Source organism: Notolepis coatsorum, assembly GCF_963971535.1.
Source record: "Notolepis coatsorum genome assembly, chromosome: 3".
NCBI lineage: Eukaryota > Metazoa > Chordata > Actinopteri > Aulopiformes > Paralepididae > Notolepis > Notolepis coatsorum.
In genome coordinates this window covers 146,332,218-146,476,396 of record NC_140167.1, presented here as the reverse complement: position 1 = coordinate 146,476,396, position 144,179 = coordinate 146,332,218, and the positions used below count along the sequence as shown (strand labels likewise).

The following is a 144,179-nucleotide window of genomic DNA, read 5'->3' as shown; positions in this document are numbered from 1 at the left end:
GAAAGAGAGGCCTCGTTGGACAGCAGAGCTACGGACCAAGATCATTGGGAGAAGGAGTGCCAGAGGCTCCGAACTGATAGTAAAGAGATGGGAGAGAATATGGAGAATATGATCAACTATGCTAAACGGAAGAATCTGAGAGTGATCGGCATACCGGAGGAACAGGACCCGAAAGGACCGAGAGGGACGATGACAGAATACTACTCAAAGATGTTCGGGGGGTTAGCGGGGGCAGGAGTCTTCACTAAAAATCCCAAGCTGGAGGCGGTGTACAGAGGAGCCCCCGCAAGAAGAAAAAAGAAAGGCGAAAACGGAACCGGGAGGAGGCCACTCATAGTGGTATTCTCCAACCAACGGGTCAAAGAAACCATACTAGACATCGCAAAGAAGAAACGAGTTTTGACACACGAAGGATTACAAGTGAGGATATACCAAGACCTCGCCCCGTCCCTGGTCAAGAAACGGGAGGAATACAGGGAAGTGAGAGACTACTGCTTTCGGGGGAAAGGACAGACGGGCTTTGTATGAGGAACCATCCTGAAGGTGACATGGGAAGGAAGGACTACTCTGTGTGAGACTCCCGACCAAGCACGATGAGCCTGTGGTATGACGGTGGGGACAGACCCAGCGCGACGGGGACAGTCACCTGCGGGGCAAGGATCAGAGGAAAAGCAACAGGAGGGACCGACACAGTAGGATGACACGGGTATATAAGAATGGTATATTAGGGAAGGGAGGGGGGTAAGGGAAATAATCTATAAAATCGGGCAATTTCAATGATTCAATATATAGGCAGTACGGGTACGGAGACATTAGGGATTGTAATTTCTAAGGGAAATCTCTAAGAGACATTCCCCCATGCTTGATATACAAGGGAAAAGGCATGGGTATATATGGCGGGCCCCCATTCTTACCAGATAATTGATATGAATATAATATCTGTATGGGGGCTTTATGTAGGAATAAGAGGTTCAAGGTCCCGACTTAAAAGAGGGAAGGGGGGGGGGGAGGGGATTCTGAGAACAGCTGAAGCAGGGGAATGGTATATTCTGGGGGAAAGGGTCATTTCTATTTTTCAATATGTGGACTGGGCGGGTATAGTTAAGTAGTTATAGTTAGTTAAAGGTAATATGGAGAGTCAAGTCAAGTCAAGAGTTTTATTTGTCACGGCATACAAGTATACAATGAAATGCGGCAGAGGGCCAAACATAGACAGAAGGAGGAGTGGATAGTTAGGAAATGGGGATGAAGGGAAAATGTATATTTCATAAAAACACTGCAATTTTTGGTATAGATAAGGGAAACTAATAGAGAGGGAAAAGTGTGTAAGTTAGAAGGCCTGGCGACCTCTACCGTTCAGTATAAGTACTGGACACACAGACAGAAAAAAGGGATAGCTATATAGGAGTACAACGGAGAGGTCAAGGACCCAACATACAAGTGAGGAGGAGTGGATAGTTAGGATCTGTGGAGGAAGGGGAAGAGTATATTACATAGAAGCGCAACAAGTTCTGGTTTAAATCTACAAAAGATACCCTCCTTCTTAACGGGTAATGGGTATAGCTTAGGGATTTTCAGAGGCCATATCCCCTTTCTTAACAGGTATTGGATATGGTTGATGCCCGGTAGGTGGCGGAATTGGTTTTGTTTTGTTTCAAGAGTTTTGTTTCAATGTTCCAATGTTTTAAAGTTATGGAGACCTAGAAGTTTGGAGGCTGAAATAGAGGACTCCTCGAGATGGTTACGGGAGGAGGAAGGGGGAGAGTAATGATACAGACTCAAGTTGAAGATAGTTTAGTCAAGTTAGACGTTAAATAACAGAAATGAGAAAAAGGGAGCATGGGGTTAGGGCATACTAGGAGGGAAGAGCGGCAGGAGAGAGAGAAAGGCAGGTAAGATGCATCCTGTTAATAGGAAGCAGAGAGGGACCTGTGGGAAGTCGGAAAAGAGGAGGGTCAGAAGTCCACGCCCAATAGGGGGGGAACTTTAGCTTTATATGTGGGGTCTGGGGATATTTGTGTTTTTTCTCTTTTTTTATTTTATTATTACAGGACACTTCGGCTGGAACACCACATCACAAAACATGGAGGAGAGAGGGGGGAGGGGGGCAAGAAGAGAGTGGGCAACATAGGACATAGGGAAGAGTAGGAACGAAATAAAATATATGAGCTGGAACGTGAGGGGAATGAGCCACATTATTAAGCTAAAACAGATTCTAGGGAAGATAAAAAGATCAGGAGCGAAAATAGTTTATTTACAGGAAACACACAGCACTGGAGAAGATGTCAGGAGAGTTGAGAATAGATGGCAAGGACAGGTCTACTCGGCCCCATTCAACTCACAAGCTAGAGGAGTGATGATACTGATAGACAAGTCGATACCATTTACTTTAAGAAATAAAATTGTAGACCCGGGAGGGAGATTTATAATATTAAGCGGTACTATAGTCTCCATGCAGGAGAATTCCCAAAAATAACGGAAGAGGAACAGAAACAGTTTGACCAAGAGCTAACGATAGAAGAATTAAACGAGGCGCTTACGGTTATGAATAGTGGGAAGGTGGCGGGCCCAGATGGGATACCAACAGAAATATACAAGAGATTCGCAGGGAAACTGCTACCCCATCTACTGGAAATGTTCAATGAAGCATATGAAGAGGGGACTTTGCCTCGATCTGCGATGATTTCGGTACTTAAGAAACCGGGTAAACCACCCTCGGACACAACTTCATATCATCCTGTGTCCCTCATGTCCTGTGATATACGAACATTTTATGTAAGGCGCTAGCTAGGCGCATAGAGGAGTCGGTTCCACATCTGATTAAAAATGACCAGAACGGATTTGTATTGGGAAGACAGGGGTTTCATAACATTAGGAGATTACTAAATGTTCTTCACACTAAGAAAAACGAAAAAGACCACGCAGTTCTGTCATTAGACGCTGAAAAGGCATTAGACAGGATTGAGTGGGGATATCTGTTTGAAACACTTAAAAGGTTCGGGTTTGGAGAAGGATATATAAAATGGATCAGGATTCTATACACAGACCCAATGGTCGAAATAACTACGAACAACCAAATATCGACACCGTTTAAACTACAGAGATCTACCAGACAGGGATGTCCGATTTCTCCGTTGCTATTTCTGTTCGCAATCGAACCATTAGCGATGACGATTAGACAGGACCCGGGAATCACGGGGATGAGAATAGGGGGTATGGAGCATCGCCTATCCCTTTTCGCGGACGATATAATACTATACTTAACTAAATTGGATACCTCAATTAGAAATGTGAACGAAATACTGGAGAAATTTGGAGTATTTTCAGGATATAAGACGAATCAAAATAAAAGCGCACTTATGTTACTAAATGAGAGGGCAAGGGAGAAAGCACCGGTGCACACGCAGTTTGCGAGCTCCCCCAAGGGGTTTACATATTTGGGGCTAAAGATAACCCCGGAGATTAAAGACTTAGTACAAAGTAATTACGATCCAATAATGACAGATGTAGAAAATAGCCTTGAAAGATGGAGCAAATTACCAATATCAATGATAGGCAGAGTGAATGTTATTAAAATGACTATATTGCCTAAATTCCTATACCTATTCCAGTCAATCCCAATGCCCTTGCCTGAAACCTTCTTTCGGAGATTGAAAACGATGTTCACACGTTTCATATGGAACAATAAAAAACCCAGGTTGAGACTGACACTCCTTTACCTCCCGTATGACAGAGGAGGGCTTAGACTTCCAGAAATGAGGCTTTATTACTGGGCGGCACAGCTCAGGACAGCAATGTTTTACTTTCAACAGACAGATATACCGGCTTGGATGGAGATAGAAAAAGAAGAGACAAAGATAACACTAGACGCATATATGTATTCACGACAGAATAGCTTGTTGATAAAAAGTACAAAGAACCCGTTCCTCAAAAATACAGTAAGGATCTGGCACAAGGCGCACTTACACTTAGGTAGAAGAGATAAATTATCGGGGTATACACCAATCTGGGGGAATGAGGAATTTAAACCGGGAAGGAATGATGGGGGATTCAAAAATTTGGCAGAAAGGGGTTTGGGTAAGATTAAAGACTTATACAAAGAGGGGGAATTGATGACCTTCGAACAGATAGTAAGCACATTTGAAATCCCAAGATCACATAGATTTAAATACTTTCAAATCAGGAGCTACGTAGTCTCAAAGAACAGGGGCACAGAGGAACCACCCACATCCATAATAGAAAGACTTACTAGGAACAATATGGTGGGAAGAGGACAATTATCCAAGTTTTATGATGTGTTGTTATCAGGATCGGATGAGAGCTCTTTGAGCAGTTTGCGGGCATGGGAGAGGGACATGGGGGTAGAAATAGCAGAAGAGGACTGGGAACAAGCATGTGAGATGTCACAGACACTTTCAATCAATACCAGATGTAAACTCCTACAATATAAGTGGATACACAGAGTATATATGACACCAGAGAAATTACACAAGTTTTATCCTGTGATCCCGGATGAATGTACTAGGTGTGGGGTATAGAGATATGGACCCTATACCACTGTATGTGGGAATGTGAGAAGATACAGGAATATTGGAAGGAGATATTGGAACTCATATCGGAGATGACAGAGATAGAAATCCCGACCGATCCTAAGTTATGTATACTTATACCCGGAGAAGTTCCCAGCTTATATTAGAAAGAGGAAATTGATAAATTTTTGTTTGCTACAGGCCAAGAGAGTGATAGCTCTAAACTGGAAGGAGATACAGAGACCAGGGGCTAAACAATGGTTAAAGGAAGTGTCAGAAAACTTAGCAATGGAGAAACTAACATACATACAGACAGTGATGTACCTGAACGCGTTCAATGAACGATCGTTCATGAACGCGTTCGTATTTTGGGCGAACGTGAACTGAACGTACTGATTATCCGCTAAATGAACGTAATTGAGAACGCGTTCATTCTCAGCGCTGTGTAACGGAGTTCAAAAGTGCGTTCATTCTCAGCACTCTGTTATAACGGCGTTCAAAAATGTGCCAGATTTCATATGTATTTCAGCCGAAAACCCAATTAAAACACACCATAAACAGGCTTTAAAATGATGTGGAAAACCAACCGATCTGGCAACGCGCCTGTACACCCCCTGCTACGTCATCAGACTCATCACAACAACAGCTGAATCTGCGAGCAGAAGCAGAGAGCTGCGCAGCAGCAGGTCGAGAGCAGCACTCGCTCAGAGAACTCTACCTCTAGATGTCTGCGCTTGGGGATTTAAAATAGTTTAACGTTAAAGTCAGTACTGACTCAGACGGAAACAATCTAACGTTTGTCTGTAAACTTTGTCCACCCGGTTTGAAGAAGCAAGTCCCCACATCGACGCGACGACGTCGACAGCAACATTGAGAATATGCAAAAAAAAATGAAAATGGGGGACCCTGATGTAAACAAGACGAAAGTCTTTCTCTGGTCTGCATCCCCTTAACAATTGTATGTATTGAGCTGTACTGTATCAGGGTCCCCCATTTTCAATTAATCAGGACATACATGACATACAGATAGACAGTACTGCTACATCTATACATTTATGACATACCAGATTTGCAAATACAGTACTGTTTGTGATACAAAAAGAGTCCAGAAAAGAGAGTAGGCCTATATACATTTGACATAGAAACTGTACATTGGAGGAGGTTGGGTAGGTGGGGGGGGGACTGTACATTGGAGGTGGTTGGGGGGGGGGGGGGGGGTTGGGTAGGAGGGGTGACACCCTTTACAATTCAAACTATTTGATAAACTTCTACTTTCAGCCCGGAAATGCATTCTGATAAACTGGATTAAGGATAAGCCTCCATTTTTACAAATGTGGTATAGAGAGATCTTCGGTGTGCTACAGTGGCGTCGTTAGCCCTGGGCTTCCGGGGCTTTAGCCCCGGATGTTTTTCTCCTAGCCCCGGATCCAAAAAAAAAAAAAAAAAAAAATGTTTACATTTTTTTTTTTTTTTTTTTACTTTACTTTTTTTTTTTTTTTTTTTTATGTCAGCATTCCCATTGTCTGTGCTGAATGTTTGTTAGTGTTTGGTATTTTTTGTTGGTTTTTAGTACTTTTAAACATCCATTTTTAGTAAGTAGTTTTCATTTGATCCTATAATTTTTTCATTCACCGATTTGTGGAATTTTTTTTAGTGTCCTGAAAGGCGCCTTATAAATCAAATACAATATTATTATTATTATTATTATTATTATTATTATTATTATTATTATTATTATTATCATCATCCAGGAGGGAAAAGTATTGTAAGTAAGTAAGTAGTATGTTCCTCAATCCAAAGGCCATTACATATGGCCTTTGTCCTGTCATACATGTCCACTGCCATCTCTGAGGTGCGATAACCTTTGAGTGTGTCCTGCACTGTGCTTTTAAATAGTACAGATATTGAAGATGTGCACTTTAATGCAGCAGCACCTGGAGCCATCCATACCCATGTCCAGTGTCCTATAATAAGCTTTAATCGAACCCTGGTTCATTTCCTCGGATAGTCCGGTTGGTTTGGGGTGGTGTGAAAGCTCATTCACTCTTGCAAGTGAACCCTGCTGCGGTTCATTTGAGATGTGAATGCAAAGCGGACCAAAGGCAGGAAAAGACCCAAAAATCGAATCTTTTTTTTATGAGAAGACTGAAACATATGTATATAATGAAACACACAATACAGTTTTTTTCGATTGCCTAAGCATGATTTTGAAAACGGGGCCCGGTGTTTCAAAACACACAATTAGCACAACCACACACACAATTATCAGAACACATCAGATCCTTTGCTAAATTAAACACTTGTCAAAACCATACACCAATTTATAAAAAACTACATTTTGTTACCATATGAAACACACGTTTCATATGACTTCATTCTGTTTGAACCAGTTACACACACTGCTGTGCTTAACCTAAAACACATTTAGCAATTCTACTTCTCAGTGATTAGAGTACTGTAAGTGAAGTACGCAGAGAATGTGCAAATATACAATAAATTCACCAAACACTACACAAGACCAATGCTGTGATGAAAATATAATTTATTTATCTACATATACCCAAATCAATGATGCAGACTGATGAAAAAAATTACATTTTCTCTCCATATACACAAATCAATGATGCAGACTGATGAAAATATAAATGGTCTCTCCATATAACCAAATCAGTCAACATTTCAACATGGAGAATCACAACAATACATGTCCCAGTTTTCATGCTACTATGTGCATAACACTGTAAGCTCAGCAAATATCAGACAAACATAAAATACTGTATCCAGTACAGGTTAAAATTACAGTAAAACAATTTTTTTTGAAAAAATTTAAACAGAAAATACTAGACATTATCTCTTTGCCTAGCTGGATCTGGCAAGATAATTTTTTGTTGTGATTCTCCATGTTGACTGATTTGGGAAAATGGGAGAAAATGTATATTTTCATCAGTCTGCATCATTGGTTGTCTTGTGTAGTGTTTGGTGGATGTATTGTATATTTTCACGTTCTCTGTGTACAGTACTTCACTCTCCTTCCATTTTGGTTGAAGACAGGTGAACTCACCTGCTGCATTTTTATAGTGCTTAAACCTGATTGGTGTATCTACAATTAAGCAATGGTGTGTTTGTGCATCTGATGGCTGTGTTTAACCTATTGGCTCATATGTGTGGTAATTTGACATTCTGTGTCTAATGTAATGCAAGTGTGTTAATGTTTTGCAAATCACTGTGTATTGTTTTGCAAAAAGTGTGAGGCTGACATTGTAGGGGTGCAAATCTGGGCCTATATTTTGCTCCTTGAGTGTAAGGTTTTGATAATTGTGTAATACTTTTGATTTGAGTGTTTATGCAATTGAAGAAAACTGTAAAGACTAGAGATGAACTGTTTATTTCTTTTGTACATAGGCTGTGCATATGTTTGTTTGTTTGTTTATTTGCTTATGTGTATGATTCTTAACTGTGTTTTTATTTTGTTATTGGTGTATATGTGTGTATGTATGTACAGTATATATATATATATATATATATATATATATATATATATATATATATATATATATATATATATATATATATATATATATATGTATATGTATATTTGTACTCCTGTTGGGGCTTCTTAGACCAGATCAATGTTTTATCTGGCTAAATAAAGGTTAAATAAATAAATAAGAAACTGATGATTTGGTCCTGTTAACTTTGAATTTTCTATGGTGACTGCCCAGATCCCTCACATGGACCTGGACCTCACTTTGAGAACCTCTAGTGATTCTAGTTATTCAGTATTCATCTCTAATAAAAAAAGTGTGGGGGGGGGGGGGGGGGGGGGCACCCCCTCAACCCCCCCGGGCTGAAGCCCCCAATGTTTTCTAACCCTAAAAACGCCCCTGGTGTGCTACCCCATGAAAGACAATGCATGGAGGCTACAACGCTTCCTTTCAGGAGGTGTGGGCCCCACTATTAGACTATTTTCCTGCTGAAATTTCTCGGATCCTTCTAAAGGCCCAGTGCCCCATTGTATGGACAGACCTAGGATAGGAAAAAATAAATATATGTCTACATGTGCAATACTGTACAGTGCCTGTCTTGGTTTGCTTTTCCTTTTTGCTTGTTTTTCTTTTTGTTTTGTTTTTGCTTGCTTATGGTGTGGATGATGGCATAGAGATGAACTGGAGGACCCCCCCCCCTCCATTGTCCCAATGTGTGTTTTTGTAATGTAAGTAACTGTACGTGAAAAATCTATATAAAAGAAAATATATATCAAAAAAGAACTAAAAAGAACTAAATTAGTTCATTTTTGAAACCATGAACTTTAGTTAAAAATTTTGAATTATGAACTATGAACTGAACTAGTTCGTTTTAAAAAATGTGAACTGTGAACTGAACTAGTTCATGTAGAAAGGCATACAGAAGGGAAAAACAGAACAATTTGAAAGGACTTGGTCATCGTTTATACATTTCCTGGAAATGAGAGATAGGAAACATGAAAGGTAAGGGAAAGGAAAGGAAAGGGAAAATGGGAGGAAGGTTTAGGGAAAAAAAGAGAAGGAAAAAAAAGGGTAGATGGAGGTAGAGAAGCCGAAGAACAGTTGTTTATTTTTATCTTTATTTAATTTTTTATTTTTTAATTGATTTAATTTTATGTATTTTATTAGTTTGTTTTTTATGGTATTTTTATTTTTGTGCTGATATTTCCGTGGTTTCTGGTAGGTAATTTAAAGGAGAGCTATTGGGATGTTTCTTTCACTATGTGGGGACTTTTGCACAGTTCTGGTGAATCTATGGAACACCTCGGAAAGGTTTGAAAAAAATATATATATATAAATAAATAAAATAAGAGGATCATTGTTCTATATTTCTAATCAGGTACTGAGAAGCATCTTGGGACATTTTAAGGCTGGGCTCCCACCACTGTGTGGACAGGTGCCAAATACCACACAGGCTGCCACTTAGGCGGGTGAGAAATCTCGGACATTGAGAGTTGGATACGTGGATACTGTTGATGTGAATCCATAGAGCTGGGGAAAGGTACTGGACACTGAGGAATGCCGTTTATAGGATAGTTCCCCTTTATAAATTAACATTAACAATAATTATTTCTATTGTAGTATGTCTGCGGAAATGTCATTTGTATTATAATTAGGGAAGGGAGGGGATTGGAGGGTGTCTTTTTATTTTTGTCATGTGCTATTTTATGTGTATGTTTGTGTAAAAGGAAAAAATTGCAATAAAAACATTGTTTAAAAAAATAAATCTGAGGTCACAAGTCTCGGGGTTATCATAGATTCAGAACTGAACTTCAATTCTCATATTAACAAAGTGACCAAAACATCGTTCTTCCATCTCAGATATATAGCAAAAGTACGACCATTTATTAATCAAATAATAATCAATGCACTTTTTACAGGTCTCCCTAAGAAAACCACAGAGAGGCTTCAGCTAATCCAAAACTCTGCAGCCCGACTGCTTACTAGAACCAAAAGGAGAGAGCACATTAGTCCAGCCTTAGCTGCTCTACACATGGCTTCCTGTAACATTTAGAATTTACTTCAAGGTCCTTCTCCTTACATACAAAGCTCTAAATCAGGGGTCAGCAACCTTTTTGACATGGAGTGCCTGTTTGAAATATAGTTGTAACTAGTGTGCCTCAACAATATTCCATGCCTCGTAATTTTTTTTTCTCATAATCAGGTCTTTTTAATGATACTTTTTACATTATTACATCATTATTGTTATTGTTATTATTAACAATATTATTATGATGGTTGTATAAACCCTAAATCTGAGTTGGGGGGGGGGGGGTGCAATGCAGACAAACAGCTGCATACAGTGTGACCATTTCACTCACATTTTCCCATTCATTTTTGGACACATCACACACCATCGGTGTGTGTACTGTACGTGTGCTGTCATAGCTCCACCTACAGGCCTAATGGAGAACACCAGGAGAACACCAGGATGTGAATGGAGGGTGAATGTGAGGTATATCGTGTAAATAAGTTTTGATTGATCGCAAGACTACGCTGTAAAAAAATAAATAATAATAAGTTACCAGAACTTTAAAATATTGAGTTCAGTTACTGTGCATTAAGGTTTTCAGTTTTCAATCCATAATAAGTTAACAGAAAAATAAGTACACAACAACATTATTTCAACCTAATAAAACTATGTTTATTGTCATTGTTTTAAGAACACAAGTTGACTTGGTAATACTCACATTTTGAGTAAAAAAATTGCTTTTAACATGTGCAATGTTCAATGAAAATAGAAAAATAAATAATCAAATTTGTTGATTAATCCCACTGGTCACAATGGTGACCGTAATAATGTTTTTGTTATAAGGCTCTGCAAATGTTACTGAATGATGTAGCAATGTATTTCCAGCTAAATTGAAATAATAAACAAATAAAGGGTCTCAATTAAATATGTGGTAGTAAAAAGAACCTGTGGGAGGATTTCAACAAGATAAATGCGACAACAGTGCAAAATATTTATTATTTTTTATGCTGCCCCCTGTGCCTATGAAAATGCCCCTGCGTGCCTATGCAGGCACGCATGCCTAGGGTTGCCTACCCCTGCTCTAAATGGACAGGGACCTAGCTACATCGCCAACACTCTAAACACTAAATTACAGGCCAGCAAAAACACTGCGATCAACAGCTGCTGGACTACTAGAGGCTCCCAGAAACAGTCAAAAGTGGATCGGTAATGCAGCCTTTATCAACTATGCCCCAAAACTATGGAACAAACTACCCCAAAACATCAGGAAAGCCAACTCACTAGACATCTTCAAAAGACAGCTTAAAACCTATCTCTTTGCTCAGGCATGAAACATCAGGGATATCCTGACACAAATTCTACTTTACCTGCACTATTCATACCCTACCTACTTTTATACACTTCCTATCAAATTCATGTGTCGGTTCTATGCACATTTTATCTCACTACTGTAATCTCACTGTAATTTTAAGAGCACTGCTCTGTTGTAATTCAAAATTGATCAAATGTTTTACTTCTTACTGATGCACCCTGTTGTATGTCCGTTCTATTTTATAATTCTTAGCCTATTTTTAAACTGAATCATTTAAAACTATTTTTATTATTTGTATTACTGAATGAAACTGTAAACAGAAAGGCCTATTGGGATTCTAGATCCTAATGTGAAACACTGTGATTTACCTTACCTTGCTACCTCTCTCTTTTTTATGCTCGCTTATGCCTGTATTTTTTACTGTTGTGAAGCACTTTGAACTGCAACTTCTGTATGAAAAGTGCTATACAAATAGTTATTATTATTATTATTATTATTATTATTATTATTATTATTATTATTATTATTATTATTATTATTATTATTATTATTAACACATTAAAGGCCAGGCCTACTCAGCACCAGGTACCGGGGCATCTAGGGGCGTCAGTATTTTAATAGCAAAACGACTGACGTTTAGACTATCTCAAAAAATTATTGACAAGGATGGCAGGTTTATCATTCTATCAGGTTTTTTACAAAATACTAAATGCACGTTAGTAAATGTCTATGCACCCAATATTGGTCAGGCCGAATTTCTATCCAAATTGAGTGTGGCATTATCTCATTTTGCGGCAGACCATATTTATTTAGGAGGTGATCTCAACCTAGTTAGTGACCCGGCAGTGGATAGATCGGGCCACCCACTCATATCAGATGGTGCATTGTCAGCAGCGCTCAATGAGTTGCAGGTATCTCTGGCTTTGACAGACATATGGCGGGTAGTAAACTCTCTTGCCCGAGAATATACTTTCTATTCACACGCTCATAATTCGTACTCAAGGATTGATTACTTTCTTTTTTCACAATGTACAGTTGAGAATGTGATAGAGTGCAACATCCATAATATTATAATCTCAGATCATGCCCCCATGTCAGTGCGCTTAGCTCTCTCTGTAAACAATCACAAAAGTAAACAATGGAGATTTAACAACTCTTTGCTAAAAGATCAAGAGTTTGTATCTTTGATAAATGAGAGAATAACTGAATTTATAAATATTAATCTAAAATCTGTCCCTTCAATACAAATGGTGTGGGAAGCATTCAAAGCAACTTGCAGAGGGTGGATTATTAGCTATTCTACAGCCAGAAAGAAGAAAATGATAATGAAGAAAAACAACTTAATATTAGAACGTAAGGCTGTAGAAACACAACACATGCTTAACCCTGGAAATATACAACTGAAAAATACTATGTTGATTCTTAAGACAGAGTTGCAATCAATTATACATGAGGAGACAGCGTTTGCTCTTTTCAGACTCAGTAGGAAATATTTTGAATCAGGAGATAAAGCCGGTAAGATGCTAGCACTAAGATTAAAACAATTAGAAAATCGCCAATCAATACCATTTATATGTGATAGTACAGGTGCAGTTATTTATGAACAAACAGAAATTAATAAAGCTTTCAGTGATTTTTATAGTAAACTCTATCAGTCAGAAGGATCTAAAAAACAGGAAGACATGGATATATTTTTTAAGGACATATCCTTACCCACATTACAAGAGGTAGAAAGGGAGCATTTAGAGGGTCCTATCAGAGAATCAGAAATCATATCTGCCATGAACCTCCTTTCAACAGGGAAAGCACCAGGGAATGATGGATACACCTTAGAGTTTTACAAACAGTTTCAACACAGGCTAACCCCACTGCTTACACTAGTATTCAATGACATAATAGTTCATCAATCCATGCCTCAGAGTATGTGCCAGGCTACTATCTCTTTGTTACCTAAACCTGATAAAGATCACTCACAAATGGGTAATTATCGTCCCTTAAGTTTATTGAACAGCGATTATAAGCTATTTGCTAAGATCCTGGCCATGCGCATAGAGACAGTCATGCCTTCACTGATCCACCTTGATCAAGTAGGGTTTATTAAAGGCCGCCACGTTTCTAATAATATGAGGAGACTATTTCATGTCATGTCAAAAGCGGGCAACCTACAACAACCAGCGGTAGCTTTATCCTTGGATGCTGAGAAAGCTTTCGACAGAATAGAATGGCACTATCTGTTTTATGTTCTTACCAGATTCGGTTTTGGACCCACGGTCATACATTGGGTGATGGCGCTCTACAACAAACCACTAGCTTCAATTAAAACAAATGGCATTATATCTCAACCGTTTCAGCTATTCAGGTCCACCCGACAGGGTTGTCCGGTTTCTCCATCACTCTTCATCCTCGCCCTCGAACCGCTGGCATGTGCCATACGAGCAGAGGAGAAAATCACGGGCATCAATATTGGGGGGCATGACTTTAAAGCTAATCTGTATGCAGATGATGTACTATTAACACTAACACAACCCTGTCAATCAATCCCACAGGTGATGAAGCTGATTAAAGCATTTGGGGAGTTTTCAGGATATAAGGTGAACTTTAATAAGAGTGAAGCTATTCCTCTGAATAACCTGACCCATCCTTCACATATTGTTTCTGCCCCCTTACAGTGGAGATCACAAGGTATGAGATACCTCGGAATAAACATCCGGACACCTATAGACACGATTTTTGATTCTAATGGTCCACACCTCTTGAAGACAATTAGGGAGGATATTAAGAGATGGACAGTGTTACCCATTTCATTATGGGGTAGAGCAGAGATAATAAAAATGAATATTTTACCTAGAATATCATTTCTAATATCAGCTGTTCCACTCAAATTCCCCTCGTATTGGTTTAAAGAGATAAATAAGCTATTTACAGGTTTCTTATGGAGGGAGAAGACACCTAGAATCAGCTACAAGAAATTGATGAGACCAAGAAATAGCGGTGGACTTAGTATTCCGGATGTTTACTCATACTATCTCTCTTATAATGCCAGATTCCCCTTGTCATGGGGTTACATATGCAAGACCGAAATAGGCAGTTGGAAATGGATTGAGGAGAATATTTTATCAGAAATTAGTAAGACGGTATCCTTGGTATCATTATGGTTTCACCCCAAACCTAACTTTAAAATGGATAACCCGATAATAAGATTTTCATGTGAGATAATCAAAACCCTACAGAAACGGCTAGCCTTCAAAGGGATCTCTTTACCTTCATGCCCCATATGGTCTAACCCCCTGTTAATGGCTGGGGGCAGCACACTAGTAAATACTTCATGGCAGGGTAAAGGAATACATCAACTAGGACAGATTGTGAAGGATGGAGAGACGATACCTTTTAATGAATTGAAAGATCTGTATAATTTAAGAGATAGTGAATTCATGTTGTACTTTCAGTTGAGATCTGTAGTAAGATCAGTATCCATGAAAAATAGAGATATGGGGATACATAAGGATTTGGATGACAGACTAAGAAGGATCGCTTCAGAAAGGAGGTCAGTATCTAAGATCTATAGGTTACTGTCACTTAGCTCATCAGATGGCCTGGCCTCCATTAAACAGCAGTGGGAGAGGGATTTGAAGGTCTCCTTGACTGCTCCACAATGGGAGACTGTTTTAAAAAATACAACAACATCATCAAAATGTGTAAGATATAAAATGATACAATTAAAGGTAGTTCATCGAGCTTATATTACACCATGTAAAATAAAAAAAATGGATCAAGCCATCTCAGATTTGTGCTGGCATGGATGTGGGGAGGTAGGAACACTCATCCACATGTTGTGGCATTGCCCCACAGTGAAGAGTTTTTGGCACAAGGTCATTTTAAGACTATCCTCTATTCTCAGTGTTAAGATACCCTTATGTCCAAAAGTCTGCCTCTTGGGCATAGGGGTAGTTGGTATACAATCAGCACTTACGCAACGCATCATTACACTAGCACATATGTCAGTTAAGCGTACTATCATGATGAACTGGAAGATCCAAAAGCCAAATTGTTTCTGCATGGACACCTGGATGAGGGATTTCATGGACCTATTGACAATGGAACGAGCAGCCTCAACGCTCGCTGAACATGACCATGGAGAGGACGGTCCCTGGATCTATATAAGGACATATTTGGAGAATACTTATGACTGAAAGCAGGAGTGTTTGATCTGCACCCCCCCCACCCCCCCCCCCATTTTGTTAGTATGTTTTGTCTGTATTGTACCGTTTGTGAGTTTTGTTTTGTCTGTATTGTACTGTATTGTATTGTTTATTGTTTGTGAGTTTAGTTTTGTCTGTATGGTACTGTATTTATGTTGAGCTGTTTTGTGTTTCAAACTATTAATTAAAAAAAAAAAAAAACACTTTAATCGCCATGGGTTAAATTCATAATTTACCATCCCTCGCCAGCTCTATTTGTCTATGGAGAAGTTCCCCTTCTTTGCAGGGCTATAACTTTTTAAATTCTATTGCTAAATTGCCATTATTATGGCCCATTCAATGTCCTATATGTATTGTTCAGGGTGTAGCAACGTTAAACTTTTTCATTCACATATTCATACTAAAATATGGTCTAAAGTATAAGTATGTTTTTATCGTTTTCTGCAGCTTTCTTCAGAACGTGATTTATAGCCCTAAATGCATTATATTGATGATCAAATACAGTTTGGTAGGAATCTGTGCGAGATAAAAAAAAAAATCAACTGGACGTGGTTCTAGAAGTTTCTACGCATCATCTGATGATGACCGGATGGGCGGGGGATCGTTTATAATTCCGTGGGCAGCGTTAGATGATTCATCCAGAGTGGGTCATATGTTCATCAGATCAGTTAGTATAGAAGACGTTAGAAAATAACGCTGAATCTTACCGTGGCTTCCTCGCGCCGCTGGCAGATGAGCGTGGAACAGAATTTTTTCTATTATGGGATGGAGAAATGCCCGATCCATTTCCAGGTTGTATAATAGTATATACGTCCAAATCATGTTGTTTTTTCGAGTTATTTGCACCGATCGATGTTCACTGTGTCAATACGGAGTCTCTCTAACGATAGCGAGTGGCCGGACCACATATGGATGAGCACTACCGGTTCAAAGGTTAATTTCCGGTTGGCGATCTGCCGATCGGCCACCAGATGGCGCTCTTGAACCGCTAGAGAGTTGAGAGGAGATCAGCAGTGTGTCTCAGGGCTCCGGAAAGGAAATATGATTTCGATGACAGATTTTTGAAATATTGACATCAAAGACGAGTTACGGCGTCTTCGGCAGAATGAGCATGGCTAGGAATGACGTGCAAACTCGTCCGCGGCGATCATAGTGTTAAGTGGAGCTAGGACAAAAAAAATTATAATCTTAAATCCGTTGGTGAATGAGACCCAATATGTTTGAGCCAATCAGCAATACCAGCTGAATCACGTGATGCAGTTGCCCCCTAACTGGGTTGAGCTGCGGCACTAAAAAAAAAGTGCAATGAGGCTCTATGAAGAAACCATGGCATTCCCCTGACTAAAAATCATTTCAAACATAATTTTGACAAATCAGCATGGCTGTGAGTGTCTTTCACCTTTTACATATCTAGCTTTGGCATGGATTGATTGTTTAGATTGCTAGCGTCTGCCCCATTGTTCTGACCAGGATTATGTTCCTTTTTGCCTCCTTGATGCAGTGGCGGCTCTGCCACTAGGGGCGCAAGGGCGCCACCCCCCCTTCAGGCCCTGCCTGGTTATATGAGAGTAGAACAAGAAAAAGTATCTTTTTGTTTTTTGTTTTATAGCCCTATAAATAAAATAAACATGTTTAAAATGAATAATATTTACTCATTTTAAGTATGTTTGTATTTCCAATGCACAATATAACGTTATTATCGCAATTAAAAAACACTCGTTTTCCAGAGCAGGAAGTGACATCAGGTTTTTTATATTTTTTTTATTTTTTCGTATTTCTCGGCCCAGGCTATACGCGATAGCGCTCTGAGTGCGCGTCACAGTTTGATCGCTGTATCCGTCACAGCCAATCAGTGCATAACGCGTTGTGCGTTGAAATATGACTATTATGTTGGAATCCGGGCGCGATTTGAAGCGGTCTAGCCAGTAGCGTCAAGAATATCTGTAGCCGCATTTCGCGGAGACGCTCTCTGATTGGCCGACGCCAGTATTTTTTTCCGTAGCAGAATTTCACAGAGACGATCTCTGATTGGCCGAATCCAATTTCTAATGTTCCAATTCTAGGTTATTCCTAGGTTGGTCGGTGGAGATAGTTGTGTTGTTGTGAGAATGATGCAGGCAGCTGTTTGTCTTAGACGAGCGTGCCGTGACTGCAAGTTCTTTAGACTGTTAAGCTTAGGCACTCTTTCAAAGTTGGTTAAGGTTAGAGTTTGTCTTAGAGCATGGCGATAGAACGCCAGGTAGTTTGCAGTCTGTTCAAGCCGAAATGGACAAAGGAATGTACTTGTGTTGTGCTAACGAGCTAACACTTGGCTAACAAGCTATATGGCGGATGCAGTCTGGAGACAGACTACAGTGGACAGTGGTCTGGAATACATCATCAATGGATTATACACGTTTATCAAGCTCTCCTGCCCTGGACGTTTCAACTAAACAGTGAGTCTCTCTCTCTCTCTCTCTCTCTCTCTCTCTCTCTCTCTCTCTCTCTGTGGTTAACGTTAACGTTTGTAAATAGTTTTTTTTAGGAGCAGTACTGTTAGGCTACTGCTGGCCATTCATGAAGCAAGACATTGCTGATTGTTTATTTATTTTATAACACAAGACTATGACTACCAACTGCCTAGCCAGCCGTGTATCAATCTTGGATGCAATAATAACGTTACCACACTGACTATGTCGATGGCTCATTGATTTAACTACTGCAGCTCTCTCGGATTGAAAATACGTGGATTATGGCTTGTTCAATATCGTCTATGTTTGAATGAATGAATGAATGAGAACTTTATTAACAGATTGCAGAATGGGTACAATACAGTACGGCTCAATACACACAATTGTTAAGGGGATGCAGACCAGAGAAAGACGTTTGTCTTGTTTACATCAGGGTCCCAGATTTTCGATTCATATCGATAGTTTAATAGCTAGCCTTGGCTCGTTTAACAATATGCAAAATATGTGTACAGCCCTGTACTCATACTGAAGTTATTCTTGGTATATAATAGGTCTGATTGTGTAACGAATCGATTCCACGTTGCGCTGTGTGTGAGAGAGAGAAGGAGAGAGGGAGAGATCTGCCTGTGTTTGGAGACGGGCGAGTTTTGTTTCTAACTTTTCTATTTATATATTGTGTTTCAAGTTGTGAATTAGAGTCTAGACTATACTTTATTTGACTGGTTGTGTGTTGTTGTAGTAACAGCTGAGCGACTCGTTCATAAGAGCCGATTCATTGCCGTGAGCGTGAGTCGAATCGCTCACGTCTTGCCATGAGTCTGTTGCGTGGTACTGTACTGTACATGTTTGCAAAATGTTTGGTATAGCGCCCCTAGTGGCGAAGTACCCACCGGCCGCCACTGCCTTGATGTACGCACACACTGTGCTGTGCGTCTGATGTGGATGAGAAACCTGTCTATGACTACAGATGAGATACACTCATTTTAAATGTAAAGGTTTGGCCGGATGGTGGCACTAGAGGAGAGGTTATGGGGTCACCAGAATCAATAGGGTGCATCCACTATTTGTCATGAATGTGTACTGCAAATGTGTAAATATTCGAATGAAAGCTATTTGTGATACACTAATTTGAAAATGTAATGTTTGGTCTGATAGCTGTGTTAGAGGAAAGGTCATGGGGTCACCAAAATTAATAGGGTTGTTCCTCTAGGGGTCATGAATGTGCACCGCAGATTTGAAAATATTCAAATGAAAGCTATTCGACTTATTGCGCTCATGCTTGGGATTGTTCTGGGATATAATTCTACTGAAATAAAAAACAATTCAGATACCAAAATCCCTCCAGAATATTTTATCTTGGTCGGTGAGTCAGAGAGCCTTTGATGTAGAGTGGGTGCCGTTCACCTCTGGAATGAGCATGTTTGGTACGTACTACGAAGAAGGGTCTCTCTCTCTCTACCCTACCTTGCTGTGACAATTCCATTAACCTACAGTACAGCTGTATGTTCTGCACCAATATAATCATATTTAGTTTGCCTTAATATGTATTTTTTATTGTATCTATTTTGTCCTTATTTTATTTACTGTCACTTATTTTATAATGTCTTTGCTTTATCATATTGTCTATCTTGTTTATTTAGATGATACTTTTATGTTTTTTTTATCTCACCTGCACAATCTGTTTTTTTTATTGTGTTGTTGTTCCATTGGGCTAATGAAATTAATTAATAAATACTAATTATAATAAATATCAGCTCTGCTACTTAAACTTTCAGATTGACAGACCCTTACAGAATGCATGCATTACTGTGTATTGTACTGGCCTTATGTAAGACATGAGTAGAATCATCTCGCCCCAGTTCCATCTGTTTGTCCTCTGGCCAAATTCCCCCACATGCCATCAAATAGTTAATGCTGTGAGTCAGAACTGAAACCACCGTGTGTAGACGGTACAATTTCAAGTTATAACTGCGAGCCAGAGTCAATTACGCTATGTGATGCAAAAAGCTAAACGTACAGGCATACTATGAATGATAGTAGCAGTGGCGTCGCGTGGGTAAAATAACAGGGGAAGCCAAAAAAAAATTATTAAAAAAAAAATTATTAAATATTTATAATAATTTTTTTCTTTTTATTTATTTAACAGATTGCAGAATGGGTACAATACAGTACGGCTCAATACACACAATTGTATAAGGGGATGCAGACCAGAGAAAGACGTTTGTCTTGTTTACATCAGGGTCATTAATACTGCTGGAGCATTGGTTAATTTTTGGTCCGATTTTTCCTTGTGCGATTTTGCGCGCCGCGTGGGAGCAAATTCGAGACACATATTCGGTTGCAAAAAGGTGTCCCACGGTCTCCTCTATGGCCGTGAATATTTTCACGCGGATCGGAATCACGGCGCGCCCGTGGGACACTTTTCCGTTTCGGCGAGTTTATTCCACGCTTTCTGTTTTCCTTTTCTAAGCATTTTAGGGGCTACATGTGAATCAGTAAAAGTTGCGGGACGCCCAGATGTTTCCACGATAGAAAGCTCGCGTGGATCCCATAATAGGCTCACTTAATACAGCGTTTTTAAAATCACGCGACATTTTCAGGGTCGCGAGCCGACCTTTTCCCCTCGTTTTCGATGATGGAAGTGATTTAGGAAAAGCTTCGGCACGCCGAGAGGTCCCCGTGGATTTAATCTCGCGAGGATCGGGGCAATATTCGGCCCGTGGGAACAGTTACGGGTTAATACAATGTTCAGAGTGCAGAGGGGAAAATATGCTGAGTGTTTTCCTCTCAGCCCCGTTTTAAACTTTTAGGGTGTGGCAGTCAGCTCGAATCTGATTGGCTAGGATCGGATTTGGACTCTATAATGCTGGAAGCCTGGAGAAAGAGACCTACCATCTGCCTCCTCTCCTGCTGCAGTGAGCATAGTGAGGCTGACAGTGTGTTAGAGGGAGTGAGAAGGAGAAGAGGGAGACATTTAAAAAAAAAAAAAAAAATTATAACACAGATGCACAGATGAAAAAGAATGTAAACTATATTAAAAAAAATTATATATATATATATATTTTTTTTTTTCATATTTCATATTTGATATTAATTCATATTTTAATATTAGGGAGGCATGGCTTCCGTTGGCTTCCATAAGGATTCGCCACTGACTGTATGTGTTAAAGGAATACGCCAACATTATGTGAATGTGCTTACCACAGTGGCAGCTGGTCAATAGGGGCGCTAGAGCGCCGCCCTCCCTGGTTAAAAGAGAAGAAGAAGATTTTAAATTTTTTAGCCCTATAAATAAAATAAACATGTTTAAAATGAATAATATTTACTCATTTTAAGTATGTTTGTGTTTCCAATGCACAATATAACGTTAATATATCAAATATAAATAATTGTTTTCAGTTAACAGGAAGTGACTGTCTGATAGAGAATACGTTCCGTAGCCGCATTTCTCTCGGTCTAGCCGTAGCCGCATTTTTCTCGGGCTAGACGCAATAGCGCTTACAGTGGGCGTGCACTGGTTTCATCGCTGTATCCGTCGCAGCCAATCAGTGCGTAACGCGCTGTGCGTTGAAATATGATGTATTATGATGGAAGCCGGGCACGTTTTAAAGCGATCTATTATCATCTAAGCAAGCAGCGTCTATAATTTCCGTAGCCGCATTTCTCGGAGACGCTCTTTGATTGGCCGACGCGGCGACGCCAGTACTTTTCTGTAGCCGCATTTCTCGGTTTGGCTTAGAGCAGGGCGATAGAACGCCAGGTAGTTTGCACTTTGCAGCTGTTGGTCGGATGCAGTCTGGACAGGTCAGTGACGGGCTGACGGCAAGTTCTTTCGACGGTTAAGCTTAGGCACTCTTTCAAAGTTGGTTAAGGTTAGAGTTTGTCTTAGAGCATGGCGATAGAACGCCAGGTAGTTTGCAGGCTGTTCGATGCTGTCGTGTTGTGATGCAGTCTGGACAGTGGGCAGTGGATATACATCGACAACAGTCTGGGACTGTGGGACAGTGGATATTATACACTTTATCAAGCCCTCCGGCTGGACCACGTTTCAATTAAACAAAGTGAGTTAATTCTCTCTCTCTCTCTCTCTCTCTCACTCTCAACACAGCGTGTTAATTTCGCAGCACGTGATGCATAATGGCTAAATGAATGAATGGTAACTTGTTTAAAATGACAAGATATATATGTGTTCATTATTGGATTGATGATCATACGTGTACTAGTGTAGTATGAATGAACTCGCGGCCACCCAAATGTAGTTCACAACGGCCGCCACTGGCTTACCGTCTTCTCCAGAGTAAAATGTCCTCTCTGTGCGCTCAGTAGCGGAGTGCTGGACCACTAGCCTAGCTTAAAACTCCGGGAGAGGTGTTTTTGGCCAACAGTTAGGCTAGCTGATCTGTATCCTCTTCCATTCATTTGTGCTAAGCTAGGCTAGCTTGCAGCCGGATAGCTTTCTACGGAACGCACAGAGAGGAAGAGAGGAAACTGGTATATCTTCTTGTCTGACTCTGGAAATTACTGAAATAATCACACAAAAGTAGAGGTTTTAAGCATATTTGTCAATGAAAAGAAAAGTAATTCAGACTCTTGGCTTGTAGTAGTGGGCTATAAGCCATGCCATGTGAAAGATTTGCACCAAGCTTAAAGGGGCAGTTCACCCAAAATTCATAAAATCACATTTTCCCTGTTACCCGGAGTGCTGTCTCTATCCATCCCGATAGTTTTGTTGTTATTTGCCTAGTTTTGGAAATATCTGCCAGAGATATCTGCTGTAGAGATGTCTGCCGTCACTCCAATACAATGTGTAGCTAAGGGGCTACACAACCCTGACTGTATTTAAATGATGAGATTGACAAATACTAAATTATTAATTAACCAATTCTAAATGTACAAAAAAATGGCGAACACTATTAAATGGGAGGGGACAGGGGTACCAAGTTGAATAATCACATTTAATGTGTAACATAAACACAAATGTAACTAAATATAAACAACCACAAATATCATGGGGTTAATACAATTTTCATATAACCAGTATACTATTATTTATTATATATCACAATTTCCAAATTATTATGATTCCTAAGTTAATGGTACCAGGCTGTTGGAGCTCTGAAGGGGGGGGGGGGGGGGGGGGGGTGAATTGTCCGGAGGAGAATGGCGATGACGGAGACGATGATCTCTGGAGTTCCGGTCCAGAGGCTGATGTAGGAAGACCGTCGGGTAGTCACTGCTGGATAGGAGGGTCTCATACGGACCGGGTTCCTATTGTCCAAAAACGCCCGAGCTTCTGGTACGATAGCTCGTTAGCCCTTTATACTGGGACTAACGTTAGGTTATGGCTATAACCAAGTTCTGTTAGTTAGGGGCGACGCTTGGCATCACCTTACTGCACTATCTCGCGTACGTGCACGCGTACTGAATAAATTCCACAAATGTACCTCTAATACCAGTATTAGTCTGACCACACCCCTCATCAGCTTACCTTCATAAGCAGGTGTGTGGTCACCTGCTCTCCTCCTTCCCAAGCTTTCACCACAAGGTGAGGTCAAGGGCTGCAGCGGCCGTCTGATGCCAAGCGTCGCCCCTAACTAACAGAACTTGGTTATAGCCATAACCTAACGTTCTGTTTCGTTAAGGGGCTCAGCTTGGCATCACCTTACTGCACAAGGGAGGCCAAGCGGAGCCGCTGGCTGACAAATACACCCCGCTGACAGCCCCCCACAACCATCAGAACAGGGAGGGCCGAGCCCCCCCGACCCCCCCTAATGGAGGGTAGCCCCCCTATTAGGGGCTTCACGGGAAGGCGACGGACCCGACCGTGCGAAGAGGCACTCAAGCAACTCAACGCACAGGGTGAGCAGACCGTGGCTTGACCCCACGACTACACACACGCACAACCCGCATGCCACCCGGGAACGAACGGAGGAACAACCTCGTTACTGCCCCCAGAATCACGGGGTCAAGGGCAAACCCAACCCCGCGGCAAGGCCGTAGCAGCGGAGCGCGAAGGAAGACCCAGATCCACCAAAGGACTGGGCTCCCTGGAATGGGGGCCCGGAGAAGTCCACGATGCCAGCATCAAGACCCCACCAGGGGGGCACCTAGTGACCCCGCCCCCCACATCGCCAGCGTATCCGGACAAAAAGGACCCCTCAGCCGAGCGGGCCCTGTCCTCCCCAACAGCACACCGCCTGGAACACAAGCCCTGCAACAGGCAGACAGCATGGTTAAACACACAAGAGGTAACCAACGGAAGCAGGCAGTGCACCGGGGAAAGACCAGGCAACAGGCTGTCAACCCAAGCCTGGAAAAACTGCGGACGAGGCAGGCGCCAGAAAGGACAGCTGAACAGCCGCCCCGGCGGAAGGGGCGTATGCTGGCGTTGTCGCATAACCAAGCTTTCAAACAGCACGTCAGAAGTGGGATCCGTAGACCACTCGACCCCTGACAGCTGCCCACAGAAAAGCCCATACGATCGGCAGACGTCATGAACGTGCAGGGGCACCCTCAACCGGAGAACCGGGAGTTGACACTGCAGCAACACACCAGAGAACCAACCACCCAGGCATCACCCCATGCAATGGTTGGTCCCATAACCCCTCAGGAAAGAACCCCGAAACACACCTGCGGCACCGCCGCAGCCCGCGTACCGGTTCCCAACAGGGTTATCCCGGGCCTACGGGTCAACGAGCATCACCCCGGACCGGGCCCGGTGATACGGGGAGCACAGGATCCCAGAGGAGGTTAACCCCACCCAACAGGCTCCTCAGCGCCAAAAACGCAAGAGAAGAGCGTAATATGGAAGACCAGCCCCAGCACCCCGCACTCGGTATTCCCAGGAGGTCACCCAACCAAGTACCAACCAAGACCAACCCGTACAGCGGCCGAGATCCGACGAGATCGGACGCGTACAGGTCGGCACGGCCGTAAGCCATTACGACAGTGCAGAATACAACGCACCCAACAAGGGTCCCATAACGCTCAACCCTGTGACACCCGGATCGACCTAGCATTTTTCCCCCTGAAAAAACCCCAAGTCCCTCAGGGTACCAGAACAGCAGATCTGCATCCCCAGCGGACAACGGGTGCACTGATCTGGACCAGCGCGACCAGAACCAGTCCCGTGCCCTAATCACGCCGACCTGCCAACCCCAGGAGAAGGGGCAGATATGCGCGTTTGATCCCAACATAAAAAAGAAGGCGCCACCCAGACGTGTCGGTATGAACCGCGTCCGGTGGCCCAACCCTAGGGCGTGAGACCCTTCCCCATATGTCCAGACCCATTCCGTCATCATCCCCTGACATGAACGGGAACCCATCGACAACACACAGGATGTCGGAAGAGGAAAAACCCCCATCCCAATTGCTCCATAAAAACGCTGTTTTACCCAAGCAAACGAGGCGCGCCAGTCAGCAAACGGCCCAAAGCACATCCTGAGCCAGCACTATGTGTGCGTTCTGACATACCCACATCAACAATAGGCCGTTTAGACCACCATATTGAATCCCCAAGACGCCCAGGGAACGACAAGAGGGGCGAGATGCAATCAACTCCATGAATGAATGAACGAAAATATTTACCCAACAGACTGCAGTACAGGAATACATACAAAAAGATAAGGGGAGGCAGACCTGAGAAAGACGTTAGTCTTGTTTCCATCAGGGACCCTCATTTCATATCCATCAAGACACATTCAACTCTTTATAAAATAAAGAAAAGGCATCACCCGTATGACCCAACTGCACAGCTGGGAGTAAAAACCCTGTTTTTCACATGATTTTAATCCAGTCACTCCTTTTAATCAGAGTGTAAGACCAGACTCCCCCAGAAAACACCTTCCCACATGAGACTACGGTCAAGAAAAAGATATGTAAACTGTGAGACACGTGACCAACAGACTCAAGTTTGACACATAAAACGGGCGCAGCAGGCCTGTAAGTCCTGCGCCCAACCTCGACATCTTTAAGACACCAGCTCATGGAAGGCGTCGCCATAGCAACAACGCTACAACGGACGGGGAAACCCACCGGATCCTGTCATAACAGGAGTCGGTAGAATACCCCTTCCCCCCCCCCCCCCCCCCTGCAGGGCCTTCCCGAACAGGCCAGCGTCGGAGAGGGCGGCCGTCAGAAGAGGGGCTCTCTTCTTCTCTGGCACACGGGCCTGCTCCAGCCAAAGGTGACGCTGGCCCAGGGTGGCCAGGGCGCGCACTTTCCCCATGGCTATGGCCAGCACCTGGGAAAGGTGCAGGACAGCTCCCGCAGCCTGGGTGATCTGATCGCATTTTACCTCGTTCAGATCCGTGCCGCCCGTCATTATCCCCGATACAAATCTAGCCAGGTGGGCGATGTTAGACGCCGCAGCCAGCGACTGTGTACCAGCGATGAATGACTGGTCACCCCAATAAGCCAATCGCCTAGCCGACTTCCCCTGGAGGACCGGCTTGCATAGGGGTTCCCACACCATATCCGGACAGAGGAGCGCGGCCATCGGATTGTCAAGCCGAGGTACGCCCTCCCCCATACCTTTGACTAACCCCGACACCCGCGTAACTGGTACGTAGGCGGGAGTTAGTCCCATGATGTTGGACACCGCCTGACCCCGACGAACATAGGCCCCCATCGATGGGAAAAATGGGTAGACAACGTCCACCCCTCTCACTGGGGGACGCTGCCAGGGATGGCCTATGAGGTCATCAGGGACAGGTGCAGGCAATGGCAGCGGCAGCGGCACACCGTTTGCGGTGGCGGCTACCGCCATGAGCTCGGGAAACAAGGCCCGCAGTTCCCCCTGCGAACCCTCCTCCACCGACCCCGCATCCCTCGCATACAGCAGGCTGCGACTGGTCAAGGAGCCACAATCCGATGCGGCCGACAGTAGGGCATCCTGCTGATGAGGCCAAGGTGGTTCCTCGACATCCTCGAACAAGGCGCCCCATGGAGCCATTTCTTCCCCCTCCGGGGTCTCAGGAGGAGGGATACTCTCCTCCACGGGACCATCATACAAGAACCCGTCCGCCTCCTCCATGAAGTCTTCAGTTACCATCAGAAATCCAGAGTCGGACGCGTCCTCGCTGGTCTCCAGCAATTCCCCAAACCCAGGCCGTTCGCGTCTGCACGCCACCATCTTGCGACGCGAGCGAGCAGACGCAAAAAGTTTTCGTCGCAAATCCTCCGGCTCCAAAACAATCCCCCGTTCATCAACGGGCGATTCCCCAGAACTAGAGGAACCAGAGTCGAGATCAGGCCATCGCCGGAGCGACGGCACCGAACCCTCGGCTCGTCGGTGAGGAAAACTATCCACCGGCAGTCTCCCGGGCTGGGTCGGCAACCACGAGAGTGGCAACAGCCCAGCACCGAGGCGCACGACGGAGGCGGGAATGGAGAACCGGTGGTGAAGAGTAGGTCTAGCGGGTCTACTCTCCGCGGAATACATTATGACCCAAACCTTTTCTTATACAACAAGTGAGAGAAGAAAAAGTTAAGCACAATGTAAACCAGTCACAACTCTTTTCAACTAACAAACACGTCAAGTGGGGTACTACCGAGGCACTTTCCTTGTGGTGAAAGCGAGAAGGAGAGCAGGTGACCACACACCTGCTTATGAAGGTAAGCTGATGAGGGGTGTGGTCAGACTAATACTGGTATTAGAGGTACATTTTTGGAATTTATTCAGTACGCGTGCACGTACGCAAGATAGTGCAGTAAGGTGATGCCAAGCTGAGCCCCTTAACGAAACAGAACTAGCATACAGTCCGTTTGTGGCTATCTGAGTTCAGCCGCAACCGTCGCCGCTGTCTCCGTTATCCTCTGCCTGTCGGCAGATCGATGCTGGAGTATGGTACTCCGCCTCTCCCTTGGCGACACAACGACACCGTTTCCAACTAATAACCCACCAACGTTACCACCACAGCGCTGTAGCAAAACACTCTCTCATCATACACTTTTCTTCCCCAACTAACGGTAACTTTTTCTCCATCCCAAATACGTGGGTGCGTGGGCTTGCGCTGTATATACAGCGTGTGATACAAGGAGAAAAGGGCGAATAATAAAATACTAGGTCAACAGTAAATATATATCTTATACAAATAAAACAATATATAAGATATAGAAAAGAATAATAACCTGGGCACTCATTTATCAATTTTTCTTAGAAAGTATTCTATTTTCATACGTAAGCACAGAATTTAGAATGTGTGCACGCACAAAAAAAACGGGATTTATCAACCGTGCGTACACAGGTCCTACGCTCCTCCGTGTTGATAAATACCTCTTTGTTCTACCGTCAATGCTCGTGCATGATTATCCATATATGGTCATGAAAGTGATGAAACACCCCCCATGGGATGTGAAACTTCACGGGAGATTGTTCACTGAGGCGCTGCCGAACCAAGAAGATACAACGCGTGTTATGGGATAAATAAAAGGCTGACTTGTAAACGGTGATGTCAGATATCAACGGCTCCCTAAGACCATTGCTGCAATTCTGCCTGGACAGCTCAAAATACTAATAAAGACCGTTCGTTGACCACTGTTTGGCGTTGGTGGTTTGATTGATTGATTGATTGAAAAGTTTATTAACAGATTGCAGAATGGGTACAGTACAGTACAGCTCAATACATACAATTGTTAAGGGGATGCAGACCAGAGAAATACTTTCGTCTCGTTTACATCAGGGTCCCCCATTTTCAATTCATCATGTGTGTGTCATTATAACCGTGCTGTAATATGAATGCCTTTATTAGTTGTGTTCGATTGGCTATAATATGATTTTTAGAGGCATCTATTTTGAATGAATGAATGAATGAATGAAAACTTTATTTAACAGATTGCAGAATGGGTACAATACAGTACGGCTCAATACACACAATTGTTAAGGGGATGCAGACCAGAGAAAGACGTTTGTCTTGTTTACATCAGGGTCCCCCCCATGTTGTTGTCGGTATTAGCCTAATACCGACAACAAAATAGATGCCTCTAAAAATCATATACTATTAGGTAGCCTATATGAATTACATATAATAGCAGCCATAGCCTACATTATGCAACAGTAACTTGCGCATACCAGTGTATGCGACGGACCAGTGTATACCTTATATAATATCATATTCATATTCATAATAGTTTACTCTATCAGCATACCAGCATGTAATACGTTCTGAGTGTGTATCTACCTCAACTCATTATTTTGCGCATAGATTGCAGAAATACGGGAACGTTTTGATTTATATTAAAAGGCTTTGACATTGTAAAACTAAATACGTGGAATTCTGTAAGCATAATACAAGTCATATCACCCACACGATATATGCTCTGTGTCCAGAGCATGTATGCTTTTCATTCATTTAAGACACATTATTGCAAGGGTTTTGTAATACACATACACCCTGGTCTCATTGCAATGCGTTTTTTATTCTTTCTTATACAGTAGGAAGGGGGAAGAACACTATATCGTGGGTGTGTTCATATGACTTGTATTCTGCTTACAGCTTTGAAATTCCACTTGTTTCGTTTAACGTAAAGCCTTTTAAATATAATCAAAACGTTCCTGTGTTTCTGCGGTCTGTGCGCAAAATAATAACGAGCGCAGTCAGTCAGTACACCCTGTATATTCCGATAACGCTATATAAACCATGCTGCATTCATTCTGAGAGAAAATACCTATTATTCCAAATGCTATTTATAGGGTTGACCATAATTACACTACTGTTGCTATTTTACAATGAACTATAATGAATTACGGTTCATACAGAACATGGCAGTGTTGAAACTAATGCACAGAAGCTTATTTCCTTCTTGTAATAATATATTCTACCAACGGGCGCCAGCTACGCATGGTCCGACCTGTGCTTAAATATACGCACAAAGTCAAGCACAAGTTCAAATTGATAAATCCCACACTTTGCTTAGAAATGATCGTACGCACGGGTTACGCACATATCTGTGCGTACGCCACGTTGATAAATGAGGGCCCTGGACTTTAGGTGATAGCCTTCTACCCTTTTGTTGAACGAATTTTAATCATTAATCTGGACCTTCAGAACACAATGGATCTGAATGGTACTGGGGCCCTCAGAATAGCAAAAAATACATTTGAAGGACTCAAAAGCAATGGGCCTCATGCATGAAGCGATATAAGAACAGATTTTGTTCTTAACTAGCATTTCCTCTTACTTTGTTCTTACCTGGGATACAGCAACGTTTTCTTATTGTTGCTCTTTTCTCAGGCAAGAACAAATTATAAGAGTGGTCGAGAGCACTCTTACCGAAATAAGAAATTCTTACCCCAAAACAATTTTATAAAAAAAAGCCTAACATTGGTTAATTGCCCCCAAATACGACTTTAAAAATACAGAACTTTTCAATAATAATACTTATTATTATTATAACTTATTGCGTGCGTTCTGTCTGAAATGGATTATATATTGCTGTTAGAACAGTTATGCTCTGGCCACCCAGGCCATTGATTGATTGAAGATTTTATTAACAGATTGCAGAATGGGTACAATACAGTACGGCTCAATACACACAATTGTTAAGGGGATGCAGACCAGAGAAAGACTTTCGTCTTGTTTACATCAGGGTCCCCCATTTTCAATTCATCATAACATTTATGACATACACAACATACAGATATACAGATATACATCATGACATTTATGACATGACATACAGATATGCAGTACTGTATACATAGCATAGAACGCATATTTAGAGATCGTCTATATCAGTGGTTCTGTTGTAATCACAGCAAGAGCCTTCCTCACTCCTCCTCATCCTCCCTCCACATTCTCCACACACCTTCTTCACTCCTCCTCATCCTCTCCCACACTCTCGCACGCTGCCAGCTCTCGACTCAACACAGCTGTCACTCATCCCCTCATCAACACAGCTGTCACTCATCCCCTCATCAGCCAGAAGATACTTCAGCTGGCGGATCCTGTTCCCTCGTCGTGGGAGTGTTAAACTACCTTCCAAGTAAGAAGACTGACCCTAAGCCTTGCTACCTGTACTCATTGATATTCTCTGACCTAACCTTTGTTCTCCGTGTGCCCAGGACCTCCGCTCCAGTGTCCCTCCTACCCGGACATCCCGTGCTGATACTGCACAAGGAGTGCTCCTGCTCTCACCCCTGACACAGCCCTGTGTCTACATTCTCCCGTACTGCACAAGGAGTGCAACTGTCCTAACCCCAAGAACATTCTCCCGTACTGCACAAGGAGTGCTCCTGTCCTAACACCAAGAACATTCTCCCGTACTGCACAAGGAGTGCACCTGTACTAACCCCAAGAACATTTCTATACCTGTCTGTCGCACATTCCATCTGTCAAACTGTCTGCTTGGGGAAAACTACATTAACACTTTAACTGCCAAAAACGCCGGAACTCGTCATTCCCCGCCATGCTCAAGTTGCCGAGGACGCTGCAACTCGTCTTTGTTCTGTTTACATCTTTTTTCGATTTTCCCAGTCTGAACTTCACCGCGGAGCTTTTGGCAGAGAGTTTGAACAGGAAACTGCATTTCCTCTCAAATTACACTAGGTGGCAGTGTCCCCCTATTTTCTAACACTGTATCACAAGAGAATGAATATTGCACCCCACAATGAATCTGGCATTTGATTGGCCAGCATACCTGACCAGTGTGACCACAGGTATAAAAGTTTGCGGGATCCCAGAATCGACGAGGTTTTGTAGGGGAGAGAGAGAGAGATAGATAGAGAGAGAGAGATTGAGAGAGAGATATTTGAATTGAGATCAGCCTATAGTCTATATTTATAGTTTTATACAGTATAGTGGTAGTATCAGAATAATTGTAAGGTTTCAGCTGTGCTTTAGAAGTACTTAGTCGTGCTAAGTAGTAGTACTTTCTCTGCCGAAGACTTTGCGATCTTCTTTGAGGAAAAAGTGGAGAACATCCGCAGCTCCTTCTCCCAACCCCCACCCATTCCAAATGCTGAATCGAGAACCTCATCCTTCACTCTGTCATCTTTCTCTCCCATTACAGAAGCAGAGACCCTGACACTGGTAACGTCGAACCGTCCGACTACTTGCCAGCTGGACCAGCTACCCTCCCCACTCCTCCAGACCATAGCACCAGACATCCTCCCATTCCTAACTGCAACCATCAACTCCTCACTCAACTCGGGGGTGGTCCCCACCTCCCTAAAACAAGCCAGAGTCACGCCGCTCATAAAAAAACCAACCCTGAACCCTACTGTCATAGGCAACTACCGTCCTGTCTCTCTTCTCTCCTTCCTTTCTAAAACACTTGAACGTGCTGTATCCAACCAACTTACTACTTATCTCTTACAGAATGACCTCCTAGACCCTAATCAGTCAGGCTTCAGGACTGGTCACTCCACAGAGACAGCCCTCATTGCGGTCACAGAGGCACTTCACTTAGCAAAAGCGAAAGGCCTCTCCTCTGTCCTGATTCTCCTAGATCTATCTGCAGCCTTCGACACAGTCAACCACCAGATCCTCCTTGCGGCCCTCGCAGGAATGGGAGTGGCTGGCTCTGCGCTGACATGGCTGTCATCATACCTCAATGACCGCTCCTACCAAGTGTCATGGAGAGGGACCCTGTCGGCCACCCGCCCCCTGCGGACGGGTGTCCCCCAGGGCTCGGTTTTAGGACCCCTTCTCTTCTCCCTCTACACTAAATCACTGGGTAACATTATCACGTCTCATGGCTTCTCCTACCATTGTTATGCCGACGATACTCAACTCTTCCTCTCCTTCCCTCCCTCAGATATCCACGTCTCTGTGCGGATCTCGGCCTGTCTGTCCGACATCTCAGCCTGGATGACGTCCAACCACCTCAAACTGAACCTAAGCAAAACAGAATTGCTCCACCTGCCGGCCAAATCCTCCCCCCTAACCGACCTTTCAATCACAGTCGAGAATGCAGCTGTGACTGCGTCCCCGACCGCCAAGAACCTTGGTGTTGTCCTCGACGACCAGTTGAACTTCTCTGCTCACATCGCAGCGACGACCAGAACCTGCCGATTCCTCCTGAGCAACGTCAGAAGGATACGCCCCTTCCTGACAAAAGAAGCCACCCAACTCCTCGTCCAATCAACAGTCATCTCCCGCCTCGACTACTGCAATGCACTGCTCGCTGGTCTCCCGGCCACTGCCACTAAGCCTCTTCAACTCATTCAGAACGCAGCGGCCCGCCTGATCTCAAACCTACCGAAGTCGGCCCATGTCACCCCACTTCTTAGGGACCTGCACTGGCTCCCCATTGCTGCACGAATCCGCTTCAAGGCCCTCGACCTAGCATACCGTGCGGCAAAGGGAACCGCTCCCGCCTACCTCCGGTCAATGGTCTCTAACTACACACCCTCAAGACCCCTACGCTCTGCATCTTCTGGCCGCCTCAGACCTACTCCTATCCAAGCTCCGGGAGGGTCATCAAAGAGAAGTCGCCTATTCTCAGTCCTTGCCCCACAATGGTGGAATGAACTACCCACCCCAGTTAGGACAGCCGAATCACGTCCAATCTTTCGCCGTCGACTAAAGACGCACTTCTTCAACCATTATCTGAATTAAAAAAAAAAAAAAAAAAAAAAAAAAAAATCTAACCCTAACTAACCGTACTGTCATGCACTTGTCCTAATAAACTAACCTACACTGTAGCACTCAACACTTTGATGAACATTGTTGCTCAGCTGATAGAGTTGTGCCCTTCCTGATGGCTTGTCGTACAGAACTTGTAAGTCGCTTTGGATAAAAGCGTCAGCTAAATGACTAAATGTAAATGTAAATGTAATGTAGTACTATTGTGAGGGATTAGTGTGTAGTCTAGGTAGTATATTTCAGTAGTAGTAATAGTAGTTTGATCAGTTAGTAGTTCCATTTAGATCAGTATGAGGAGACGTAGTGTAGGTAAGCGAGGCGACAGACCGACAGCGGATCGGTTTGTTCAAACGAAGCTGGCGTTTGGACCCGCCGTTGCAGCAGCAGCAGCACCAACGACCGGTCCTTTGGTAGCTCCGATCGGAGAGAGCCGTGAGACCGTCGCTGGGCCCAGCGATGTGTCTCGCCCCGGGACCGGGAGCGGCTCTCCCCGTCGCAGTTCGAGGAAGAGGAAGGTGGCCGCTGTGCTGATATCTTCTTCAGCCGAGTCCTCGGACAGCGATTCAACGGTCCATGAATCTGATGGGAGCGCCGATTGGGAACCACCAGGTAAGGTCGTATATATGTGATTGTGTGTGTGTGAAACGTGTATATTTGATGATGATTTACCTAACGCTAATTGATTCATTGTATACTGTGAATATGTAACGTTAGTTCGCCAACCAACGCCGGTATGCATTTATTATAGCTCCGGAGTCATCTGACGAGGATATCGATCTGGGTCGGAGGTATTATGGATCCGATTCATCTCACGAGTCCGACGGGGGACGCGGTGGTGGTCGAGGGGAGAAGGGTAAGTCATGGTGACGAATGCAATGTGAATATTGTGTGTTTACATGCATGTTCAAATCGATAGTTGCATGCTATAGAGGCATATAGAGGCATCACCATGTGCTGCGAAGTTCAAAGGTGTTGGATAGGGTTCATGCCCTTTGATCTTGTGTGTGTGTGTGTGCTGTAATCAATGCTATTGTGACTGTGCTATGTACACACAGTAAGTGCAGAGGTGTTCTAGCATCAGATCTGTTTGAAGTGTGATATGGAGTGATCTGCTTATATTTGATTGTGTGTGCTGTAATCAATGCTATTGGGATTGTGCTAAATGCTATGCTACACAGGCATATAGAGGCCGCACCATGTGCTGCAAAGTTCAAAGGTGTTGGATAGGGTTCATGCCCTTTGATCTTGTGTGTGTGTGTGTGTGTGTGTGTGTGTGTGTGTGTGTGTGTGTGTGTGTGTGTGTGTGTGTGTGTGTGTGTGTGTGTGTGTGTGTGTGTTAGTGCACTGCAACCTTGCCCAGGCCCGACGGGGCCCGGCCCGGCGGGTTCGGGCTGGGTAGGGCTTTTTTTTTAATAAATAATTCGGGCTCGGCCGGGCCCGGGCACCGCCGTTTTTTTTTTTTTTTTTGCGTTTTTTTTTGCGTTTTTTTTTTCCATATAACTAGGGTTATATGATAACCTTCGTTTTAAGATTCGCTTTCTCTTTTGCGCCAGAGAAACATTTGGATGTAATTACTGCAGCGCGCAGGGAGAACTCAGGGGACAAGTTCAACTCGATTGGTTGTGTTGGAATATAGCCAGTTGGCGAACGTTTTAATTTGTTCTTGGGATGTATGTAGCCGGTTTTGTTAACGGTGTTCAACGCGTTGCTGACGTCTGGTGAGTGATGTTTACTATTTGCTGGGTCGCGACTCGCTACTTGTTTTGTTGTGATTTTCATTACGTTGCTCTGCTCGAAATCTGATTTCTGTTTTCTGTTTGTTTGTTTGACTGAGTAGGCTATTGTGTGTCGTGTGTGTGTGTGTGTCAAAGAAGATTCTATAGCCTTCAATACGTTTTACGAGGCTGATGTGTGAGTCAGTCTATATAAGCGAGCACTGGGAGAGACGGCATTGCGAAACAGGCTATGTAAATGCTTCTTAGTTTTGTTTATTTATTACGTTCATATAAAACCGTGTTTCGAATATTTAAAACAAATACAAAAAAAATTATATTTTTATAATAATAATAATAACTTTTTTCGGGTTTTCACGCAGGCTAGGGCTTAAAATATTATTTACAGTCGGGCTTATTTTCGGGCAGGGCCTGAAGTTCACGGGCTCGGGCAGGGCTCGGGCTTTATTTCAAGGCCCTTGCAGACCACTAGTGTGTGTGTGCTGTAATCAATGCTATTGGGATTGTGCTAAATGCTATGCTACACAGGCATATAGAGGCCTCAACACCTCTGCACTCACTGTGTGTACATAGCACAATCACAATAGTGACTGTGCTATGTACACACAGTGAGTGCAGAAGTGTTGAGGCCTCTATATGGCTGTGTAGCATAGCATTTAGCACAATCCCAATAGCATTGATTACAGCACACACACACACACACAAGATCAAAGGGCATGGACCCTATCCAACACCTTTGAACTTTGCAGCACATGGTGCGGCCTCTATATGCCTGTGTAGCATAGCATTTAGCACAATCCCAATAGCATTGATTACAGCACACACACACACACACACAATCAAATATAAGCAGATCACTCCATATCACACTTCAAACAGATCTGATGCTAGAACAGCTCTGCACTCACTGTGTGTACATAGCACAGTCACAATAGCATTGATTACAGCACACACACACACACACACACACACACACATGCTTTGATGTACAATGGCCGCTGATTTATTTTGTGTTCATCACAGGATCCGACACAGAGTCCGGCGCTGGTACACCAACATGCTTGGTTATGTACTAACTACATTCATGTATGTAAATGTATTACTATTGTGTTTTATGAGACTTACTTACTGAATGAATTTAATCCAATTCAGATTCTGGCGCAGAGAGCGACACAGAGACTGGCAACGACATAGGATCACATTCTACTCCTGCAGGTAATTGTACATAAAATATAACACATAATGCGATATATATATATATATATATCATGTAAATAAAATGACAATACGTTGCCCTAGTGTAATGTATTACATCATGTGATTCTAGAACTGGATGCTAGTCTGGACATGCCGGAACCCGTTGCAGGGCGGAAACGCACATCTAAGCGCGGTAAGTTGGCCTCACTCTGCACACCACTTCCAGCTCTGACCTCTGACCCCCACACCACGTCCAGCTCTGACATCTGAACCCCACACACACTCACTCATTCACTCACACACGTTTGTAACTACGTGGCATATGAATGTTTGTCTACAGTAGGGGTGTTATAGTATATTTGTATAATTGACAGGTCGTGGCGTGCGACGCGGAGGAGCGAAGAGCAGGTCTGCGATCCGTCAGGAAGAGGAGAATGCCTGGTCTCGTGAGGGCTGGGTGCCTCACAGGATCCCCTTCACAGCCCAACCGGGGTTGCTCCAGGACGCTGCGGCACTGAAATCGTACCGGCCTGCAAAATGGCTAGATCTGTTCCTGATGGATGCTTTTCTCAATTCCATTGTTGCCCAGACCAACCTCTACGCTGATCAGTCCATTGCCCGGCTGGACCCCACGCTAACCAGTAACAGGGCACTGGTTTGGAAGGCCCTCACATTGAAGGAGCTGAAGAAGTTGCTTGGACTCAATTTCCTGAGCAGTGTCCTTCGGAAGCCTCGCGTGGACATGATGTGGACCACTGACGATATGATGTACACACCGTACTACTCGGAGACCATGCCACGCAACCGGTATCAATTGATCTGGCGATTCCTCCACTTTGCGGACAATACATCCCTGGAAGTTAGAGACAAATTGTGTAAGGTACGGCCTGTAGTCGACCATGTCAACGTGAGGTGCAAGGAACTGTACCAGCCCGAACGTGAGCTCGCCATTGACGAGGGGGTGATGGCATGGCGAGGCCGCCTGAGCTTCCGGGTCTACAACCCCAACAAGTCGTACTTCCTGTGCGAATCACGCACAGGATATTGTTTTGCATTTAAGCCATATTGCCGGGAAGGCTCGCTCCTGGGGGACACGGTCGTCGGTCTGCTTGGACGTTTGTCTGGGGCCGGATATACGCTGTACATGGATAATTTCTACAACAGTGTACGCATGTCCGCCAGGCTCCGACAGTTGAGGACTGACGTCTGTGGTACCCTCAGGAAGCACCGGGGGGAGCCAGCCATCATCAAGAACGTGACCAAACGTGACATCCGTGTGGGGGAGCGCATTGCGGTCAACAATAAGCAGGTCCTGATCGTGGCATGGCGCGATAAGAGGATCGTGAAGACCATCAGCAGCTACCACGAGGACACCATGGAAATGGCGAAGGTGTGGAAGAAGCAGAAGAAGGGCAAAGCGCTGAGGGTGGAGATGCTCAAGCCGTCATCAATCATGTCGTACAATAAATTCATGAACGGCGTCGACCAGCTGGATCAAAACCTCTCGTACTATCCGGTTACACGTAAGACTGGAAAGTGGACCAAAAAGTTTGTGATGTATCTGATCCAAATATGTATGTTCAACGATTTTGTCTTGTACAAAAGCAAGCACCCACAAGGGCATTACTACAACCTCTTCCGGTTCACCAGGGCTGTGGCGCGGACCTACACAGGGGGTCAGGAGAAGAAGATTCCTGGGGTGACAGCGGAGATGGAGGCGGAGGCAGGGGGTGGGGGTGAGGAGGAGGCAGGGGGTGGGGATGAGGAGGAGGCAGGGGCTGAGCAGGTGGGGCGTGATGGGCAGCGCGACCCTAGGGCCCCACCGGGGGACCCGCAGAGCAGATTAGTGGGTGGCTTTGTGAAGCATGTAATGGTTGCATACAAAGCCACCCCCAAGCAAAAGCTACCGTGTAGGAAATGTCGGGTCTGCAGTAGGCGTGGCATCAGGAGTGAGACCAGATATTTTTGCACATCGTGCAAAGTCCCCCTGCATCATGACAAATGCTTCGCTCTGTACCACACAAAGAGGGATTTCTCTAAATAGTTTCTTTATTAGTTGTCATACAGAAGTACAGACTACTTCTAAATAATCCGGCACACAGAAGTACAGATTACTTCTAAATAATCCATCATTGTGTGATACAGACAGAACCATGTGTACCGGTACATAGTATAGCTACAGTAGCTGAGAGTAGTATAGTATAGTATAGTATAGTATAGTATAGTATAGTATAGTATAGTGTATGGGTAGTTGCACTGTTTTCTGTACAAGACAAATGCGTTGAACACATGTATTTGGGCCACGGTTGTCGATATTGCATAGGCATGTTTGGACCACTTGCAGATGAGACGTTATGTTAGTGATCTAGCTGTGTCGACTCCATTCATCATTTGCATTGTGTGTGTATATGGTTTATTTTTTTATTTATCTTTTTCCCCCCTCATTTTTACCGTTTGCACAGAACCAATGGTTGCTGACAGTCACCCAGTTTATAAAAGTATATACTGTAGGTAACATACCACACTTTTCCTCCAGTGTTCACTTTTTATAAGGTATTGTCTTGGTAAATTACCATAATCCTATACTGTGAATGTTACCAGCAAACTCCTAAATGCACTGAAACAATGGTTGGTTATCATCAGCCAGTGTTAACTTTTTATAAGGTATTGTCTTGGTAAATTACCATAATTTTATACTGTGAATGTTACCAGCATATGTGTCTAATGCACAGCAACAATGGTTGGTACTGATGACTTGTCAGCCAGTTTATTGAACATATTTTGAAATAAAAATGTTCATTTCATCAAAGTTTCAAGTTTTCTGCATTGTAAAGTATTCTGTATTTTATAATAATGTTTTCTGGACCTACACCAGTAGTTATAACTTACTTGTTCGTTAGCGCCAGGCATGGTGGTTGATAAGGTAGTAGTATTTCCAAGTGAAACTAATTGATATATTATCAATACAAGCTATTATTACTTTATGAATGTGTTTATCATGTATGGACGAATAAATTGGAAAACAGGTAGGTACAGAGCAACAGTGTCTACAACACGGGAGCAGATTATGCACAGTACACGAATGAATGTTTATTGCATGCACATGATCTATAATACCTGATCTGTACAATATCTACTAACCTGATCAATACAATATATTCCCACCTGATCGATATAATAGTATTACTGCATTTCAAGTTTGTCAGTCAGTCAGTCGGACTGTCACTCAAACAATCAAACAATAAATCAATCAAACAATAAAACAATCTATCAAACAAACCATCAAACATTCAATCAATCAAACAATAAAACAATCTATCAATCAAACAATAAAACAATCTATCAAACAAACCAATAAAACAATCTATCAAACAAACCAATAAAACAATCTATCAAACAAACCAACAAAACAATCTATCAAACAAACCAATAAAACAATCTATCAAACAAACCAACAAAACAATCTATCAAACAAACCAACAAAACAATCTATCAAACAAACCAATAAAACAATTTATCAAACAAACCAATAAAACAATCAATCAAACAAACCAACAAAACAATCTATCAAACAAACCAATCTATCAAACAAACCAACAAAACAATCTATCAAACAAACCAATAAAACAATGTATCAAACAAACCAATAAAACAATCTATCAAACAAACCAACAAAACAATCTATCAAACAAACCAATAAAACAATCTATCAAACAAACCAATAAAACAATCTATCAAACAATCTATCAAACAAAACAATAAAACAATCTATCAATCAAACCAACAAAACAATCTATCAAACAAACCAACAAAACAATCTATCAAACAAACCAATAAAACAATCTATCAAACAAACCAATAAAACAATCTATCAAACAAACCAATAAAACAATCTATCAATCAAACAATAAAACAATCTATCAAACAAACCAATAAAGCAATCAAACAAACCAACAAAACAATCTATCAAACAATAAAACAATCTATCAAACAATAAAACAATCTATCAATCAAACAATAAAACAATCTATTAAACAAACTAATAAAACAATCTATCAAACAAACCAATAAAACAATCTATCAAACAAACCATAACACAATCTATCAAACAAACAATAAAACAATCTATCAATCAAACAATAAAACAATCTATCAAACAAACCAATAAAACAATCTATCAAACAATCTATCAAACAAACCATCCATCCATCCATCCCAGTCTAAATTGCTTTATAACACGTTCAGTACCTATTATCACCCGGGCGGCGCACCTTTCATAAAAGTGCCTGTAACTCCTTTTCTAAAGAATCTACCTGGATTTGTACCTGTGTTGACCTTTTTTAACTTGTAATTGTGAACGAACGAAGATATGCAGAAACAAACGGTTTTTTTCATTGTGTACATCAACTCGTCGTCGTCAAATGAGCCAAACCATTTCCCCATAGTTATAATATAAAATATAGAAATAGCTCCGCTAAGATCATGAGATATGCTAAAATCGCCCAGGAATCCTGGCAATCCTAAGGATCTTCTGACTGACTTGGAACTTCCTTAGGCGCCTGAGGAAGTAAAGGCGTTGTCGTGCCTTCTTCAAAACACTGTCAATGTGTGTGGTCCATGTCAAGTCCTCGGATATGTGGGCTCCGAGGTACTTGAAACTGTTCACAGGCAAGCAGGCGTAGATTTTTTGGGTACAGGGATGATGGTGGACTTCTTCAGACAGGTGGGGATGACAGCCTGTTCCAAGGACAGGTTGAAGATGTCAGTGAATACCGGGGCCAGTTGGTCGGCACAGACTTTTAGGACGCGGCCGGGGATGCCGTCCGGTCCTGCTGCCTTCCTGATATTCACTTTTTTAAAGATCCGTCTCACCTCATGCTCTGTTACCCTGAACACTGAGTCTCCATCAGCAGACCCCCCCCCCCCCCCCATTTCCGTGGTTTGTAGGCTGGTGTTGTTATTCACAGCCTCAAACCTCGCATAGAAGGAATTGAGATCATTTGCTAAGGAGATGTCACTGTTCAGTTTGAGGGGGGTGCCTTTGTAATCTGTCATTGTTCTGAGGCCCTGCCACATGCCTCTAGAGTCAGCCTGTTCAAACTGAAGTTCAACTTTATCCCTGTAACGCCGTTTTGCCTCTATTACTGCTCTCCTGACGTTGTATCTTGCCATCTTGTGTTCTTCCATGTTGCCTGTCACCAGCCCGGTGTTGTATGCTGATGTGCGCACTTTCAGAGCCTCACGGACGGATTTGTCTACCCAGGGCTTTTGATTTGGGTAGATTTTAATTGTGGTGGAGGGGATTGTTTCTTCTACCAGAGTACAGACATAGTCAAGCACCGTTTCAGTGTATTCGTTAATATTGGCTGTGTTATCACGGAATACACTCCAGTCTGTGCATTCAAGTGCAGCTTGGAGTGACTCCTCTGACGTCACGGTCCAACGCTTAACCTCTCGCGAGACCACCGGCGTTCGCTTGAGACTTTGTTTGTACTTTGGCAAAAGGAAAATGGCGACGTGATCGGACTTCCCGAATGGACTAAGAGCCTGTGACTTATACCCATTCTTAAATTGCGAGTATACATGGTCTAATATGTTCTCGCCTCTGGTGGGACAGGTCACATGCTGATAGAAATTCGGCAACACCTTTTTAAGACGCGCGCTGTTGAAATCGCCCAGAACCAAAATAGCAGCGTCTACGTTAGCTGTCTGTTGTTTGTTTACCTCGTCGTGTAGCTTCGAGAGTGCGGCCCCAGTGCTTGCTTGTGGTGGGATGTATACTCCGATCATGATGATGGACGTTAACTCCCTCGGGAGAAAGAAGGGTCGGCATTTGATGGTGATAAACTCCAGGTCTGGGGAGCAGTGGTTAGACAATTCCTTTGCGTTGCCTATATCGCACCACTCCTTGTTTACCATGAAAGCTATGCCGCCTCCTCTCGTCTTTAGTGATTCTTCTGCCGTTCGGTCCTTACGGAGGACGTAGAAGTGATCTGCCGGTTCTATTGCATGGTTAGGGACGTCCGGACTCAGCCAAGTCTCGGTGAAACAGAGGACGTTGCAGTCCCGAATGTCCCTCTGGAATTGGATCCGTGCTCTGATGTCGTCCAGTTTGTTTCCTATCGATTGCACATTGGCCAACAATATGCTGGGCAATGTGGTTCTGTGTCGCTTGGATCTCAGTCTGTTTCGGACGCCGGCTCTTCTACCTCGTCGTCGCGCCTTTTCCTTGCTTCGGCCGCAACAAAGGATCTCCGCTGGCCACTGTTGTTGTTCAGCAATCCGATCCAGAGAGTAATCCAGTCGGTAAGTTTTCCTTAATCCAATGTCAATGAGTGACTGACGGTCATACACATATAATGCACCAACAGTTGGTGCAAATAAAACTCTTAAAACTATAAAAATTAACAAAAGTAAGCACAGTCTCGACGGAGCTAACAGAAAGGCGGCCGGTCGGAGCAGCGCCATCTCAGAATATAGGTGCTGTATGATGACAATACATTTGATTCCTATCTAATTTTGATCCATCGCAAAGCGCTCCAGCGCTTGAATACGGCCGGGGGATCCGAAGCAGACCCACGGCTCTCGTATTATAATGAGCGAGCGAGGCGTGTCTCTGTATGCAAATGACTTGCGCGAGAACGCGCATCCAGTTTAGAATGAGTGGGATTCACCATTCCAAAAACCTGGTAAGAACAGATTTGGACTTTAAGAAAGGCTTGATGAATGTGGCGGTGGCTTTTCTTATTGTTCTCTTAACAGACAGGTAAGCAAGAATATAAGAAAAATAATAAGAGAGTATTGTTGAATGAGGCCCAATGTCTCTTTCCAGAAACCGTGACCTGGTTGCTCAAGATAATCCACATACCTTGTTGTGAGCAGTTTCATGTAGGAACTATCTTCTACATAAATACCCCATAATAATGTATGGAGTGTACTTTAGTAGAAAATAGTTCCTACATTTTCTTTGCCGTTTTGAGCTCCACAAACCGAGTGCCATTCAGCTCCATTGCATCGGAGTGATCTCTACAGCAGATATCTCCAAAACTAGGCAAATCACACTGAAACAATCTGGATGGATAGGTAACACTCCAGGATAGAGGAATATTTTGGGTGAATTGCCCCTTTAACACAATGGACGCCAGAGGTCGCTATGGGCGTTAGGCTGTTTAAGCCAGCACTTTGTTCAATGGAGAGAATGCCGTGTTTGCGAGTGCTAAAACTATATTAAATATTATAGCTATGGATCTAATAACGTTGTCGATTGTCAGTGAGTTTCTTCTGGTCAACATGCAAAAAACGGATTATTTTTTCATCCATACATTTCCGTTTTATACCGTGGTGAATATGAGTATAGTTTGAGTGATTCTGAGTAATCCCAGGAAAAGACGCGAAAACAGCCCTTTAGTTATCTTAGTTATCTCACTTATCACGTTGCCATTTTTTGCCTGATTATCGAATCATCCTGAAATCAACGCTAGATTATCGTTATTATGTTTCCTCATGCATGCATGAAAGGGGGTTTGGAACGGGGCGCCCATCCGTGCCGTGATGTGACCAACGGGACACAGCACACACACATTCCACACAGACAGCTTCGATCGCGGAAGAAAAAAATATCGGATCAACGCAAGATTGGATATATACTGTCCTTACCTTGTCTCTGATGTAATGCAAAAATAATAATCCCAATTATCTGATCGCCATTCCAAATACTGGTCGCTGCAGCTCGGCCGAGAAAACAAACTACATTGTTTCAAATGGAGTGCAATAGCGGCCGCAAGGCGTTAGGCGGCGGTATTGACCGTCTGCGAGCTCAGACACATTCAGAACAGCCTGAACAGGCTGCCTCGATGGATTATGAATGGCAATAGCGAATAAAAGAAATAACGATCATAACAACGAGTTAACTTGTTGTTGGCGCTCAACGATTGGCGAGCTAACACGAGTTAACTCGTTGGCGCAGAAAGGGTTACGGTCAATTTCTTTATAATTTGGTAAATAAAAAATTTGGGATTTCCTCAAATGATTCATGATTTAGATTTGTAAGACATAGATATTAGATATTCCTTAAGGTTTCTGGAAGATTTTGGAGGTGGAAATAGAAGGTGACCCTCCCACAGTTCTGTATATGGTGAGATTGATGAAGATTCCTGAATTTCCCCAAGGGGATCAATAAAGCAATATCTTATCTTATAATGAGAGGAGTCATCAGCAAACACTGTGCTCTATTTACTCAAAATAGGACATAGTCATAGAACAAGCACTGCATGCTTCAGATTCTACACTGGTGGAGGTGGACATTTAAATATCTTGGGATGTTAGACTTAATTTTGCTTCAAAATGGTTTTGGCATTATGTAATCCCAGAAAACCATTTTAAACATCTGTCAGAAGAGATTAGCTGGGCCCGCAGCTAGAGAATGTGAAAACAAGAAACGTTCATTAAGATAATATTTATGAAGTTATAACAACCAAGATAATTTTAACAAATAATTTTTTAACAAATAATTTATTAAATGCAATTAGAAGATAATCAAGATACCTCAAAAGATCACAGGGCAACAACAACTACAACATCAACTAACATCTCATTAATACTAAACAGGTCATGTGAAAACACATCAGCTTTACATAACAAAACAAGAGTTCAGGCTCAGGCTGTCTCACCATTTCTGTTACATAATCATGTAAACAAGAAATTCAACAACTTATTTTGGAGCAAAGTTGATGATCACTGTTGATGCTCTCCAACTATGTGGCAGATATAGCTGTATCTAGCCGTGTACTTCTCAGTGTTGAATATATTTGGAGGATCCAATGATATGAAATGGGCCAGGCAGATAAGCATGGATGTTATTGGTATCTATGAGGTGGATAGTTCAGTTCTTCATGATCCATCTATGGTGTAAATATTAGGAGACAAAACAATACTTTCCATAATTGATTTTGATTTGATTTTATTAGGGATCCCCATTAGCTGGTGCGATAGCAACCAGCTAGTCTTCCTGGGGTCCACACACAAAAAAACACACAAAAACAATCACTATTGCAAAAAACAAAATTATTAAAAGTCAGTACACACAATGCATAATGAACCTACTGTAACAATTAATATAGCTAAAATTACATTAGTGTAAAACAAAAACAAAAAATTACTTTACAGTGTTAAAAACAATTTAAAAACAATTTAAGATTCTTTTTAAAAGTGAATCTACTGTAAATGCAGCAGAGGTTCCGAGGCAGGCCATTATGCCACAACAATGTGGAACACCCTACCCAAAGCTGTAAAGGAATGTAAATCACTACCCACCTTCAAAAACACTCTCAAAGAACACCTACGGGAGACTGCAATTCAAAACTGGCCCCTACAAATGTCCTAACCCAGTTGTACAATAAAGACCAAGCATGGCTTTGTCAGTATTCCAATGTACAGCCCCACCCAACCCCACCTACCCAACCTCCTCCAATGTACAGTTTCCATGTCAAATGTATGTCAGTATTCCAATGTACAGTGTCCCCCCCTCCTACCCACCCCCCCCCCCCCCCCCCCCCCCCCCCCCCACCTCCAATATACAGCCCCACCCCACCTACCCAACCTCCCCCAATGCACAGTTTCTATGTCAAATGTATATACTCTTCTTCTGGATTTTTTTAGTATCACAAACAGTACTGTATTTGAAAATCTGGTATGTCATAAATGTATAGATGTAGCAGTACTGTCTATCTGTATGTCATGTGTGTCATATGATGAATTGAAAATGGGGGACCCTGATGGAAACAAGACGAAAGTCTTTCTCAGGTCTGCATCCTCTTAACAATTGTATGTATTGAGCTGTACTGTACTGTACCCATTCTGCAATCTGTTAATAAACGTTTGAATCAATCAATCAATCAATCAATTCAATCAATCAATCAATCCACAGAGTTAATGCTCTAAAAATAAAATATCTCCCCAGAGCGCTGGTTCTAGGACCTGGCAATTCAAGCTGCCCACTACTGGAACCTCTAGTGTAATAATGATCATGATAATGATAATGTAGTGATACATGGAAGCTGTATAGTGATATTTTGTAATCTAGTAATGGATTCAGGGCTTATTTTTTTGTATATAATAATAAAATAAAGTATTACTATTAAATATATTTGATTTTGACATTTTGATACCTGAGGGAAATTATTTCAGGGAATAATCAAAGGTATTAACACTTTGACTGTCGGGAAACGCTTTACAGCGTCATTCCCGGCCATGCTCAAGTTGCCGGAGGACGCTGTACAGCGTCCTTATATCAATATTTAAAAAATCTGCGATCGGATTCATATTTCCCCTCCGCTGGCCTGAGATCCACCAGGAGGACCCACTGAGCTCTCTGGCGGTTCAGGAGCGCCATCTGGTGGCCGATCGGCGCAATCGCCAAACAGGAAGTGCTATGGAGGTTGTGCTGGTCGGCCATATTACTTCCGGGCACTCTGTTTGGCTCCCGGGACTCGATCTCGACACAATACATAGCGATCGATTGCCAATAACTCGATAAACAACATGATTTGGACATATATACTATTATACAAGCTGGAAATGGACCCGATATTTCTACATACCATAATAGGTAAATTACTGTTCCACGCTCATCGCCCAACGGCGCGAGGAGGATACGGTAAGATTCAGCGTTATTTTTGATCGTATTCCATATAAACTGTTATGATGAACATATCACCCACACTAGATGAATGATATAACGCTGCCCACGGAATAATAAACGATCCCCCGCCCATCCGGTCATCATCAGATCATACGTAGATCATTCTAGAAGTACGTCCAATTGACATTTTTTATATCGCCCCGATTGCCATCAAACTGTATTTCATCATCAATATAATGCATTTGGGGCTATATATCACGTTCTGGAGAAAGCTGCAGAAAGAGATGAAAACATACTTATACATTAGACCATACTTTACTATGAATATGTGAATGAAAAAGTTTAACGTTGCTACACAATGAACAATACATATAGGACTTTGAATGGGCCCTAATAATGGCAATGTAGCAATAGAATTTAAAAAGTTATAGCCCTGCAAAGAAGGGGAATTTCTCCATAGACAAATAGCGCTGGCAATCCACAGTCATTTTCCGGATTTCTGGCCGGCACCCATAGTGTTAATCACAATATATCGAATAACAATTATGACATGGAAGATTGTTAAGAAGATATTATGGGGGGGGGGGGGGGGTCAGGTGGCGTAACGGAGATTGCGTTCGTCACCAACCCCGGAGCGGCTGGATTCGCCTGTTCGAATCCAGCTCACAGCTCCGGGGTTGTCACCAGCTTGGCTGGCCGTTCACACTAATACAATTGGCAGTATTAGAGGGTGGGAGAAGCTGGCGGGGTGGGTCCGCGTCGTTGTAAACAGTGACTCCTACAGTTCGGTCGGGGCGCCTGCTAAGCGCGGATAGGATCTAAGTGGGATAGTGTGATCCTTCCACACGCTACGCCCTCGCAGTGAGAATCCGCGCTGCCAGGTGAAAAGAAGCGGTTGATTGGCTGGACGTGTGTCGGAGGAAGCACGTGGTAGCCTCCACTCTCCCAGACCGACTGTGGGGGGTAAGTGCGCAGCGACCAGGAAGGGGATTGGGAATTGGCATAACGACTAACATTGGGATGGGAGAAAATCGGAGGAAAAAGGAGGGGGGAAAAGATATTTAAAAAAAAATAAATAAAAAATAGATATTATGGTATCATGGCCCAAGTATCATATTTTGAATCAAGAGCTCTATGATGATTTTGAGTCCTAGTTACCTACATCCAGAAATTACATAAAATAAATCTATCAATTTCAAAATCAATATCAATCAATATCAATGTAAAATGTGCTGTGTATTATCTACATTACAGGTTAAGGCACCCAATACAGATGGACTAATTCTGCTCTCAATTATGTAAACAATCAGGATAAATTTGACACAATTTAATACTTGAAGGATAACACTGGTTGTAATTTGAACATATTCATATTGAAAACATTGCCTCTGAAATGCCTAAAGTTTAGGCATTTCAGAGGCAATGTTTTCAATATGAATAGGCCCTAAACCATTCCATTCCAACCCTCAGCGGCTACTGCGGCACATTATACTCTCTCTGCCTGACTTGTCTTACATGCCTTATTAAAAAAAACATTCAAAACACGTGACAGAAAAGTAGTTGCCTTGATCATCATAATCCATCATTCTAAACACAGATGAATGATTTTAGATTGCATGTGTGATCTTATCAAAACTAGTTTGATTCTTCCACACTTGAGTGTGATGAAATCTTTGTGCGTTCCCATTGGACTGTCAGTTTTGCCTCTTCACTGCCATCTGATGTAGTATGTGTCTGCTACTGTATTTACTGTATAGGGAACAGACGCTAGAGTGACGAATGCATCAGGTGGTTTAGACTTTTCATAGGCGATGCTGAAAGTAAGGAAACATTTACATTACAGCAGTGTTAGCCTTTTAAACATTTTTAAATTAAATGTAATCGGTGGAATTTACATCATTTTTGGTGCTGAGGTTTGGTTGGCTAAGGCAGGGTAGGTTACACGTCAACCTTTTGGTTGTTACATGTGTACCCTGTGCAACTCTTTCCAAAACTCAGCGATACCTAGAGACAGAGCTCCCTCTGCCAGGCCCCTGCACTCGTTGGGGGTAAAACCCACCAGCGCAGTGGCCTTGGTACCCACCCCTTGCTGCCCTGCCAGCTCTGCCACCCTGGTGGTGATAAGAGAGGCTGGGGCGTGGCAGTAGGACTGACCACCAATGTTGAAAGAGGGCCAGGGTTCGCCGACAGTAGCCATATGGCTGGGTGGGCTACCCTGTATGCTCTCTACATTACAGGCAATCTCCACAAAGCCCTCGTGTGGCAAGGCCAGCACCTGCACCCCGGGCAGGCCCCCCGGGGTGGACTCCCTGATGGCAGAGGCGATGCCGCGTCCCACGGCGATGTCCTGGGTGTCGATGGTGACGTTGCAGTTCATCACGTAGGGGCTGGTCCCAACGCCTGTGGGACACGAGTGGAGTCAAAAAGAAGAACATTAACTTTATTGTCAATTTACACAATGCAATTAAAATTTGTCTTTCCGCATATCCACATTCCCGCACACATAAGCATTTATTGGTTACTTGGTTCAGTGCCCTGCTCAAACAGGCTTCTAAAAAAGAGCAATCCCTTTAAGAAAAAAAAGGTACATTTAATTTACATAAGCTTATTAAAATGTGCTTTTCTTTTTACTCTAGCCAGCCATCTTTAAAAGGAAGGCAGGAAGCATAAATGGAGCAATGACAATTTAAGCTTAATCTGAAGAGGTTAATGCATTGAAGATTCAACACTTCTTAGTACTCTTACTTTTGATATAAGTGCACTTAACAGAAAATAATTCAGCACTCCCATAAGCATTTTGAATGTTGGATGTTGAATGTCTTCTACCACTAGCTTATTTTGCACTCTGGTTAGATGGCTTTTTGTTGTATATTCTGTACTTGGTGCAATGATAATCAATTTAATCTAATCTAATCTAACGTAGTATTTGTTGACAGAGTCTGGCTATGGGGCGACAATAATATGTTCATGAGACATGGTTTCTCCCTTCAGCCTTTAATCAGCGTGGTTTATTATTTACATTGGCACACAGCAGCACATGAGTTCTCCTCTCCGTGAGAGGCAGGTGGGAAGAGATAGAGGGGGAGGAGGCATCTCCTTAAATACCCTCTACCTGGCGGTAGCATTAGTGACTCCGCCTATAGCGCCCTCTAGTGGAAACAGTTATGCATAGTTAGACAGTTACTAGCAATCATATATAACCTCTAACTTTAACAGTATTGCTAGTATGAGTATTGCTTACCTGTAAGGCCGTATCGTTTCTGTGGCTGGGGCCCCACGTCGGGCCTGATGGCCTGAAGGTCTGGAGTCTTCGTGAACCAGCCCATCTCCTTCCTCCTCTGAGCCAGTCCCCGCTGGAGAGGTGTGTCCACCCAGCCAAACAGGAACGCACTGGTGCCCCGGATCCTCCCAGTCAGCCCCTCAGCCACAGCTGCCCCCCCCCCCCCAAAACAAAACAAAACAAACAAAAGAGCACAGGATGGGTTTGCTAACTAGTACATCTAGTCTAGGCCCTACAACTAGAAAGGCTTTTTTGTATCCTTTATTTTAGGTTCTCTGAGCACGGATGCTCTTTTTCAGCAATGCCCTGCTTCACATTCACACAGTTCCATTCACACCTGGGAGCCGCCCAGTACAACCACAGTCTGACACTGTTGGCCACTGAGCAACTCCACTGGAGCAGTTGGGGTTTAAGTGCCTTGCTCAAAGGCACTTCAGCGGTTCTAATGAGGGACGGGAGAGAGTTATTCATTTTTCCTGCTGGTCCGGGGGATCGAACCAGCGACCTTCCGCTCACAAAAGCGCTTCTCTAAGCATTAGGCCCCCGCTGCCACACTTTTTCACCGTGGGTGCAGATTCAGAGTCCTCAACTTTAAAGGAGCTGTAAGTGTTTTGTTTTTTATAACAATTAAAGTAAGTGATCTACATGTTAAAATAAAATCTTTACATTCTGACAGCTATCACTGATCTAGAGTGTTTGGTCAGTAACATCCTTGACATTAACATAGATGAAGCTATCCAATCCAAGCCATGGCATGGCATGAAGTAATGTTAGACACTAGATTATGTATGTATTTCTTCCCCAGTGACTCACTCACACACACACACACACACACACACGGCTTATTAGCCGTCTTTAGAATTAGCATACCACATTCCCACTACACAGATCTAACACATTAATTGTTTTTATCTCTATTTTTATCGTTTTAAATCTTTTCATCTTATATTTAGCTCTATGGTTGATAGTCAGCTGTTTGAATGCCTGTGGTGTCTTGCTGTGAAGACAACAACCCAATTACCCCCTAGGGGTTTCATTTAAAAATAATATATATAATATTCATATATGGTGAAGGTAATTAGATCATCTGGGTCCGTTTTTTCCTCAGCTCTTTGCTCCATTAATTGTAGAGCAAATAATTTATATTTTTAATCTGTCTATTTCTTCTGGTGTAGTTCCTACAGTAGGGTTTGGAAACCAGTGCACGTCCTTCCGTTGCACAAGGGTGGAGATAAGAATGATTGTGGAATCTATTGTAAACTGTCAACTTAAAGACTTTCTATTTCATTCTATTTTATCTTTGCACCAATCTGGATTTAGAGCTACCCGCAGCACTATCTCAGCCATCACTTTGGTTATAGATAATATAGTTTATGCTACAGATTTAAGAAAACACTTTTATATAGCTGTCTAAGGCCTTTGATACAATTGATCATTATCTGCTCCTGAATAGATTATGTAATTATGCCTAGATGGAAATGCTTGTAACTGGTTTCAAAATTATTTATCTGATAGATTTCAATGTGTGAAATCAGGGTCTGTCCAATCTGGATTTTTGCAGATAGCAAAAGGGGTCAAATGTCAACCTTAGGTCCTGTGCTTTTCACTATTTATATTAATGATATTGTTTCCTCAGTTAGTGGCTATCAAATTCATCTTTATGCTGATGATACCATTATGTATTGTGTTGCTCACTGTGGAATTAGCTATTGCAACTTTCTTGCCCCACATTAAATTAATGAGAATTCATGTTGTTCTCTAGACCCAGAGACCTTGACCCTAATACTCTATTATATATATATATATATATATGTATATAACTGTTGCGAATGCATCTATTATTAAGAGAGTTACGGAGTATAAATATATTGGCACCTGCCTTGATGAGAAATTTACATAGGTATCATATTGACAGAAAATTGGCTTCTTGTAGGAACAAAACCAGCTTTCCAATATTTAGTAGAAAGACGATTGTCAAAGCAGTTATATTTCTACTGGCTACGCTTTCTGCTTCGCTATGGGATATCCTCTGTGCACGCACGCACCTACTTGAAACTTCTCACATGTACCTTCTCATCTGTCTGATCACGCCCACCTCCGGCCAGCATATAGCCCAGGTGAGGTGATCAGCTCCCCCTTCCTCATAATTTCAAAACGAAACGTTGTGCTCACAGGCCTTCGGCAGTTCGGAAATATAGAGTTTATTTAGTTAGGTAAGAGATGCAAGGATATTCCACCGAAGTCCTTTTTTCAGGACTCCCTCAGCGTGTTCGGAAAGGGAAGCGCTTGGGGTACCGCTGCTCGTTATGGAGTTTTCCTACAGTAGCAGACAGACAATTCCTCGTCGGGGGACTGCTGGTATGCTATGGCGCGGTCGGAAGGCTTTTGAGCCAGGGGAAAGACTTGTTTATCTTTCCTGGCGTGTTCCCCTCCGGTTAGATTGGGGACCCCAAATGTTTTTTACCCCCGCTCGGCATGCTAGGGTTAATTGCAGGCTGGGCATGGCGGAGCGCGTCTTCAAGAGAGACGCGTCAGAGGGAATCCCGGACAGTGGGGTTCCCTGAGCCCCGCCCTCGCCAGGTACGGAGAGAGCATGCGACATAGACAGAAACGGAGGTGGCTGGGACCGGGTTGAAGAAAGGCACCTGTCCCCCACCCCGTCTGCGTATCATTCTTGTTTGTTTAGTGTAAGACCGCTCTATGAAAAGACCGGCAGTTTTTGTTGAAACAAACGGGCAGTCATTCGCCCCTGTGTGTCGTGTGCGCTCTGACCAGACATCTCTACGTGTAAGCTTCGGCGCCGGCAAGACGAGCCAGACACCGCCGCTGGGCGTGTGTTATTTGGACGTGTTTTGTGGAGAGACGTCCAGAAGAGCTTGGCCGCCTTCATCCAAGGAAAGGAGTGTGACCAGCGGCAAGTGTACTGAGAAGCTCCAGGTGTGTGCTTGTGTAAACTTTGAGGTGCGTGTCCTTTCTCTCTCGGGAGAATGGATCGCCCGTCATTTCCTGCTGTGTCTTCTTAGCCTTTGCATAGAGAGAGAAAGCACATAACGTTGCTAAGTGCCCTGTTTTGGATGTGCATGTCCTTTCTCTCTCCCGGGAGAGTGGACCGGCCCATCATTTCTACTGTCTTTGGTGCTCTGTTGTTTTTTCCTTGTGACCGCTGATCCGCACTTCTTAAAGAGTAGCGACGGCCTGGTTTTCTCCCTGTGTTATGTCAGTGAGCTGCCCAGGTCCTTACATTGGACCGGGAGCTGAAAGCACGACAACGGGGAATTATATATTTAGAACTATATATTTAGAACTAATATATATATATATATATATATATATATATATATATATATATATATGGTAAATTGAAAATGGGGTACCCTGAGGTAAACAAGACGAATGTCTTTCTCTGGTCTGTATCCCCCTAACAAAAGTATTGTACCCATTCTGCAATCTGTTAATACAATTTTCAATCAATATATCCAGACAGCCCTGTGCCAGCCAGAGCAGCCTGAAGGACATCAACTGGGACAGCTCCCAGTGGCAGCCGCTGATCCAAGACCGCTGCTTCCTCTCCTGGCTGGTGAAGATCCCCTCGGAGCAGGAGCAGCTCCGCGCGCGCCAGATCACCGCCCAGCAGATCAACAAGCTGGAGGAGCTCTGGAAGGTACGGAGCCACCCGTCTGGAGCATGCGGGGTTCGCACAAGGTCCTTGGAAGTGCTTAAAGTGCTTGATTTTCTACCAAAAAAAGTCACGGTCTGGAATTCCTTGAAAACAGCAAATTTTTTAACAAGGTGCTTAAAAAGCCCTTGAAATTCAAATCAACCGTTCACATTGAAAGTTTTGTTCATCCATGATAAAATTGTTCTGAAATTGATTTTTTTTTAATTTAAAGTGTAAATACCGTAATTTTCGCACTATAAGCCGCACCTGAATATAAGCCGCAGCAGCTAAATTGAATGATGTGTACATATATAAGCCGCACTGGACTATAAGCTGCAGGTGTTTTAATGTTTAATTACCATATGTAAGGGTTTGTGCACAGAGGGGATTGTCGGGAAAGAGATGGCTGTTTGAGGAAGCTCCCATTTATTAACATTTTTGTTTAAACAGGAACGATACCCAGTTAGCCGGCGCCGGGTACAGTAGATACCAACGTTAGCTCTCATAACGATAACCAGTTAGCAGCGCCAGGTACAGTAGGTACCAACTTTAGCTCTCATAACGATAGCCAGTTAGCAGCTCCGGGTACAGTAGATACCAACGTTAGCTCTCATAACGATAGCCAGTTAGCAGCGCCGGGTACAGTAGATACCAACGTTAGCTCTCATAACGATAACCAGTTAGCAGCGCCGGGTACAGTAGATACCAACGTTAGCTCTCATAACGATAACCAGTTAGCAGCGCCGGGTACAGTAGATACCAACGTTAGCTCTCATAACGATAGCCAGTTAGCAGCGCCGGGTACAGTAGGTAGCAACGTTAGCTCTCATAACGATAGCCAGTTAGCAGCGCCGGGTACAGTAGGTAGCAACGTTAGCTCTCATAACGATAGCCAGTTAGCAGCGCCGGGTACAGTAGGTAGCAACGTTAGCTCTCATAACGATAGCCAGTTAGCAGCTCCGGGTACAGTAGGTAGCAACGTTAGCTCTCATAACGATAGCCAGTTAGCAGCTCCGGGTACAGTAGGTACCAACGTTAGCTCTCATAACGATAGCCAGTTAGCAGCGCCGGGTACAGTAGGTACCAACGTTAGCTCATAATGATAGCCAGTTAGCCAGCGCCGGGTACAGTAGGTACCAACGTTAGCTCTCATAACGATAGCCAGTTAGCCAGCGCCAGGTACAGTAGGTACCAACGTTAGCTCATAACGATAGCCAGTTAGCAGCGCCGGGTACAGTAGGTACCAACGTTAGCTCTCATAACGATAGCCAGTTAGCAGCTCCGGGTACAGTAGGTACCAACGTTAGCTCTCATAACGATAGCCAGTTAGCCAGCGCCAGGTACAGTAGGTACCAACGTTAGCTCATAACGATAGCCAGTTAGCAGCTCCGGGTACAGTAGGTACCAACGTTGGCTCTCATAACGATAGCCAGTTAGCAGCGCCAGGTACAGTAGGTAGCAACGTTAGCTCTCATAACGATAACCAGTTAGCAGCGCCAGGTACAGTAGGTACTAACGTTAGCTCATAACGATAGCCAGTTAGCAGCGCCGGGTACAGTAGGTACCAATGTTAGCTCTCATAACGATAGCCAGTTAGCAGCGCCAGGTACAGTAGGTATCAACTTTAGCTCTCATAACGATAGCCAGTTAGCCAGCGCCGGGTACAGTAGGTACCAATGTTAGCTCTCATAACGATAGCCAGTTAGCAGCTCCGGGTACAGTAGGTACCAACTTTAGCTCATAACGATAACCAGTTAGCAGCGCCGGGTACAGTAGGTACCAACTTTAGCTCTCATAACGATAACCAGTTAGCAGCTCCAGGTACAGTAGGTACCAACTTTAGCTCTCATAACGATAGGCAGTTAGCCAGCACCTGCGAAATCGAATGCCAAACTGATGATATCAGGAGCTATCAGTAGCTAGATAACATTAGACAACGCCTCATGTATTAATAAACTAAAGTGAATAGTTCGTTGATTGGGTCATTTTGTTTAATGCTTCAGTTATGTTGAAAGAGGAGCTCTGAGCAGCTCATACACTAGACTCTTGCCGTAATGGTTTGTTGACGTGGGTCTGTGAGGGGGAGGAGGAGGGGCAAGGCGTGCACTGCTGCAGCAGATTTAGGAGTCTGATCTGACGGTCACAGAGCTGAGGGAGTGTGCCCAGTTAGCTGTAAAAATCCATAGATTAGCCGCACCGTTATATAAGCCACAGGGTCGAAAAATGGGGGGGAAAGCTGCGGCTTATAGTCCGAAAATTACGGTAATTATCTGAGATTTAAGTTTTAAGCCATAAACATTGGATCCTTTTTGGATTTTCTTTCTATAAAAACAGCATTTAAAAGTGAATTGTATCCTTTTAAATGCCCTTTTTAAAATGAAAAAAATGTAATACAATTTTGCAATGTCTGTGGGAACCCTGTATAACAGAAGGAAGAGTGGTTGCATCAGAATACCAGCGTCCTGTGCTCTGCTTGGTGCCTATGGGAGATGCATGGAGAAGCTAAAATATACCAGCAATTTTGAGGAAGTAGCTAGTTAACAATGCAACAAACTGCAGATGATTCTGACACCGAGGTAATAATCTCGTTTAAACGACGGGTCATAAACGAGGAGATGGCTGATGGCATTCAACTCCATGTCGGCCGAACTGAACGTTTTCACACTTGGCAGTTGGCACCAATGTACGTTCACGTGCTACGTTCAGTGCAACGCACTGCTAGCTGGCCTCCCGGCCACTGCCACCAAGCCTCTTCAACTCATTCTAGAACGCAGAGGCCCGCCTGATCTCAAACCTACCGAAGTCGGCCCATGTCACCCCACTTCTTAGGGACCTGCACTGGCTCCCCATTGCTGCACGTATCCGCTTCAAGGCCCTCGACCTAGCATACCGTGCGGCAAAGGGAACCGCTCCCGCCTACCTCCGGTCAATGGTCTCTAACTACACACCCTCAAGACCCCTACGCTCTGCATCTTCTGGCCGCCTCAGATCTACTCCTATCCAAGCTCCCGGAGGGTCATCAAAGAGAAGCCACCTATTCTCAGTCCTTGCCCCACAATGGTGGAATGAACTACCCATCCCAGTTAGGACAGCCGAATCCCGTCCAATCTTTCGCCGTCGACTAAAGACTCACTTCTTCAACCATTATCTGAAATGATAAAAAAAAAAAAAAAAAAACTCTAACCCCGACTAACCTTACTGTCATGCACTTGTCCTAATAAACTAACCTACACTGTAACACGCAACACTTTGATGAACATTGTTACTCAGCTGATAGAGTTATACCCTTCTTGCTGTCTTGTCGCACAGAACTTGTAAGTCGCTTTGGATAAAAGCGTCAGCTAAATGACTAAATGAAAATGTAAATGTAAATATCATACTGGCTCGTCTTGCTTCACCTGTTTTGAATAAGGTGAAGTGTCGCAGAGCCATGCAGTGTGTCCACACTCCCCACTCTGTTGTCAGATGTGTACCAGAACCTGTTGGACGTCCCACGACTCTAGGTTCGCCGTCCCTCGGGGTTACCGAGGGTGAGGCTCAGTACACAGGAGGAGGCGAGTTTGTCGGAACCAAGCGTTACGCTTACGTTCCCCCTCGCCTTGTTATGTACATATGTGTTGTGTTGGTGTTGGTTGTTGGAACGCCATACGTTCCCCCCCTCACCATTATGTATGTAATTTTATGTTCGGAGTTGGGTGGTGTTGGAAAATTAAAAGTCCACTCTGAAGCCAGACCGGCAGTTTTCTGTTCAACAAACGTGCCACTATGTACGTAACTTTGTTACCCTGTATATATTGTTTGGCTGACGTTGATGTTGATGGTTCGAAACTAAAATGTCCGGCTAGAACCGGCAGTTGTCGTGTAATCATTTCTAGGATATGGTGCCAAATGGCGAGTACACCATGTTACCATTCCTGGTTTGGGAAGGTAGGTGGTAGACATTTTGTATATGTCTGTTATCAGCAGGTTTTTTAACTGACTGATGTGTGATAGATTTATCCAGTGACCCCCGCCTTTTTATTGTTATTTAATCAAATTGGGAGCCGCTGTCTCTTGTGGTGTATAGCCCAGAGCCTGTGAGCGGTGCTTGGTTCCATTTTTCAATTGAAACTTGGAACTAGCGTTACGTCTGGGGGTCCCTGAATCCACTCATATATGTTGTGATATGACGTGCAATCATCTCCTCCATAAGTATGCCTGATATGATGCCAAGCGGGTACACCATGTTACCATTCCTGCTGGGAAGGTAGGTGGTAGACATTTTGTATGTCTTTTATCAGCAGGTTTTTAACTGACTGATGTGTGTTAGATTCGTCCAGGACCCCCCGCCTTCTTATTGTTATTTAATAAAATTGAGAGCCGCTGTCTCTTGTGGCGTATAGCCCAGAGCCTGCGGGCGGTGCTTGGTTCCATTTTTTCGATTGAAACTTGGAACTAGCGTTACGACTGGGGGCCCCTGAATCTGCTCATATATGCTGTGATATGGTGCTGTCTAGAGAGGGAAAGCCCCCCAAGGGGGTTTTTCCCTTTCATTAAGGCAGAGCCTGGCGTTGAACATGGTAACAAATGAAACTCGGGTTTTTCACATGTATGTTAACTGGGAAAAGGGCCTCGTTACGCTCCTCACGTAGTGATGTATGTACGTAGAAGTCCCACCCAGGCAGGATGACCTGACGCCGTGTTCAGCGCCAGAGCTGTATTAGCTTATCTTTCTTGTCATAAAGGAGGTTCCCCGGGCGCCCCAGTGGCGAACCACATAATGCGCTGAGTCGCGGCACGGCCGACCCGGGTTCGATTCCCGGACCCGTCGTTATTTGCCGAATGTCTTCCCCCCACTCTGTCTCCCGTTCCTCCTCTCTCTCTCTCTCTACTGGACTGCCCAGTAGTAAAAAGCGATAAACGCTAAAAAAGAAATCGTAAAAAAATTAAATAAAGGAGGTTCCCCGCTATCCGCCAACCCGGACGTGTGGGGATCCTTGCTAGCCCTGGTGTTAGCAACCAGGGGAATTACGTGCGCACTTCCCCAGTTCAGGGTTTTTTACTCAAGGCTCATTTCGTCACACACTGTTACGAACCTGGCTCTGTTATGATAAAGCAGATGCCGCAGCTGCGACAACCCTGGCCAGACAAAATCGATTTAATTCTGAATCTTGTTGGCGGAATAGGTCAGTTACGGTCCCGGTAATGGGACGTTCTGCCCCCGTCCTCTGTGTAAATGGGGAGGGGGTCAGATCCATACCGCGCATATCTCCTGATTGGTTGATTGTAAGAGGAGACATGGTGAAGGTTTCCATCCTCGGTGTAGGCTGCTAAGCAGCCCCCCCTGCTGAAAAGGGGGATGACGTCTGCCCACGCTGTGGCCTTGCTCGTCGCCCGAATGTAGGGAGGAAGAACACACAGTGGTACTGTGGTATGTTTTCCCCCAGACTCATGAGTGGTTGGATGGCGAGTAGAGTCTTAGACTGAGATCCCACATCTCTGATCATCTTCATTATGAATTGAAAATGAGGGGCCCGGAGGTAAACAAGACAAAAGATCTTTCTCTGGTCTGCATTCCCCCCTTAACATAATCGCCGCCACACAATATGAGCATCTTATAGCTCTGACACCACCGCTGTAAGCCTATGGAGTCGCTCACCTTCTTTGCAGGGCTATAACTATTTAAATAGTATAGCTGCTATATCTGCATTACTATGGCCCATTCGACATCGGGTATCTATCGTTCAGGATGTGGGAACGTTATATTTTTCCATTCATACATTGTCGTTTAATACCGTCGTGAATATAAGTATGTCTGCGGTAATTCCTAGAACGCGAGTTATAGGCCCTGATGCATATTATACTTTTCTATTATACTAGCATTTCGTCCCTATACACGCTACAATAAAAATTTCAAATGCATATGATCGGTATATATTATGCTCCATCATGCATGAAGGAAAGGGGGGGGGGGTCGTTTCTGATTAATTGATTGTCAATAACGGCTTTCTTTAGTACAACATCATAAGTTGATCAGATGGATTGCAATGAAAGAAATGGAGAATGGAGCTGGAATTAACGTTAGATTCCTCTTACCTCTGGCCGATGATACTGGAGGAAAAATATTCCAATTATTTGATTGCCATCTGCTAGATCGTATGTCCATTTGGCAGACACCATAAACTTCAAAAGCATAATGATTCTTGCGTCTCGAAGGCGATTCAATGCACTCGACTGTTCATCTGGATTCACGTTACAAGAAAACTGCACCGGGACGACATTCACCGATGCACAGAGTCATACTTCCTGTAGAAAAGTAAGTGCAACATCGGCCGAAATCCACCAGGTGGCGGTTTCGGGCCGTTGCAATCGCAGACAGAGTGTCAGAGTTTCCCAGAGCCTTGGTGGATGAATGGCAATAGCGAATAAAAGAAATAACGATCACAATAACGAGTTTACTCATTGTTGGCAATATTCGATTGGCGGGAAACAACGAGTTAACTCGTTCTTGGCGCAGAATGTGTTAACAATTGTGTGTATTTTATTTTTTAATTTTTTTTATATGTTTTTGTAGATTTTTATTGGTTTGTACTACCGGGCAGTCCGGTAGAGAGAGGGAGAGGAGGAAATGGGAGACAGAGCAGGCGAAGACATTCGGCAAAGGACGCCGAGTCCGGGAGTCGAACCAGGGTCTGCCGTTTCGCGACGCAGCTCGTTACATGGTGTGCTACTAAAGCGCCAACAATTGTGTGTATTCAATCAATCAATCAAATTTATTTATATAGCACATTTAGACATGACTCTTGTCAACCAAAGTGCTTCACATAGCTAAGAACAAAAAAAAGTATAGAATAAATAATAATAAAAAAAACAACGGATAGACAAAGGAAAACAGAACAACACGTCAACAAGCAAGGCAAGAGTCAAAGTGAGTCAGGGAAGGCCAGGCGATATAGGTGGGTTTTGAGTTTCGATTTAAAAGACTCAATGGAGGTGGCAGATTTAATGGACATGGGGATGCTGTTCCAGAGGTCAGGGCTGCAACCGCAAAAGCACGTCCCCCGTACGTATTGAGCGTACGGTGTGGTACCCATTCTCCAATCTGTTAATAAGAATTTTTCAATTCGATAATCAATCATTGATGTGGGACCTCGGCCACTGGGCTGTGTCACATCTCACGTGGCGGGCTTCGCCGACTCCCCCACCTCTAGGGGTCTAAAGTGGGGTGTCGGGCCAATACGGTGGGGAGGTAGTGGGCCTATTCTGCCTCCCTACAGACTAACGTGTTGGTAGTTAGAGGTCAGTGCTTCCTGGTTCCGGGTGTTTTTACGACACTGCCGTTAGGAACCTGCACGCCCCCAGATCTGTCAAAACAGCATAAAACGGCTGGGACAATCAAGCTTCGCTCTTACTAAGGTATTGGTCAGCCTGTAGGCTCCTGAAACCCCTGGGAGCTCTGTGAGAGGGCTTGTCTGGTCAGACGTAGCCAGAGACTCCCAAGAGGGGGTAACGGGCAGGCCTGTGGTCACAGGGGGGGACCCCCACCCAGTGGGTGGGCCAGTGGGGTGCTGCTCTCGGGCTGTCAGTCCCTCTAGCGCCCCTGTGACTTACGGCCAAATGTACGCCCCCTGTCTGGTGCTCCATTTTTTACGGAGGGGCAGCTACGTTGGGGGACACAGGTCTCATCCTGGCCATGCCGGGGCGGGATCAGTCTTAGCCTAGTGTCCACCAGGTGTCAGTCGTACTCTGCTTTGCTAGTCACCTGTCGGCCTGAAGGCCCCCGGCATTCCTAGGAAGCTCATTATGCGGCTGCCTCGTCAGACCTAGCCCGGAGCTTCCAGTATGAGAATGGTGGGGCAGACCTGCCGTCACAGGGGGGGGCTCACCCAGCGGGTGGGCCACGGCGGAGCTGCTTCAGGCAGCTGGCCCCCATGGCACCCTCTGTGACTCACGGTCAAGCGCGTGCACACTCCCTCTCTCGGCACTCGGCTCGGTAAGTAGCGCGGTGGCCCTGAGGCGGGTAGGGCGCTGTCACCTTGGTCCTCATCGGAACCTTTGGGGGGTTCTATCTTGTGGCGTTAGCCGGGGGCCCCCGCCTCTCGTGCGGCCCTTAGGGCTGGAACCCCTTCTGCATCCCGCTGCTAGGTGGCTGGCGGGGTGCATGGTGGGGTAGACGACGGTTTTCCACTTGATCTACTCGCCTTGTGCGTTTTTGGGGTAACTGCGCCCCACTACGCATGGTCCTAGTCCTACCATCCGCTCCTCGTTAGGATGGGCAGGGGGCCTGGACCCCACCCTGTGTTTTCTGATGGTCGTGAAGGGGACCTCAGGGGGTGCATTTGTCGGGGCTACGTGGCATGCTTCGCCCGTTGTCCCATAGCGAAGCAGAAAGCGTAGCCAGTAGAAATATAACGAAGGTTATCCGATAACCCTAGTTATATGATACTGGCGTAACTTTCTGCTTTTACCAGCCCTGAGGACCCCTGGCTGGGTTTCGTTTGAAATTCAGACTCGGAAGGGAGAGCTGATCACCTCACCTGGGCTATATGCTGGCCGGAGGTGGGCGTGATCAGACAGTGAGAAGTTTCAAGTAGCTGCGTGCGTGCGCAGAGGATATCCCATAGCGAAGCAGAAAGCTACGCCAGTATCATATAACTAGGGTTATCGGATAACCTTCGTTTTCTTATCAGATTTGGACTATAGGGATGTAATCTACAGACATGCTGCTGCTTGTTTTCATCTTTGTGTTATTATATCTTTTTTAATTGTATAATCTGACAACAAGAGCACTAACAACACATTCTTTGTATGAGCTTTACAACCAGTATGTTCACTATTTTCAACCTGTTCAAAGAGAATACGGCACCTTCTTCAAATTGATACACTCACCTCGAGCCTCCCTGGCACAATCTTCCACTCCCACCTCCTCCCCCAGAGGGTAGAGAGGAATCAGGTCCACAGCGCCCATACAAGGATGGACCCCCATGTGAGCACTCATGTCAATTAACCCACAGGCTTTCTCACATGCAGACAGGATGGCCTCCCCTAGGATTCACATAAAATAAATAAAATAAAATAAATAAATAAAAACAAATCAAATAAATGTGTGACAAATAATAAACAAACTTGAAACTTGAATCACCTTCACCATGACAGAACAGAGGTGATTGAAACCCAAGCCCCCCCCCCCCCCCCCCCCAAACCAAACTAGACTTTAGGTGGCCCACCATTAGGCCTGCCGCGATAAGCAATAAATCGATTAATTGCCGCGATAATTAAAATGAATGCAATGATTTTGACGGGCGCGATTAATTGCTATTTGTGCGTTTGTTTTAATGAGGCGGACCCAGTGCCCCTTGTCAGTCACTGTCCGTGTTGGGAGGCGGGCCGCTGGCTTTACTACAGAGCACTAGTGATGTGCCAAACAGATCATTTCAGTGAGTGAGCGATTCGATACATGCTCACGACAATGAACCGATTAACTGATTCGACTCACGGTTCACGGATCATTGACACTTCCGGAGCCAGCTGCCGCATTCAAACTATGAAAAAAATTTGGCCGATGTTATACATACAATTACATACAATTATACATACAATTGTTAAGGGGATGCAGACCAGAGAAAGACGTTCGTCTTGTTTACATCAGGATCCCCCTGTTTACATCAGTAATCATCGGTAACATTTAGAATTGATTTCAAGGTCCTCCTCCTTATATACAAAGTATAAACCTTTTACGATCATCTACTATTGAAGGTTCCAAGCCACAGTCTAAAGAAAATCAGGGATGCAGCCTTTGCTAACTATGCACCAAAGTTATGGAACACACTACCTATGGACATTAGGGAAGCTAGATCTCTTAATATTTTCAGAAATAAGCTAAAAACATACCTCTTCACCATAGCCTTCTAATACACCCCGCTGTTGATTGTACTGTCGCACTATTTTACTCTGGCCATTCTATTGCATAATTTTACTATCTATTCTACTATTCTATTATTGCACTATATTATTGGTGTGCAAACCAGTCAACTTACAAAAAAGAGCCTGTTGGAGGATTTCAACAAGATAAATGCGACAACATTGCAAAATATTTCACTATAATATTTCAAAGTGAAGTAAAAAATATTATAATAATTATTTGATCATGTTAAATAAGTGTGACTGACTGACGACTGTGACTGTAGCAACACTGACACTCACAGCACACAGCAGGCGCAGCAGGCGTCGGTGTAACTTGTTTGACAAAAGACACTCATTAGCGCCACTCGACTCCTATACAACCAAATACAAATAAGTGTATGCTATTCATTCAGTTGTCTGTGTCAATGCCTGTCAATAGGTAGTAAGTATTCATTCAGTTTCTCATAGAAAAATGTCAGACTCTAGTTGAGCCCCCGATCGACGATATCCATTGAGTTCATTGTGTGTGTCTGTGTGCGGGGGGGGGGGGGGCGTGAACCGACTCATTGCCAGACGTGAGCGATTCGACTCACGCTCACGGCAATGAATCGGCTCTTATGAACGAGTCGCTCATGACCGACCCATCACTACAGAGCACAGCACAGGAGCTCCGTGGGGCTAACGTTACCCCTCATTGTGTCTATTCTACTAGCATTAACGTTACTCATACAAACAGAGTAAACACAGTTTTCAACCAATCAATCAATAACAACATTAACGAGACCCTCGTTGTGTCTATTCTGCTAACGCTAACGTTACCTCTCATTGTGTCTATTCTACAAGCGTTAACGTTAGCTAGGCTGTCTATGCTAACGTTAACGAGCATTAGGCTAACAAGCTGTAACGTTACCAGTCGCGTCTATTTGCTAACGTTAGCATTAGGTAATAACCGGTTTAAAATGGATGGTGATTACCTCACGTTGTGTCTATTCTACTAGCATTAACGTTACTCATACAAACAATCAATAGCGAGTTATATTGATCACGCTATGTACGATAGCCATGCTAAAACGCTAGCACAACATTAGCACCTAACCTAACAACAAGCCTTAACAAGTCAGCGATCTTTTTGCGAGACTAAACTCTCCGCTCGGTGGCAAATTGTGTTGATGTCGGTTTTGTTTAATCAATAAATGAGGCAGAATACACAGTGACCGTATCCTTTGTTTATTGCACTTGTGCCTGCTGCAAACATAATGATTATGAAATCCTAGAGACGCGTCTCTATTCAGTGGTCTGCAGTGTTTCACGTGACTTTTCTGGTACCCAAAAAGTACCTGATAATCACAACAATACTTCCGGTCCGGTCAGTGGGCTTCAAAATAAAAGTCTTAAACACCGGAAAAGACGGAGCGTGGGCTTCAAAATAAAAGTTTTGGGAAATAAATTTCTCAAAAAAAAATTCTCTAACCGGTCGCAATAATATCGCTTATCGCGATATTTTCGGGGGCAATTAATCGCCCAGCAAAATGCGTTATCGTGGCAGGCCTACCCACCATGGTAAATTGTCACCCAACCAGGTAAATACTTAGATTGAGATGTACTGTGTGGACATTCCAGATTTTACGTCATGATGACGTCATTCAAGTCTTGAATGAATTGGGAAATATATAGGATTAGATTAGATATACTGTAGATCTCAAACAAAGCTAGCTGCCATGCGTTTCTCTTTGAAAGACAGACTCAAGACTTACTGATGGAGTCAATGCTGGCCACAATGGTGATGACAGAGCGGTTGTAGTCATAGTCATTGAAGATGTTTAGCACTGTGGTCCCGTCTCGTCTCCCACCTGACATTGACATAATAGATTGTAGAAAGGAAAATATTGTCATCTTTTATTTAAACCTTTTTAATTGTGAAGGACTTATGAATTGAGACAATCCTCCACTAAGAAATAGCTTGTATATTTATTCCCACTCTTCAGCCTCCCTAAGTGTACTCCATATATCCCTAAACACCTCTAGACTGTCATCATTACCTTGTACCAATAGCCCTTCATTATGCTGTGATGCCTTACCTGCCTTTTGAATATCTCCAACTGCAATTCATGAATAAATTGTGCTTTAAAAATTTACCTTTTTCCCAAAAGAATAATCATATTTACAAAAGTAAGGTTATATTCCCTTAAATCACCCAACAATACAGTCTGTATATCAATATAACGAAAGGTTATCCTATAACCTAGTTATATGAATACTGGCTGAGCGTCTCGCTCTTCGCCATAATGAGATATCTCTTACTGTATCTCCAGCACCTACTGTGTTCATGAACAAAAAAAAAGTTTCCATCATAGAAACCCCAACCAAGGGACCTCAGGGCGCTAAGAGCGAGACGCTCAGCCAGTATTCATATAAGTAGGTTATAGGATAACCTTTCGTTATATAGCATTACTGGCCTCGCGTCTCGCTCTTCGCCATAATGAGATATGGGGCAGAGCAGACGCGTGGCCCGACAAGTGTACCCCCTGAGCCCTACTACCAGGGGGGAGGGGAGTCCCGTCCACTCGCCCGTCCTAGTGAAGGGGGGGGCGGCAGTCAACTCCACCAAAGAGCGAAAAAAGAGGGAACCAGAGACCCCTAAAAACGCACAGCACAGGCGGGACCATGTGGCACACACCCACACACACCGAGAGGCGGGACGCAGGGGAGGTCTCAGATCTCAGAACCGCCTGGGAGACAGGTTTTACCTCATGGACATGACTGGGGGTTCTAACAAAAAGACCCGGGGAGGACCAGGAGGCCGCAGCACAGATGTCCTCCACCGAGGCCCCCCCTAACAAGGGAGTGGGCCTGTCCAGCCAACGTGTAGCAAAGGGCAATGCCCTCGCACAACCAATGTGACAGGCGCTGCTTGGACAGTGCCTTACCAGCGCGAGGGCCACCGTAACAAACAAAAAGTTGATCGGTAGCCCTGAGATCCCGAGTCCGACTGAGGTAAACCCCCAAAGCACGGACAGGACACGACAGATGAAGGCTCGCCTCTAACCCACTAGCGTGAGGAGGCGGACGAAACGCCTGAATCACAATATCCCTGGAGCGAAAAGAGCTCCGGATATTCTTTGGCACGAAGACTGGATTAGGCCTCAGAGTCGCAACGCTATTGGCACGAATAGACAAGCACTCAGGCCGCACCGAGAGAGCACACAGCTCACCCACACGCTTAGCGGAGGTGATGGCCAGTAGGAACACAGTCTTGAAGACAGCTGCTCCAACGACGCCTGCTCAAGAGGCTCAAACGGGGCCTCAGACAACCGGCCGAGGACCAGTTGGAGGTCCCACTCGGAGACAGAGAATGTTCCACCGGCTTGAGACGTCGAGCGCCAAGCAGGAACGTCCCACGAGAGGGTGGCTGAACAACGTTCCGCCCCCACACTCGACCATACGCCACTCCCCAGCGTAAGCCGTGGTAGAGGACGGAGCGCGTGTGTACCGGATAGCGTTAACCACAGAATAGTCAAGACGCATCCCCACCAGATTCACACTGTCAGCAGCCAAGCCTAGAGGCTGCCCCAGAACAGGAAGGCAGAACAGAGTTCTGCGTGCCTGAGAGAGGGCCCGCGGTGACCACGGAACAGGCCACGGCGTGGCCACACAGAGCTGAATCAGGGCCAGGGACCACACAGCTGAGCTGCGGCCCGGCACGACCAGGACAAAGTCCCGCGCTCCCGACGTACCGGCCCCAACAGCTGAGCTATCAGGTGTAAGGGGGGGAAAGCGTACAGAACCCCGGACGGCCACGGAATCGGTCCCAGACCTGCCCGACTATGTCTGGACGTAATCCCCACTCGTCAGGGTGAGGACCGCCCTGCGACATCACACCTGCACCCACATTCACCCTGCCGGGGATGTGGAGAGCCCTCAGGCAGAGCAGATGGAGAACGCCCATAGCCAGAGCCCGACCGCCACCCGGTGCAGACGGGGGGAGCGCACTCCACCCTGTCTGACAATATACGACGCTGATGTCGTGTTATCCGTCCTGACCAAAATATGCTTGTCCACCACAAGGTGGTCGAGCCGTTTGAGGACCAGAAGGACCGCCTACATTGAATGTAGCGCAGACCGGGCAGCATGGCAGCTGCCCCCTACTGCGTTGGTCCGACACGTCGCCCCCCCATCCCATGAGGGAGGCGTCTGTGAAGACCGTGACGTGTGACAGCCTGCTGCCCAAGGGGACCCCGCAGGTGAGGGCACCGGGCCCTCCCCAGAAGACGAGGTCCCCCAGTACTGACATGGGAACCTTCAGCCGCTTCCATATGTCTCAAACCGGGTCCATTTCCATACTGGAAAAAACTACCTCTGCATCCTCCCCATGAAGAGGAGGCCAAGAGGGACCCCAGCAGCAGGCGCATCACGGACAACGCCGTAACCGTCCCAGGACGGAACCTCCCGAGCGCGCCGAGAACCCAATCACTCGCCGCCGCTCCGAGAGTGATGCCCATATAGACCTTGAGCTTAGAAAAAGCCCAAGTACTCCACCCGTTGACTGGGAAGAGGAGAACTCTACTTCCAGTCTACAGCTAAACCCAGGCTGGTGAGACACCACCTGCCTGGTATGAGACCTGGCGATCTACCCTGACCGGCCAAGGAACAGAACGTCGTCCAGGGCAGAATACACTTCGTAACCCCCGACGACACAGAGGCCCCAGTGCGGTCTACACGCACTTGGTGAAGATGCGGGGAGCCAGAGAATAGCCGAACGGCAGCCTCTGGTACTCATACGCTAAACCCTGCAAAGGAAGAGTAGGTAAGCCCTAGGATGGAAGATCGGGATGCGAATACGCATCCTACAGGTCTATGGAGGAGAACCAGGCCCCCACCTGCCAGCGTTCAACAGGTGGGAGACGGTCAAAATGCTGAACCTTCCATGGGACAGGTCCAGTATGGGTCTGACCCCCCCCCCCCCCCCCCCCCCCCCAATTTCTCGGGCACCAGAGAATACCGGGAGGAAACGCCATGCATCGCGTCCTCCTTTGGGACCACGACGATGGCTTGCTTCACCCACAGAGATTGGATCTCGTCGGCCAGAGCTGTCACTGCTGGTGACCCCGACAATAGGGTCTGTACCAAACCTGAAAACGGGTGGGGTTGTGTAAACACAAGTCCCCGCCTCAGCGTTCTCTCCATCCACCTCGACATATGGCACTGCTGTAGCCATATGTGATGATAATCCCAAGCGCACCCGCCGCCACTTGGCGCTGGTCCACCAGAAACCGTAGATAGGCGGCCCAGTCCCACCCGCTGTGCGGTGCCAACCCTGGACTCGCCAACCGCGCGAGCAGGGCATCTCATGGAGCTGGGATACCGCACCCCGACACTACCAACGAGGCAATCGCACCCAAGGGGGGACCCCGACAGAAAGGGCCGGTTTGATACGGGGGAAGCTGACATCACACTGCCCGATAGGGTGGGTTCCTACACACCGTAGCCCTGCAGTGATATTACTACCACCCAAATCACACGCGCCTGCCAGACCACCGCCGGTCTTCCGGCCGTGGGAGGCACTAACGTGATACCCGGCCTGGCAAAGGCGAGGTCGGTGGAACCCGCGCTGTGCCTCAAGAGGCCTCGAGCCCCCTTGCTGACAACCAGTTGACAGACGTAACACCAGGCTCACCAAACACAGACGCAGAACGTGTGGCGTGGGAGCCGCTTGACAGCACAACATTCTCACGGACAGACCCAGGCCTAGCCAGCAACTGGGTGTCAGCCCCTGTCCCCATCAGAAGCGAAACGTGGGGCCGCTTGCGCTTCATTGAAGGCACGCGGCCCGCAGCCAAAGGAAACAAATCAGAGCCCTTATCCCGCTGGTGTTGGGGGGGGGGGGGGGGGGAGTGACCGGAGAGCGAGCTAGACACAGCTAGACGGCGACAGTTTTTTAGGGCGTGCTCATCTAATGTAGCAGATCCCTTGGCCGCCAAGGCTATCGCCCTTGCGATCACCTGTTTTCTTTGTGTCCAGGGTGTGTGAATACTTTAACCAAGGGACCTCAGGGCGCTAAGAGCGAGACGCTCAGCCAGTATTCATATAAGTAGGTTATAGGATAACCTTTCGTTATATAGCATTACTGGCCTCGCGTCTCGCTCTTCGCCATAATGAGATATGGGGCAGAGCAGACGCGTGGCCCGACAAGTGTACCCCCTGAGCCCTACTACCAGGGGGGAGGGGAGTCCCGTCCACTCGCCCGTCCTAGTGAAGGGGGGGGCGGCAGTCAACTCCACCAAAGAGCGAAAAAAGAGGGAACCAGAGACCCCTAAAAACGCACAGCACAGGCGGGACCATGTGGCACACACCCACACACACCGAGAGGCGGGACGCAGGGGAGGTCTCAGATCTCAGAACCGCCTGGGAGACAGGTTTTACCTCATGGACATGACTGGGGGTTCTAACAAAAAGACCCGGGGAGGACCAGGAGGCCGCAGCACAGATGTCCTCCACCGAGGCCCCCCCTAACAAGGGAGTGGGCCTGTCCAGCCAACGTGTAGCAAAGGGCAATGCCCTCGCACAACCAATGTGACAGGCGCTGCTTGGACAGTGCCTTACCAGCGCGAGGGCCACCGTAACAAACAAAAAGTTGATCGGTAGCCCTGAGATCCCGAGTCCGACTGAGGTAAACCCCCAAAGCACGGACAGGACACGACAGATGAAGGCTCGCCTCTAACCCACTAGCGTGAGGAGGCGGACGAAACGCCTGAATCACAATATCCCTGGAGCGAAAAGAGCTCCGGATATTCTTTGGCACGAAGACTGGATTAGGCCTCAGAGTCGCAACGCTATTGGCACGAATAGACAAGCACTCAGGCCGCACCGAGAGAGCACACAGCTCACCCACACGCTTAGCGGAGGTGATGGCCAGTAGGAACACAGTCTTGAAGACAGCTGCTCCAACGACGCCTGCTCAAGAGGCTCAAACGGGGCCTCAGACAACCGGCCGAGGACCAGTTGGAGGTCCCACTCGGAGACAGAGAATGTTCCACCGGCTTGAGACGTCGAGCGCCAAGCAGGAACGTCCCACGAGAGGGTGGCTGAACAACGTTCCGCCCCCACACTCGACCATACGCCACTCCCCAGCGTAAGCCGTGGTAGAGGACGGAGCGCGTGTGTACCGGATAGCGTTAACCACAGAATAGTCAAGACGCATCCCCACCAGATTCACACTGTCAGCAGCCAAGCCTAGAGGCTGCCCCAGAACAGGAAGGCAGAACAGAGTTCTGCGTGCCTGAGAGAGGGCCCGCGGTGACCACGGAACAGGCCACGGCGTGGCCACACAGAGCTGAATCAGGGCCAGGGACCACACAGCTGAGCTGCGGCCCGGCACGACCAGGACAAAGTCCCGCGCTCCCGACGTACCGGCCCCAACAGCTGAGCTATCAGGTGTAAGGGGGGGAAAGCGTACAGAACCCCGGACGGCCACGGAATCGGTCCCAGACCTGCCCGACTATGTCTGGACGTAATCCCCACTCGTCAGGGTGAGGACCGCCCTGCGACATCACACCTGCACCCACATTCACCCTGCCGGGGATGTGGAGAGCCCTCAGGCAGAGCAGATGGAGAACGCCCATAGCCAGAGCCCGACCGCCACCCGGTGCAGACGGGGGGAGCGCACTCCACCCTGTCTGACAATATACGACGCTGATGTCGTGTTATCCGTCCTGACCAAAATATGCTTGTCCACCACAAGGTGGTCGAGCCGTTTGAGGACCAGAAGGACCGCCTACATTGAATGTAGCGCAGACCGGGCAGCATGGCAGCTGCCCCCTACTGCGTTGGTCCGACACGTCGCCCCCCCATCCCATGAGGGAGGCGTCTGTGAAGACCGTGACGTGTGACAGCCTGCTGCCCAAGGGGACCCCGCAGGTGAGGGCACCGGGCCCTCCCCAGAAGACGAGGTCCCCCAGTACTGACATGGGAACCTTCAGCCGCTTCCATATGTCTCAAACCGGGTCCATTTCCATACTGGAAAAAACTACCTCTGCATCCTCCCCATGAAGAGGAGGCCAAGAGGGACCCCAGCAGCAGGCGCATCACGGACAACGCCGTAACCGTCCCAGGACGGAACCTCCCGAGCGCGCCGAGAACCCAATCACTCGCCGCCGCTCCGAGAGTGATGCCCATATAGACCTTGAGCTTAGAAAAAGCCCAAGTACTCCACCCGTTGACTGGGAAGAGGAGAACTCTACTTCCAGTCTACAGCTAAACCCAGGCTGGTGAGACACCACCTGCCTGGTATGAGACCTGGCGATCTACCCTGACCGGCCAAGGAACAGAACGTCGTCCAGGGCAGAATACACTTCGTAACCCCCGACGACACAGAGGCCCCAGTGCGGTCTACACGCACTTGGTGAAGATGCGGGGAGCCAGAGAATAGCCGAACGGCAGCCTCTGGTACTCATACGCTAAACCCTGCAAAGGAAGAGTAGGTAAGCCCTAGGATGGAAGATCGGGATGCGAATACGCATCCTACAGGTCTATGGAGGAGAACCAGGCCCCCACCTGCCAGCGTTCAACAGGTGGGAGACGGTCAAAATGCTGAACCTTCCATGGGACAGGTCCAGTATGGGTCTGACCCCCCCCCCCCCCCCCCCCCCCCCAATTTCTCGGGCACCAGAGAATACCGGGAGGAAACGCCATGCATCGCGTCCTCCTTTGGGACCACGACGATGGCTTGCTTCACCCACAGAGATTGGATCTCGTCGGCCAGAGCTGTCACTGCTGGTGACCCCGACAATAGGGTCTGTACCAAACCTGAAAACGGGTGGGGTTGTGTAAACACAAGTCCCCGCCTCAGCGTTCTCTCCATCCACCTCGACATATGGCACTGCTGTAGCCATATGTGATGATAATCCCAAGCGCACCCGCCGCCACTTGGCGCTGGTCCACCAGAAACCGTAGATAGGCGGCCCAGTCCCACCCGCTGTGCGGTGCCAACCCTGGACTCGCCAACCGCGCGAGCAGGGCATCTCATGGAGCTGGGATACCGCACCCCGACACTACCAACGAGGCAATCGCACCCAAGGGGGGACCCCGACAGAAAGGGCCGGTTTGATACGGGGAAGCTGACATCACACTGCCCGATAGGGTGGGTTCCTACACACCGTAGCCCTGCAGTGATATTACTACCACCCAAATCACACGCGCCTGCCAGACCACCGCCGGTCTTCCGGCCGTGGGAGGCACTAACGTGATACCCGGCCTGGCAAAGGCGAGGTCGGTGGAACCCGCGCTGTGCCTCAAGAGGCCTCGAGCCCCCTTGCTGACAACCAGTTGACAGACGTAACACCAGGCTCACCAAACACAGACGCAGAACGTGTGGCGTGGGAGCCGCTTGACAGCACAACATTCTCACGGACAGACCCAGGCCTAGCCAGCAACTGGGTGTCAGCCCCTGTCCCCATCAGAAGCGAAACGTGGGGCCGCTTGCGCTTCATTGAAGGCACGCGGCCCGCAGCCAAAGGAAACAAATCAGAGCCCTTATCCCGCTGGTGTTGGGGGGGGGGGGGGGGGGGGGGGAGTGACCGGAGAGCGAGCTAGACACAGCTAGACGGCGACAGTTTTTTAGGGCGTGCTCATCTAATGTAGCAGATCCCTTGGCCGCCAAGGCTATCGCCCTTGCGATCTGTTTTCTTTGTGTCCAGGGTGTGTGAATACTTTACCCAAGGCAGTTGTCCTTCCGCGTTCGGTTTGCGCGCCCTGATTGGCCTCTCAGCGCCCAATCGCGTTAGCCCTACTATCGCCTAACTACTCGCTCAATATACTACTATCACTCAAGCGCCGTGCATCAGCTTTCAGTTAACGTCGTATTGTTTTCGCCTCTATTTTTTTTTTTATCCACTTTTTCTCCCATTTTTTCTATATTTTCTCCCATCCCAATTTCGTATCATCCAATTCAACCCTCCCCTGTCACTGACGCTGTTTCTTGCCTCCCACAAGCCGGCTGCAATGTGGACTAAGTCATACATAGCACAAGTCCCCTCCGGTACTTGAGGTAACAGCAGTCGCATCTTTTCACCTGCACAGCTCGATCTCTCAGTGGCGAGGAGTAACGCGTGGGAGGCTCACGCTGCCCCCGACACTTCCTGATTCTACTGCGCAGGCGCACCAACCGACCTGTAGGAGTCGCTGTCCACAACGCCCGATCCCCACCCATCAGTTTCCCACCCCCTAATACGGCCAATGTGTATTAGTACGGACGACCAGCTAAACTGAAAGCAAATGTGGAGCGCTGGGCTCGAACTGACGAGCCCAGCGTCTCCAGCATTTCGTGGCCAGCGCCTTGCCCACTACGCCACGTAGCCGCCCGTTTTCACCTCTCTATTAACGTAACGCGCTATTCATATCAATCGACATCACGGCAATATAAATAACGTATTGTTTTCATCTCTCACATCAATATAAATAACGTATTGTTTTCATCTCTCCATTAACGTAACGCACTATTCATATCAATCGACATCACATCAACCCAGCCTCCTCCAATGTACAGTTTCTACGTCAAATGTATATACACTCTTTTTCTGGACACTTTTTGTATCACAAACAGTACTGTATTTGCAAATCTGGTACGTCATAAATGTATAGATGTAGCAGTACTGTCTATCTGTATGTTGTGTGTCATATATGTTATGATGAATTGAAAATGGGGGAGCCTGATGTAAACAAGACGAAAGTCTTTCTCTGGTCTGCATCCCCTTAGCTATTGAGTTAGTATATTGTGAGACTCTTCGGCGGTAGCGAGTTAGGCGATAGTTAGTTGAGTGATAGTTAGTTTTAGTATATGATGCCAGGCGGTAGCGAGTTGAGTGATAGTGAGTTGAGTGATAGTTAGTTTTAGTATATGATGCACGGCGGTAGCGAGTTGAGTGATAGTGAGTTGAGTGATAGTTAGTTTTAGTATATGATGCACGGCGGAGGCGAAAACAATACGAGGAAGTTGAGTGATAGTTAGTTTTAGTATATGATGCACGGCGGAGGGGAAAACAATACGAGGAAATGGGGCTGTGGAACTGAAGTGATAGTAGTATAGCGATTGGGCGCCGAGAGGCCAATCAGGGCGCGCAAACCGAACACGGAAGGACAACTGCCTTGGGTAAAGTATTCACGCGTCCAGGGTACCTCAGGCGGGGAAAACATGGCCGCTGGTTGAGGGCCTCGCCACAGCCGCTGGCGAGGCCGCGCCCTCACCTCTGGCTGCGCGGTGTGAGGCGGTGTGGGGCCTAGGTCAAATACCGCCCGCGCTCCTGCGGAAAAACCAAAGTCCCTCTGCGGAGAGGGGAGCCCTGAGGAGGGAAAAAACGTCTCACCCCCTCAAGGGGAGACTGATCCAACCAAGATGTCTGTAAACAAGCGTTGACAGCATCCTAGCCCTCCCTGCGGTTATAGCTTGCGGCTAGGTCAAAGCTAATAACGTCAAAACCTTGCGCGATGTTTCGACGTCGGCTGGCCCTAAGGCCCCGCCACCCGACACCATTTTTGACAGAAAAAACAGCAATTCGAACAATGTTACTAGTCACTGCTAATTCTATACCGTGGCGGTATAGGCTTAACAGCCCACCAGCCACCTGCCGAGCCGACTCGCCTCATGGCGTCGGCCGGGCGGGACACCGTTCCAACATGACTGATGCCACCTGCTTCACAAGCACGGAGCACCAGTGGTGGCTGCAACAAAAAACGACTACTAGTGAAAGCACTGCCTCACTAGTAGGAATGCAGCAACCTCCACTGTGGTGTGCACCCATGAAGGGGTAAATGAATAAATGAACGTAAACTCCACTAACACACTGCAGAATAGGCTAGCCCATACACACAATGTTAAGGGGATGCAGACCAGAGAAACACCAGTCCCGCACACAATTCATAGATTCACAAAAAGCACACCAGCCCTAGGCCTCAGCCCATCCACCCATGAAATGGTAAACAAGCCCCCGTCAAAACTCCCAACAGTAGACACCGATTGACCGTCAGCATGAATGGTTAAGAGGAGGGAAGACCTTTTAAAAAGACAGCCCTCGGCGGGTAACAAGAAACGGAGACCCAGCATTGTAGCATTAGCATTAGCCGTGCGCACTAGGATAGCTGGGAAAACACCCAAAACAGAGTCATGACGACCATGTTTTCTCAAATATCCTGCCCCTCGCGCCAATACACAACTCGGCTGTCTCACGGGACAACGAGCAGTATCACAAATGCTAGCATTAATGCCTGGCAGCGCAGGCCCTACCTGTGCGCGACCTAGCCCGACAGCTAGCCGCCGTGCGACGTCCCTCGGTCCGCTGTCACGAGACGAGGAAACCCAGGACAGGCCCGATGCGCTGTTGGATGTGCCGAGAAGATTCCAGGGGCTGGTGAATCTCCGGCGAAAACCCAACATTGTTCAATTTCTCTCTGCATTTCATAACAACTAGTTCATGGAGTGCACTGCAGCGTCCATGATGGAAACAAAAAAAGAGGAAGGGGGAGTGTGACCATATCCGGCGTCTTATAGGAGGATGCTGGGGCGGGGCCTGGTCAGGTGCATGGGTGCATTTGTTTTGTTCATGAGCACAGTAGGTGCTGGAGATAAGAGATATCTCATTATGGCGAAGAGCGAGACGCGAGGCCAGTAATGCTATATAACAACTGATATTGCAATTCAATAACCAGTTCTGCACACCATTCCAAAAACAGACTAGGTATACATAAGGACAGTACCTAAAAAGGTCTGATAAATCTTCTGTCTCTTCCACACAAAATCTACATTCATCAATGCCCCAGATTTTTAACATCCTCCTTGTTGCCAAAATTCTGTACAGTACTTTCAAGGCGTGCATAGGTGTCTATAGTTATTTTATAGATATTCTTGTAGCCTATATCAAATGCCAAAGAAGTGGAATAAACCAGTAACCTTTGTTGCACATGCAATGCATGGACTTGAAAAGTGATGCAGAGAATGCCCTATTTCTGCGTGGCAGGTAAACTCACTCTTGCTAATTTCTCCGAAGTTGCCTACTGCAGCTTTAAGCATGCCATGATTGCAGTTTATTTTTAAAGCAGATTACATAAAAAGTACTCTATTGCATAATGAAATTAATGGGAAAAAAATATATCATTTTAGAACCAGTGTCGTATTGATTTTAAACTACTGTATAAACCGTAAGGACTGATTTACCCCTCCTACTGTACTGTAGGTTTGGACTTGCCATTGCTGTCATATAAGGCTGCCCTTGCCACCATCTCCACCAAGTCCTTCCTGCGGGCCTCAGAGACGTTGAGGAGACAGGCCACCAAACGACGGCCCAAGGCACTGGAAGACATCACTCTGCAAACTGTCCAGCCCAGTATTCTGATAGCTTTACCATGTAGCCTACTGTATAAGAGTACAAATGTTACGTCTGTTTTACAGCATCTCATGATATGAAGAGGGAGTTCCACAAATCATATTCAACCCCGATTCGGCTCAAACAAGGGACTAAAACACGTTTCACAATTATGCCACAACAATGTGGAACGCCCTACCCACAGCCGTAAAATAATGTGAATCCCTACCCTCCTTCAAAACCGCTCTCAAAGAGCACCTACGGGAGGCTGCAATTCGAAACTGGCCCCGGTAAATGTCCAAACCCCCTCCCACCCACCCAACCCCCTCCAATGTACAGTTTCTTCCCCCTCGAATGTATATATTTTATTTTATGATCTCTGTCTCTTAAACAGTACTGTATATTTGTATGTCGCGTATGTCATAAATGTCATGATGAATTGAAAATGGGGGACCCTGATGTAAACAAGATGAAAGTCTTTCTCTGGTCTGCATCCCCTTAACAATTGTGTGTATTGAGCCGTACTGTATTGTACCCATTCTGGAATCTGTTAATAAAGTTTTCAATCAATCAATCAAAGATATTCAGTGCATCATTCCAACAATCTTGGTTTCTCGGGATAGTTATCCCAAATCTAGAAACCAGATAAATAAGTTTTTCTGGAGCTGCTCCATTCACAACGAATGGGAGAATGTTTCTCTATACCGTTTACTCAAATAGGACTGTAACAATCCAACATTGATTAGACTGAATTGAAATCGAAATCTTAGATTTAGAATGTAAGATTTAAATCATTATCTCTTGACTATACTGTAGTTCACCAAGGTATTAGTTACTAGTATTGTTTATTAACTAGGAAGAATTCATGTTAATTAATTAACAGATTGATGGGGTTGGATTTCCACACTCATACCAACTTCAAAAAGTAGCCTAGTCCAATAGTTCTGCACAACAAAATGTAAACTACACACTTTCCATGGTCGTCCCATTCATTGTGAGAGGAGCAGCTCCAAAACGTCTCTTGATGCCTCTCTTAGCATGTGGAGAAATTCGCTCATGTTGCTGTCTGAACTGTCAAGGTTTGAACATGAGCAACTCTCCCAAAACTAGAAAAAGATATAAGGCCATAGATATTATATTTCAGTAGAAAGCATCTGCAAGCTAGCCTAGCTTAGCACAAATTAATGGAAGCGGATATGGACCATTAGCCATATGGTATATTTGCATATCTTGTATGTCACAAATGTAACAGTACTGTATACCTGTATGTCATGTATTGTCATAAATGTCATGATATATATCTGTATGGCCCCCGTAAATGTCCAAACCCCCCCTCCCACTGTACAGTTTCCTCCCCCTCGTATGTATATATTTTCTGTTAGGATCTCTGTTTAACAGTACTGTATATTTGCATATATTGTATGTCACAAATGTAACAGTACCGAGTACTGTATACCATGTCAGAAATGTTCTTCCCCTCCTGGTGATGCCAGCCTGCCACACAATTACCTGTCTCAGTTCATTGTATTATTGGAAACCTGGATTTCACATATTTTGAGATCACAGGTTCAAGTCTAAACTGTTTCCATGTTCACTAATATATTCCTATATTCATCCAACACCCACATGCACCTAGGTCATAGAATAATGTTACATCATGTCATTCATGATGAATTCTTAATGGTTATTCAGCCACTGGCCATGACAACATCCCCTCCAAATTCCTCAGAGACTCAGCAGCCGCCATCACCCCAGTCATCACACACATAATAAACCTCTCCATAAAACAGGGACACGTCCCCACGGACTTCAAAATTGCGAGAGTGACCCCTCTGCACAAAAAAGGCAGTAAATTAGACCCAGGCAACTACCGCCCTGTTTCTATCCTTACCTCCATCTCGAAAGTCATGGAAAAAATTGTATACGAACAGGTCGAAAAATACCTTGCGGAAAAAAATCTAATCTACGAATTCCAATCTGGCTTCAGAACATCCCACTCCACTGACACATGCCTTCTCTATTTAAACGACCACATCAAACAAGAGGTGGACGCGGGCAAATACTGCAACATGGTCATGCTGGACCTACAAAAGGCCTTCGACACTGTCAATCACACCATTCTGATTGATAAGCTAAAAGCAATTGGTTTTGATAGTCTATCAGTGAGCTGGATGCAATCCTACCTGGAGGGGAGAGAGCAGATGGTGGAGGTAAACGGTACCCTATCCCCCCCCCCCCCTCACAGTAAGCTGTGGTGTTCCACACCACACTTCCCAAAGGTCAGTGAATACCACAACCACTACACCAGAGGAAGCTCAACAAATCATGTTAAACCCAGATTCGGCTCAAACAAGGGACTAAACACGTTTCGCAATTATGCCACAACAATGTGGAACGCCCTACCCAAAGCTGTAAAGGAATGTGAATCCCTGCCCACATTCAAAACCGCCCTTAAAGAGCACCTACGGGAGGCTGCAATTCGAAACTGGCCACCGTAAATGCCCAAAACCCCCACCACCTCCTAATATATATTCCCTCCCCGCCGTATGTATATTTCCCTCCCACCCACCCACCCCCTCCTAATGTACAGTCCCCTCCCCATCATATGTTCCTACCCAACCTCCCCCCCCCCACTCCTACCCAACCCCCCCACCCACCCACCCAACCACCTCCAATGTACAGTCCCCCCCCACCCCCCCAATCCAATGTACAGTTTCTACGTCAAATGTATATACTCTTTTTTTCTGGACTCTTTTTTGTATCACAAACTGTACTGTATTTGCAAATCTGGTATGTCATAAAAAGTATAGATGTAGCAGTACTGTCATATATGTTACAATGAATTGAAAATGGGGACCCTGATGTAACAAGACGAAAGTCTTTCTCTGGTCTGCATCCCCTTAACAATTGTATGTATTGAGCTGTACTGTACTGTACCCATTCTGCAATCTGTTAATAAAGTTTTCAATCAATCAATCAAGTGAAAGAGTTACAAAACATGCTCAAAGTCCAACTTTCCTAGCCCCTTCGTGACTGCGATGTGCACGTAAGAAGGGGCTAAACTTTCCCATAATAAGAAAAATACACTACGCTATTCAGCAATGGCATGCATATCAAGACCATTCACAAATATTCTAGATGTAATGTAAGCATATACCAAGCATAAAGTGTCATACTTGCGTTGCTATTACTACACTTTCAGAAAAGTTGTTGTCGGAGCAGTAGCAGAGCAGAGCAGACACACACAAGATCAAATACAAACCCATTCGCGGCGAAGTACTGCAACGCAATTCACCGATCTCGACTACAGTTCTTATGCTGCAATAGTAGATCTGTGACCGGGACCCGTAAACATGGTGCTCTTGCAGCCAATTACCATGCGCAGAGGGGCTCGTGCGACGTACACGTACTAAGCCGACGTCAGCTGACCACTGCCGTTCTGGTGCGATCTGATTGGCCACTGACGTTTCTGGTCATGTGACATGTGCGCCCAATCGCGTTGACGCGCCCATTTCCGCCTCGACCAAGCAGCAAACTACCTAACGCCTAATTTATCACTGGTTAAGCTTAGGCGACTCTTTCGAAGTTGGTTAAGGTTAGAGTTTGGAATCAGGGCTGGTGTTCTATCGCCCAGCTCTAAGACAACTTCGAAAGAGTGCCTAAGCTTAACCGGTGCGACCAGAATCATCAGTGGCCAATCAGAGCGCAAAACGCGGAAGCATAAATTGCGTTAGGATTCGAATAGACGCGACCGCCAGCCCGTCTTTCTTTAGATGAACAGCGTCCACATAATGCGACAAAACTGCTAAAGAAAAAGTAATACTTTTATTTACGTGTTTCTAGTACATTTAAGCGATTTTAGAAAGCCAAAGTTCAGGACACAAGTTACAACGAGGAGTATATCAACCATTATATCGATGAACTGACGCACAAGTCTCTGGGAGTGGTTTGGTCAGTAGGTGTCGTGCTCGCCCTGCTGATGATGCTGCTGGGCAGTCTGTCGGATCATCCAGCTCATGTTAGCTCGGTAGGCAGGTAGCAGCGGCACGGATAGTCGAGTCAACTACTGCGCCAAGACACACAACTAATCCTGTTTTCTTCCCAGTGCCTATGATAGCCGCCCAAGGGTGATGATGAGCTCTGTGGCAGGAACGTCATCGTCAGACTCCGCGCCTCCGGGGTGTTCATCACCACCAGGAAGCCCGGACACACGCCCTGGAAGCCCGCAGAGGCTGCAGCGCCTGAAAGCTGTGTCAGGATACGACCAGAACAGAGTCAACGACCTGCTCTTGCTCCGGCCTCCTTCACCGGGTCCAGGTCGCTGTGGCTCGGACGCAGACCTCGGCCGGGATGGGGGCAGTGGTGCACACGTTGTGTTTTTCCCCGGAGACATTCAGGTGAGTGGGGGCCACGTCGTGAAGGAGTCGTGTCACGGGGCATCATGTCACGTCTTGTGATGTATGATTAGGCTTTAACCCTTGTTGTGTGGTGTTTGTATACATACTTAAATAATCTTAATTGTATCTCAATTACAAGCGATATACTATAGACAGCATACATGGTTACTATTTGCCATTTAGCTCTGGTAGATCACACATTTGATCAATAAAAGTACTATTCGTTTTTTGGTGATAAAATGTATAAAAAATAATCTATTATAATCAAGACATGAATGGAATAAATCATGTTTTATTTATTTTTTAAATATAAATGAAAAAATTTGGAGGCAGACAGTGAAGGTACACAGTGAACCTTTTTGTTTAATTCTCACCATTACTTGTTTTCACCTACAATTTACATTTACACAAAATACATACCCGCGCTGTGCCTCAAGAGGCCTCGAGCCCCCTTGCTGACAACCAGTTGACAGACGTAACACCAGGCTCACCAAACACAGACGCAGAACGTGTGGCGTGGGAGCCGCTTGGCTTGACGGCACAACATTCTCACGGACAGACCCAGGCCTAGCCAGCAACTGGGTGTCAGCCCCTGTAGTTATGATTATTCTGATTACAGTGTAGGGCAGTTGTAGACAGTGAAAGCAGGAGGTATGTATACATTGAGTATAGGAATTAGGCAACAGTTCAAAGTGTGTACAGTATGGATAATAGAGCCTAGGAGGGTATAGGCAATGGAGTCAGAGTTTATATGGTATGGGGGGTGTCATTGTGGCACAGTTCAGGGAGATGACAGCTGAAAGAAAGGCCAATGAGTCTCAGGTTAAAAAAAACAATTAATTGTATAAATTCTCTTTTAGTAAACATTGAAAACGTTTCCCACCAACCACACCACACGAGGGTTAATACAGTATGTAACTGCAGACTCAAGCTATATGAATCATTGTTATTTCACAGAGAGCCCCTACCCATCAACATGTGTTGGATTAAACCCAATCATCTATAAACTGAAGTTGAATTCCTTCCATGTTAATTAGGGAGATATTTGACCATGCCAGATAGGGCTACTCAGCCCATAGGGAGCTAGAAGTCCAGAAGAATCCTATAATTATGGGAACAGCAACTCCCAAACCCACTTCGGTCATTATCAGTATATGAGGTGCCAATTAGGGCCAGAAGATATACCAATTATGAAGGTATGGATTTATGCAAAGGTGTGGACTTTTACTATACCACGATAAATACATATTATAAAATAAATAAATAATAGATGCTGTATATTTTAAGTTAATCCAAAAACGATCCTTTGCAGTAGTATTCACAAGTTAAAAAATAAAAAGGTCATATCACTAGATTAACAGAGGAGTGAAAACAGAGTTAATGCTATCAATTAAATCTTTATTTAAACAAAAAATTACTCTGAAATTACAGAGTCCTTATTTTCAGTGTCATCGAGTATTTACATTCACATAATCATCAATTTTCTTTTTAAACAATTACAGATTGTGGTGACCTGCTTGGTCACCACTGTGGTGGGAATCGCCAGAGACCTCACGATGCGATACTTGCGTCACGATACGATAGTATCGTGATACTAAATATATCGCAATACGCTGAGTATTGCAAAAAATTTCAATCATTTGTATTGCAGAACATGGTATTTTCTCAAGCTGACAGATGTAAACACTGTAATCTGTGTTGCATGTACCTGACAAACTGAACTGTTTGTATTACAGTCATATTCCAACTTAACTGAATGCACGTGTGTGTGTGTGTGTGGACTACTGTACTATTACAGGTATTGAAATGAACAATGCAACTTCCTTATACAAATCTTTTTAAATTTAAATTTTTTTTATGAATAATTAAATATCGATAATTGCCGTCCCTGTATCGATACAGTATCGCCACGCAAAGTATCGCGATACTACTACGTATCGATTTTTCCCCCCTACAGTGCTCTAAATTGACCCATAGGCACTAGTGCACCTAACCTCAATGTCCCCTGTAGGGCGTTCTAAGTTAATTATAAACTGTAGGCACTTTCCTTAAGCCTAAGCCAATAATTTGTTTGTGTGTACCATACAATAAGGTCCACAGGTTCATTCCAATAATGAAGTAATGTAATTTTGACAATCTCCAATCATGGCTTTATATTATTATAAACAATTAAACACATTCTAAATCTTGTCTTTCCACCAAAGAGGACCACCAAAGCATGGGGGAGGGGGGGAAGAGGAGGTACAGGCAGGAAAAGAGATAATAATATAAATATGAATAATAATAATAATAATAATAATAATAATAATAATAATAATAATAATAATAATAATAATAATAATAATAATAATATAAAATAATAATGTATGGCAGCAGCAATACCGAGATATTGCACAGAGTCTCACACACACACAGACAGACAGACAGACAGACAGACAGACAGACAGACAGACAGACAGACGCTACTGATTTTTTTTATTATGTCTCAGTTGTCAGTTACAAGTTACTGTACCCTGTCTGCAGCCGCTCATAGAACGGCATGTCCGTATCAATAGCTATGAACAGCATTTCTGTATCAATAGCTATGAACGGCATGTCTATCAATAGCTATGAACGGCATGTCCGTATCAATAGTCTATGCACGCTATGCAAAGTGGGTGACATGATGTTGACACAATTTGGAAATGCACAAACACAAACCGCTGTTTTTAACTAGCTGTATTCCAACGCAACAAACCTTTTGTCATACTATCCATTGATTGATTGATTGATTGATTGATTGAAAACTTTATTAACAGATTGCAGAATGGGTACAATACAGTACAGCTCAATACACACAATTGTTAAGGGGATGCAGACCAGAGAAAGACTTTCGTCTTGTTTACATCAGGGTCCCCCATTTTCAATTCATCAGGACATATGACATACAGATAGACAGTACTGCTACATCTATACTTTTATGACATACCAGATTTGCAAATACAGTACTGTTTGTGATACAAAAAGAGTCCAGAAAAGAGAGTATATACATTTGACGTAAAAACTGTACATTGGGGGTGGTTGGGTAGGTGAGGTGGGGTTGGGTGGGTCTTCCTTCACGCCTCACAGGATTTCATAGTGAGAGTTCTGTTGAAATGGCAAGTTTGATTACTTGAGTAATCAATTACTCACACCCATCCCTAGTTGTTTACCAATGATTACAGGAGTTTTGCTAGGCAGGATGCGGGTTCGCGTTCTGCGATCTGATTGGCCACTGACGTACACTAGTTCGGCCCCCCGATAAGTTATCTACGCCAGTGCCAACTCTGCGGTAAACGGCTGTTTCCGTGTTTCCGCCTATGACTTTATGTGCGCTAATAAATCCGTTGGTAAAAGAATAGACGCTGCCTGCTCGCGCCTGCATTATCCAATTCATATCAATCGAAATAACGTATTGTTTTCATCTCTCTATATTAACGTGATTCCACACAACTCTACTAACAGCCTGCAGCCTGCTCAAATGTTCAAAACACGACCTCATTATTGCGCGAACGGCAGCCACATCAGACGACTGCTGTTGAAACATGCCAGTTATTAGGCTACCTTCTAACGCCGGAGTGAGCATGGCATAAGAATAGCCTAAAAACTGCATGAGCATTCAATAGAAATCCATGAATACAGAGGTGCTTCACACTACTCAGCTGAATCTCTGAGAGCGTCATTTCTTTAAATTGTCAAGCTACAATATTATATGCGGAAACACGGAAACAGCTGTTTACCGCAGAGTTGGCACTGGCGTAGATAACTTACCGGGGGGCAGAACTAGCGTACGTCAGTGGCCAATCAGATCGCAGAACGCGGAACTGGAAATCCATTGGTAAAAGAATAGACGCAGGCAGGATAGCTTGGAGATTGGACGATAATTATTTAGGTCACTTCTGTCTCCACTTCTTTTATGCAAAGGGTTTACATGGACTGTTTCCCATGCATTTGGAATCAGGCTATAGCCTACCTGTTAATAGAGAAAGGTTAAATGTATGCGTTATTTGCTCTGTAATTAATGGAGTAGCTAGTTTGGTGGAAAATGATCTAGTGTATCCCCTCCAGTTGATTTCCTTGCATTACTGGTTTGTAATTGTAATGCTTCTAGCATAACACTAGTAGATGACTGATGAAAGTGGAACTGGAAGTTATACATCACAGCCTGGTCATCATGTCCACCAGGAGGTGGCCCTGCATAATTGTTTTCAAATAAGTGCCCAGCATTAGCAACATGCTTGTTAAAGCTCCACTTAAGACCCTTTTGAGCCGATTTTGGCATTCACAAACTTTTCTGCAAGCATTTCCTATGCCCACGTTGTATAAAAGAAGCCGTGAAGCCAGACCAGCACTCTCAGGTTCAAAATTTAATGGCAGCCTGAAACAAACATGTTTCGGAATTATGTATTCCTTCTTCAGTGTTATAGCTTGCCCACGTTGTCAATGCCGGTTTATGTCTACGTGCACTCCCTGCACTGACACACTCTCTCTCCCCCCTCTCTTATTCTGTCCCTAGCTCATTGTAGTTTTCAGTAACGCGACACACAAATGATCATGTACCATCCGTGTACAAGAGCTTCATCCCAGAGTCGGCCCCTGTTGTCCGCACGACAGATCTTTCTGGTGACGTGTGTACTCACTAACAAGACGCTAATATTGAGATATTTTTGAAAGAAGGCAGCAGGGAATAATCCCTCTTCACCCTGAACGAACAATGAATGAACACTACACAACAACAACCACCAAACGCACATAGCACACACATCCACACGCACACACTCACTTTAAACAAACACACTGTAGCACCCACTCCACACACTTTATAGCACACACCCACTTTAAACAAACACACTGTAGCACCCACTCCCCACACTTTATATTTATGGACGAAGGATTGCACTACAACTCGTACACCTTACTGTAAATTGTACCTAAAATTGTACCTCATCCCATTTCTGCTTTGCACTAGATAGTACTGTACATTAGTACACTGCATAGTATTGTGTATTGTATATTATATGGTAACTCAGAACATTGTACATATGTCTATACCGAACACTGTGACCTCATTCTCTTCTTCTAAATTCATGCTATATTATGTTATTATGTTATTTGGTACTATCTTGTCTAGCACAGTCTCTGGAGCGTAACAGTAAGAAGCATTTTGTATGAAAGTATTCTGTACTTCTGTATGACAACTATTAAAGAACTAAAGAACTTGAGAACTTGAAGCTATGTCTCCAATGACATCGGTGAAGATACTTATCTCTGAACCTACCCACAACGTATTTCTCATGAAGAATTCAAATGATGCCAGAATATTGACACTGTATTGTGGGAACCACCACTGTTTAGTACAGTGGTAGAATTTCACTGCAACAGCTTTTATATATATATAAAAAATCAAATGTACATGAATGCACCCTTTGCACTACCACAATTTAGCCACTGGAGTTTGCCAGAGACCCACCATTAATATTCCCCCTGCACCACCCCAGCTTCACCGCTGGAGTGTGCCAAAAACCATTAATATTCCTTCTGCATTTTTGCCCGATGGTTAAAGGAAAACTCCTTTTTCTTCTCTGTGCATGCAGTAGGAGTAGGAAGACGTTGGGAACTAGGCTAATGGAGGAACCTACTTCCAGTGACTGATGCTAAGCTAGGCTAACGGTGCGTTTCTTCCTACTCCTACTGCATGCACTAGAAGAAAAAGGTATGTCACTCCAACATTTTGGGAACCCTGGAGTTAGACAAGAAGATGCATACCTTTTTCTTCTCTGTGCATGCAGTAGGAGTAGGAAGACGTTTGGAACTAGGCTAATGGAGGAACCTACTTCCAGTGACTGACGCTAAGCTAGGCTAACAGTGCGTGTCTTCCTACTCCTACGGCATGCACAGAGAAGAAAAAGGGTATGTATCTTTTTGTCTAACTCCAGGGTAGATGCCAAATAAGCTAATTTCCCAAAATGTTGGGAGTTTTCCTTTAAGAGGAAATTTACAACAATGTTGGTGAATGAGGTCCTTTGTAGGTAAGGTTGGTGCAACAAGGCTGGGGGGGAGCAAAGCAGGTTACACAGGAAGGAGGAAGCTGGTAGTGGAGTAGGTACATCGACAAGAGGAAGTAGGGAGGTGTACCAGGCTAAGCAGGGACAGTGGATGAACTGGGAAAGTGTAGAGAAGAGGAAGCTTAACTGGATGGACCTGTGGTAGTATGGAGGAAAATTGTGTAAAATTCCTGATAGGGGCTACTTATGTGTGCTGCCATCACCACCGAATCTAAAACAATGGGTAGATGGGAAGCCATTGTGTCCACTGTTCAAATATGGCAACACCCAGGCTGTAAGACTTTCTCAGGTCTGTATACAAAACCAGGTTTAAAAATCTTAGTGGCAGAGTGCGGCTGGGTAGTGCAGTGGACTAAGCACTTGCCTACCACCGCAGAGACTCTGGGATCGAATCCAGCTGTCAGCGGTACCTCCGGTAGTGTGATCCTCCCACGCGTTACATTCCCCCAGTGAGAGTCCTCGCTGTCGGGTGAAAAGAAGCGGCTGGCTGACTCCACATGTATCGGAGGAGACATGTGATAGTCTTCACCCTCCCTAGGCCGACAGTGGGGGGGGGGGGGGAATGCGTGCAACGACCAGGAAGGGAATTGGCATAACGACTAAATTGGGATGGGAGAAAAATACTGGGGAAAAGTGAGGACAAAAAATAGATAAAAAAAGATGGATAGATAAAAAAAAAAAAAAAAAGCTTAATGGCAGGAATTTAAAGCAGAAAAGTACAGGTGAATTAAGGATGTTATCGGGTAGAGTACAGAGAAATGTAGGGGAGGTCGATTTTTCTGGCAGGTCTGAGTCAGTCCAGCTAAAGGGAGCTAATGATTGGGAGATGCAGGTAGATTTGGGATGAAAACGTGTTGTTCCACAAGACATAGTTAACACTAACTTGAGTTATGGTCTACAAGTCAGCGGATAGTTTACTTTATAGAATTGATGGTGCCCTGGGAGGATTCAGTGGAGGAGGCTTATGAAACGAAAAAGCTTAGATATGCCGCTATTGTTATCAGGAATAGTTCTGTTTTCGACACAAGGCTAGGATAACATGGACAGTGAGAGCTAGCATGGAAGGTGGTGGTTCTGGGATGATGGAGCTAACTATTCAGCCTTCATCCTGAGGTGTCGTGGGCCTAACTTAACAACATACCAGTGAAGGGAGGTGCCCACTTGATAACCCTGGTGATAGAATAGAATAGATAGAATAGAAATACTTTTATTATCCCGAGGGAAATTTTACACTGCAAATCGCCAACATTTAAACATTTAGACAGAACAGGTCACAAATAAGAATAACAAAACAAATCAAATTGCCTAAGATAAGAGTAGAATAAAAATGGAATAAAATATACAGTAAATAAATACAGTAGATATGCCGGCTCTCATTGACTTACTGTATCTATCTACAATATGTTGGGTTGTGGTGACCATATACATATATAAAGGCTAGATGACTCACCCGCACTGCTGGCCAATGGAGACCGACGTTGCCACATGGCGGCCATCTTCCCACAGGCAGCACGCCCACTCATAACATGAATGTCTATGGTGCATATACTATTGAAATAACCATAGCTTGCTAAATCTTCAACTTATTTTCAAACGGTTTGGTTTATTATAAACGTCAGAGAGGTAGTTATCATACTGCATACTTAAAATGGACTTTCATATGAAAATAATTTTAACATGTCCAAGCATCCTGAATCATAGCCACGTTTATAACGTTTGTAATAAACAAATTGTTGAAAATGTATGGTTATTTCAATAGTGCATGCACCATAGACATTCATGTTATGATTGGGCGTGCTGCCTGTGACAAGATGGCCGCCGGTGAACTACGCTGGAGACTCCGCCTTGCACATAATGGTGGTGGCCACTAGGGGCCATGTGGTAGGGTATGTACAGTACAGTGTAGCATCGGCATTGTCAATACCTGGAGCTCACACATCGGGGCAACCCAAATTTCCCCAAGGGGATAAATAAAGATCAATCTTATCTAATCAACCTAATTGCTTGATTAATTGCTTAACTGGTTCAAAGAGGTATGATGCTGTCTGTCCAGCTTCAGCTTGTGTGTCCAGCTTTAGCTCAGCAGATTATGCCAAAGCCTTGGCCTACAGCTTCCTTTCTATTCTTAGTAAATTAGTGGGACACCTACGAAACATGTATATCAAAAGCAGAAGAAGTAAGAGAATAATTAAAGTAGACATCAGAATAAAAAACACTCACCAAATACAGTAAGTGTAGGCTACTGGAATTTGTCTTTGTGACATTTGGTACAGTTTCAAGTTCAAGTTTCTTTATTAGTTGTCATACAGAAATACAGAATACTTTTGCATGAAATGCTTCTTTCTGTTTTGCTCCTGTGAGTGTGCTAGATAAAATAACAAGATAAAATAGTATAATATAAGTATAAAATAGAAAGTCAAGTACGTAAACAAAACAAAAATGTTCAATACATATATACAGTATATGTACAGTCTATACAATGATGCAGATACAGTACAGTGTAGAAATGGTGAGGTATAGCTTAGCTTGTGGTGCCACCTTGATGCCAATAAATATAAAGTGTGTTAGTGTCTAAAGTGGGTGCTACAGTGTGTTGTTTATTTAAAGTGCGTGTGGATGTGTGTGTTGTGGGTGTATTTGATGGTCTGTTATTGTTCATTGTTCATTGAGCATCCTGATGGCCTGGGGATAGAAGCTCCTTCTGAGTCTCTCTGTGCTTGCCATGAGACTCCGGTATCGCTTGCCTGACCGCAGCAGTTCAAAGAGGCAGTTGTTTGGGTGGCTGGGGTCTTTGATTATACTCTTAGCCTTACCCATGCAGCGCTTGTTGTAAATGTCTTGGAGAGTGGGAAGCCCCCCTCCAATTGTGTGTTCGGCTGAACGGGCCACTCTCTGTAGTCTGCTACGGTCTTGTGCAGTGCTATTCCCAAACCAAGAGGTGATATTGCCAGTCAGGATGCTCTCTATTGTGCATGAGTAGAAGTTCTTGAGGATCTTCTGACTCACTTTGAACTTCCTTAGGCGCCTAAGGAAGTAGAGGCGTTGTCGTGCCTTCTTGATAACACTGTCAATGTGTGGTCCATGTCAAGTCCTCGGATATGTGGACTCCGAGGTACTTAAAAGTTAAACTGTTCAGTGTTCACTCTCTCACCCGGTGCCCCGTCGATGCTGAGAGAGACACAGAGACACACTACTGTCTTATTTACTAGAACTATGAGTTGTATTTTGTTATTCTTCCATCAGACAAAAAACCTTGGATATCTGTTCTTTACTTCCCTTAATAATGACATTTAATATTGAGTATCTGCAGATATTGAGTAATTTAATATTGAGTATCTGCTGATACTCCCAATCCGTTATTTGTATTTCCTAGATAATACACTGCACAATGCCGTGCACACTTCAAGTACATTAAAGTTAGGAAAACCAGTCCAATGTAGCTAAAATACGTTTGGTAATTGAATAGCTCTGCATCAAGAAAGAAATAGCCTGGATCACAGCTTTCCCACAGTTTCATAGATACAACAAAAAAGGATCGGAATTTGATCTGCTATATAGCCGATACCAATCAATTAGAATATGCCGTTATTGGCTCTGATACCGACAGATGTAGGAGCCCCCCACCCACCCAAGGTGACTAAGTGTCAAAGTAAAATAACTCCAAATGTCACTTATGTGCTCTCTTAAGACCAGCGCTTAACTTTCATTACTAGAACACTTTTCCTTTCAAAAAGCACTTGCTCTCATTCCCACTCCCATTAGGCTACATTCCAAATGTCCCTGCGGTGTCCTGGTATTCCCCTGGAAATGTTGGTATGCGTAGGATGCTGTCGGTGATATTTATCCGGTAAACTGAATGGGGGTCATTGTATTGAAGTGAACCCAGTTCTCCATGTGGGGACTGCATGTCACTACCAGCTGAATGTCTGAAAGAGCACAGAGAAGATCCTGATGGGGGAACTAATTCAAGTAGGCCACCCTCCCAAGGACAAAGGAATCTGGTATTTTTTTTTGGCCACGTTCTGGCCACGGTTATTATCTTGATAGAAGGATGTAAGTCTAATATATGGTTGTTTGGCACACACAGCGTGGTGACATTTTATCCAAGTGGGGCATATGCTCACAGGAAAGAAATTGGTGTCCATGAACTGTAAAACCAATGAAAAATGTTTATCCCCTGGGCCCTGGTTGAGTCTCAGGTCACATACTGTATCTCTCTAGGTTGTTCTCGGAGCCCTCCAGTTGCGTTTCCAATTATCTCGATCCTCCATGCATTTGGCTACAGCTCGCCAGTACTCTCCACCCCTGCATCTTTCTTTAGTACGTCCAGGTGCGTTAGTGTGGGACGTCCTCATGATCCATGCCCGTGTGTCATTCCCACAGCACCAGTGTGTCGTTCCCACAGTACCAGTGTGTAATTTTCTACGTAACATGAATAAGCACATATTCTACAAACGGTGTAGAACACTGGTAGTGATAGTCATAGCGGCTTCACATAACCAGTGTCATGTCAAACAGAACTTCAATCACATGGATGAATGCATCATGAGTACCGATGTTGAAGTTGGTACCCCCCCCCTCCTCTCTCTGGTGCAGAACTTCCAGGAGGAGATGGCTCTTCAACCAGAAGTGGCACAGTGGCTGTCCTGGAGTCTGGAGCGAGTGGCCCTCACCCTGGGTCAACGCTTCCCCGGTCGACACGTCTGGGTGGTCCGAGCGTCTCGCATGTACCTGCACAAGTTCAGCTGCTACCAGAACTTCGTGGAGAGCAACCTGTTCGGCGCGCCGGAGCACTCGAGTGCCTCCTCGCGGGACTCCGGAGCCTTTCGCCACCTCAGGTGAATTAATTAATGAATTAATGAAAACTTTATTTAACAGATTGCAGAATGGGTACAATACAGTACGGCTCAATACACACAATTGTTAAGGGGATGCAGACCAGAGAAAGACGTTTGTCTTGTTTACATCAGGGTCCCCCATGCTGCTGCCCTCGTCCCCCGTCTGTCCTCACGAGTTTCCCCGTGCACAGCGTTAACGCTTTCACTGCCACACGACAAAGGGTTAACCCTTTCACTGTCACACGTCTGTAGTGTGGTAGTGAAAGGTTAACCTTCGGTAGTGTGGTAGTGAAAGGGTTAAACATTGATTATGTCTGCGCAATCACAGTGGCTTGTTTGATTTTGACATAGTATATATCATGTATGGCCCGCTACAATATCAAGATGGGCCCACTACAAATAGATGACACAAATTGACAATTCGAAGTGCATCTTGTGCTGCAGGTCCAGATTTCGAAGCGTGTGGGGAACACTGCTTAAGCTCCCTCTGTATGGTCACCTTATTTAGGTTTATATATCGATAAAGTGTTTTACCGAATGTCACTTGAATATTATGATGATGAGGAAACAAACTAAGCCTCAAATGTTTGTAGTTTTATCTATGGTTATAGCCTATATTACTTAGCCATTTCTATTGGGATAGCAGGGCTTAGAAATTCAGTTAACCAGAATAACCCTGCTCCCGAGTCCCCACCGAGTGTGTCTCATCAGTGTCGGTGAGCAACAATCAATATACAGTATAATAGATCTCTTTGGCAGCAACTCGAGAAAGCACTTTGGTTTCGGAGAAACGCATAGGAATCAATTAATTTGAGTATTTTCAGACCAGTTTAGAAGAAATGTCATGTAAACTCTTATCAAAATAAGATGAATTGAACATATAGGGTATAGGCTATATATTAAAAGTGGCATCATATGCAAACAACCCAATGTTTATTTAACAATGTTTAGATAATAAACAAGGCTTTGTAACCCTTAATTATTTGGTACAGCCATATGATATAACATCTTGTTGCACTTGTAGTTAAGTCAGTTCCAGTTCTACTGTATCTGTCCGAGAGGCTAAACCGTATTTGTGATTGCAGGGCACTGCTTAGTCACGGCATGGAGCGAGCTGGCCTGCCCGACCCCCTTCCTCCTCAACGAGGCGCAGACGACACCCCCCCGGGGTTCTCCTTGACGCTGGTGGGCTTCAGCAAGGGCTGCGTAGTGCTGAACCAGATGGTGTACGAGCTGGCGGGGGCACGGGCCGACCCCGAGCTGGTGCCCTTCCTGGAGCGCATCTCGGACATATACTGGCTGGACGGCGGGCACCCGGGCGGCAGTGAGACCTGGGTGACCGACAAGCGGGCGCTGAGGGAGCTGGCCGCCAGCGGGGTGGCGATCCACACCCACGTCACGCCTTACGAGGTGTGCGACCCCATGCGAGCTTGGGTAGGCCGCGAGCACGGACACTTCATCAAGACCCTGGAGGACCTCGGCGTCTGCCTGAGCCAGAAGCTGCACTTTGAGAACGAGCCGCCCTCCATTGACAACCACTTCCGGGTCATCCAGGACTTTTGAAGTGGGCGCTGGCGATTTTAAGCCTCAAAGGGCGACTTGAATGACTGCTTAATGACTGCTCCCTCAATAATTTGTTTGAGTATAGCTCTATTCTCTCTCTTTTGCTGGTCTTACCTCATTTTCATGTGCTCTAAGCCGGGGCTCAATGCCACGTCTTCTACTCCCTTATCTATTGCTGAATTAACTTATTTTGAGGGGTACTGAATGGTGAATAATGGAAACCTCCAGATGCCTCTTTTGGATTCTCTAGTCCAAATGTAATCCTGTTTGGCTTCATCAAATGCACCTTTTGTGTCACCTTTCATTATATGAATGACACTATTGAATGTTATGAGTACATTGTACCTCAGTATGATGAGTATTTGAATCCTTTGGCCTCAGCATTTATAGCATCAGAGCCAGATCTCTGTTCCGTTGGTTTTAAACAAGACTGGCCTTAAAGGAACACGCCAACATTTTGGGAAATTAGCTTACCGTCTTCTCCAGAGAGAGACAAGCAGATAGATACCAGTTTCCTCTCTGTGCGTTCAGTAGAAAGCTATCTGGCTGAATGGAAGCGGACATGACCGGTTAGACTAGGCATTGTCCAACTAATACTCTCCCGAAGGCTAACCGGTCATGTCCGCTTCCATTCATTGTGCTAAGCTAGGCTAACGTGCAGCCAGATAGCTTTGGTATCTACCGGTATCTTCTTGTCTCTCTCTGGAGAAGACTGTAAGCTAATTTCCCAAAATGTTGGCGTGTTCCTTAAGTGCTGATGGGACAAAGCAAGGAAGTCAATAACTTGATGATGAAAGAATGTAAAAGTTGGTTTGATGGTCATTCCTCCAGTTTCTCCCAGAGGTCTCCTGTGTCTCTCACTGTAACCTCAATTATGTTTCACTTACATTCCTCCTCGGACACGACTGTTGGCTCCACCCAGATGATTTGTCTGATATGGCCAGACCCGTGTCAGGGATAAAGACCATGGTTTAGTTTTGTTTCTGAAATGTCCAGTAATCTGCTGTAAATGGACTTTTTCCGATTGAACGTGTGATGAATTGTCAAGGACGCATGTGGTTATTGCTAAGCAGGCATGCAATGTATTCCAGCTGAGGTGACCTGTCTGTAAGCTCTGCACAATTTTCATTTTGATGAATATAACTTATACTTCATAATTCATTCCATCATGTTTACTATTATGCTGTTACATTCTAAGACTAAGGAGTCCTGCAAGCATCGACAAACAAGATGGTAATATTTTGCTGGCATTGTGCTATATCTTTTTTTATTTTGATTGTAGTAAAAAGGGACATGACTGTACTGCAGGACCTATTTGTATATCCTACAACCATCTAAAAAAAGTGATGGTAACTTTAAATCACGTCTGTGCAATAGGATTGCTGTATACCCAATACTAGTTATTTTGTCACAGTAGTAATCAGCTCTTGTGAAACAGCAGGTGGCAGTGTGTCTATAATGAAGTATGAAAAAGAACATTTGGCCCCTGGTCTGAGACTCCCAATGTCTGCAGTCAAGGATGGTGTTTTTTTTCATAAATGTTCCTGCTATTTCCAGAGCAGGAACCATTCTCAAAATAGCTTTCAAGAAGATTCCTGTTTGACAAATGACCTAGACTCCTGGACAAGAAAACGACCACGACACATATTTTCTATAATCTTTAATGCGCTTTTCCAGTTCGCTGTATGATGCCTAGATATTAGCATGTAGTCAATCAGAATACAATGTAGATTTATTTTTTTCAAACATCATTTAAAATGCAATCAAACTGCTCATAAAAAAAACAAATGCAAAATACACAAATCTCTAAGAGTAATTTGCTTGTGCTTGTGACTTGTTTTGAGTTTCACTCAAGTATATCCTTCAAGTCACACGGCGTATATATCCTTCAATGTTACGCTCGTCAAGTGAGAGGCTTGCTAACACAGGAATGAGGACATTACTGGCATGATGGCATGTGTGCAAATGAAGCACCTCTTGCCCAGAGAATCAACCCCCAGATAATGAACACCCAAAGAGGTCACAGAATGACCGGCAGCTGCAATGAGGTCAGCCGTACAAAACCACATTCAACACCTATACTGTAGAAATCAAGTTCAAGTGACGAGACAAACGATCCCAGCAAATATGCGCTACAGTACTTTGTCTCAGTACTGTGATTCAAGCATTTCATCATCCTGCCAACTGAGGAGGGATATAGGATCCTGGTTCCCGGTGTCCCAGTTCTCCGGGATGACAGCATACAGTTAAGGGACACAGCTGTAGCGACACCAGTCTCTCAGACAAAGGCTATTGTGTCTGCTGGGGACATCACTAGGGAAGCCTTGAGGATGACAACAAATGAATACATTGTTGTCCATTTTTTTGGGGGGGGGGCACACATCTTTGAACAAAAGGGAATGTTTTACTGAAGGCTTGCTAGTAAGGTGTCCGAGCCGGGGAGTTGAGTGTTCTTCTGTTCTGACATACAGTACGGTCTCCGTTCCAAATTCAATTACAAGCACCTCAAATTTCATATGATAGTGGCTTTTTACCATCGTACATGTTCCTTCCTAGGACAACCGTCAATTTCCTCAAACATCTAGTCTCGCAATGAAACTGCACTCATCTGTTCTATTCAAAACCTTCCACTCTCTCAACCAAGTCTCTTATGCCCACATTTCACAACTTTATACATCAGCCCCTGTAACAAGTTGCCTTGTACCTTCAATCCAACTCAACAATACATTTACAAACTTGTCGCAAACCAAAAACACATCTGATCAATTATCCATTCAAATCCATCCGTTTTTACTTCCCAATACCGTTCCTAGAAGCTATTCCTTGCATTCACCACTCCAACTCATTCCACGCCTCTTGTATTTCAACACTAACAAAACATGTCATTTTTGTTAAAGTTATACCCCTATCATTCTCTTTTTTGAGTGATCTCTCTCATCAGAACCTCATCCCATTACAGTATGACACATGCGCACAGCATTTACATCAAAATAAACAAACGTGATTCCAGTACATAAATAATCGGCCTACAGAGATCTTATTAAGAGTATAAAACATACGGTAATGAGCACATATAAAGAGGCACACATCGGTACAGAGTGACAAATCATGCCCTGAGATGAAAAGGAATGCATTGGACGGATGAACACAACTAAATGGGAAATTAATTGCTATATTCCAAAAAGCACAACGTTACTTCATCAACAATCCCTTGTAGTATTTAAATTTACAGTAACCTGCCCATAGAGAAATAGAGAAGCTTTTAGTGCTGATCAAAACAAAAGCAGATCAGATGGTTTTGGTGAATGGACCAAAAACTTGTCGAGTTCACGTCCATCTCCCACGAATACATAAATAAATGGAATTTTCCTCAAATCAACAAACACAATCTTAATAAGTACTTTAAATGAGGAAGTAAAATTTGTCATCAACCTCCTGACAAAGAGGAACCAACATAGCTTTGTGAGGAAGCCTAAGTTGGCCAAGTATGGGTGTGGCGTGTGACTTGTGAGATGAGTCATTACTGTCAAGGTTACAGTTTTATGCTACTGTGGAGGGCTAAACAGTACTGTCATGAACACCGGTGTGACTCGCTGGCTGACTTTATAGTGCCATAGAAAAGTCGTTGATGATGTCATTTGTGCTTTCAAACATGGGACGTGTAGGGTGTGTGCATTACAAAGGAAAAGGGAGAAAGTGGACATTATTTTGCCCCTGCGGTAGAAGCCTTAAGGGTTTTGTCTTTGTTGTAAAGTGATCCAGAGGCATTCCATAATTAGACATGAAACACTTTCATAGAACACTTTCAAACCTTTAGAAGTTATTATTGCCAGAGTTCTATCTGAAAATATATTACACACTGAAACCTTGAGGTATCTGATTCAGAGGCATTCCATAATTACTGGTTAGACATGAAACACTTTCATACAATACTTTCAAACCTTCCAAAGTTATTATTGCCAGAGTTCCGTCTGAAAATATTACTCAGAGTGAAACCTTAAGGTTTTCCCCACAGGGATAAATTACGCTAGATGTTTCTTTTTTAAGAATGCCTGAGCTAGAGAAGGGGAATGTAATATGCTTGTGCCTGACCTACTGCCTTATTTCATTTTCTTTCAAAGAGGAAGTACAACTCATCAAGCAGAAGCAGGCACACTGAACGTAAATAAGGGTGGCGTATATACCAGTAGTGATGGTTAAGGAGACAGAAACACGGGTGGGACACGTGCACAGTGGAATGTCTTATCAACGTATAGAATGAGGAGGACTGACCGGAATGTTGATAATTCCACTACATTATGCATTGCACTCGTTACGGTCTTCCAATGACATCACATCTACTCATTATTTCCTTCTAGCGTGAAATTAATATTTCAATACTTACTCAAATGAAGCCAGTACAGTGGCTTTTATCTAAATCACCTCAGTTGTTTCTGTTGAAGGCAAGCTGCAAGAAAACACTTGCTGGGCCTGGGGACTTGGACCATTTCTAACACTTTTCTGTCCTTCTGGCAAAGCATGAAGCACTTTTTTTGCAGCAGTATTGCAGATTTCCCATGTGATACCACCCTTAAAATAGAATATTATTTCTATAATACTGTACAGCTCAGTTTTGATTTGTGAAAATAAAGAAGTCTCTTCTTGAGCTGAATACCAGAGACAAATCCTGCAGCTGCTTCGTAGTGAATAGTGGAGCAATTCCTGGGACACTGCGACAGTACCCACAGTGATTTTACTGGGGTACGAGTACATTTTCTGAATCACAGCTGTAAGTGCTACATTTATATAAAACTAATTTGGATGCAATAGCTCAAAGAATCTTTCACAAAAAAATTAAATAAATCTGCCCACAAAGTCGGCCACTAATTCATTGTAATTGGACCAACTCCAAAACGTGCCACGTGATGACATCACAGATTCAAGTCTTGGTGGTCTGGTTTCCAGCTTAGGGAGACGGTAGTCTCCGTTTATAGATATTGACTGAACTGTCCAAGATCATTGGAATAATAAAATGTAAATTTGTTTTAGCGTGGATTTTCCCATGAAGACTATCCACTTTCAGCACGGTGGAAAAAGAAACCCGAAACCATGCAGATGGAGACATTGAGAATACGAGACAGCTCAAAATAAAACTCATTAACTATTTTAAGTCAACACAAATTACACAAACCATGTTAAATCAACGTTAGATCTCAAACTTTAGCTGGTTATCTTTGGTTTGAGTGGTCACTCTTGCATTTGAGGAGGGGGGTGGAATGCGAATGCCACCAAAGTGCTCTTGCTTGGTGGGCAGCTGGTATTCTGGATGCATAAAATAATTTACAAGACGAGGGAGAGTATTGGGCTACCCTGTCTGAACCCCTGTTTTCCCATCTCTCTTTTACAGGTCGCCATCCCCAGCGGCAGACGTGTCCTCCCCAAAGCGGAACTTCTTGGCATGAGAGAGTGGCGAGTCCAGGAAATTCTCTTTGTCCTCTGGGTCCTCTGGCGGAGCAGCCCACTTGGTCCCGCTGCACCTCTCGCGTGGGTTACGGGACACGACGGGTTCGGGGCCTTGGTACAACTGCTGCTGCCACAACCAGGGGTGACTCATACAGTCTGCTGCACTGGGCCTGTCCCTGTGGTGACACAACCAAATACATCATGTGGATCATAACCCTGGTCTTCGAGTACATGCGAGGTTATGGGTACATACTACACTGTACTGCTCATTCACTTCATCGTGCCTCTCGTCCTATTTCAGTCACTTCCTCTGCCATACTGGACGCTCTACAGCTAACGTACTTAACATAATGCTATGAAGATTACTGATGTACCTGTATGTAGTGTATATGGTGTGTGTTTTAGCTGATATCAGCTTGCCTTACTAAATGCCATTCAAACTGCCATTGAGGTTGAATAGGGGTGGAAAATACTCCATGAGATTTTAAAGTTGTTAGGCATAACTCAAGCTTCTGCAAAGTACTGTCATTTTCTTCCCTGTTACACTCTACTAGAAGCGCCGCAAGACAAACTTCCGCATTCAGTTGGGTGCTCTGGGTTGCTGGGCACATTTGAATAGCTTGTAGTAGAGTAATATACCTCTCACGCAGTCACATTATTATGACAAGCCCTGGGGCATTTTCCCCCCTGCCCATGGCAGAAATGAGAAGTCTTTTCCTTAATACTTTGAGTGCACGATTTAGCGCTTGAGTGCCGGCGCTGTAGTCAATGGGAGGGTGAGCATATTTGCGAGCACATAAACTATATCTTAAATTATGGCTATGTGTCTAATACGCCCGTCGCTTATCAATGACTTGTTTGGAGTCAACATGGTTGAAACGGATTTTAATTTTTTGTTTTTAAATCGGTACATTTCCGTTTTATACCATTTTGAAAAACGCTCGTTTTTTGAAACTTCCAGAAAAAAAAGTGATTCTGCAGGAATCGCGCTTTAGTGGAATACACAAAACACGTTGTCATGTTTGGCCTATTTATGAATCGTTTTCAAAAATCTTATTTCCTGATCAGCACACACACACACATATATGGGACCCGTTGATATATAGGTGAAAAAAACTCTGATTATCCCAAGACTTGTAAAATAGATTCCTTACCTCAGATCAGATGTTCTCCAAAAAGATTATTCCAATTCCTGATCGCCATTCCAAATATCGATCGCGTTTATTGATCCAATGCTGGGTACTGGAAACACATATTCCACGCTGTTCTGCGGCTCGGCAATGAATGGGATCGTCTCCGGTTACATGCCTGACAAGTAAAATGTGGATTCCGGACTCTTTTTTCCCCCATCCATTTCACAGTCCAATCCAATGGGTGCAATACCATCCGGAGAGACGACATGGGGCGGTATTTCCCCTGTTCGAGCTCAGATAGATCCCCAATGGTTGGTAACGTGAGGCTAGATTGATGAAAAATGAATGGAAATCGATAATAAAAAAATAACGATTAAATAACGAGATTTCTCGTTCTTGGCACTCAACGCGTGGCATGAACTAACGAGATTTATCGTGGCTGGCACTCAAAGTGTTAATGTTGTCCTTGATACTGCATGTGGGTAGGGCTGGGCGATATGGCCAAAAATGTTATCACGATAAAAAATTTCATATTCATATCGTTCGATATCAATAATTATCGATATTTCTATTAGTATTAAAAAAAGATAATTTTTTATGATTATTTAAACACCAAATGTATGTTTATTTTGCAGCAATTCTTTGTCGTTGCCGCCATCTTTAGTGTTACAGCCCCTCACACTCCCAATTCTCAGGCTGGTTTGAAAGCGAAAGTACCAAAAAAAGTGGCTGTGGCTCCAGGGGAGTTGAACATTTCTGGCTCTGCTAGTTTCTTTTCTATCTTTTGGCGCTTTTTTGGTGGACAAACCACCGCACATGTGCACCGTGACTCGCGACTGGAGACTAGCTAAGCTAGCACACAGCCTACTGTGTACAGACGGTTTCAAACTGTATTTTAAATGAGAAAGCAAACAAAATAAATGGACAAGAGAAAAATAAATCTCAATTTGGTCAGTATTGTCATTTGGACAAGCAAAGCCATTACTTTAAGTTGCAGGCAAGAAAGACAAGTCTGTCCACTGTCTCTGGTTTTAAAGCTGCCCTGTTGCAGGTCACAATACTTTTTTTAAATTTTTTATTATCGATTATTAAAATATATGGCGATAATTATCGTTATCGTTTTATCGCCCAGCCCTACATGTGGGCATTGTGGGGTTAATGGGAAAATTGGGTTTCACCAGAGGATTTAATGTTTTATTAACATTCCAATTTTTCAAAGAAAAATCTTTAAAAGCCAAATTGCTAACCCTAAATGACCAGATGTTGCAGAGCACTGATGCTGGCGACGTCGGGTGACCTGATCTGCAATGCTAAGCTAGTTAACGACCTTTCCTTTTATTATTTTTTTTATAAACTGCCGCTTAAAATTCCAAATCCCCTGCCTTATCAGAGAGAGAAAAGTATGTTAGAAGGCTTTGTTCACAGGACCACAGCTACATGAACCTCAGATGAAACTAGGAACCATCTATTAATAGTCCATTCATTTTCCTATAGCTGCAGCAAAGACTGAAGACTCAGGAGCAGCCGGAAACACCCTTGAGAGGTGTACACAGTAACATTAGCGGAAATAAATGACAGTGATTTTCTTATTTTATTGATCTTTTTCCCCCTCCATTTTCCTCCGATTTTTCTCCCATCCCAATGTTAGTCGTATGCCAATTCCCAATCCCCTTCCTGGTCACTGCGCACTTAACCCCCACAGTCAGATCATCTGGGAGAGTGGAGGCTATCACGTGCTTCCTCCGACACACGTCCAGCCAATCAACCGCTTCTTTTCACCTGGCAGCGCGGATCCTCCCTGAGAGGGCGTAGCGTGTGGAAGGATCACACTATCCCACTCAGGTCCTATCCGCGCTTAGCAGGCGCCCCGACCGAACTGTAGGAGTCGCTGTTTACAACGACCCGGACCCACCCCGCCAGCTTCTCCCACCCTCTAATACAGCCAATTGTATTAGTGTGAACGGCCAGACAAGCTGGTGACAACCCCGGAGCTGTGAGCTGGATTCGAACAGGCGAATCCAGCTCACAGCTCCGGGGTTGGTGACGAACGCAATCTCCGCTACGAGACCTGACAGTGATTTTCACGAGGGTAAATTACTTATGCCTAGTGATTTTCAAGTTTCATAGAGCATATTCTCAACCCTTTTAAATATCAATGGCAGTGTGACAATAGGTTGACAATTTGACATCCACCAAAACATACACTATATACCTATAGACAGAGAATTTGTTAAAGACCTGGACAATCTCTGATAAAGGTGAGAAGTAAAAATTAGACTGGTACGGTTTAAGTCTTTGATTATCATAAAGTATGTTTTCCACTGTCTCTTTGCACTGTATGAGAGGTCCTTTGTTCTGTTGTCAATCTGCAGAAATACAGAAAATATTCATTCCTGTACATTTATTGGTGAATAAGGGGACACCATAGTTATTATCATCCTGAGGAACATTAATCTTCAATTACATTTAATTTAGCAGAAACTGTACAGTTATCAAAAATGGGGGTGAAATGAGGCATTGTGCAGAGGTCAAAAACCGTTATAATATCACAGGCATTAGTCCCACTCACTCAGGTGCTTTGACCAGCAACTTGCGGATGAAGTCCACAGCCAGCTCAGACACCCTGGAGAAGGCCTCCAGGCTGTAGTCCACGTTGACCTGTGACACGTTTAGGTACGTCTCCTGCTTGTCATCACCTGCAAATGGCGACTCGCCCGTCACCAACATGTAGGCTATCACCCCCACGCTCCTGACAAACAATACGGTCAAAACAAACGAATTAGACAATGCAGATGTACAGTATTGATCATTGTTTTATGACAGGATAGTCGTCTTGCAAATAGTTAGCAGTGTACAGTCTCTCTCAGACGCAAGTAATTACAAGTATGACTGTGAATTTCACACTTTATGCAAACTTTCCCATGACTTTCTGTTTTTCAATACTTCTATACTGTAGTTTAGAAGAGAATCCACACACTGCTCTCACAATATGACATCTGACTTACATAACGTTAGTTGTGAAAAGTTGTGAATCAAGTGATGTACTTGCTGCAAATGCAGTGTATGGGATTCTCTTCTAAACTACATGATTTAATTTAATTAATACATTTTTACCCAGGGACAATGCACATTAATCAGCATTTTCAGTGTCCACATCAATGTAAATGTGCCAGATTTAGCTAATGAGCTAGTTTTCATCTGTAGTCCCTGCCTAACATGCATGTCTTTTGGTGTGGGAGGAAACCAGAGTACCCAGAGGAAACCCACGCAAACACAGGAAGAACATGCAAACTCTACATAGAAACGATGTGCAAGCTCCTCTAATAGGTTTCTATATTGGAAATTGATTCTATAAAATAATTGTCCTTTCCATTCTTTTTTACACAGACCTGTGTAGTAACCTTGTAAACACGAGGGCATGGAACTAACTTTATCAACCAATTCACAGTGGCTAGTAGATTCAGCATTTCACTAGCCAAATTACTTTCTCACCAGCCAATGTTTTTTTTTTTTTATATAATAAAGAAGACTTGATTGAATACAAATTGGCAGCCTATCAAATTGGCTAGCAGAATTAAAAGGTATACAAGTTTTTCTTGTAAACAATTCACTTTGGTTTATATTCACATTTCCACCCAAATATAGTTTTATATTGTTGTTCTACAGTCTACACGCTGAATAGATTCCCTACCTCCATGGTTCCAAAGTCCATTTCCATGGTTACCTTTTCTCCCACGGTGTTTACCTCCCATCCATGTTAAGTTACATTTTCTGTTTGGTGAAGTTGTAATGAGTGCTCCTTTAATTGACAGCCATTTAGCTTATTATGTTTCGAGGGAAATAATATACTATAGACCAATGAATCTGAAGCATAAGGGCAAGCTTACACATCTCCAGTGCACTCTTTGTGTTCTATAAGCTTACACACCTCCAGTGCACTCTTTGTGTTCTATAAGCTTACACACCTCCAGTGCACTCTCTTTGTGTTCTATAAGCTTACACACCTCCAGTGCACTCTCTTTGTGTTCTATAAGCTTACACACCTCCAGTGCACTCTTTGTGTTCTATAAGCTTACACACCTCCAGTGCACTCTTTGTGTTCTATAAGCTTACACACCTCCAGTGCACTCTCTTTGTCTTCTATAAGCTTACACACCTCCAGTGCACTCTCTTTGTGTTCTATAAGCTTACACACCTCCAGTGCACTCTGTGTTCTATAAGCTTACACACCTCCAGTGCACTCTCTTTGTGTTCTATAAGCTTACACACCTCCAGTGCACTCTTTGTGTTCTATAAGCTTACACACCTCCAGTGCACTCTGTGTTCTATAAGCTTACACACCTCCAGTGCACTCTCTTTGTGTTCTATAAGCTTACACACCTCCAGTGCACTGCACTCTCTTTGTGTTCTTACACACCTCCAGTGCACTCTCTTTGTGTTCTTACACACCTCCAGTGCACTCTCTTTGTGTTCTATAAGCTTACACACCTCCAGTGCACTCTCTTTGTGTTCTTACACACCTCCAGTGCACTCTCTTTGTGTTCTTACACACCTCCAGTGCACTCTTTGTGTTCTATAAGCGTACACACCTCCAGTGCACTCTCTTTGTGTTCTATGTCACCACTGTGGCATGCTTGTGCGTCCTTGTATGAACACATGATACAGGGTCCTCTTTTCAGTGATACAGTGCCAGTTTGATCAAATAGTGGTGAATAACTCCATTGGATACCTTTAATTAATAGACTTGACAGTTACAGCCTAAATTTACCAGCATGTGGCTATTTCAAGCCTGGATTGGGACAAATACCGCTGTCAAATTTGCAAGCAAGGACATACCAAAGGTCAGTTGCCGTTGTAATGGGGTCATAATTCAGGATCTCTGGGGCTTAAGGGAGACAAGCAAAAGAAATGGTGATTAATCATACTTCAACTAGGGCTAGTAAGACTTCTTTAGAACTGATATTTTTAAGTAAAAGAATACCAAACATAAAAGTCTGCCACACTGAAAGGTTCTGGTGCTTCTACACTGGTGTGGGGCGATTTCACTAATAACGACTAAGAATTGTGAAGAGCATGTTCTGGCTACCTTATCATTGTGAGTCATAAGTCACTGACACTCTAGTTATGCCAATGCTTTCTAGAAGAACTCTGTTGCTATTCCGTTGCTAGGGGAACAGCTTGGGTGTATTTCCTGTCCGCTATTGCGTTAGCAAACACTGCAAGAGGAAATAACCGTGAGCCAATTTATGTTGTTTGTTTATGTTGGCAAATTCCAAAAGGTCTAGAACCAGTAGGGTTGCCGCGGTGATGTGAAATGTACCATGAATAATAAACTCATGACAACACCGGTATTACCGGTGACACAGGACATTTTACAAAATTACTAGAGTTGTTCCGATACCGATACCAGTATCGGAAATGCCGCCGATACTGCCTAAAATGCTGGTATCGGTATCGGCGAGTACACGTAAATTCTAGCCTCCGATCCCATGATGTCATTTATCTCCTGCGGAGAGTGAGGATTATAAAATGATCGTGTTTTAAAGTGTGATGCTGTTTGTCATTTTAACAGCAGATACACTTTCTTAAATTCCATTGTCCCCGACAGAGCGTGTGACGGGGAGCTCGGACGGGATGTGTTTTGCTTGCTGGTGTTATGATAGCATTAGCTGAAAAGCTAGCTAGTTGGAACAACATCCGCTTTAACGTTACATCAAATCAGATGATCGCCTGTCCTTTCTTCAGGACCTGACACTGTCCGTCTATAATGCACCCACGGTGAATCGTATTTAAGTCAAGTAGCTACTGACTAGCGTTAGCTGACGTTATCAAATGTCAATGCGGGGAAGACGAGCTAGGTCAGCTAGCTTAGCTTGATAACGGTACCTTGGCTAAAGTTGGTGCTATTCATAATCAAGCAATAATGGCTGCAGACCTGCAAGCAAAGTACAGCAAGTTCCAAGTGCCAAAGGATAAGAGTCTGAGGCGGAGTCTCAAAAGAGAATGTTGAATATTTATTTTGCATCGAAAATCACAACATGAACGTTACTACTAGCCACTGCCAGAGCCTCTGCTAGTACTAGCTTACAGACTGGGTAGCGAGTGCAACACCGTCTAACGTCCGTGCGGATCATTGGAGTAGGGTATATCTCCAGTGCCGCAGCCCCATACTCATTGATTAATGATACTAATACTAATCTATACAATCACCTGTTGTTGAATAAATACCATTACTTTCTAGTTATTACTAAAAAACAGTATATATAAAACAGTATCTGTAAAAAAATAAATAAAAAAAAGTATAATTTATATAATATAGTTTTTTTTGTTTTTTTTTTTTTATGTATGCACTGGTATCGGATCAGTATCGGTATCGGCCGATACCCAAAGCTTAGGTATTGGAATCGGATCGGGAAGGAAAAAATGGTATCGGAACATCTCTAAAAATTACGCTCAATATCTGTAGAGTGCTTACTTTGATCTTTAACATTATGCGGCTACACTGATCCGCTGTGTCTGTTGTCCATCAACGTCTGTTTTTAATTCATTTTCAATGAGGAGTATCCATTTGTTAGACAGACAGAGTTGAGGTCAGGTTCCAATTTAAAAGTAAACCAATGGACAGTAATGTATGAGAGTGCATTTTCCACCATCTTAAAAATGGAGGGCCTAGACTATCACTCGAAATAATTTGCAGTCACGACTCTCATTGGTCTTGCCCTCTAGTCTAGAGGATGAACGGACCAAAGTAATGTCTTTACCATTGTGATGACTAATGAATACTTGACCGTGAACATCATCTTACCCACATATTCTGGTGTGCCAATTATCTCTCTGAGCTCGCCCGCTGCGCCCAGTCTACGTGCCAGGCCAAAGTCAACAATCTTTATATCCCCTAGTGGAGCCAGGCTAGTGAGCAGAATATTCTGAGGCTGGAAAACACACATAAAGAACAGGAAAAGAAGAAGCAAACGTGCATGAATATCCAGACTTTTACACTTTAGAATGACATATATTCCATTCCAGACCTGGGCCCTCATTCATCAACGTGACGTAGAAAATGTTCTATTTCCATACTTAAGCACAGAATTTAGAATATGTGCACGCACAAAAAAACGGGATTTATCACACATGCGTACACAGGTCCTACGCACACCTGTCTTGATAAATATGACTTTGATCCTACGTTTGAGCTTGTGCACTGTTTTAAGTATTTGCATACCAGAACCGCCCCCGATTAACCATATACGGTAATGGAATACCCCCATGAAATGTGGAAAAATGGACTAAGCCGAGGGAAGCGTGTTATGTGACAGGCTGACAGACGTGTACACGTACGGTGATGTCGGATATGATATCTATTAACCATTGCTGCCTGGGCAGCGCAAACACTAATAAAGACCGTGCTGGAATATGACTGCCTTTTCCCGTTTTGTTTGATTAATACCCAGGGATTAAAGTTCTCCTCAATTTTATTCCAAATCGCGACGGATTTTCCGTCAATTTTCTACCTGCTGCATATGATTTCTAGAGGCATACAATCTATTTTGATGTCAGTATTGGGTAGCCTATATAAACAATAATACGAGAGCATATACAAGAACAATGAATCTCACTGCCATGTATGATGTAGCCCATACGCCATGTGTAGCCTGCCTATATGTGATCAATACAAACTTGAACTTGAATTCCATCACGTCTGTGTGCGGGTCACTGCGGGAACTCACAAGGCTGTTGTCACAATGTAAATAAGAACGTGCACTGAAAAGTTACAGTATGTAGTTGGTTGATTATTTGTATGACAGTCAGTAAACCCTTGCAAAAAGTATCCGTTTTATTTAATGAATTGAAAACATGCAGCATGCCTTTCCTCCCGGCATGCAGCAACAACATGTATCAGGCAAATGCGCATCGCAACATTGACTGAGTGGAATCCCTTTCTATTCACATAACTGCATTTGTGATGGAGCTTTGACAGCTACAGTAACAGTCTATTGCTCGATCCATCTCCAATATCACGATGGACCGTGCCGGTGGCAAAGACCCGAGGGTGGAGAGGACTTGAATGAATTCCATCATCATATTTATATGTTGTGTCTGTCCACTATGTTTGTTACTTTGTTATTCCCCCCCCCCTATCTATGTAAAGCGACCTTGGGTCTCTTGAAAGGCGCTATATAAAATGAAGCTATTATTATTATTATTATTATTATTATTATTATTATTATTATTGTTATTATTATTATTATTATCACATCTGTGCGGGAGCTCACAAATAGACTGTTAGTCTCAGTGAAGTTTCAACGGAGGTCATCTATTCTAACCAACAAATTGAAGTAGAAAGCATTTCGTGACCAATCTCATTTGGAAACATGACACACAAAATAATTCGCTTTTTATTTGAAACAATATTTAATCGCGTTTGGAGGTTGGTGTTCTGCGTCTGCCCCCCCCCGTGCCAAACAAGCAGGCCAACCTCTTGTTCGCGTGTGAGCCCGTTATAATTACACTACTGTCGCTATTTTACAATGAACTATAATGAATTACGGGTCATACAGAAGTTGAACACGCCAGTGTTGAAACTAATGCACGGAAGCTTATTTCCGCGTTGAAACTAATGCATGAACTGAGCAGCGCATATGCCGTAGTAACGATGTTCTACCACTGGGCGTCAGCTACGCATTCTCCGAGCTGTGTGTAAACATAAGCACGAAGTCAAGTTCAAGTTGAAATTGATGAATCCCACACTTTGCTTAGAAATGGTCGTACGCACAGGTTAAGCACATATCTGTGCGTAAGTCACGTTGATGAATGAGGGCCCTGGATTTTAATGACAGATTTTTTTGCTCAATGATTTATTTTCCACCCATGACTATAGGCCAATAATACTAGTAATACTTGGTTTGTGGGCCAGTAGTATGGTAATGTTATATAGTTGTTGTTGTTGTTGTTGTTGTTGTTGTGAAAAGTATGACTAATCCCCCTGGATATCAACAAAATCAAGCCATTTCAGATATCCAACCTGCTTCCTCTGAAATATCACATAATACATACTGGTTACTCTGATTGGCCCATCAGTCACATCTAGCTGCTCTGATTGGCCCATCAGTCACATCTAGCTGAGTGAGAGGACTCACAGGATAAGATGAGGAGTCCACAGTCAATTCAAACCTTTATTTATTCTCAAAAAGGACAATTTAGGTCACCCTCATTTTCAATGTCTATTTAATATATTCTTTTACAATATAATAATACATAATAATAACTATCTATATAGCACCTTTCACACATGGACCGCATGCCCCACAGCAAACAGTATAAAATGAACATTTTAATTTTAAGCATATAATTAGCATACAATTGACAGAATAAAAAACAATGCATAAAGTGCAGACATAAGAATAGGTATAAGAGAATAAAAGTAGTGCAACGTAGAACTTGCAGACAGTGTTGATGGTAGTAAACTCACAGCAGACTCACTCAGTTTTTCCCACTGTACCACTTTGGGATTGGCTCTCCTGGACTATGTACCCGTTTCTCGTGACAGGAGAACCCTATCCCACACTATCTCAGCTCTGGGCTGAACTATGTACACATAATCCAATAGGGAAAACATATGAGGGTGTTTGGAGCTTAAATTCTAATACCTAAGGAAATGCATGGGCATGTGTGAGTGTGTGAGTGTGTGTGCATGCGTGCGTGCGTGCGTGCGTGTGTGTGTGTGTGTGTGTACAGTACATGCCGTGAGTGAATGTATGAGTGTATGTACGAGTGTACGAGTGTCTGTCTGTGTGTGTGCGAGTGTGAGTGTGTGAGTGTGTGAGTGTGTGAGTGTGCGCGTGTGTGAGTGTGCGCGTGTGTGTATGTATGTATGCATGATGCATGTATGTATGTATGTATGTATGTATGTATGCATGTATGCATGTATGCATGTATGCATGTATGCATGCATGCATGTATGTATGTATGTATGTATGTATGTATGTATGTATGTATTGTATGTATGTATGTTAGGGGTGTAACGGTACGTGTATTCATCCTGTGAATTTACGGTACGTGGCTCACGGTGCGGTACGTGCAGCCATAGAATACGTCTCATACATACCACTAGGTGAACATTTTACAAATCTATGCTCAATATCTTTACTTTACACTGGCTTACTAACAGTCTTAACACAGAAGGTCATTCATTTAACGTTGCATATCAAGCTTGGATTGCCACATTTCGATGATGAATAAAACATTGAAGCTTGTAAAGGCATGAACAAGCAGACAGAACAAATGAACGCGCACTCTGCACTCGGCTGTTTCTCCCCTCCTCTCCTCCCCTTACCTATAGGTGTCACTGAAACAAAACCAACCATGAATGATACAGTATGTTTGTAACACAGCATATATGCAATAGACTGAAAATGTTCATCGTTTTCTTGTTCGCGTAATAATGTTAAACAATGGAAAGACACGCGCGCGCACACGCACCAACTTTCTTCTGCGGTACTTTCCAGCTGATCCGAGAAAAAAAACACATAAACGTACTTTCGCTGATCTGGACTGGTCCTTTGAGCTCCTCTCCAGTCGAGCTGCTACGGTGTTTAAATCCAAAATAGTTATACATCCTCTCATTGTTGTGTAACATGGCATCTCTTCTCTAGTCTTTCTCTGCGTCACGTGAAGTAAAATCTACTCTAGAAGTGAAAGTGAAACTATACAACGGTGGGGGGTGGGGGTAGTAGGCAATGCATTTACTCAAGTGGATTCCTGAACACAGAATGACACTGTTATCACTGACTGACTACCGCAGAAAGCCTAGGTGGAACTAAGTATAACTTAATACAAAATAATTATATATAATAATAATTATTATAAATATATAATAATCATAAATATTGTTTTCCTGTGTACCGAAATCGTACCGAACCGTGACTCCAAAACCGAGGTACGTACCGAACCGTGGCTTCCGTGTACCGTTACACCCCTAATGTATGTATGTATGTATGTATGTATGTATGTATGTGTGTATGTGTATGTGTATGTGTATGTGTGTGTGTGTGTGTGTGTGTGTGTAGACCTTGAGGTCCAGGTGAACCAGGTGGTTGAGGTGGAGGTGGTGGACCCCCTCCAGGGTCTGTGTGATGAGGCGTGTGATCTGGGCCTCTGGCAGCAGTTCCTCAGAGACACAATGATCAAAGATCTCCCCACCGGCCGCACTGAGGAAGTAGGTAGTCACAGTAGGAAAACTTTACTGACTTTATAGGGGACATTTTTACTCTCCCTCCCCTCCCTCCCCTCCCCCCCCCCCCCCCCCCCCCCCCAGACACTAGGGATGACGTGGATCTAAAAGTTCCCAAATAACATCATCTAACCCATTTCAAGTACAATGTCTTTCACTGTGGTGTTGAAGCACTGATTCAAGTGATCTGACTGGTTTAAGTAGGGCAGTGGTCCTCAATCTGATTGTCTGTCCTTTGCCAGTCACATACCGTTTTATACTCGTGACGTTGTGAGTCGTGCTACAAGTTTTTGGCCTGTGCTACAAAACGATACACAATAACATCTCTAGAAATACAGTATGCAACATTGCAACACTCGTTCAATCAACCGCACCTTATTTTGTAATACTTCAGGTTGATCAAGTTAGAACCTGGCGTTTCCCTAATGCCCCTTTGTTAAGGTTGCCTGACTCTTTACTTTCAGGGCCACGATTTTCAGAATGAAAGAACGTTCGCCGGCTCCGACTCGCAAATATCTAACACTAGCTGTTAGCAATGACAGCGGCCAGCTATCTCACTTGTTTCATTGTATCACGTTCGCTATTAAGTAAAAACAAAATAAGATGTTAACGTGGGGGGGCTGGGGGGATCTTTGAATAGTACCGTAACCGTAGTCAAATAGTTCCCAGTGACTATCGAATAGCAATTTTGTGAGTTTTGCCCATCCCTACATCCTGGTGTGTCCCAGATAGATGGCTAGCTCACTGGACTCACTGAGGAACATTTGATTGATCGCTAGGATTTGGTGTTGGATGTATGGACTCTATCAGTGGTGCGTTGGTGATTTCATACCTGGTTGCACTGTGCATGCGCATAAATGTTCCCTCACGTGTGCACAGACTAAAGGCAATGCCTAATTGCCTCTAGGAATGGAATGTAACACATTTCATTCACAAGTTTTGTGTGAATGTATCTGAGGACGTATTTGAACACACCTGACGACCTGAGCTATTGTTATGCAAAGTAGCCAGGTGGGTACTTGGCGAGTTGGCGCATCAGTAGAGTGCAGCGCTTTCCTGTGTGTATGCGTGTGCACATCCGTGCGTGCGCGTGCTTCTGCTCACACAGAGCCAGTTGCTCAGCGTGCAACCCCGTCCCATGACCAACGCACCCCTGGACTCTATGCAGATGGTGACATGGTTTTCAATTACATGATAAGACCACGACTTCCAAGTAGAACAGCGAGGCGTGTGATTCACTTCACATGGCTGCTACTGCAGTCAATTAATCGCACAGACCGATTCTTTCGTAGCATGTGCAACATATGAGTCGCACAGTCACACTGTACAGCCTTGTACTGTGTTTTGAGTATTCTGACAAGAGAGTCCACTGTACACCTAAAATCCCATTTCAAAGTGAGGGGCATTGGTCTCTGCTTTGTTAGCAGGAAAGGCTAAATAACCACTTAAGGGTCGCAGTCATCAGGCAGTCGTTGCTATGCTGGCACTCTACTACAAGCCCCGCACTGTGCACTTCCCCATTCAGTTGGCTTGTATTTTCAAACTCCAGGGTGCTTCCGGTTGATTTGCGAAATCGAATGGCTTGTAGTAGAGTAATACAGTAACATTAGCTGTAAGCACAAGTAAAAGACACCATGTGGATTTCAATCTCAACATCCTCATGAATCTGATAGGATTACTGTGTTGACTTGACGGTACCATCTACCGGTATTCCTATTGTTTATTTATTGTTTTGAGTAAGGGGATTTTAAAAATTAGATTTTATTCTCCCTGCTCCTTTTCCCTCATGGAATGTGCAAATTGAGAGGTGCTTTGATTATGAAATACTTTTTTTGTATTTTATGGAACTGTGTATTACCATGAACAGAACAAATCAAAATGAAATGAAAGTGAGGAATTACCTCTTTCTGGTTTAGATTAGGGATGCACCGACACCAGGCAAAAATAGAACATCAGTATCTGAGCATTTCCGTGTTACTAAATTGTAAATCCGATACAAAGAAACACGTCTAAACGTGCCAGAAACCAAAGCAAAGTGACTTGATTTTCTGCATTTTTGACATTACGTTAATAACTCTCTAATGCAGAAACATTTATTATATCTCAATCATTTGTGTCCAATGACGCCAAAATGACAGCCCAAGTCTATACTGTTCATTAAAAGTAATGGATCATCAGAACCAAAGCCCAGGTATCCGTATCAGGACTGAAAAGGTTGGATTGATCCCTAGTTTAGATGCGTTACTGGCTTTGTTGTTGAACTCACTATTCCAAGAGGAGGACGATGTCGTGGTCCGTCTCGTAGGCTGCATGCAGGTTGACCACGCGGGGGTTGTTGCGAGACGCCTCCAGGACAGCCATCTCGTGGACCACCTCTGCCCGGCAGTCACGACCCCTCCGCCGCTTACGCAGGAACTTGGCGGCAAATATTTTCCCTGTGGCCTTCTCCACACACCGCTTGACAACTGCAAACTTCCCCCTAGGACAGAGCACATCATAGACCGTCAAAGTCATGCTGTTGAGGAAATGGACAAAGTGTTATCCTATAGGCCTATACTGAATTATTTGGAATTTGGATTTAATTAAGTTATCGCCATATCACACACATGCACACAAGCGGCACGGTGGTGTAGTGGTTAACACTGTCGCCTCACAGCAAGAAGGTCCAGGGTTCGATTCCCGCTTGGGGACCAGGTTTCCCTGATGCCAGGTACTCAGGTGGGGTATCTCCCAGGCCTTTCTGTGTGGAGTTTGCATGTTCTCCCCGTGCTCGCAAGGGTTTCCCCCCCGATAAGATAAACCCAATGGAAAAACATGCACAACAGATCGCTAACGCTGTGGCGTCCTTGACGAAGACGGACAGGAGCACTTGGATTGGTCCCCGGGGCGCGGCTCACGTTGACGCCCTATCTGCTCCCGGCTGCCCATGGGGGGAAGGACAACGGGATGGGAAAAGTGCAGAGAGACATTTCATTGGCGACTCAGTGCATGTGTGTGTGTGTGTGTGTGTGTTCCTGTGGGTCGCCCATCTCGCGTGTGTGTGTTAAAACTGCATGACAAATAAAGACTTCTAGTCTAACAATTATTATTATTATTACTGGCCTTGAACTTTGTGTAAGACAAGTTTGCTTCATGTCATCATCTAGGCCTAACAAAATTAATAGTTGGTTTCAGGTTGCCGACCGACCCTGCCGATTTAGGTGCGACCCAATATATTTTATGAGTTTTAAAAAAAAATTATATAAAAAAAAAAAAAAAAAAAAAAAAAGAATAAAGAATAAAGTTTCATAGAAATCTTAGTCAAACATTTAATATTATGGATATTAAACATGCTGGCAGAGTACATGCATCCATGTTGTTGTGAACATTTTAATTAAATAAATAAATTCCCTATCCATAGTCGCCGTGGGAAAGAATAAAATAAAAAAATAAAATAAAATAAATTCCCTACCTACCCATGGCCAAACTGACAACCAACCTGAAACCAACTATTAATTTTGTTAGGCCCTATGACACTGTGGGGCGAATTCTCAAAGGGATTGCGCTGCTTTTTCTGACGCCATGCCTGTGCAAATAGCCCCAAAACAAACCTTGCTATTCACAAAGCACTTGCAAAGGGTGAAATATCTTGCTAACTGCGTTGCCATCATCATTGCGTATCTGTGCGTCCGTGCTATTTGCGGGTATTTAAATGAGGTAATATCGGCAGAAAATGTGCCCCTTTCTATGCAAATTAGCCTCATTGCACAAACACTCCAATTCACAAAGATCGGCAGTTAAAGTTAAGTTATTTTACGTCTTCAGAGAGTTGGTGGTAAGTGGCACTGGTAACTAAGCGCATTTATAAGGGGTGTCGTGGCCAGCGTCTCCGGTGATCCGGTGGGTTCGGTAATAATCACAATAAAGAGAATAGAACCCGCACACTCTTATGCTCCAGAATAAACTTTTATTCTGTATTATAACGTTTCGTCATGAGGAGTACTCTGGAAACACGGTCAATGAAAAGTTTATTCTGGAGTATATGAGAATGTGGGTTCTATTCTCTTAACTAAACATTAAATACAACTTAATTTCTCACTCTAATATATGTTAAGTCTGAAAATATTTTCACTGGCACAGTGCCTAACTTCGGCCTAAAGATTCAGCACCATGGACAGGTATGCTCAAACTAATCGATTTTGGGATGTCATGACAAACAAATGCAATGACAAAAGATAGTGACAAAAACAAAGGATGTTTGTGTCATGAAAATACAAATTATGGAAGCTCTATACATTACGAAATAAACTAAATACAAATGTTGAAAAATACTGTTATGTCCATCTGTTATAGAAACAAAGAGCTATTGATCAATCAGGACTTCCAATTCACGATCAGAGAACCGAAGCTTTCTAGGACATTCTGTTGCATGGGCAGTATTTTATACATGTTACCATATCAGGAGCATATGTTTGCGCTAGTATATAATTTGCGCAATATCTTTAGTGAATAAATAGTAGGGTTGGGTACCGTTCACATATCGTCTATGAGCCATATCGGCCGATCGTACCGATCGTTTTTGGTTTTGTTATACTTATATTGTAAAAACTGGGATTTGGGTTAATTAATATTTATTTATTAAATAATTTAATTATTAGTAACCTATACATAATAAAAAAAGACTGTGCCCTTTGAAATCGAATTGAGCTGAATTCAATGCATTTGAACCATTTGCATACCGTATTATCAGCGCCATGCTGCCAACACACAACGAGTCGAAATTCTCCACTCTCTCTGCAACGCATGCGACTGGAGCCACTGTCTGTGTGTGTGACTCTGCTTTGGCCCAATCACATTCCCCCACCGGCACCCTGTGGGTCTGCGAATCAGAGGCAGAGTAGGGCGGGTCTTCACGCACGGCAAGCTTGGTTGTCTCAACTACCTGGGGCGCGTGATTACCAAACCAAGCCGCATTTCTCGGAGACGCTCTCTGATTGGCCGACGCCTGTTTCTACACTGGTTAAGCTTAGGCACTCTTCAAAGTTGGTTAAGGTTAGAGTTTGTCTTAGAGCGTGACAGCAAGTTCTTTCGACGGTTAAGCTTAGGCACTCTTTCGAAGTTGGTTAAGGTTAGAGTTTGTCTTAGAGCATGGCGATAGAACGCCAGGTAGTTTGGAGGCTGTTTGACGTGGAAATGGGCAAAGACACAGCTCATCACGGATTGGGAAAACGCATCAGTGGCCAATCAGAGAGCGTCAGTCAGTGCCAATCAGAGAGCGTCTCCGAGAAATGCGGCTTGGTTTGGTAATCACGCACCTGGGGCACTGTAGCGTATGGGTTAGCGGGGCTCCGTCGCCTCGAGTCGACTACACAGTAAGTAAAACGTACTCTCATGCTCGCTCGCACTCACACACGCACACACACGCTCACTCACTCTCTCTCTCTCTCTCTCATTACAACTCCGCTGAGAGTCGTCTTTCTGTTATGTTTTTCGCGCGTGTCATCGATCGGTTTTCGCGATCGGCAAGTAGCAAGCATTATTGGAATAACCCGATCTCATATTTATACTGATTATCGGCAGATACCAATCGCTGGCCGATCGATCGGGGCATCCCTAACACGGACACATACCCCACCAGCATACCACTAACACTGCCAATACACCTTTCCGCGGTGACGGGAAGTCCCGCCCCCCCGTGTTACTGTTGCTATGGTCTCCCAAGCTCTCCCAAATGTTCTCACAGGCACACTGAAACAACCACATGTCAATCGAACAACATGGATTCTCTCTTAAAGATTCCTGAAACTATTGCTATCAGTTATTTGCCCAATGCCGCTACTCTATCGAAGAGAGTTCTCCAGAAAGGCCTGAATTATTTTACTCAAGGATATATCGGAGAAGGAGATGACAACGTCAAAGTTGATGCCAAGTGTTGGCGGTCTATGCGGAAGACACAAACGCCTCACAAACTCCACATTGTAATTCGTCAGGATACAATTGTGGAGTCCTACTGCACATGTAAAGCAGGGTGAGTATGTTAGTGGTCCCTTATTATAAAATTGTTAGAGTGAATGAAGATTTAAGCCTAGTATCTGCTAACTGCTAGCTACAATGGGCTAATCATCTAACGTTATGCTAATCACACAAATGTCGCGGTATGTAGGTGACAAATAAACCTTTGAATTTGAACTACTGTAATTAGCTAGCTTACCTTTAGTGTTGGCGCAGCTGTATATTGATGTGTGGAGTAGCTATCAACCATTTGATTGTTGCATGTGTATTTTCAGGATAAATGGACACTGTTCCCATGTCGTTGGCATTGTCAAGTCTCTTCAAGGATTCAAATGGCACAACTTTACCCACATACCAGAACAACAAAGTTGCACCAGCATACCACAGCAATGGCATGTCCCCAGAGGTGATAAAATACAGCCAGTACCTATTAACCATGTCGTGGTTGCAAAACCCTCTGAGAAGAGAAAGAGACGGCCAGTGGTGTGCCATGTTGACACTTCTTACAGGTAAAGTGGTAGTAATACACCCAACAGATATAATAAAGTGAACAAAGTCCATGAGTTACAATATCAAAAATGAATTTTATTAGTAATACTCTTTATAAGTTGATGTACATATAAAATTAGCTCATGAGACATCAATGTCAATGAAGAGAACACAATCTTAGAAGAATTCAGGATTCAGAAAATAGCATAGCACTGAAACTGCCCTCACCAAAATAATCAGTGACCTCAGACTAAACTCTGATGAGAATAAGGTCTCCATCCTTATAGTGGTATTCATAAAAAAAAGAATTGGAACGAAATATTACAAATTAAGTTTTTTATGACCTTGAACGTGATGCAATCTTTTCATGCACTGATGTGCCAACTCTGTCAGTTACCTAATAAGGCAGAAGGGTTAAAACATATATCAGAGGGAGGAAATTCTATGTTAAACTAGGAGGCCACATGTCTGAGATATATGACAACAACTATGGAGTTGCACAAGGGAGTTGCTTAGGTCCTTTACATGTTACTGCTGGGTGATATCATCAGAGGACATAATGTAGGTTTTCTATCTATAATTCTAATTATCGGCCCCAAAACAAAAAAATAAACGTTAATAAAAAACCTGGGAGGACTAACCCCTTGGATCAAATCTGAGGTCACAAGTCTCTGGGTTATCATAGATTCAGAACTGAACTTCAGTTTTCATATTAACAAAGTGACCAAAACATCGTTCTTCCATCTCAGAAATATAGCAAAAGTATGACCAAGTTATTATTAATATATGCAATACATTTAATACAATATTTTAAATATTTACAGACTTCCAGCTGTAACAGAGGAAGATATTGCCCATCTACAACGGATGACTGGAACACCTTTGGCAACTATCCTGTCTACCAGTGTGCCAAAGATCACAACCCCTTTTGGAGAAGTCCAGATTGGTTCTGTACTTTATCAGGTAATGCAGGTCTACAATTTCATTTATCAGTTACAAACACATCCTGTTGTAGGGTCATAAAACAACAAACTGACCATATCTGGTTTATCGTTTTGAAAAGGGTTGTTGGTATGCGATCTGAAAGGATTTTGTACGTCTTAACTTTACATATAAGACGCTCAATATGAACCCTGTGACGAGCAATTTTGTTAGTCAATGCCACATTTGACTGAGACATCTGAGAATGACCAGCAGCAAAAGGAGGGATATTCAAACGTAATCCAAGCTCTTTCAACTCGTCGTGTATTGTAAAACCCTTGTCAGCCATAACAGCATCACCATCCTTGATGTAACCATGAACTTTCAGTGTTTTAAGTAAATCATAAAAACCACTGCTTTCAGTAATCGCCTTATCGGATACAGCACCTGTAAATAACTCTGACACAAAAATGACAGACCCACTTGGATCACATCCAATCAATGCTTTGAGGGTTGTGCTTGACTTATAGTCACTATAAAGCTGACTTTGTAAAGCCAGTGCAGATGGCACCTGGGTCTTAAATTCAGTACCATCAATAATGACTAAAGTAGAAGGAAATTCCTTTCTAAAGTTTTCAGGCATGTTTTCAATAATAATGTCTCTATGAGGCCATATGCTAATTTGTCCAAATTTAAAATACATAAGTTCTATGCATGTATTAAAAACAAGTCCTGCAGACTGCATGGATACTCCAAATCTTTGAGACAAATCTTGAAGTCCAAAGTTGTGTCTTAACCTACACAATGTCAAGAATAGGCCATTGGATTTTCCTAGTGACCTCATGTCTTTACGGCCCTTTGTATAAGGTGCATCACAGCCAGCAGGCACAAGAAAATCTAACAATAACATGAATCTAACATATGTGATCCCAGTGTAGTACTTAAAAAGCCCTTTGATCTTTGTTTCTTTTTGGACAACACTTTGTACAGTACAGAATGTCTTTTTCTGAGCATCCTGTTCGAGAGACTGTATTATCTGTTCCTTTTCAAGAAGCTGCCCTCTCAACCAGGTTATCGTCCTCTCCTTCTTCTCCAGCTCTGACTTCAATCTTGCACCTTCCACAGCAGTGCCCAATACTTCTAAAGGGCAAACCCCTGGAAACAGAAATATTACAATTATTGTTAGGGAGTTTCCACATATACATGACATCACAATAATAACATTTTGCTTTTATTCTACAGACAAGAAATCTCAAGAAGAAAACAGACCCGGTTCCACACCAGAGGTGTGGAAATGTATCTGTGCACCAGCCATCTCCAGTGAAGCTTCCAGCGATCTACAAAGATCTGAATACTGCAGACACAAACCTGGTAGCACTGGAAGAACGCACTCGGGCCCAGGCTCTCTCAAATGACTGGTTTGAAGAGCGGAGGTCACGACTGACTGCTTCAAACTTTGCGAAAGCGGTAAACAGAAAATCTGCCCCAACAACAAAATTTCTGGAGAGTGTTTTCCGGTTGACATCCATTTGTGCCCCGGCTTTGGAGTATGGGAAAAGGAATGAGGCAAAGGCAAAGGCCAAATATCTGGAGGTTTATCCCGCCAGACATTTTCACGAGTGTGGTCTTGTTGTCAATTCAGAGTTCGATTTTTTAGGAGCCACACCTGACGGGAAGTTGTGCGACAATGGCGAGAGTGGGATAGTCGAAGTGAAATGTCCTTATAAGGCAAGAAACTGTTTGATATTGGAGGCTTGCGACAACTTCCCAGATTTCTGTTTACACAAAGATGAGGGGGGCAGTATTTCATTGAAGAAGACGCACGACTATTATGTGCAAATACAAGGACAACTTATGGTGACAGGCTGCCAATTCTGTGAATTCATAGTTTTTACGCAGAAAGATATCTTTGTGGAAAGAATATTCCCAGACATACCATTTATGGAAAGATTACTGCACAGACTTGCTGCATTTTTTAAAGATCATGCTTCTCAGTTCCTAAAAGAAAGGTAGACCCTTACATTCTCCTTCAGTCTGAGTAGCTGTGCACGTCTGTGTAGCTGTATAACTGAGCTCCGATTGGTGGTTGATGACATCCAGAGAGGGATTGATGTTCCTGTGAAGTATCAAAATCATAATCAAATAAATGCACTTTAATTAATAAATCCATGTTGTTCATTAATCATAACATTTGGTCTCAGTATTATTTATGTATTGTTTGATTGTAACAAGAACTTGCAGTATCTTTGGTTCACAAATTAATACTAGATATGAGCATTTATAACAAATTATTAAATGACATCTGATTCACACATGCAAATTGTGTTTTTAGTTAGTGATTCACATCTTCACTAACACATCACAATATTCAGACAATACCGCCTATAAGGACTTTGACAATACCCAGTCTTCAGGACTTACAAGTTAGTATTTTCCTGCAGTAGTTCTTTTTTAGATGGGGGGTTTTCAGGATCAAGCAGGCGTCTTTTCTTTGGCAACGGACGCACCGACTTACATGTGGTCCCATCAGCTTTTATAGGGTCTGGATATTGCACAGTAGGTCCATCCCCGCCAACAAAATGCTATAAGGTGAGATAGGCATGACAGAGAAGAGAAAGTGGATCACATATTGTAAGGCATTCAGGTTACTCATGCTAGCTGATTGAAAACTGTATTAACAGATTGCAGAATGGGTACAATACAGTACAGCTCAATACACACAATAGTTAAGGGGATGCAGACCAGAGAAAGACTTTAGTCTTGTTTACATCAGGGTCCCCCATTTTCAATTCATAATGACATTTATGTGTTATGACATACACAACAGATATATAGCATGACATTTATGACATACAGATACAGTACTGTTACATTTGTGACATCCAAGATATGCAAATATACAGTACTGTTAAAAAGATATCCTAACAGGAAATATATACATACGAGGGGGAGGAAACTGTACATTAGGGGGGGGGGTTTGGACATTTACAGTACACTAACATTTAGCTAACGTTAGTTCGGTTGTTAGAATCAACTGGACAACTTCCAATTCATAATTTTCAAGGGTGTTGACTAAGTAGCTGTAGCTATATGTAGTTTTCCTTCAGCTCATGAACTGATCGGAATGTTTTCGGAGACTCTTTTTGGCGACGTTAGGTTAAACCATGCGTTAGCATTAGCTATGAATAGCTGGCTACCTAACGATCGGCTAGCCATCTATCTATCTATCTATATACAGTATATATAAGATAACAAGTGATGACTTCTGTTTAACTCAAATGTTGAAGCATATATTACTGAAGCATATTTTTCGGGCTTACCGTTGAGCATACAGCCTTGTTCTTGTTGATCTTGTCCACATTCAGCTGTGTATGGGGCCGTCCACAAGCCTTAATCCACTTTAAACATTTTTCCAACTGTGTTTTAGGCTTTGGAAAATTTATAAAACGCGCTCCCTTTAGTCTTTCTGGATATCTCTGGTCATTATTGCACGTTCCCCAAGCACATCTAAGAACCATTTTCTCGACAACAACAATGCAGGACTGGCTGGCTATCTGTGAGACATCATGGCGGCTCTATTTCAAGGGGCGCGGCCTTAAGAAATCGGGCAATCTTATTGGTTATTATTCTCTGTGTGATTGACAGCGGGGAAAGGTCTATTGTGTTAGTAGGGACGACTGACCAAGCCGGAGGTACCACTGACAGCTGGATTAGATCCCAGAGTCTCTGCGGTGGTAGGCGAGTGCTTAGTCCACTGCGCTACCCAGCCGCCTACAAAAAAATATTTCTGTTGTAAAACTAAACTAAAGTCTAAACCTCTCAATTTCAACATTGTTATCACACCACACAAACTAAAACCCCTCCCTACCTCCCTCTCCCAAACTGTTCCTACAACGATTTTTTAATGTTGCATGGTCATGCATACATTTATTATGTATTATTATTTTTTAAGTTTAAATATCAACATTATCTGCCCACCCTCAGTAAATAACTATCAAACTCCTCTGACCTCATCTGGTATTTCCAAAGACCAGAGATGGGACATGTGCACACACACACACACAAAGGGAGAATGGCTCATAGCAGACTTAATTAAAGGGGAACTATCTTATAAATGGCCTTTTTCAGTGTTTAGCATTGTTTCCTAGCTATGTGGACTTATATTAATATGGTCTATGTCTCTAATTCTCATATTGGCGCATTCTTCCAATTCTCCTCTCACAATATTCACCCTCACTGAACTGAGTCATCTGAAAATGTGATGATTTGTGATGTCAGAAAGACACCGCTGCATGTTAATGTTCAGGCGCCGGCGCCGCGGCGCAGTGGTTTAGGTGCCCAGGCTCAAAACGGCTCGAGATCTTGAGGTAGAAAAATGCTGTTTTTGAGGACTTGATTAGAAATACAAAACAATGAATTAAAAAAAATATATAATTACAGAGGTGTTCCATAAACTCACAGGAATTGTGTAAAAGTGCCCAAATAGTGAAAGAAATAGTAAAATAGTTCCCCTTTAATGATTTTAGAATATTTCAGATAATGAAATTAAATGTTTATATCATCAACTATCCAGTTGGCAGTTAGTATTTATAGTGTAACGTTTGGCTACTTTAAATCATTGAACGTAGAGAGAGAGAGGGGGGGGGGGGGGAGAAGAAGATTCAGATTATTTTCTAACTGGGCGGGTCTAGAGCCATATGAAATCCGTTTTATTATTTTCCAAATTCCATTTTATTTTTTCCCAAATTCCATTTTTTCCGTTTTAATATTTCAGAATTCTGTATTTTGCCTTTTATGCTCATTTTACCATCAGAAATAGTGTCTAATAAGTGGGAATGAATAAATGTCCACAATTGAATAAGATATAACAGTCCATTTAATGTTTTTAAGTGCTGCAACTCAGAAATACAGTTACAATACAATTTTACACAATATTTTTCAATTAATATTGTGACAAAATAAAAATACATATTTCAAGTGTAAACAATAGATACAGCTAGCTACTACTGACATTATCACAATGACAATGTCAGTAACCTAGCTATATCTATTATATGTGATGAAATATAGTAATGCATAATTTAGGCACCTTTAGTTTAGTTTATAAAGGACAGTGTATAATGACAATCGTTTGCATTAAACAAATGGATGGGTGCAATAGATTTAGCAAGAAGCTATCATTTCCATCTATAGTCCTATGTACTGTAACGTTTCATAGCTATTTAAGTTTATTTAGATTATAAAGGGCAGTGTATAATGACAAACGTTTGCATTAAACAAATGGATGGGTGCACCAGATTTAGCTAGAACTTCTAGAAGCTATCATTTCCATAGATAGTCCTATAACGTTACATAGCTATTTAAGTGTATTTAGTTTATAAAGGGCAGTGTATAATGACAATCGTTTGCATTAAACAAATGGATGGGTGCACTAGATTTAGCTAGAAGCTAAACGTCCTAACGTTATAGCTATTTAATCACAATAGTGTCGCAAGTGTTTTTGCGGGTCCAGTCCACGGAACGTTGACAGAATTAGCAAAACACCTCATCACCGGAGGCATAAAAGTCATTAGGATACTGTTCTGCTCTGAATTGAGGGCTTATTGTGGAATTGTTTAGCTTCTTGACGATGTTAACACTGAAGCAGCCAGACGCTTGAGCACCGCGGCTGTGTTGTGTGTAACACGCTGTAGAGTCCCCGCCTCCCCGGTCGCGTGTGCACCAAACGTTCCACCCGAAAACGAAATTTCAGTCCAGATTAGGCCAAATTCTGCAATATTCCACGTTTTGCAGTTGATTCCATTTTTATTGGTTAATTCCGCGATTCCGTCCGCGATTCCGTGAACGCGGATTTCATATGGCTCTAGGCGGGTCTTAGGTATCGAAATGTGGCACCGATTGATCTTTAACGTGAATCGGTACTCTGTAAAACCGACGTAATTCGGTCGGTAGTACCTTAAAAGTATTGAGTTTGGTACCCATCCCTGGTGAATAGGTCCTACGGAGCACGTAGCGGGCCCAAATCACACACAGTTAATAGTGGCCGCAATCCATTCTTTGTGAATTTGCCCCGGTCTGTTTTTTTTACCAATATATTTATTGATTTATTTTGTGTCCATAAATAAAACAAATATATAAATGCAAACAGTGAATATTACACACATTTGAGAAACATGTTTCACCCAGAGGATCATAATTTGTAGTCATCCATTTGCAGCACCCGTCAGCCGGTCCAGTTCAGTGTTTTGCTCAAGGACAGTTTGAAAGGGCCACTTGGAACCTGTGATCTTCCAGTTAAAGGACAGTCTCTCTAACAACGGGCCACCCTGCCTCCTCACCACAAGTGCGATAGCAAACACCTCTGACTCATTATCAGCAAGACCAAGGAGCTGATGGTGGACTACTGGCAAAGCAAGAAGAGGCCCCCAAATCACTAGGAGTAGGAGGAGGTGGAGACTAGGGCTGGGCGATATGGCAAAAAATCATATCGCGATAACGATATGATAATGTTATCATATTTCTCGATAGATAATTATCGAAATTGTTATAAGTTTAAAAAAAAATAAAAAATAAAAAAAAAAATTAAACAACAGACAGATGTATGTTTATTTCGCAGCAATTCTTTGTCGTTGCCGCCATCTTTAGTGTTACATCCCCTCACACTCCAGTTCTCAGGCTGCAGCTGGTTTAAAAGCTAAAGTAAACCGGCTTCTCTGCTGGCTGTGGCTCCAGGGGAGTTGAACAGTTCTGGCTCTGCTAGTTTATTTTCGATCTTTTGGCGCTTTTTTGGTGGACAAACCACCGCACATGTGCACCGTGACTCGTGACTGGAGTCTAGCTCTGCTAGCACACATAGCCTACTGTGTACAGACGGTTTCAAACTGTATTTTAAATTAGAAAGCAAACAAAATAAATGGACAAGAGAAAAATAAATCTCAATTTGGTCAGTATTGTCATTTGGACAAGCAAAGCCATTACTTTAAGTTGCAGGCAAGAAAGACAAGTCTGTCCACTGTCTCTGGTTTTAAAACTGCCCTGTTGCAGGTCACAAAAAAAAAATTTATAACAAAAAAAAAAAAACGATTTTTCTATATATTATTTTTTTCCGATATTCGATATCGATTATTAAAATATATCGCAATATTTATCGTTATCGTTATATCGCCCAGCCCTAGTGGAGAGACCTACAAGTTCCTGGGAGTAGCTTACACTTGAACAATGAACTGGTCAGACAACACTGAGACCCTTTACAGGAAGGCACAGAGCAGCCTGCTGTTCTTCCTGAGGAGACTCAGGTCCTTCAACATGTGCAATAGGCTGCTGCAGTCGTTTTACCAGTTTGTAGTAGCCATGGTATGCTGGGGGGGGGTAACATCAACCCAAGAGATACCAACAAACTGAACAAGCTGGTGAGGAAGGCTAGCTTTGTAGTGGGAGTCAAACTGGACAATCTAGAGGTGGTTGCAGGGGAGAAGATGAAAAAGTAGCTAGACGCTAGCCTGGAGAACCCCTCCCACTCCCTCTATGAGGAGCTACTGTGGCCAAGATGAGGAGCATGTTCAGCCATAGACTAGGGCTGAATGATTAATCAATTTTAAATCGAAATCGCGATTTTTTATTATGCAATTAGCAAATCGCAAAGCCTGCAATTAAAAAAATTATAAAAATACATACAAGATCTCCTTTGCAAGGGAGACCTGGCCAAGATGACAACAATAACATTTGCAATACATCACACAGCAATAAAATGTGCGATGAATCACACAAGAACATAATAAAAGTGCATACATACAATATACAATACATCACATTCACATGTAAACACAAACACAAAGCAGAATAGTCTACATGATAGTAAAAGTGTATGACAGTATAATACAGGGTAATACAGTAATTTTGCAGTTTTGCAGTTGGGACCCGACTACAGAAAGCAGCGACATTCTTCTTGTAGGAAGTTATGTACAGTAATACAGATTTAAATTCACCAAGAGAGACCGGGGTGTCTAAGTGGATATGGTCCTGTAGCCCATTCCAAGCCCGTCTCTCTCTCTCTACTGGTTCAATTAATGTTTAAGTAGAAAAATGTTGCACTATAAAAATGAACTGGATAGTCGATGATAATAAACATTTAACTTCATTAGCTGAAGTATTCTAAAAATCATTTAAGCCATTCTCCTTTTCTGTGTGTGTGTGTGTGTGTGTGTGTGTGTGTGTGTGTGTGTGTGTGTGTGTGTGTGTGTGTGTGTGTGTGTGTGTGTGTGTGTGTGTGTGTGTGTGTGTGTGTGTGTGTGTGTGTGTGTGTGTGTGTGTGTGTGTGTGTGTGTGTGTGTGTGTGTGTGTGTGTGTGTGTACGTCTTATATATCTGGTTTAGATTGTGTTGTGAAGTTTAAACTTCAGAGAGGGAGAGTAAAGTACAGAAAAAAAGGTACCGTTGGGTACCGGTATCGATTACCAGGTAAAAAGAAAAATGTTCAGGCTCGGTGTCCCGAACAGACCCACCGCGTAGGCCAGATGCATTTTACAATAAACCTCTGTGGGGCTGCTTTAAAAAATATATATTTATAATTGCAAATTTAATCGCAATATCTGTCAGATATTGTTGCTATGACACCTGCATTTCCTAAAGGGGATTAATAAAGGAGCATCTTATCTTACATTTCCTACACTGAGAAATTACAAATTAAGAAATTAGCATATAACAATGCTTCTTGTGCTGCATGTAGACAATGTTTCATGCTACTAGTACTACTGACTGTGTGCGTCTTCCCCAACCAGTCGTCCACGTCCACCACCAACACCACCACCACAAATAACGTAAGGGCCTGTCACAAACATTGTAGCTTTAGCCAAGGCATTGCATCAGCACACTGCAGCCTGGTCTGTGATCATCTCAGTGATGTCAGTGGAGACAATCATGAATCAGTGGCCTAAAGGCACAATCCTTTATTGTGCTCAAATGGATGGATTCAAGGGACAAGCCGCTATGGGCTGTAGGCCTAACTAGACACTGAGTGTTAGGGGTGGGGGGGGAAATCGATACGTAGTAGTATCGCGATACTTTGCGTGGCGATACTGTATCGATACAGGGACGCCAAGTATCGATATCTAATTATTCATTTTTTTTTTTTTAAAGTGTATAGTTGTATTGTTCATTTCAATACCTGTAATAGTACAGTAGTCCACACAAACACACACACGTGCATTAAGTTAAGTTGGAATATGACTAATACAAAACAGTTCAGTTTGTCAGGTACATGCAACACAGATTACAGTGTTGACATCTGTCTGCCTGAGAAAATACCATGTTCTGCAATAAAAATGATTAGCAGGAAGCTAATGAACAGACTGAACTTTATTTTAGTAGATAAAACATGTTGACAGTTTTACTTTGCAGTTGAAAAAAGGTAATAAATTGCAATATATTGCAATATTAGTATCGCAATACTATCGTATCGTGATAGTATCTTTATCATGAGGCCTCTGGTGATTCCCAGCCCTACTGAGTGTTAATGTTAAATTACAGAATGGAAGTCCAGAAAGCAGATAAAACACATTATATATACAGTATACATAGGAAGGACAGGAAAACAGGACTATACAAGCCTTTTTAAGCTGTACCTAGCCACAACACTCACACTCAGTCAGTAAGACAGTTAGGGACATTTGCTATTGTAGACTGGCCCTCTGGGTCGCGGAAAAACATAGGAAGTCCACGAGGAAGTACTCAAAGTTGTAAATACAGCTTTGCGAATGACCGCCTCAGATGAAATTGAAGTTTTTCATTCCGTCTTCTCTGAGTTTTGTTAACTGGTCAGGTGTGGGTGTGGCCTAAACATCATGGATGAACCCTGCATGAGTCATCATTGTACCATGGCTTGAAGTGTCACAGACCATATCTACAGTATACCTTGGCCGCCCAGTGTTTAGTTGGACTTTATGACCCACTAGTCAGTCAGTAACTTTCCAATGCAAGTGGGTGAGATTTGGTGACTCAACGACAAAGTTCTCTGGCTGGCAGGTGAGCAAACAGCTCTTCCAACCACATTAAACAAATAGGGCTGGGGAACTAGCCTCTTTCTACAGCATTCCAATTGACATCTTACACATTGTACTGTAATTGGTTAACTTGACGAAACACCAGTGAAGGAAAGTGCCCACTTGATAACCCTGGTGATATGCTGGCTCTCACTGCCTACCTATCTACACTTGATAATAACCCTGGTGATATGCTGGCTCTCAATACCCCCCACACACACATGTGACCTTTTTATTTGACTGAGTAGCTTAGATGTTTGGTTTGGGTTTCTTCATTGAGCGCTTATCCTTATCATTAGGGCATAAGTATTTTGTGTTTTATTATAAAGTGATTTATTTCTTGCCATGTCACTCTGAGACAAACGTGTCTGTCTAATGTCTATGTGCATATTTCACCAAAGACAGTAAAGCGCAGGGTCAGCCATTTTTTATGTCACTGACTGGAGCAGGAAGGAGTTCAGTGCTCCAGGACACTTCAAGGATGGACACACTGGTAGTCATAGACCACCAGCCCAGGCCACCCTGTTGCATACATCTGTGGCCAGTAGTAATATGTTACTACTACATGTTATTCTATCAGCTTAGGAAATATATTTGTGGTGGGCCAAAGAAGCGGTCTATTAATAATATCAGCCAAAGAAGTGCTCTTAATATTACAGTTTAGGAAATCTTTGTTTTGGACCTGTCTACTAACGTAAACAATATGTATATGTATTGGGAAACGCTATAATTTGGGCCGCCCTGTCTTGACACTAATGTGGCAACATATTTTAAACCAGTCACATTCTTGAAAATCTTGCAATTCAAGCTTCCTGTTTTTGCAACTCACAAACAAACATACAGAGGGAGAGCGAGAGAGAGAGAATGGAAGAAGCAAGTGTTTTTTCCCTCTCAAAAATGTATCTGGTTTCCAATATTATGTACAATACGTGTTTCCTTCCTCCCGATGTATAAGCAGAGAGAGGGGATAGAGGATGATTGCCAGCAGAGCAGGGCAACAAATGGGGCAACACATGGAACACGCACACACATACTGTACACTTGGCTCATGCTTCAAGTCTTACATTGCATTTCAATAGTTATGCTAGTAATAGTTGAAACAAAAATGGTCCAGCGGGTTGCCGGTATTATGAAACAATACAAGTGGAGTGAAGTGTTAATTCCATCCATACTCGCCTATTATTTCAACCCATGAAGGCAAACCTGCCTAACTGTCAACAGACTCAAAAGCTGCTCTGGTATGGTCTCCTCGAAAACAGTCCTCAACAGAAAGAGGAGAACGCGTCTGACATTCATCCACGTATCTGACTTGGCCTACAGTAGCTGTAACAACATATTAAGCTATAATCTGATTATTGAAACGCAATTGTAGTTCGGCTCACCTGCCCAGCTCGCCGGTTATTTCATAGATACCGTCCATCGGATCCGTGCTGATGGGGGTCAGGATCTCTCCGAGCATCCCCGCAGAGAGACCACTGCGACTGTCCAGCCGCCTCCGAGACATCATCGCTCTTCTGGAGCAATCCAATGTGGCCAGCTGTCTAACGTTAGCTAGATATTAACGTTACCGTGCTAAAAAAGTTTAAAACGTTTCAAGATGACTGCTATAGCTAACTAAATAGCTACCGGCAATTCACCAACTGTAACATTACATGGTTCTGTCAGCTAGCCCACTATCTAAGTCACTGGAGCTACTAGCTAACGTTAGCATGTCTAGATGGCGGTGTAGCTAACGATACAAGCCGCGACGGTAACGCATCAGTTTAAAAAGCGTTCTAGCGTGAGTACAACCGACTTCAACCACTTACGACTTGTGTACAAACACTCGTCTGCGAACAAGCTAGAGTTGTTAGACTGTTGTTGTTAGGAACAAATACCGTGTAGCGCAAGATAACGTTAACTTACGTTAGTCCAGTTTTTTTTTACATCCCCCTGTTGTTTGACACTTTTTCGACACGTCACGATAGAGCGCATGCGCAATGGTTTCAGAAAATACAGAAAGACACCTGCCCCCTTGTGTTTATGTTATGCCTATCAAATTATGCATAGTAGATTATAAACTGTATTATTTATCTTGCTTGATTATTTTTCATAGAATAGCATGCCTGTTAAATCATTCTGTTTGGTAAAGCCTCTGGATGATATCGTTGAGTGTTGAAGTCCTAAATGAAACAATAAGGCCAGGATATTTTAGTGGCACACACAGTAACACTGACATACGCAAATAGCATTCACATCTAATACTCTGACATAGTCTATTTGCCATCCCATAGAGCCCCATTGTGAACCCGGACATTTCGGAACCACCAACGTTTTATGAGCAATTGGTTTTGATAGTCTATCAGTGAGCTGGATGCAATCCTACCTTGAGGGGAGGGAACAGATGGTGGAGGTAAACGGTACCCTATCCCCCCCCCCTCACAGTGAGCTGTGGTGTTCCACAAGGAAGCATACTAGGACCGCTACTGTTCCTAATTTATGCAAATGACATGTCGTCAGCTTGTGACTGCAACTTGTTCCTGTTTGCGGACGACTCAGCCCTGCTGGTCTCTGACAAGAACAAGTTACAGGTTGAAAAAACCCTCAGCTCGGAACTAGGCAGAATCTGCATATGGCTCGCTGATAACAAACTATCATTACACATGGGCAAAACAGAGTCCATTCTCTTCGGTTCAAATAACAAACTCAGCAAGACCGACGGCTTCTCAGTTGCAGTGGGTGACAATATTGTCACAAGGAAAGATGAAATTACCTACCTGGGTTCCATCCTAGAGGCTAATCTCTCCTGTGACAAAATGGCATCCAATGTAATAAAAAAAGTCAACCAACGAACTCGATTCTTGTACCGGATCTCCTCTCTGGTAAACAAGAATACCCTGAAGACTCTGGCAGGAGCACTCATTCAGGGGTACTACGACTATGCTTGCACCTCATGGTACCAAAGCACCTCAAAGGCGCTAAAAACAAAATTACAAACATCTCAAAACAAACTGGTCAGACTACTGCTTGACCTTACTCCTAGAACCCACCTCACCCCTGCCCACTTTGACAACCTAGGATGGCTTAGAGTAGACGACAGAGTACAGCAACTTGCAATGGGCCTGGTCTACAAGATACACTACACGACCAAGGTACCCATGTACATGTCAAAATACTTCCCAAAGGTCAGTGAATACCACGATCACAACACCAGAGGGAGCTCTACAAATCATGTTAAACCCAGATTCGGCTCAAATAAGGGACTAAACACGTTTCGCAATTATGCCACATCAATGTGGAACGCCCTACCCAAAGCTGTAAAGGAATGTGGATCACTACCCACTTTCAAAACCTCTCTCAAGGGACACCTACGGGAGACTGCAATTCAACACTGGCCCCTGTAAATATCCTAACCCAACCCCCTCCAATGTACAGTCATTTACCTAGTATGGTTTTATCAATAGTCCAATGTACAATTTTGTTTGTTTGTACAGTGTCTCCCCCCCCCCCCCCCTCAATGTACAGTTTTGCTTGTATATACAGTGTGCCCCCCCCCCCCCCCCCCCCCCAACCACCTCCAATGTAGATTACCCAGTATGGTTGTCAATATCCCAGTGTACCCAACCCCCCCCACCCAACCTCCTCCAATGTACAGTTTCTACGTCAAATGTATATACTCCCCTTTCCTGACTCCTTCTGTATCACAAACAGTACTGTATTTGCAAATCTGGTATGTCATAAATGTATAGATGTAGCAGTACTGACTATCTGTATGTCATGTATGTCATATATGTCCTGATGAATTGAAAATGGGGGACCCTGATGTAAACAAGACGAAAGTCTTTCTCTGGTCTGCATCCCCTTAACAATTGTGTGTATTGAGCTGTACTGTATTGTACCCATTCTGCAATCTGTTAATAAAGTTTTCAATCAATCAATCAATCAATGGATATGGATAGTACGGATCCCCAGCACTCAGAAACTGCCGGATGCTAAGTTGTAAATGTTGGGCAACTTTTTTTATTTGCATAATTAGCATATATTTGCATAATTTCGCCTAAATAGCCAAATCTCAGAAACGACTTGATCAATTTCAACAATGTTGGAGTTGTTTTGGTTTTTTTTCGGGATATTGAATCCAGTTATTATACTTAAGAGAAGAAAAAAGTTTCAAAATTGCAATATTTACTGGAATTTACCAAATTTTGGTGAAATTTTTTATGAATTTTCTGTTTATAAATGTTTCAGAAGATGCCGAATTTATAGATAATTTTCATGGAATGTTCAATTGTAAACAGAATGATAATAATAATAACTTTAATTTGTAGAGCGCCTAATAGACCACTACACTTCCACGTTACATTGAAATCGGGGAGGAGATTGCGGGGGGAGCAAATGAATGAATGTGGATGAGAGCCGTGATGTAAGTGGTTGCATTCCTAATCTATCAGAACTAAATCGTCAGAGAAAAAGCCCATTTTTAAGCACCTATTCCCCATGCACATGTGCAGATTGCCCACGGATTGTGACGCCACGCACACCCGCCCTGGACTGGTCCATCAGAGGGGCAAGCTTCGGTGGCCAGTGTCCTTTCAGCCGAACAGGATAATGAAACAATGATCCCACTAAATGGCCAGACGCGTCTTATGGCGACATCTACAATTACCTCATTGAGTCTCCAGGTAGACTAATGTTTATATTTAAGTGCAGTGGTCTGTAGCCACTCACACTACCACCGAAGCTCCCCCCTCTGATGAAACAGTCCAGGGCGGGTGTGCGTGGCGTCACAATCCGTGGGGAATCTGCGCATGTGCATGGGGAATAGGTGCTTAAAAATGGGCTTTTTCTCTGCCGATTTAGTTCTGATCGATTAGGAATGGGTCGCGCCGTGTTCAGGAGATTCAGGCGCATACAAGTCTATTCGATCATGTCTCCAGCACCCCCACAGCCGTAGCTGCAATCACTTACATCACAGCTCTCATCCACATTCATTCATTTGCTCCCCCCGCTATCTCCTCCCCGATTTCAGAATCCCGGAAGACTATTGTTGATGAGTTGTTATCAAGAGCTGGCTACAATCCAGGAACAAAGATACAATGGTAAACCACTATCCATATCTTCCTCATTCCTGGTTGTGTCTGTGTGAAATCACTCCCCAAACAGGTTCAAATGTTCTCGAGGTCATGTCCTACAAAGTATCCTCTATAGTATACAGTCTGCCCCATTGTTCTGACCAGGATTATTACGTTCCTTTTGGCCTCCTTGCTGACGTGGACGAGAAACCCATCTATAGGCCTAGTTATCAAATTCTTGGTTTGCAATGGTTTTACACCTTGTGGGTAAATAAAAACCCAGTTTTCATCTACAACTCCTGTTTCCTCATTGTCTCACTGCTTGGTCCCTAACAAGGAGAAATGGGCATTCTAAACACTCTGTGCAAGGCCTCTATTAGGCGGTAAATTGTTCTTTGTTTTCACAATGTGTGCCCTCTATCGTATCGAGATACATATTCCATGTGTATAGAATAACACTCACCTTTAACATTCACTTTAAACACTTTTTAACACTACACCATATTGTATCTATTTATTAGTAAAAGATTTGCACTACCTCTCTAACTCATCTTTGCATTTGTTTGCATTGTGTACTTGTACTAGTTTGTATATTTTGTATAGTGTTTGGTCTTTATTTTTTTTACTTTTTTACTGTCTGAAGCACAATCTCAGGGGGCTCATACAGAACCTGTTATGGTTTGTAAACAACCCCAACAGCACGACACAGACAGGTAGTTCAGAGTTAGCCAAAAACTAGGGCGTATTTATTTTCAAGCAGAAAGAGTGAAAAAAACAACATAAAGCATTCAGGGGGAATGTCCTTGAGCAGAGTAGGCTCTGCGGCTCTGCAGCTCGGCCCAGAGCAGAGTTGGCTCTGTGGCGCTGCAGCCTCTGGCTCTGCGGCTCTGCAGCTTACTGTCTATCCACTCGGAGAGGAAACAGAGAAACAGAGGAATGTCAATAACCGAACTCAGGGATTACGAGGCAGTCCAGTAATAGAGTTGAATCCAGAAATAACAAAAGGCGATACATCTTCAGTGTTAACGAAACACACAAAAAACAGAAAGGTCTTGAGTCCAGGAAAAACGAGGAAAAACAGAGCATCAAAAATATACTTCCAAACTCACCAAGGGGCAAAGTGAGATACGGGGCGCGGGTCCACGGGAGCAGAGAAGAGCAACAGCTGCGAATTCCAAGGCATACTGGAGACACAGATGGAGAACAACAACGGAAGGAACAAGCTGCAGGCGGAGGTAAGCAAAACGACCCAACAATGAACCTTCAGAAACCCAGAGTATATAAGGGCTCCCTTCGAGCTGATTCGAAACTCCCTTCAGGTGTGTGGAGGTAATTGGTACCTGGAAGCGTGTGGTAAAGGACCAATCCTCACAGTACCCCCCCCTCCACGGGAGCCACCCGGCGACCTGCCCGGCCTCGGCTTCCCCGGATGGGACCGATGGAAGTCGGTGATCAGGGCGGGATCCATGATGAGCTGGCGGGAGACCCAGCTCCGTTCCTCCGGACCGTATCCCTCCCAGTCCACCAGATACTGGAACCCCCGTCCTCGCCGTCGGACGTCCATGAGCTGGCGGACCTTCCACTGGGGGTGTCCGTCCACCATCTCGGGAGGAGGCGGATATGGAGCAGGAGGCATCAGGGGACTGAGAGAGACAGGCTTCAATCGGGACACATGAAAAACAGGATGAATGCGCATGGACGCAGGAAGCTTAAGACTCACCGCCGTGGGACTGAGCACCTTCTGGATCTCAAAAGGACCGATGAACCGGGGATTAAGCTTCTTGGCGGAGGATCGAAGCGGAAGATCCTTGGAGGACAACCATACCCTCTGCCCAGGTTGGTACGTCGGCGCAGGGATCCGGCGTCGGTTAGCTCCTCGACTGGCGCGCTCCGATGCCCGGAGCAGCGCAGTCCTGGTGATCTCCCAGACTTGACGACACCGGTCGAGATGATCCTGCACGGAGGGAACTGCCACTTCCGACTCCTGTGCAGGGAAAAGAGGGGGTTGGTAGCCCAGGGATACCTCGAACGGCGAGAGGCCGGTGGCAGAACTGACCAGGGAGTTGATGGCGTACTCGACCCAGGGGAGGAACCGGCTCCAGGAAGCAGGTCTCTTGGCGACAACACAACGGAGAGCAAACTCCACGCTCTGGTTCATCCTCTCTGTTTGTCCGTTAGTCTGTGGATGGTAACCAGACGAAAGACTAACAGTAGCCCCCAATCCCTTGCAAAAGGCCCGCCATACCTGGGAAGTGAACTGGGGACCCCGGTCCGAGACGACGTCCTGGGGGAAACCATGGAGGCGGAACACGTGGCTTGTCAGGAGGTCCGCTGTCTCGGAAGCTGAGGGAAGCTTGGGAAGGGCCACGAGGTGAACCCCCTTGCTGAAACGATCCACCACAGTCAGAAGAACTGTGTTTCCCTGGGACGGTGGAAGACCTGTGACGAAGTCCAACGCCACATGGGACCAAGGGCGGCTCGGAATGGGAAGTGGCTGTAAAAGACCGGAGGGTGCCTGGTGGGAGGCCTTGCTGCGGGCGCAGACCGTGCAGGCCAGAACAAACTCCTTGACGTCGTTCCTCATGGTGGGCCACCAGAATCGACGAGCCAGGAAGGAGAAGGTGCGGTGAACGCCGGGGTGGCAGGCAAACCGGCTGGTATGGCCCCATTGGAGAACCCGGGACCGGACTGAGTCGGGGACGAAGAGGCGACGAAAAGGTACATTGCTGGGAGCGGGATGGAAACGTAGGGCACGCCTGACCACGGTCTCGATGCCCAAGGTGACCACTCCCACCACCCTGACCTTTGGGAGGATGGGAGTCGGATCCTCAGTGGTTGGAGCCCCCTTGGAGTGTAGCCGGGACAGAGAGTCGGCCTTCGTGTTGCGGGACCCAGGGCGAAAAGTCAACGAGAAGTCGAACCGACTGAGGAAGCTGGCCCACCTTGCCTGCCGGCCGTTGAGGCACTTGGATGCACGGATGTACGTCAAGTTCTTATGGTCCGTCCAAATGGTGAACGGTTCCTCGGCCCCCTCCAGCCAATGACGCCACTCCTCCAAGGCAGCCACTACCGCCAGCAGCTCCCGATTGCCAATGTCATAGTTCCTCTCAGCAGGAAGGAAACGACGAGAGTAGAAGGCGCACGGATGGACCTTCTGGTCCGTCGCTGACCGCTGAGACAAGATAGCCCCTAGTCCAGTATCCGAGGCATCCACCTCCACGATAAACTGCCTCTTGGGGTCTGGGTGGAGCAAGACCGGGGCGGTGGTGAACCTCATCTTGAGGGAACGGAACGCAGCGCAGGCCGCTGGAGACCAGTCAAAAGGCAGGGAGGGAGAGGTCAGCCTGGTAAGCGGTTCCGCCACTTGGCTGTAGTTCCGGATGAACCTCCGGTAAAAGTTTGCGAAACCGAGGAAGCTCTGTAGCTCCTTCCGAGAGGAGGGTTCCAGCCACTCCTCCACAGCCTGGATCTTGCGAGGGTCGGCTCGGGTCAGGCCGCTCTCCACGATGAAGCCAAGGTAATCGACGGAGTCGGAGTGGAAACGGCACTTCTCTGCCTTAACGAAGAGCCGGTTGTGGAGGAGGCGCTCCAGTACTCGGCGGACGTGCTGAACATGTTCCTCGAGAGTCTTGGAGAAGATGAGGATGTCGTCAAGGTATACCACCACAAACTCCTCGAGCATGTCACGGAGGACGTTGTTCATGAGCGCCTGGAATACCGCCGGAGCGTTGGTGAGGCCGAACGGCATCACCAGGTACTCGTAATGACCCCTGGGAGTCTTGAAGGCGGTCTTCCATTCATCGCCCTCTCGGATACGGACCAGATGGTAGGCACTCCGGAGGTCCAGTTTGGTGAAGACGGTAGCCTGGGTGAGGGGCTCGAAGGTGGAGTTCATGAGAGGAAGAGGATACTTGTTCTTAATGGTGATCTTGTTGAGTTGGCGATAGTCAATGCAGGGCCGAAGATCTCCATCCTTCTTCCCAACAAAAAAGAAGCCGGCCGCCACCGGGGAGGACGAGGGCCGAATGAGGCCTGCTGCCAAGGACTCAGAGATGTACTTATCCATCGCTGCCTTCTCAGGGACTGTCAGACTGTAGAGGCGGCTGCCGGGAAGGGGGGCCCCAGAGCGGAGGTCGATGGCACAGTCGTAAGGCCGATGAGGAGGAAGGGCCTGAGCCCGGGACTTGCTGCCTCGGGGGGAATAGTTGAGAGGTCCGAGGGCGGCACACAAGGGGAACTCCGGGGCGAAGGACTGGACGCCGCCTGAAGACACTGGGCATGACAGGAGGAGCTCCACCCCATGATGGTGCCGGAGGACCAGGCGATGTGGGGCTCATGCTGCGCGAGCCAGGGCCGACCCAGGACTACTGGGACAAGAGGGGATCTGGTAATAAAGAACTGGAGTCTCTCTACGTGGTTACCAGCAATGGTGAGGAGGACAGGACAGGTGCGTTGAGTGATGTCAGCCAGGCGGTGCTGATCCAACGCGAAAACCTCCATGTTAACCTGGGTGGCAAACTCAACGTCCAGGAAACTCTCATCAGCACCCGAGTCAACGAGTGCACCCACCGTCGCCCGCTGGTCCGCCCAGGCTAGGGTGACGCTCGTCAGACGGTTAGGAGGTGCATGGGTTTGGGAACAGGAAAAACGGCTCACCAGGATCTCCCGGGGTCCCGGCAAGCCTGGTCTTTTGGCCGGGTAGGACAATTGAAGATACGTGTCCATCCCGGCCGCAGTAGAGACAAAGGCCGGACCTGAGCCTGGACTCCCGTTCGGCCGGGCTAAGGTGTGTGCGTCCCAGCTGCATGGGTTCCTCCTTGGTCACAGATCGGGAGGGAAAGAGACCACCAGTCGCGGAGGAGGTAGGACGGTCAGCAGTACCGTCACGAGTACGGGGGGTCTGGGGAACGTCTGGGGGTCCCAGTCGTGCTCTCTCACGCCTTCTCTCCCGGAGGCGTCCGTCGATGCGAATGGCGAGGCTGATTAGGCCCTCGAGTGAATCGGGCTCCTCCCGGGTCGCGAGCTGGTCCCTTACAGCGTCGTTGAGCCCCTTCAGAAAGGTGTGATGAAGCGCCCGATCATTCCAACCACTCTCGGTTGCGGCCAGTCTGAACTCCAGCGCGTAGTCGGTGACACTGCCCTGCCGGAAGGTGCCCAACCGAGCTCCCGGGTCCTGGCCACGAGCTGGGTGGTGGAAAACCCTTCGGAGCTCTGCCACGAAGTCTGGGTATGAAAAACAAAAATCAGCCCTCATTGACCAGGAAGCAGTAACCCATAGTGCTGCTCGGCCTGTGAGCAGGTTAGTCATGTAAGCTACTCGGGCTCCCTCTATCGTAAATCGGCTGGGTTGATGAATGAAAACCAACTCACATCGCATGATGAACGTGGCACAGTCCTCGAAGTTACCGTCGAACAATTGTGGGTTGGAGAGATGGGGCTCCCGAGGAGCGAGGTCGGGAGGTGCAGGGTCTGTCGCGGCGGCGGGTGGTGGTCTGGCTGGGACTCCTGCCACAGGTGGGGTTAAAAGCAGGGCGTTAAATGCTGCACAGAGAGCCTGTAGCTGGTGCAGAATATCAGCCTGCTGATTACCCTGGGTAGTCTGCTGGGCGGTTAGAGTGTCAAGAGAATTCTGAATTGGCTGGACCTGGGCCCGGAGGTCCTGCACAGCAGCCGCAGCCGCACCTAACTGTTGAGTGTGGTCGTTGGTCAGCTGGATCTGGCCCGCCAACGCTGCTCTAACACTGTCTGTGTCGGCTGGGGTCGACATGGTCGGGTCGTAATGTTATGGTTTGTAAACAACCCCAACAGCACGACACAGACAGGTAGTTCAGAGTTAGCCAAAAACTAGGGCGTATTTATTTTCAAGCAGAAAGAGTAAAAAAAACAACATAAAGCATTCAGGGGGAATGTCCTTGAGCAGAGTAGGCTCTGCGGCTCTGCAGCTCGGCCCAGAGCAGAGTTGGCTCTGTGGCGCTGCAGCCTCTGGCTATGTGGCTCTGCAGCTTACTGTCTATCCACTCGGAGAGGAAACAGAGAAACAGAGGAATGTCAATAACCGAACGCAGGGATTACGAGGCAGTCCAGTAATAGAGCTGAATCCAGAAATAACAAAAGGCGATACATCTTCAGTGTTAACGAAACACACAAAAAACAGAAAGGTCTTGAGTCCAGAAAAAACGAGGAAAAACAGAGCATCAAAAATATACTTCCAAACTCACCAAGGGGCAAAGTGAGATACGGGGCGCGGGTCCACGGGAGCAGAGAAGAGCAACAGCTGCGAATTCCAAGGCATACTGGAGAAACAGATGGAGAACAACAACGGAAGGAACAAGCTGCAGGCGGAGGTAAGCAAAACGACCCGACAATGAACCTTCAGAAACCCAGAGTATTGGTACCTGGAAGCGTGTGGTAAAGGACCAATCCTCACAGAACCAAGCATTTCACTGTAATGTACATTGTTGACAGAATTCGGCTATAGGGCGACAATAATGTGGTCAAGAGGCATGGTTTCTATCTTGAACCTTAACTGGCGTGGTTTATTTATTCACATGGCAGAGCAGCGGTTCTACAGTTCTCCTCTCACTGAGAGGCTAGGGGAAAGAGAAAGAATGGGAGGAGACATCTCTATTTATACTCGCCACCTGGTGGTGTTCCTGAGTGTCTCCGCCTAGAGCACCCTCTAGTTGAAACAGTTATATATGCAGTTAGACAGTTACTAACAATCCTACACAGAACCTCTGCCTTCAACATACATGTACCTTATATGTGACAAATAAGCTGGTCAGGAAGGCCAGTAACATGGTGGGAGTGGAGCTAGACTCTTCCTCTGTCAGAGAGGAAGAGCCTTGCTAAGCTCCACACCATCATGGACAACCCCTCCCACACGCTATACACAGACTTGGCTGATAGAAGGAGCATGTTCAGTGTTAGACTAAGACTCCTAGATGCAACACTGAACGGCACAGGAAGTCCATAATTCCAACATTTATTACTGTACATTTTACTGTATATTTTTGGCTGTATATTTTAGAATGTATATATTTTAGAATGTATATCCCGGACTGTATTTTTATTGTTATTTGTGATTTTTGACTACCTAAACTTTACGCAACATAGGGGAGGAGTAAACATAGCTTGCATAGCAGCCTTCTAAACTCTAATTTGAAAATTACCTTGAAGAAAAGGTTTTCTGCCAGTGAAGTTTTGTCACAGATATTTGACAGTGAAAGTGACATAGGAGAGAATGTGTCTGAGACCCTGATTATGAGGCGTGCTCCTCTGATCTGACCCTTAGTGCAGATGCTCCTGTTGTCTCTCAACCACAAGCAGACACGTTACTTTCCAAAAACGGAAAGTTATCATGGGCCCACTCCCCACTTGAACAACATAATATATATTATGTATGTATAATTGAGTGGGTGGGGGGGAGTAGGGGTAATGTTTTATTTAAATGGTTATTTAGGTAATCAACAAAGTAACATGAAGCACCTCCGCCGCGGGGGAGGGGAGGACGGTCGTCGTCGGTGCCCAAGCATGAGATGCCACCGGTGGATTTACTACCAACGGAGCCGTCATCTTCCCGGAGTCCAGTGACAATAAATACCTCGCCAACAAGTAACAACTCGTATACGCGCGATAATCTACATAGCAACCCACACAATGACGATATGAACACACCGCGCAAACACATGCTGCATAACAACAACAAGCGTAGGATAGTAAGTAAGTAAGTAAGTATTTATAAAGCACAAGTGCTGTACACAATTATAGGCATATATAACGATAAAAGCAATAAAGTCATAGTGATCAGTTAAGATCAATGTTTAAAAAAAATAATAATAATAATAATAGTAACGTAAAAATGAAAATAACGTAAAAACAGTCATTTGCTTACCAGTTTGGGAGAACAGGTCCGCACAAACATTTCCGCTCAGTGGCAACCGGAAGTGCACTAAACCAATGCACTTGTATGGTAGGTAGCAATGTTTAGGTCTTATAATGCTAGTGTAGTTACGTTTTTATCAGTGGTCATAGTTGGGTCCATAGTGCTTTACCAAGTCCCATGGATCCATCAGTGGCCGTGTATTGTGTGCGTATGTACCCGTTCGCTCATGTGGTCAGTGGCCAGAGTTGGGTCCACAGGACTTATCCAAGTCCCATGGACCCATCAGTGGCCGCGTCTTGTGGTAGAAAGAAAGAAAAAGAAAAACGTATAAAGAAAACAGTCTAAAGTTTGAAAGTTTGGGAGGTCCGCAAAAACACGCCTTCAGCTCAGAAGCTGAGGCGTGTCAAAAACTTTTGAAAAACTGGAGGCGTGTCTCCTATTGTACCCATTCCTTCATCTAAAAAGTTTGAAAGTTTGGGAGGTCCGCAAAAACACGCCTTCAGCTCAGAAGCTGAGGCGTGTCAAAAACGTTTGAAAAACTGGAGGCGTGTCTCCTATTGTACCCATTCCTTCATCTAAAAAGTTTGAAAGTTTGGGAGGTCCGCAAAAACACGCCTTCAGCTCAGAAGCTGAGGCGTGTCAAAAACTTTTGAAAAACTGGAGGCGTGTCTCCTATGTACCCGTTCCTTCATCTAAAAAGTTGGGTCCACAAGGCTTATCCTAGCCTCATGGATCCATCAGGTTTTTCCAAGCCATAACTATTTGTAAGCTAGACTGTATAGGTACGTTTTTAATTTTCCTTTAAAAATGTGTATAGAGCTGGCGTTTCTGATGTGTGTTGGTAGTGTGTTCCATAGTTTTGGGGCATAGTTGGCAAATGCCATACTTCCTATCCTTTTTTGGTTTCTGGGCGTGTCTAGTAAACCTGTAGTGGATGACCGTAGCGTTCTTGAGGGCAGATAACTAACTAGGGAATTTGCTATGTATTTTGGGCCTTGCTCATTAAGAGCTTTATATGTTAGGAAAAGGACCTTAAAATCAATTCTATGAGTTATTGGAAGCCAGTGCAGAGTGGCCAGGACTGGAGTGATATGTTCTCTTCTCCTTGTATGAGTTAGTAATCGAGCTGCAGAGTTTTGGATAAGCTGAAGCTTCCCAATGGTTGCTTTGGGAAGACCAGTGAACAGTGCATTACAATAGTCAAGCCGACTTGATACAAAAGCATGAATAAGTTTCTCTGCATCCTTTTTATTTACGAAAGGTCTTACTTTCGCTATGTTTCTTAGGTGGAAGAATGACGTTTTCATGGCCTTATTTATATGAGACTTAAAGGTCAGGTCTGAGTCCAAGATGACACCTAGGCTTGTAACCTCAGTCTTTACATAGGATGACAGACTCCCCAGGTTTTTACAAAGCACTTCCCTTTTCGCTTTTGGGCCGATCAATAGGATTTCGGTCTTGCTTTCGTTTAATTTTAGGAAGTTATTGTTCATCCACTTGTTTATTGCTAACAGACAATTTGTAATGGACTGTATGGCTGTAGTGTTATTTGGTTCTGCGGAGATATATAGTTGTGTATCATCAGCATAACTATGGAAGCATACATTGTGGTCTCGAATGATGTCCCCGAGGGGCAGCATATATAGTGAGAAGAGTAATGGACCAAGGCAGCTTCCTTGTGCGACTCCAAAATTGCTGTCATGTTCCTCGGATACATTGTCTCCAAGCTTAACATAGAACCTTCTCCCCTTAATGTATGTTATGAGCCAATTTAGTACATGATCGGAAAAGCCAACCAGTCTTTCTAGA

General features: G+C 44.3%; 3 protein-coding genes across 4 annotated transcripts; 1 reads left to right on the top strand and 2 right to left on the bottom strand.

Annotated features, from left to right (window-relative positions):
* Positions 1–46,109: 46,109 nt before the first annotated feature.
* Positions 46,110–80,646, bottom strand: ftcdnl1 (formiminotransferase cyclodeaminase N-terminal like 1). 2 transcript variants are annotated; one of them, XM_084309459.1, is made up of 6 exons: positions 80,488–80,646; positions 77,195–77,361; positions 65,717–65,812; positions 62,949–63,104; positions 50,384–50,572; positions 46,110–49,542 (listed from the first exon to the last, which is right to left on the bottom strand). In XM_084309459.1, the coding sequence occupies exons 2-6, from the start codon at positions 77,307–77,309 to the stop codon at positions 49,103–49,105; spliced, it is 996 nt and encodes a 331-aa protein (XP_084165585.1). In that variant the 5' UTR covers positions 77,310–77,361; positions 80,488–80,646; the 3' UTR covers positions 46,110–49,102. The 2 variants fall into 2 exon arrangements, with proteins under 2 accessions (XP_084165585.1, XP_084165586.1); XM_084309460.1 differs by having other exon boundaries at positions 77,195–77,358.
* Positions 80,647–81,191: 545 nt separating this feature from the next.
* Positions 81,192–96,928, top strand: cUnh2orf69 (chromosome Un C2orf69 homolog). The gene is made up of 3 exons (XM_084309801.1): positions 81,192–81,708; positions 92,388–92,629; positions 93,715–96,928. The coding sequence occupies exons 1-3, from the start codon at positions 81,442–81,444 to the stop codon at positions 94,190–94,192; spliced, it is 987 nt and encodes a 328-aa protein (XP_084165927.1). The 5' UTR covers positions 81,192–81,441; the 3' UTR covers positions 94,193–96,928.
* Positions 96,929–97,575: 647 nt separating this feature from the next.
* Positions 97,576–131,378, bottom strand: stk17b (serine/threonine kinase 17b (apoptosis-inducing)). Its single transcript, XM_084309800.1, has 7 exons — positions 130,817–131,378; positions 114,264–114,476; positions 111,836–111,974; positions 107,573–107,699; positions 105,604–105,652; positions 103,337–103,516; positions 97,576–99,810 (listed from the first exon to the last, which is right to left on the bottom strand). The coding sequence occupies exons 1-7, from the start codon at positions 130,939–130,941 to the stop codon at positions 99,573–99,575; spliced, it is 1,071 nt and encodes a 356-aa protein (XP_084165926.1). The 5' UTR covers positions 130,942–131,378; the 3' UTR covers positions 97,576–99,572.
* Positions 131,379–144,179: the final 12,801 nt, after the last annotated feature.

What these genes read in the sequence shown, in the direction of transcription:
- ftcdnl1 (XM_084309459.1), bottom strand. Translation starts at nt 77,309, where the DNA reads ATGTCTTCCAGTGCCTTGGGCCGTCGTTTGGTGGCCTGTCTCCTCAAC. An exon ending in TTGTGCCAGGGAGGCTCGAG is followed by an intron (nt 50,573 to 62,948) that starts GTGAGTGTATCA and finishes GGGGGGGGGCAG; the next exon opens with CTGTGGCTGAGGGGCTGACT. An exon ending in GAAACGATACGGCCTTACAG is followed by an intron (nt 49,543 to 50,383) that starts GTAAGCAATACT and finishes CGTGTCCCACAG; the next exon opens with GCGTTGGGACCAGCCCCTAC.
- cUnh2orf69 (XM_084309801.1), top strand. Translation starts at nt 81,442, where the DNA reads ATGATGAGCTCTGTGGCAGGAACGTCATCGTCAGACTCCGCGCCTCCG. An exon ending in TTTTCCCCGGAGACATTCAG is followed by an intron (nt 81,709 to 92,387) that starts GTGAGTGGGGGC and finishes TCTCTGGTGCAG; the next exon opens with AACTTCCAGGAGGAGATGGC. An exon ending in GGAGCCTTTCGCCACCTCAG is followed by an intron (nt 92,630 to 93,714) that starts GTGAATTAATTA and finishes TTGTGATTGCAG; the next exon opens with GGCACTGCTTAGTCACGGCA.
- stk17b (XM_084309800.1), bottom strand. Translation starts at nt 130,941, where the DNA reads ATGATGTCTCGGAGGCGGCTGGACAGTCGCAGTGGTCTCTCTGCGGGG. An exon ending in TGGTTCACCTGGACCTCAAG is followed by an intron (nt 107,700 to 111,835) that starts GTCTACACACAC and finishes TGTGTTTTCCAG; the next exon opens with CCTCAGAATATTCTGCTCAC. An exon ending in ACAACGGCAACTGACCTTTG is followed by an intron (nt 103,517 to 105,603) that starts GTATGTCCTTGC and finishes ATTGTTTGTCAG; the next exon opens with GAGCGTGGGGGTGATAGCCT.